Source organism: Biomphalaria glabrata, chromosome 5, assembly GCF_947242115.1.
Source record: "Biomphalaria glabrata chromosome 5, xgBioGlab47.1, whole genome shotgun sequence".
In the NCBI taxonomy this organism is placed as follows: domain Eukaryota; kingdom Metazoa; phylum Mollusca; class Gastropoda; family Planorbidae; genus Biomphalaria; species Biomphalaria glabrata.
Window position 1 is genome coordinate 30,759,643 of NC_074715.1, and position 144,179 is coordinate 30,903,821.

General features: G+C 35.9%; 5 protein-coding genes and 1 long non-coding RNA gene across 19 annotated transcripts in view; 3 read left to right on the forward strand and 3 right to left on the reverse strand.

The window, feature by feature from the left end:
- Positions 1-15,290: 15,290 nt before the first annotated feature.
- Positions 15,291-47,290, forward strand: LOC106078901 (transforming growth factor-beta-induced protein ig-h3-like). Of its 2 annotated transcripts, none has more exons than XM_013239975.2 (16): positions 15,291-15,447; positions 33,967-34,171; positions 35,051-35,155; positions 35,875-36,003; positions 36,452-36,546; positions 36,684-36,871; positions 38,610-38,801; positions 39,336-39,486; positions 39,591-39,731; positions 40,650-40,862; positions 41,139-41,275; positions 41,499-41,666; positions 42,015-42,113; positions 43,619-43,765; positions 45,894-45,984; positions 46,413-47,290. In XM_013239975.2, the coding sequence occupies exons 2-16, from the start codon at positions 33,981-33,983 to the stop codon at positions 46,703-46,705; spliced, it is 2,340 nt and encodes a 779-aa protein (XP_013095429.2). In that variant the 5' UTR covers positions 15,291-15,447; positions 33,967-33,980; the 3' UTR covers positions 46,706-47,290. The 2 variants fall into 2 exon arrangements, with proteins under 2 accessions (XP_013095429.2, XP_055884918.1); XM_056028943.1 differs by lacking the exon at positions 15,291-15,447 and adding an exon at positions 32,424-32,531.
- Positions 47,291-47,361: 71 nt separating this feature from the next.
- On the reverse strand, positions 47,362-69,902 carry LOC106078902 (leucine-rich repeat and guanylate kinase domain-containing protein-like). 5 transcript variants are annotated; one of them, XM_056028947.1, is made up of 14 exons: positions 69,791-69,902; positions 68,952-69,063; positions 61,649-61,717; positions 55,932-56,108; positions 55,314-55,469; positions 54,490-54,679; positions 53,968-54,036; positions 53,706-53,837; positions 50,346-50,453; positions 49,899-50,029; positions 49,591-49,656; positions 49,438-49,510; positions 49,197-49,262; positions 47,362-48,574 (listed from the first exon to the last, which is right to left on the reverse strand). In XM_056028947.1, exons 4-14 carry the CDS (start codon positions 56,105-56,107, stop codon positions 48,518-48,520), a joined length of 1,224 nt encoding a protein of 407 aa, XP_055884922.1. In that variant the 5' UTR covers position 56,108; positions 61,649-61,717; positions 68,952-69,063; positions 69,791-69,902; the 3' UTR covers positions 47,362-48,517. The 5 variants fall into 5 exon arrangements, with proteins under 5 accessions (XP_055884922.1, XP_055884920.1, XP_055884921.1 ...); XM_056028945.1 differs by lacking the exons at positions 61,649-61,717; positions 68,952-69,063; positions 69,791-69,902 and adding an exon at positions 57,114-57,250; XM_056028946.1 differs by lacking the exons at positions 61,649-61,717; positions 68,952-69,063; positions 69,791-69,902 and adding an exon at positions 57,104-57,221.
- Positions 69,903-95,967: 26,065 nt separating this feature from the next.
- On the forward strand, positions 95,968-110,317 carry LOC106078894 (low-density lipoprotein receptor-related protein 8-like). The gene is made up of 17 exons (XM_013239962.2): positions 95,968-96,427; positions 96,652-96,762; positions 100,561-100,692; positions 101,189-101,305; positions 101,394-101,513; positions 101,882-102,139; positions 102,568-102,696; positions 102,809-102,934; positions 103,648-103,896; positions 104,014-104,182; positions 104,695-104,910; positions 105,105-105,223; positions 105,321-105,602; positions 105,711-105,857; positions 106,290-106,525; positions 107,240-107,392; positions 107,886-110,317. Exons 1-17 carry the CDS (start codon positions 96,310-96,312, stop codon positions 107,925-107,927), a joined length of 2,724 nt encoding a protein of 907 aa, XP_013095416.2. The 5' UTR covers positions 95,968-96,309; the 3' UTR covers positions 107,928-110,317.
- A 470-nt stretch (positions 110,318-110,787) lies between these two features.
- LOC106078899 (peroxiredoxin-like 2C) overlaps positions 110,788-144,179 on the reverse strand; it is a 35,201-nt gene continuing 1,809 nt past the window's right edge. The window contains exons 2-9 of one of the 6 annotated variants that reach the window (XM_056030669.1): positions 143,494-143,654; positions 143,273-143,374; positions 118,591-118,627; positions 118,360-118,391; positions 118,042-118,095; positions 116,900-117,011; positions 116,470-116,598; positions 110,788-111,965 (exon numbers count right to left, since the gene is read on the reverse strand). In XM_056030669.1, the coding sequence (XP_055886644.1) occupies positions 111,838-111,965; positions 116,470-116,598; positions 116,900-117,011; positions 118,042-118,095; positions 118,360-118,391; positions 118,591-118,627; positions 143,273-143,374; positions 143,494-143,604 (705 nt within the window). In that variant the 5' untranslated portion in view covers positions 143,605-143,654 and the 3' untranslated portion in view covers positions 110,788-111,837. Of the gene's footprint in view, positions 111,966-116,469; positions 116,599-116,899; positions 117,012-118,041; positions 118,096-118,359; positions 118,392-118,590; positions 118,628-122,637; positions 123,317-128,325; positions 128,513-143,272; positions 143,375-143,493; positions 143,655-144,179 lie in introns of those variants that run through there. The other 5 variants (XM_056030670.1, XM_056030667.1, XM_056030668.1 and 2 more) reach the window with 5 other exon arrangements.
- Positions 127,228-136,594, forward strand: LOC106078897 (uncharacterized). Of its 4 annotated transcripts, XM_056030664.1 has the most exons (4): positions 127,228-127,443; positions 128,659-128,701; positions 134,294-135,260; positions 135,467-136,594. In XM_056030664.1, exons 3-4 carry the CDS (start codon positions 134,409-134,411, stop codon positions 136,574-136,576), a joined length of 1,962 nt encoding a protein of 653 aa, XP_055886639.1. In that variant the 5' UTR covers positions 127,228-127,443; positions 128,659-128,701; positions 134,294-134,408; the 3' UTR covers positions 136,577-136,594. The 4 variants fall into 4 exon arrangements, with proteins under 4 accessions (XP_055886639.1, XP_013095421.2, XP_055886637.1 ...); XM_013239967.2 differs by lacking the exon at positions 128,659-128,701; XM_056030662.1 differs by lacking the exons at positions 127,228-127,443; positions 128,659-128,701 and adding an exon at positions 131,968-132,704 and having other exon boundaries at positions 132,755-135,260.
- On the reverse strand, positions 135,749-139,016 carry LOC129926463 (uncharacterized). Its single transcript, XR_008778133.1, has 2 exons — positions 137,451-139,016; positions 135,749-137,377 (listed from the first exon to the last, which is right to left on the reverse strand). It is a non-coding gene; the product is annotated as an uncharacterized LOC129926463 (long non-coding RNA).

A 144,179-nucleotide genomic window follows, 5' to 3' on the forward strand; every position in this document is an offset into this window, starting at 1 on the left:
ATAATAGAGCTAAATGGCGAGTATTATATGGCTACACTAATTAACCTTGAAGCAAAATTTACAGAATCGAGTATAACAGATCTAAAAGTTATTCTTAATAATGCTAAAATTGTCCATTATTCTGGTTTGGCGTCTATAATTTCAGAATTAAACTTCACACTCGAGTTATTACCCCTTTATTCATCTTTCCTCAATTCAATGGAAACTCTCTTTTTATTTCCATCTAATCCTTTTGCTTTCACACAAAACATAAACAAAAAATAATGACGTAATATCATATAATATTAACACATCCTTCCTGTTGAAGTTATTATCACACCCTTCCTTTTAAAGTTCTTAAGAGTGATATCTACTAGCAGGGCCAGCACTAGCATTTGCGGGGCCCTATGCGAAACGGATCGCGCGGGGCCTAGTCTGGGTAGGGATAAGCATAATGTCAAAATATTTTTTTTTAATTAGAAAATAGGCCTACTTTCGTCTTTGTAATACATTTTTATCAAATGAAAGCTCGCAATACCGAATACCGCTAACTCAGGCCACTTCCATTACGTCATGTGAGAGATCATTCTCAAAGCTCAAGTTCATCAAAAACTATGTCAGGAGCACAATGACGCAAGAAAGGCTTATCATGGTTTTAATGTCAGTGAAGTTACAAATACTAGAAAGTATCGATGTAGTTGATGTTATAGATGTCTTTGCTGCACAGAATGCACGACGTTAAGCGATATCAATTTCGATTTGTCACTTGTGCAATATTTAACTAATAAACAACGGTATTATTCATTAAGAGTCTTGATGATTAATTTTTGTTAAGTTTACTGATATACTGAACCAATTTGATTTGGGGCTTATTTATTTTTGCGTACATTATCTCATGTCATATATCGAATGTCAAAATGCAAGGGGCCTCCAAAGAGGTCAATCCGACCGGGCCCCCAAATCCCTTGTTACGCCCCTGGTTAATTGTATACCCTACATGTAAATTGTATACTCTACATGTTAATTTTATACTCTACATGTTAATTGTATACTCTACATGTTAATTGTATACTCTACATGTTATTTGTATACTCTACATGTTAATTGTATACTCTACATGTTAATTGTATACTCTACATGTTAATTGTATACTCTACATGTTATTTGTATACTCTACATGTTAATTGTATACTCTACATGTTAATTGTATACTCTACATGTTAATTGTATACTCTACATGTTAATTGTATACTGCTTACATATCCCCACCTTCTCTCCCCCAGATTTTTTCCATTAGTCTTTGTGCTAAGCATCATGTTATGTCTAAAGTATTCTGGGTTTTTATTTTTATTAGGGGCTATATATCCTTCAAATATTTTGTAGCCTTTTCCAGTGATGCTCAAACTAATTCGCTCTGGAGGGCCATTCTACTTTCCAACTCTCATGTCGCTGGCCACATCAAGGAAAAGATACATAAGCGAAATGAAATTGACTTGAAACTATTTGATTATAAACCAGTGAATCAAGTACCTACATTAATTTATGGGATATTGGAAGTTTATCTTTTTTTTTAAGCGTCGGAAACTGGCTTCATTTCTCAAATGTGAGTAACATTATAGATAGCTTTACCACCGACTCATTTTCTTGTGTCTATTTGGTAAATATTCCCATCAATTTAAGAATCTGTTATTCGCGGCTCAGATAAAAAAAAAGCCGCCATGTTTATTTTATATGCCATTTATATGTTGTTGTTTTTAAACAGTCACACTTTCTTTACTAAACAAACATGTTCGCTTATTATCATGTTGTTGTTTTTAAACAGTCACACTTTCTTTACTAAACAAACATGTTCGTTTATTATCATGTTGTTTTTAAACAGTCACACTTTCTTTACGAAACAAACATGTTCGCTTATTATCATGTTGTTGTTTTTAAACAGTCACACTTTCTTTACGAAACAAACATGTTCGCTTATTATCATGTTGCACAAAAAAGATCCTTTCACTTTTCCTGGTGTATTTCGAGTCCCGTTTGGTAAACACGCAAATGTTGAAAGTCACGTGGTAACAATCCATTAGAGAAAAAGCGTAGGTAAAGATACATTTTTCAATCTTTTTTTTTTTTGAAAGGGGGGGGGGGGAGTTTATAGACTTTGTGCCAACGTCTCGCCGGGCCGGGTAGAATTACGTCGGGAGCCGGATTTTGGTCCTCGTTCCGTAATTCGGGCATCACAGGCCTATGCTATAGTATAGAACCTCTTTCTCTTTTGCTTTATAATTATTTACAAATTTTATATAAAGAATGAAAATTTTACAATGAAAATGACAATTAAATATTATGGGTATTTAGACTATTTACTTGTAATGAAAATTGTTTTGTAAGTGCTAGAATCCAAATGAACCGACCCTTTTACAACCAACAAAAATATTTTATAGAACGAGTTCTAAGGGGAGTAATCCGTTTGAAATAGCTTAAAAGCAGTATAAAATGAGTCATCTCCTTTTAAATACCAAAAAAAAAATATCATTCCCCTCCTGTGAGTAGAATTGAACGCCAACCGACATTATAATTTATATTGTTTATACCATATGTAACATAAGTAAGTTTTGAAATGAAAACTTTACTTCTTATAACTACTTTACAAGACCTTACCTTGTTTCAGCTTTTTGAAGTTTTTCACATTTTGATTTTGTGTGGTGTAAAGAGAGTCATAACATATGATATATGGGTGTTGTGTGCCAGACACATAACAAAACTAAAACAAAGTACGGCCAATAATAGTGTTAAGTGCTCAATATTTGTTACGACTAACGTACAAATACTAGTTATATTACAGTTAAACTCTCGAGCATTTATCCAACTTTGACAAACTATATTTTGTATATAAATCTATAGACTCAAGTATTCGTTTAAGACCCTGCGATCTATAGGGCAGAACATGTTAAGGGCACGGTTAACGTGAATGTCATATTGCCAGCACAACGACCAACCATCTTTACTTTGTACACTTCGGGACTCTTGTTGATCTTTGGCTCGGGCGTCCCTTGAGCCCCTTCACAACATAGTATTTACTCCACTGATGAGAACCTTTTTCTTGCAGTATTCTTTATATAAATCGAGCCTTACGAGCTAGAGTTATAGAGTAATAAAGTAATGAAACGGATAATTGTATAGAGTTCAGCAAAAGAAGGTATTCTGAAGGTATTCTGAAGGTATTCTGATGGTATTCTAAAGGTATTCTGAAGGTATTCTAAAGGTATTCTGAAGGTATTCTGAAGGTATTCTGAAGGTATTCTGAAGGTATTCTAAAGGTATTCTGAAGGTATTCTGAAGGTACTCTGTAGTGACTTCTTGTGTGTAGACTAGTGGTTAGAGACGACTGTGAGGACTAATGTGGCTAGAGCTTATAGCGTAGATGCATGGACAACTAATAATTCAAATAATAGTAATTAAATAATAATAATAATAATAATAATTGGGGGAGGGGTGCGGTCCGCACCAGTCGACACCTTTTTGGGGGTTACAACCAAGTTGGAAAAATTATAACCTGGTAAAAGCAGACACATCGGAAAAGATAATAATAAAATCTTTAGATATATGCCCAAATATGCCTTGACACATCTAGATGGTAGTTGAAGTGTAAATGATACAGCACAACGTTATACCATTTAAAGTATAACAAAAGAAACCTGTTCATATGATGTTAAGTCTGTTTATAATTTTTATTAAATATTATTGTAAAATGTGCAATAACATTTGAATAAATGTAATTAACATTGGGATTTTACATTTGAGTAATTGCCACATTTTCGTCCATATTAGTGGGCATGTTACCTTCATGTTAATTGTATACTCTACATGTTAATTGTATACTCTACAGGTCACACTTTATCGGGAGGTTTCCATGCTGATCTAAGTTGATCACTTAACGCTACTCTGCTTATTCCAGAAAAGTTAGTAGAGTCTTATCAAAGACGACGTGTTGCACTGTTTGCTTTTATGTGAAAAATAGCGCCAAATTTCTTTAAACGATCAAAACATTGGTGAATTTGATGGGGGCCACCTCTGAGTTTGTGTGATAACATAAACTCTCTTTGAAATCTTGTTTTTTAAAGCGACTTTACTGAGATGTTCTGATAGAGGAAAATTAATGTGACCATTTCCCCTGACAAGAACGGACTTTGAATGTTTAAGCCAAATGCAAGTTGTCAAAGGTGGTCCTATTAATGTTTTTTTATAGCTACTTACTGTATATTTTGGCAAATAAAAAAACGCAGGACCATTACCGACTCGAGTCCCTGTATTGGTACACTTAGGCGAACTTGATGAGTACATAGTCAGGCCTCCAACACGTCTTTTTGGAATTTCCTATCACAGATTTTTAGAATATCTTGCTGCCAGGCATGTCACTCTAAATCTAATTAGTTGATATACATCCCTGCTAGTTTCGTACTCTCTATGGTGGAAGATGAGAGAAAATATTGGAACATCCTTAGGAAGAAAAGAAAAAAGTTAGAAACAATATCAAGAGAAGGTAATAGGAGATAAATAGCGGCCTCAATGTAATCTGAAATGTCAATATGTTCTTTCTTCAACCAGTTTTTACTGTACATACACACACACCACTACGTTTTACTATTAGACATGATGTGTCCCATGAAAACCCTAGGTCCACTTCATCCAAAGATCGGATGGTAGAGTCGCTACAGAAACCTGGGAACTTATAAACAACATTTTATTGTTTGGTGCCGCGTGCAGAGTAAACACTTGTCCTTATACGACACAAAATACTCTTTAAGTAACTTTGCTAGAACCTACTGCGCCCACCCGTTTATGAAAACATAGAATTAACTGTCTAGGTCAGTGGTGCTCAAAAAAAAAAAATAAGTGGAGCCCAACGTAAGTCATCGGCTTCATGATGTGCTGTGGGCAAACATTTCGAGAGACTAAATAGCATTACAAGCCTTAGTCTACAAGCCATAGTTTCTGGCATCCATTGTGATACCACAGCTATGACACTGAGCCACACATTACGAGCCTTAGTCTACAAGCCATAGTTTCTGGCATCCATTGTGATACCACAGCTATGACACTGAGCCACACATTACGAGCCTGAGTCTACAAGCCATAGTTTCTGGCATCCATTGTGATACCACAGCTATGACACTGAGCCACACATTACGAGCCTGAGTCTACAAGCCATAGTTTCTGGCATCCATTGTGATACCACAGCTATGACACTGAGCCACACATTACGAGCCTGAGTCTACAAGCCATAGTTTCTGGCATCCATTGTGATACCACAGCTATGACACTGAGCCACACATTACGAGCCTTAGTCTACAAGCCATAGTTTCTGGCATCCATTGTGATACCACAGCTATGACACTGAGCCACACATTACGAGCCTGAGTCTACAAGCCATAGTTTCTGGCATCCATTGTGATACCACAGCTATGACACTGAGCCACACATTACGAGCCTGAGTCTACAAGCCATAGTTTCTGGCATCCATTGTGATACCACAGCTATGACACTGAGCCACACATTACGAGCCTGAGTCTACAAGCCATAGTTTCTGGCATCCATTGTGATACCACAGCTATGACACTGAGCCACACATTACGAGCCTGAGTCTACAAGCCATAGTTTCTGGCATCCATTGTGATACCACAGCTATGACACTGAGCCACACATTACGAGCCTTAGTCTACAAGCCATAGTTTCTGGCATCCATTGTGATACCACAGCTATGACACTGAGCCACACATTACGAGCCTGAGTCTACAAGCCATAGTTTCTGGCATCCATTGTGATACCACAGCTATGACACTGAGCCACACATTACAAGCCTTAGTCTACAAGCCATAGTTTCTGGCATCCATTGTGATACCACAGCTATGACACTGAGCCACACATTACGAGCCTGAGTCTACAAGCCATAGTTTCTGGCATCCATTGTGATACCACAGCTATGACACTGAGCCACACATTACGAGCCTGAGTCTACAAGCCATAGTTTCTGGCATCCATTGTGATACCACAGCTATGACACTGAGCCACACATTACGAGCCTTAGTCTACAAGCCATAGTTTCTGGCATCCATTGTGATACCACAGCTATGACACTGAGCCACACATTACGAGCCTGAGTCTACAAGCCATAGTTTCTGGCATCCATTGTGATACCACAGCTATGACACTGAGCCACACATTACAAGCCTTAGTCTACAAGCCATAGTTTCTGGCATCCATTGTGATACCACAGCTATGACACTGAGCCACACATTACGAGCCTGAGTCTACAAGCCATAGTTTCTGGCATCCATTGTGATACCACAGCTATGACACTGAGCCACACATTACGAGCCTGAGTCTACAAGCCATAGTTTCTGGCATCCATTGTGATACCACAGCTATGACACTGAGCCACACATTACGAGCCTTAGTCTACAAGCCATAGTTTCTGGCATCCATTGTGATACCACAGCTATGACACTGAGCCACACATTACGAGCCTGAGTCTACAAGCCATAGTTTCTGGCATCCATTGTGATACCACAGCTATGACACTGAGCCACACATTACAAGCCTTAGTCTACAAGCCATAGTTTCTGGCATCCATTGTGATACCACAGCTATGACACTGAGCCACACATTACGAGCCTGAGTCTACAAGCCATAGTTTCTGGCATCCATTGTGATACCACAGCTATGACACTGAGCCACACATTACGAGCCTTAGTCTACAAGCCATAGTTTCTGGCATCCATTGTGATACCACAGCTATGACACTGAGCCACACATTACGAGCCTTAGTCTACAAGCCATAGTTTCTGGCATCCATTGTGATACCACAGCTATGACACTGAGCCACACATTACGAGCCTGAGTCTACAAGCCATAGTTTCTGGCATCCATTGTGATACCACAGCTATGACACTGAGCCACACATTACGAGCCTTAGTCTACAAGCCATAGTTTCTGGCATCCATTGTAATACCACAGCTATGACACTGAGCCACACATTACGAGCCTTAGTCTACAAGCCATAGTTTCTGGCATCCATTGTAATACCACAGCTATGACACTGAGCCACACATTACGAGCCTGAGTCTACAAGCCATAGTTTCTGGCATCCATTGTGATACCACAGCTATGACACTGAGCCACACATTACGAGCCTGAGTCTACAAGCCATAGTTTCTGGCATCCATTGTAATACCACAGCTATGACACTGAGCCACGCATTACGAGCCTGAGTCTACAAGCAATAGTTTCTGGCATCCATTGTAATACCACAGCTATGACACTGAGCCACACATTACGAGCCTGAGTCTACAAGCCATAGTTTCTGGCATCCATTGTAATACCACAGCTATGACACTGAGCCACACATTACGAGCCTGAGTCTACAAGCCATAGTTTCTGGCATCCATTGTAATACCACAGCTATGACACTGAGCCACGCATTACGAGCCTGAGTCTACAAGCCATAGTTTCTGGCATCCATTGTGATACCACAGCAATGACACTGAGCCACGCCTGATCCAAAAGCATTGTATCATGTTATGGTGATTTTGTGCATAAATGTTAGTAGTCCTAGGTAATTAGCGGTACAAACAGATGACAAAGCTATGCTATACTTGGCTCTTGTCACATGATGCTTTCATATGTCTCTGTCATGTCTCAGCATACAGCTTCTCAAAGTCCATGTCTTTAGTTCCGTAGTTTACAATAGCCTGCACTTCATGTATCTGACGTTGAAAGTAGCTCATGTATCTGACGTTGAAAGTAGCTCATGTATCTGACGTTGAAAGTAGCTCATGTATCTGACGTTGAAAGTAGCTCATGTATCTGACGTTGAAAGTAGCTCATGTATCTGACGTTGAAAGTAGCTCATGTATCTGACGTTGAAAGTAGCTCATGTATTTGAGAAGTATATTTTTAGAATTTCAACTCTTAGGGATGGACGTTGTAAGTAACTCATGTATCTGACGTTGTAAGTAGATCATGTATCTGACGTTGTAAGTAGCTCATGTATGTAACGTTGTAAGTAGATCAAGTTCAACAAATGTTGCATTCTTCTCTCTTTCATTCAAGTGGGGCCGTAGTCCAGGACCTGTCTCATCCTCTCACCATGCCCAATATGTTATCTACCTCATTGATTTGTCTTGGACTTGATCTGCCCCTGGGACATTTGTCTTTGCATTTGACTGTTCGTCAAATTATTAATGTTCTTTTTTTTTTAGCTCGTTGTACACTCGGCCAAACTTGGACTTATCCAGACATGCTCCTGCCAGAATTTCTACCATTTTTACAGCGGCTAGGATGTTCTTGTTGTTTATACTTATATCCAAGTCCTACAGTCAGGTTAACTCTTCAAGTCCTACAGTCAGGTTAACTCTTCAAGTCCTACAGTCAGGTTAACTCTTCAAGTCCTACAGTCAGGTTAACTCTTCAAGTCCTACAGTCATGTTAACTCTTCAAGTCCTACAGTCAGGTTAACTCTTCAAGTCCTACAGTCAGGTTAACTCTTCAAGTCCTACAGTCAGGTTAACTCTTCAAGTCCTACAGTCATGTTAACTCTTCAAGTCCTACAGTCATGTTAACTCTTCAAGTCCTACAGTTAGGTCTCTTCAAGTCCTACAGTCAGGTTAACTCTTCAAGTCCTACAGTTAGGTCTCTTCAAGTCCTACAGTCAGGTTAACTCTTCAAGTCCTACAGTCAGGTTAACTCTTCAAGTCCTACAGTCAGGTTAACTCTTCAAGTCCTACAGTTAGGTCTCTTCAAGTCCTACAGTCAGGTTAACTCTTCAAGTCCTACAGTCAGGTTAACTCTTTAAGTCCTACAGTGAGGTTAACTCTTCAAGTCCTACAGTCAAGTTCAATCTTCAAGTCCTACAGTCAGGGTAACTTTTCAAGTCCTACAGTCAGGTTAACTCTTCAAGTCCTACAGTCAGGTTAACTCTTCAAGTCCTACAGTCAAGTTCAATCTTCAATTCCTACAGTCAGGGTAACTTTTAAAGTCCTACAGTCAGGTTAACTCTTCAAGTCCTACAGTCAAGTTCAATCTTCAAGTCCTACAGTCAGGTTAACTCTTTAAGTCCTACAGTCAGGTTAACTCTTTAAGTCCTACAGTCAAGTTCAATCTTCAAGTTTGTTTTGTTTGTAAAATGTTTTACATGTTTCGGATGATCCTTCAGAGTTGAAGATAATTACTTCCTAGTCCAAACCTCCCGCAGGACGACGGGGGTTGGGAGCGGGCAAGTCCTACACTCAGGTTAACTCTTCAAGTTCTACTAATCATCCTATCCAACTACCTGCCATCTCGAGCATTACATTCACACCTGAATTCAATTTGAATCACGATCATCAACGAAATGATTGCCTCGCTAATTAGGAACATATCACGTGACTTCAGAGAATTCTGGAAGCATGGCGTAAACAACCCTGTACCTTTGAATCACTTTTTATCTCAAATGTCTATTTACATTGGCGTTGTCAATATTTGCGCATCGGTAGTTTTTGCGAATAAGTTTTGTGAAAACCTGTTTTTAGTGGGGGGGGGGGGGGGGGATTTGATAACTCAGGACAAAATATCGTCTTTAAAACGCAATTTCTAAAGTTCTACATCTGCGCAGTTTTTAGGAGACGAAAGTCTGGCTCAACTCCAGGCTGAGATCAATGGCAGGCAAAAACGTAGCAAATAGAACAACGTTCAAGTGAGGAGGAGTTCTTTCTAGCATGATCAAGTTACAGTTCAAGGAGAAGTTCTTTCTAGCATGATCAAGTTACAGTTCAAGTAAGGAGAAGTTCTTTCTAGCATGATCAAGTTACAGCTCAAGTGAGGAGGAGTTCTTTCTACCATGATCAAGTTACAGCTCAAGTGACTTGTCCTCATCTAGCAAACAATGGTCAAGTGAGAAATCCTTACTCATATAGTAATTGTCTTTGCGTTAAACAAACGTTTCACGAATATTTCAATTCAGAATTTTAAATGGTCCATGTTGACATCATGTCATACAATATTATTGGAATGAAAAAAATAGAATCTTAGTATGATTTGAAAATGTATTCTTACAATTTATATCGAGAGAGATATACAATACATTTGAGGTTTTGGAAAGCACGTGTGTTGGACTATCGTAAGAATATCAGATGATCCGAATGAATATCAGATGATCCGAATGAATACCAAATGATTCCTATGAATACCAGATGATTCAAATGAATATCAGAGGATTTGTATGAATATCAGATGATTCGTATGAATCGTATGAAATTCGACACTATTCAAATCCTACGACTCTGTTTAAACTGACCTTATTCGAGCGCTCCGACACGCATTTACTCAGCAGTGGGCCTAATTATGAAACTTGAGCAATCAATATAACCAGGGAGCAAGAAAAAGTCAGAGAAAACTACAGAGGAGAGAAAGAGAGAGAGAGAGAGGCAGAAAGAGAGATAAAGAAAGAAAGAAAGACACACAGAGAGACAGGAAGAAAGAGAAAGTGCAAAGACCAAAAGGAACAGACTACCGCATGTTAAAGAGAGAGAATAAAGAGAGTGAGAGTGAAAGAAATAAAGAGAGAGAGAGAGACGGAGAATGTATGCATATACAGTTCAACATTTGTATAACAAGTCTAAAAAGCTGTTCGTGATATTTGTGTGTGTGATCTAGGTAATTGTGTGTGTGATCTAGGTAATTGTGTGTGTGATCTAGGTAATTGTGTGTGTGATCTAGGTAATTGTGTGTTTGATCTCTTTTATATGACAACACAAAAATCTTTTTTTTTAAATTAAGCCAATTAGTTAATTAACTATTGGTAATTTTTTTTTGTTTGGTATCGAACAACGGAAAGAAATTGTACTTGACTGGTGTGGTGGTATATGTTGAATTAGCCCCCTTTATAATTTCTAGGTCGTCGCCTTATAGTTTGAAGATAACAATAGATAACTATGAAACCTATTTTCATAAGCGATTAGCTGGCATGGTGGTTATTGTGTTGGCTTGAGGAGGATACTTGACCTCTCGAGTTCAAATTCAGATCTTTCACCTTTTTTATAAATACACTTTAAAAAATGATCACGGTAACATTCACCCAGACATACGCTTTTTTTTCTTCTTTTTCACAACTGGTCCAGACATGTGATAAGATCATGGTGTATGGAGAAAGCTAAAAGCATGAAATTGCGCTAAACATTAACAATTGGTAACAAGGTTACAAAGACAGTTTGTGTGGAAACACAAACTCAAAATCGGCCCCTGAAGTGGCCCACCAAGGCAGGTAAAAAAGGCAGGTTTCAGTATTTTCAGAAAGAACAAATGACAGAGAAGAATGGAGAAAGAAGGTTGACAGATCTTGTGTGGTGCCCCAGCGGTTCAGCAGACCAAAGGATAGGTGAAAAGGTGAAGTTAAATGTGAACATGGCCTAACTGATGTCTTTCTGTCCGAAATAGTTTTAAAAAATGCATTCTTGTCACACCTGTTTTTTTTTTTCGAGGACCCTATTCCTTGGTGCCATAGTCCGGAGGCTTACTTTCATCTCCACCAAGTGCTTTGAAATTAGTTGCATAGGTCCCTCCCCAATAGTTGCTCATCAGACCATTTCCTTTTACGGGCGTTTCTTCCAGGATGTTGTGTTGAGGCTGAACTTTGGGTTCACGTCTTTTGCTCCTAACTATTGTCTTTAGTTGGTTTTGGGATGGCGGGGTAATGTTTGGTTTGGTATGGCGGGGTAATGTTTGTTTTGGTATGGCGGGGTAATGTTTGTTTTGGTATAGCGGGGTAATGTTCTCCCTCCTCGTCTACAAACAACATGAAATGAGGTTGTATTGTTTTAAAGTTTGGTTTTTCCACCTGTCGTCGTCGCATGAAGTCGTCCAACCACCTGAGACAGAATGACTAATAATGTATTTATTTGAGAACATAATGCACCCAGATGTTACACAGGACAAGAATAGCTGACAGTGAATTGTCTACAGATGTGTAGCTATAGATATTGCTTGATGTACATACGTATTCTTTATATTGGCACTGTACATTCATTCATAAGGGAAAAAGTTCTTTAATTTTGGACTATTGTGGTAGTAATTTTTTTCATCTATACTTTCTATACTAAGCATATTTTATATCGAGACAGATCTTTGAGTCTTCACAATTCAGCTGAAAGTTACATAACTTTGTGGAACACAAAAATAAGGTTAGGTCTAGTGACAGTCATTGAATGAGTGAGCTGTGTCGCCATGAGTCCAATTTTAAGTTAGGTCGGCACGAAGTCAGTTGGTGAGAGCGTCACCAATTGTGTTGCTTCTAGCTAGTGACTCATCAGCTAATTTATGTATTACCTATGACGTTATTGCAAGTTTCACAAATGAACTGATTGGTCCATTTCAAATTCGCTACTTTGTCCTTAAGGTCTAATGCATGTCATTGTGACCGTGTTTCACTCGTACAAAAACAATCTATTCATTGGCTACATGCTACATTAGTTCATTGTTAGGAATAATATATTTATCAGATGGAGGGTTAGTTAATTAGTCTTTGTAATTACACTTGCTCAAGGAAATGTTCTGGTCAAGCTTGACATTGAAGATATCGTTTTGTTTACAGCAGTGACCTTCATCTCAGGGCAATGTGTAAGCAATGTGTAGGGCAATGGTTGTCAAAGTTTTATTTTAATCAAGAGCTGTGCACTTTTGCGATGGAGACTTCTTCAATGGCTTCTTTTATTGTTTAACTCTGTGTCTTGGTCACACACACACACACTAATTCATATGGAAACCTCTCTACTGGCTTCTCATAGTGTTGACTATATGTATCTGTTACACACAAGCAGTAGCGTAGCGAGGTACCGGTGGGCCTGGGTTCAAGAATATGATAGTCGGACGGTCCGGACCCCCTCTTGTAGGTTGTGTAAAAAAAATAGTATTCGACCCTTTTTTTTATGATTTTTTTTTTCATAGGCCCGGAAGCAATGAACCCCTTCGCCACATGGTTGCTACACCACTGCACACACATACAAATTGGCAGGCCACTTTCAACGTCGACTTCTATGTCTTTCAGTTTTTTGTCAAAATCATCGATTCAAGTGACGTTTAAAAGCACCCTAAACAGTTTTATATGACATTGGAACAAGATTAATTTGAAGGTTCAATATAAATACTGTAGCTATTTCCACATTCACAGGAAGTAATTATGTTTTTTTAAAATCTACTTTTTGTGTTTTGAAAACAGCATTAATTATTCATGAGATCCAAATATAGACCAAATTATCTTTTTGTCCTACGGGAAGAAGAAATGTCTTACGTGATTAATCTTGTCTACTTTGAGTTGGCTTTGTTTTTTTTTTTTAATGGTTCAAAGATGGGTTGAGTTTTGTTTTTTTTAATGGTTCAAAGATGGGTTGAGTTTTTTTTTTTTTTAAATGGTTCAAAGATGGGTTGAGTTTGTTTTTTTAAATGGTTCAAAGATGGGTTGAGTTTGTTTTTTTAAATGGTTCAAAGATGGGTTGAGTTTGTTTTTTTAAATGGTTCAAAGATGGGTTGAGTTTGTTTTTTTAAATGGTTCAAAGATGGGTTGAGTTTGTTTGTTTTTTTTTAAATGGTTCAAAGATGGGTTGAGTTTGTTTTTTTAAATGGTTCAAAGATGGGTTGAGTTTGTTTTTTTAAATGGTTCAAAGATGGGTTGAGTTTGTTTTTTTAAATGGTTCAAAGATGGGTTGAGTTTTTTTTTTTTTTAAATGGTTCAAAGATGGGTTGAGTTTTTTTTTAAATGGTTCAAAGATGGGTTGAGTTTGTTTTTTTTTTAAATGGTTCAAAGATGGGTTGAGTTTTTTTTTAAATGGTTCAAAGATGGGTTGAGTTTTTTTTTTTAAATGGTTCAAAGATGGGTTGAGTTTGTTTTTTTTAATGGTTCAAAGATGGGTTGAGTTTTTTTTTTTTTTTAAATGGTTCAAAGATGGGTTGAGTTTGTTTGTTTTTTCAAGAGGAGATGAACACTACGTAGAATTTAATTAACGAACTTCAACCCATCAATGGACGTTACTTTCTCTTGACTTTATCAACCCATCAATGGACGTTACTTTCTCTTGACTTTATCAACCCATCAATGGACGTTACTTTGTCATGACTTTATCAACCCATCAATGGACGTTACTTTCTCTTGACTTTATCAACCCATCAATGGACGTTACTTTCTCATGACTTTATCAACTCATCAATGGACGTTACTTTCTCTTGACTTTATCATCCCATCAATGGACGTTACTTTCTCTTGACTTTATCAACCCATCAATGGACGTTACTTTCTCTTGTCTTTATCAACTCATCAATGGACGTTACTTTCTCTTGTCTTTATCAACTCATCAATGGACGTTACTTTCTCATGACTTTATCAACTCTTCAATGGACGTTACTTTCTCTTGACTTTATCATCCCATCAATGGACGTTACTTTCTCTTGACTTTATCAACCCATCAATGGACGTTACCTTCTCTTGACTTTATCAACCCATCAATGGACGTAACTTTCTCTTGACTTTATCAAACCAACAATGGACGTAACTTTCTCTTGACCTTATCAACCCATCAACGGACGTAACTTTTTCTTGAAAATAAAATAAACTATCGATGGAATGAACGTTGTGTAGCTAAATAAAGGTTTGAAAAAGTGGGAGGGGTCAAAATCGTTTGATATTCATAATAGGAAAAGAGTCTACCACCATTATCTCAAGAGCATTACTCTTTTAAAAAATGTATCTTCATTAAATAACAATAATAACATTAACTAAACCGTTTCCTCTTATCTTATAAAATACAGACGTTCCTTAAAAGAGAAGAAAATTTCGTCCCATGTTAATCTAGTCGTGCTCCTTCTTCCCTAGTGCTATTAGAGCATGGAATGGGTTGCCTGAGCTAGCCAGGAAAACCAGTGACTTGGCCGAATTTAGGTCATTGGTTAATATACATGGAATGCATGACGCGTAGGACGTAATCATCTTCTTTTTTGAAGTAACGTCTGTATTATATAAGATAAGATTATTAGAGACATAAACTCTTCTAAGTCATTGGTTTTCCTGACTGATTTAGGCAACCCGTTCCATACTCTAGTGGCACTTAGGAAGACATGTGCCTTTGTCTTTGAGCATAGCAGGATTTTAGCAGGTCTCAATAGTTCAACAATAACAAAAGCCTCTGGTTCAGAAACAGAGTCGTTTAAAGAATACAACACAGCATAAAAAGATTTGATAGAAAGATCCACGGTATACATCCACCGCAGTTCAAGCATTTGTTATTGTTTACATGCTGTAGAGTGACGTCAGCTCCTCGTCAGCCAGCTGAACCACGAGTAGGAAAGCGAGGGCAGAACGCGCAGATTTTCTAGATACATCTATGCCACTCGGTACACAAGTTTTTCATGAGTTTTTTTCCTGGTCTTTTGGCTAGTCACAACATTCGAACCAAGGTAAGAGATAGTATGTTTAGCTTATTTAGTATGCAACGTTATCTTATGTCTCTTATCACAAACATATAGAACTAGATTTAATACTTCTTAGATTAAGTGTCGAGTTATAGAGAAATAGATCTAATCATCCGATCTGTTTACCAAATAGATCTAGATCTGGGATGGGGTTAACCAATCATAGAATAATTCCAGTGCATATAGATCTAGATTGAGAAAATTGGCATCGATGCTGTGAATGACTGTGAAAAGGTTGATGATGGAGCTGATTACAATATGCTACGTTTTATGAATGCTGTCGATCGAGTCGAATTTTAGATCTAAATCCATATCTTGCTGCTGTGCTGTTAGATAGGTTTATTGAGTAAGTTGGTCACAATTGCAGCCTTTCAGTAAAGCGTTGACTAATCTCATCTTACGTCAGGCTACTACTAGGCATAGAGAGCATAAATATATTATGTAAACCTATTGCATTCACACTTAATATTAAATGGATGTATATTAGATCCAAGCCATTCTCAATATAAACTAAAGTTTTTACTTTGTAGCTGGGAAAGAGTCTTAGGGGAGTTTTTATCATTGTCTATACAAGGAAACTACAAAACAAAAAACGTCAGAAAAGTCAGAAGTCTATGCACCACAACACAACCTTGACTTGAAGATCCCATCGTCTGATCGACAGTCTAAATCTAGTTCTTGTTCATACCAGGGCCGACCTTAGATCCTTAAAAAATATTCACTAAGAGTTCAAGAGTATTCAAGGGGACTAATTCAACTTACACCACAACATCTGTCAAGTATGATTTCTTTCCCTTATTCAGTATACCAAACAAAATAATGAATTACCAATAGTTCAATAACTAGTTCGTTATTTTATTGATTCTTGTTTAGTCAGATAAAAGAAATAATTGTGCAAAATTTCAGCTTGATCCGAAATTCGGCGTGGGAAAAATAATGTGCATAAAGTGGGGTTTTTTGCCAGACAGACAGACAGACAGAGTGAGTTGATAAAAGTTTTGTAAATAAAAAACGTTCAATGTAGAAGTCAATAATGAGGGGAGAGGGTGGGAGGTACGTGGGTCACGTGACATATCACTGTTGTCAGTGTTAGGTTGTATGTATGTGTCTTGGCAGTGTTGGGGTGTATGTATATGTCTTGGCAGTGTGTGTGGGGGGGTATGTGTCTTGGCAGTGTTGGGGTATGTGTCTTGGCAGTGTTGGGGTGTGTGTATGTGTCTTGGCAGTGTTGGGGTGTGTATGTGTGTGTCTTGGCAGTGTTGGGGTGTGTGTGTCTTGGCAGTGTTGGGGTGTGTGTATGTGTCTTGGCAGTGTTGGGGTGTGTGTATGTGTCTTGGCAGTGTGGGGGGGGGTGTATGTGTCTTGGCAGTGTTGGGGTGTGTGTATGTGTGTTGTCAGTGTTAGGTTGTATGCATGTGTGTTGTTAGTGTTTTGTGTATGTGTGGGAATTAATTCTACACGGTGGTGGGGGTAAAGTTCATCTGATAATGAGGCCAAATTGATCGTGTCACCATCTCGTGAAATGTCGCCCTAGTTTTCCAGAGACTTGTCTGTGTCGATGTGTCAGCTACGTTTTGAGTACCCAGAGGAATGGTGTCAAGTTGTCAGACCGAGTCATCTAGCTCTTCATTTTGATTCTTTCTGTCCTAGAAGACTCTTGTACAAACAGTTATGTTCATGTACTTAATAGAGACATCTGTTTTGTACATTATGGTTGACTAATTCAAGCGATTTGTTGCCGACTTGAATAACTTTCCTAACCGCGCCAAGTTTTCAAGACAACACTGTGTGAGTGGAGGAGGTGTGGACAGAGACCTACAGTCCTTGTGTTGACCACAACTTTGTAGAACAGTGCTCTTTACAAATAAAACTATTGGGAGATTCTAATTAGTAATTTAGGATGAAGAAAAAATGATGCTTACAGAAAGCTACTGATAGCAGGAATATTAATCTTTCAATGAAAATGAACCAATAACGCAGTACTGATAGGCTTAATGGTATTAACAAAGTTATGCCTTCGCCCCCCCCCCCCCCCTTCTTCTAGACAACGGACTTCCCAGAGACATTGTTAAGACAAGCCGCGAAGATTACCGTTGTGTCTATTTTGTGGCTAATGTGAGACCCTTTAGGTTTGTTGTACGTGATGGGTCACACAGTCATGTCAAATTGACCTTATACATTAAAGAATAACTTCTGCTTCACATACTGCGACCCACTTTTGGGTCGGGGAGGGAGAGAGAGGAGGGACACTTATTGTTTCAGGCAGAGGCGGATCTATCAGTAGGTAGGACTCAGCACGAATGTCACGGGCCTTACTGGCAACCCTTAAAGTCTTTCTCTGTTCCAAAAAAACATCCCATGAGTTTGCTGACATGCATGACTTAATAAAGGAGCCATAGCTTTAAAGTTAGACGTAATACAACAGTGATTCTCAGACTTTTGCCAGTGGCACCCCCAAACGATATTGTTGCAGACGCCACTCGTTAAACGGTTTACATTTTTTCAAAGTTTCTACTTTCTATAATGACACTGCAAAAATGTTAGTCTGTTGAAAAAAAAAGATTAACGGGACTTGCGCCACCCCATGTCAAGATGTCACGCCCCCTTTCTCAGGACGTATGTGGCGCCCCCCCCCCCTCACAGTTTGAGAAACACTGCAATACAGATTCCCTTAAGTCTTGAGATGAGATTCAATAAGATGAAAGGGAAGCTACTCCTGCCTCGGGACACTAATATTACGTTACCTTGAAATGCAGACTCTGTGCTATTCAATAGAAGGTCTCTGTGCACCTACAACACAAGGAAAGCAATCAAAACCAACCAAACACATCAAACTATGACCAAACAGATAGCCACTTAAATTGGGTTTAAGTTTTATTAATGCCACTGATAAATTGCTTATCGTTCGAAACAAGAGTGTTTGAATCTCATTGAACTCTCTAAAATGAGCTAATACGTGAGTTTGAAAGGCTAAAAACAGCCCAACCTGGACTATGTTACTGTTAGCTCACCCTGGGCTCTGTTACTGTTAGCTCACCCTGGGCTCTGTTACTGTTAGCTCACCCTGGGCTCTGTTACTGTTAGCTCACCCTGGGCTCTGTTACTGTTAGCTCACCCTGGGCTCTGTTACTGTTAGCTCACCCTGGGCTCTGTTACTGTTAGCTCACCCTGGGCTCTGTTACTGTTAGCTCACCCTGGACTGTGTTACTGTTAGCTCACTCTGGACTGTGTTACTGCGATGACTAAACTTATGTCAACCTGACCCAATCTCCAGGCCAGGGATAAAATTCATTATTGAACTTTTCGTGGCACTGAACAAGTGGTTTATTACAGGACAGTGAGTTCTGATGAGTCTTTGGGCGGGGAAAGGAATCTCTAAGCGGGTTATTGCCTAGCGTCTAGCTGTAACAAGATCTAGCACATGTCCCATGGTAAACCTTCTGGTCAAGGACTTATGAACTGGAGTATTTTCTTTCCATGTTATCCCGTCAGGATCTCAGTGTCAGTGCTAATAGATTGGTTGAACTGTAGTTTAGATTTTTTTTTCTTTTATATTTTCTCCTGTGATGATAAAAATATAAATTTCTTTTGAAAATTATTTTTTTGTGGAAATGTTGGTTTCATTTGTTTCTTTATTTCTCTCTCTCTCTCTCTCTTTTCATTTCTTTCTCTCGCTTTTCATTATTTCTCTCTATTTTTCTTTTACTTTTTTTTCCCCTTACTCTTTCTCTCTTCTCTCTATTACTTTCTTTCGATTCCTCTCTCTCTTGCTTCCCTCTGTTTCTCTAGCTCTTCTTCCTCTTTCTCTCTCTCCATCTATTGATTTGTTACTGTTATGAACATAAAAACAGAACAGCGTCTAAAACCATGTCGGCCTAATTTGGTTTGTATACACTGAAGGACTCCACAATCATCTCTAACATTTCGTGAACACATTCTTTCGGACGAGAGGACAAGCAAACATAAGAACGATAACCGATACAGTCAATCCTCTTCATAACATTCCCCCCACCACCCAAGTTCAAATTGTGCCTACTACTATTATTTAAATCTAGTGACCGGCGGCATAGCATACGCCGCTATTTTGTAGGACCGGCCTTAGGCCACTGCAACCTATGCGTCCGCAGTGTGTCCCGCACTAATTTTATAACTTATAACAGATTTCCCGAGGCCTCCTGACTTACCAGCTCCTGGAAATCTCTTGAAATTGCTAAATATACGGAAAAGTCCTGGAAATATCCGGAAATTATTAAAATCTTTTGTATTTTGTATATGTATATATATATTTATATATATAGTTCATCCATCGTGGTTCGATGATGACCACTTTGTCATCCAGGGGGGGCTGAGGGTTTTGCACTGGGGTATTGTGCCTCCTCGTGTGGCTGGTGAGACCTAGTGAGTTCTTGTAAAAGTGAAGTGACAACGTAAAACGAAGATAGAAAATGAACTCTTCTCATTTACCACTGATATAGTCAATATTCCTTTCAGACTTAGCGATCTATAAGATCATCTGTTTCTTTGGCCAATGGTTATCAAGCAGGGTGTCATGTTTCCAGCACAACGACCAACCGTCTTGACTTTACCCATCTAAAGTCAGGTACCCATTTGAGCTGGGTAGACTCAGGGGCGCCTTAAAAAACTCGAAATTCAAAATCCCAGTCTTCACCGCGATTCGAGCCCAGGACCCCAGGTTCGGAAGCCAAGCGCTTAACCACTCAGCCCCCCCCCCCCCGCCCCCAGATGCTGAATAGGGGACACCTTATTTATCAGAAACAACACAACACTATTTCGACTAATACAAATGCCCAATTGTATTGTTTGGATACAACACGTAACAAGTGTACTCCTTGTAAACCCTTCTGCTAGCGTCAAGATCAATTGTATTGACTTCCTTGTAAACCCTTCTGCTAGCGTCAAGATCAATTGTATTGACTTCCTTGTAAACCCTTCTGCTAGCGTCAAGATCAATTGTATTGACTTCCTTGTAAACCCTTCTGCTAGCGTCAAGATCAATTGTATTGACTTCCTTGTAAACCCTTCTGCTAGCGTCAAGATCAATTGTATTGACTTCCTTGTAAACCCTTCTGCTAGCGTCAAGATCAATTGTATTGACTTCCTTGTAAACCCTTCGGCTAGCGTCAAGATCAATTGTATTGACTTCCTTGTAAACCCTTCTGCTAGCGTCAAGATCAATTGTATTGACTTCCTTGTAAACCCTTCGGCTAGCGTCAAGATCAATTGTATTGACTTCCTTGTAAACCTTTCTGCTAGCGTCAAGATCAATTGTATTGACTTCCTTGTAAACCCTTCTGCTAGCGTCAAGATCAATTGTATTGACTTCCTTGTAAACCCTTCTGCTAGCGTCAAGATCAATTGTATTGACTTCCTTGTAAACCCTTCGGCTAGCGTCAAGATCAATTGTATTGACTTCCTTGTAAACCCTTCTGCTAGCGTCAAGATCAATTGTATTGACTTCCTTGTAAACCCTTCGGCTAGCGTCAAGATCAATTGTATTGACTTCCTTGTAAACCTTTCTGCTAGCGTCAAGATCAATTGTATTGACTTCCTTGTAAACCCTTCTGCTAGCGTCAAGATCAATTGTTTTGACTTCCTTGTAAACCCTTCGGCTAGCGTCAAGATCAATTGTATTGACTTCCTTGTAAACCCTTCGGCTAGCGTCAAGATCAATTGTATTGACTTCCTTGTAAACCCTTCGGCTAGCGTCAAGATCAATTGTATTGACTTCCTTGTAAACCCTTCGGCTAGCGTCAAGATCAATTGTATTGACTTCCTTGTAAACCCTTCTGCTAGCGTCAAGATCAATTGTATTGACTCACAGGTTTACTGGCATCTCATTTTGTAAGTACTCATCAGCACAGCCAACGGAACACACTAAATGTCAGTAATTATTATTATACATAAACAATGTGCACCTTACGTTTACTGTGAATAAACCAACCTTTCATTTCAGCCAACTGGATCTTTCTGTTTCAAAATTAAATGTAGCGAATTAGTTTTAGATAAATAACTGGCGCAGGGTGGCATTTAGTCGAAGGACTTTCGAGGGGGGTAAGATTACTTGATATAACGGTGACGTTTCCCCATGAACATCAAATTTACATTCGCGTTTCCCTTAGCCAGCCGAAGCCCAGCGTTATTCAGCATTCTGAGCTTCAGAAAATAGATTCTTCTAGCGTCTACAAAGATCTATTTGTCCTAGTAAGAAAAGGGCAAGTCAAATTAAGTTAAATTAAGATTTGGTGTGACAACCATAAATGTAAAAAAATGTAAACAAAAAGTTTGTTCTTATCACTTTCAATCCAGTCTGGCCTAATGTGTTTCTGTTGTCAAGTCTCAACTGGTCATCTCGAGTAAACTGGAAATCCAATCCTAACTGGTCCAAATAAAGCTGTACTCGTGCATTCTAAGAATCTGAAGAGAGTAAACAGAAAGCGTCTATTCAATGATCGCCAATCTTTGTTTCCGCCTCGTGTTCCCTTGTGGAAGAATCACTAGTCGGCTGATACTATCGATTCGATTCTTCCAAGTGTTCGAATAATGCAAATCCATGTCTGCTTAGATTTCAACAAGTCGATCTTCCATCACGTCACGTGACATTCAGACAGCTTAGACTGATAGAAGGCAATACACATCCACAGAAAATAGTGAACACGCAAACATAGGCTTAACAGTGTTCATATGACGCTATGTCAACCAAACATAGGCTTAACAGTGTTCATATGACGCTATGTCAACCAAACATAGGCTTAACAGTGTTCATATGACGCTATGTCAACCAAACATAGGCTTAACAGTGTTCATATGACGCTATGTCAACCAAACATAGGCTTAACAGTGTTCATATGACGCTATGTCAACCAAACATCGGCTTAACAGTGTTCATATGACGCTATGTCAACCAAACATCGGCTTAACAGTGTTCATATGACGCTATGTCAACCAAACATCGGCTTAACAGTGTTCATATGACGCTATGTCAACCAAACATCGGCTTAACAGTGTTCATATGACGCTATGTCAACCAAACATAGGCTTAACAGTGTTCATATGACGCTATGTCAACCAAACATATGCTTAACAGTGTTCATATGACGCTATGTCAACCAAACGTAGGCTTAACAGTGTTCATTTGACGCTATGTCAACCAAACATAGGCTTAACAGTGTTCATTTGACGCTATGTCAACCAAACATAGGCTTAACAGTGTTCATTTGACGCTATGTCAACCAAACATAGGCTTAACAGTGTTCATTTGACACTATGTCAACCAAACATAGGCTTAACAGTGTTCATTTGACGCTATGTCAACCAAACATAGGCTTAACAGTGTTCATTTGACGCTATGTCAACCAAACATAGGCTTAACAGTGTTCATTTGACGCTATGTCAACCAAACATAGGCTTAACAGTGTTCCTTTGACGCTATGTCAACCAAACATAGGCTTAAGAGTGTTCCTTTGACGCTATGTCAACCAAACATAGGCTTAACAGTGTTCCTTTGACGCTATGTCAACCAAACATAGGCTTAAGAGTGTTCCTTTGACGCTATGTCAACCAAACATAGGCTTAACAGTGTTCATTTGACGCTATGTCAACCAAACATAGGCTTAACAGTGTTCATTTGACGCTATGTCAACCAAACATAGGCTTAACAGTGTTCCTTTGACGCTATGAATACTACTACTTCATGACTCCACGATTCCTTCGGATGGGTCTAGAAATTGCTCGTGGACTCTACTTTTTAAAAATCTGAGTTTCCTAAAACATTGACAGCAGCCGATCAGTACAAGTGCTGCCAATCAACAGATATAGATGATTAAATAAGTGAAAGATATAGATGTGTATATACGTGACAAAGTAGGTTTCATAGGTTCAGAATATTTGGAAATGAACGGGTGGGGTGAATTTAAGATTCTTCCATTTTGTTTTCCACTTTCTTTTCCTCGATAAAATGTTTGTATTCTTGAACATGTATGATCGTGTCTCATCTAAGACGAAATGTTTACACTCAAACAACTTTATTGAATAGAACAAATCACATGACCATCCTTCTTGCTCCTGTATGCATTAACATCAGTAATATTTATACTCAATGGAAAAGAAGGAGCCTCACCTGCGTTCTAGTCCTTGTCGTATCGTTTATAATGGTGTTCAAATCAGTTTAATTTAAAATATCTTTATCTACAACCATCAACATCAAATCTTCCAAGTGTCATGGTGCTTCTCAGCCTAGTCTTTAAGTATTTCAGTGTGCAGAAACTTCTTTCACAATCTACTTAGGTATATGAGATCGTATACACACATCTCTAAGCCCCTGTCAGTAAATTGTACCTTTTCAAAGTTCGGTAATAGCCGCTGTCAGTAAATTGTACCTTTTCAAAGTTCGGTAATAACCCCTGTCAGTAAATTATACTTTTTCAAAGTTTGGTAATAGCCCCTGTCAGTAAATTGTACTTTTTCAAAGTTTGGTAATAGCCCCTGTCAGTAAATTGTACCTTTTCAAAGTTTGGTAAGTGCGATTTGGGCAGTTGTTTCAAAACAAAAACACTTTGCTCTCAACTTTCACATCACAACAGTCATAGTTCTATTCATGTTTATTGTTTCCAAGACTTACTTTATCCCTTTAGCTGCAGGAGTCGTGGAATTGAATAAAAGCAAATTTCTTGTGAAGTTCTTCGAATGTTGGCGGCTCAAAGCCTTATGTCCTAGAAATGGCTAAGATCCAGAAATGTAAGGTCTGCATTAAAGATGTTTGACATTTCAAAAGTTCTTTCAAGACTGGATGTAACTGTTTCTGTGCTAATAAAAATGACAAATCTGAATTTCAAAGGCTTTTTCCATTTGTTTGAAGGTGATTTAAAAAGAGTGGTAAGTTCAAAGAAAAAAAACATTTGTCAAGATGGCTTCATATCACAGTAGAGTATCTTTGAATGTCAAGGCCTTTTGTTCTCGTGTCTGCTTCCGATCCGCTATTTTTCATTTATTGTGTCCATTACTAGAACAATAGTGCATTAGAACGAGGCGAAGACTGTTTTCAAAGCCGCATCTTTGGACTACAATCGTATTGCATACAGTCGTCAGTAATAAGGATCTTTCGTCACACTTTCCCAAACATCTTTTAGTGTGTATGAATCTCAATGTCATTCAATAGTCCAAAGAATAACGCACAAGAAATTGTAACGCTTGTTGTTTCTGTTACCACCAGGTGTCTGCGTAGTACCTCACAGACATTTTCTGAGGGTGTGGGAGCAGTAACGTGTTCTATCTTTTTACCAGACAATTTGAAAGACAGAGTGTTGATATCAAATTTGAAAAACAAAATATTAGTTCACATTACTGGATCAAACTGTGAACTACAAGTTCAAATAACGATACTTGAGGTTAGACAGTATTTTGTATCCATGTAGTGTGGGGTTTATGGAGAAAAGAGGGGGAAGGCGCCGATAAAGTTCTGTTTCCCTGGCGCCAGCTATTGCTCACTACGCCCCTGGTGTGTTCCAAAACTAATGGATGGCCCCGTCTGTCATTAAACCATAAATTACGATCAGAATGACTCGACCTGTGACCTGTGTTATTTAACACACATTCACTTAAAGACACATACTTAAGAAGGAAATGCATTCCAACGCGCACACACACACACACGCTTGTGCAAACACACACAAAATCAATCTTCATCAATCTTCTCTGTAATGGGGCAATTATTTTTTTGCTTTTCCGCTCTGAGCCTTGGATCTCATCATATCTTGGACAATGTCTCCTGCTCTTAAGCCTGGGTAGGGGGCGGCAGAGGGAAACATAGAAAGAGAGCCAGATAGAAATAGACATAGAAAAAAAAGGGAAAAAAACGCTCATGACTTGAAATAAATGTCATCAGTTTATATTATTTACACAGCCTAGTATTCAAAGAAAAATGTCTCATTGCAGTTTCTTTTGACACCTTTTGGTTTCGCCCATTGCATTTTTTTAATATTTCTTTTTTCTGAAATTGGAAGAAACTTTTTTCCTTTGCTCCACCATGTTGGGAGACAGACTTAATATCTCATGAGACAGACAATACTTTGTGAGCCAGACTTTAATACTAATGTAATAATAATAATAAGTCACCTACATGTCGTATTCATTGTGATAGAAGTGAGTAGTAAGTAACAAGTACAACATTCTTTAAAAAAAAAAAAGCTTACATTAAGCTTAGTTGTTTCAATTAGTTTAGATCAGTCATGTCATTAAATTTGTAAAAGACTAACAACAATAAATCAGCACGATTACAAATATATTTACCGGTTGTCATTAATTAGCACAGTGATGCCCAAAATACGGCCCGCGGACCAAATACGGCACGTGACGTGATTCTATCCGGCCCGCCGAAACGTCAGTACAAAGTGTAGAAAATTCCCCTTTCAAAAAAAAAATTAAAAATTAATGTTTACCTACGTTAGACCTCACTTTTTCTCTGATGGATTGGTAGCCTACAATGGCCTTTGTGTTAATGAACTGGGACTCTAAATGTAGAATCTACTTGGAAAAGTGAACAGGTCTTTGTTTTTTTTTAAATGTAAAATGATACTAGACCAACATATTTGTTTTAGAAAGAAAGTGTGACTATTTGGAAAAAAAAACAACAAACGAACAAACCAACAAACAACGTATAAAGAACATTACAAACAAATATGGCGCATTCTTGATTTGAACCGCAAACAAAAGAAAAACTCAAATATCCCATTAATTAATGTAAGTACTAGATTCTAGGGTTTCTAATAAAATAGTTTGAGTTCAATTTAATTTCGTTTTTGTACCTTTTCGGTGATATGGCCCGCGACACGAGTGTTGGAAATAAAAATGGCCCGCAAAACAAATTAGGTTGGGCATCACTGATTATTAGCACAATTTCATGATTTTGGTTTTCTCACTACGCTATTAACCTATGACTTATCTGGACCAGTTGGAAAGGGGTAGGGGAGAAAGAAGGGGGTATGTAGGTGATCGCTTTTTAAATACATGTATAAATTTTTAAAAAGTGAACGACCTGAATTTGAGATCGTGTGCTAAAGCCTCCTCAAGCCAATACAGCAACCACTCTGACAACGAATCGCTTATGAAAATAGAAGGTTTTATAGTTATCTATTATTAGATTCAAACTTTAAAGCGGCGACTCATAAAGGGGGCTAATTCAACTTATACCACCACATCAGTCAATTCCAATTCTTTGCCTTGTTAGGGGTACCAAACAAAATAATCAATTACCAATATTTAATTAACTAATTTGTTGATTCTTTTATTGATTCTTGTACTGTCAGGTAAAAGAAAAAAATGTGCATAATTTCAGCTTGATGGGTGTGGGAGACCTATAGTGTATGGTAGCATTACCATACAAACTGAGTTGATATAGGCTATGTAAAAAGGAAACACATTTAAAATGTAGATTTCATAGATTTCATTTAAAAAAGGGAAAAAAATGGTTTGATACATACAATCCAGTTCAAACTAATAACATTGAGATATATTTTTATAATAGTATTAATTGTCTCTTTTAGCAATTCAACAATCTAGAATTTTTATAAATGATTTTCTCAGTATTAATATATTACGACAGTTTTCAGGTTGAATTCTCTCCCATGGTTCGATCTCGTAAACTAGAAAAGAAAGTGAAAATCCGACATCATAATATTTTAGATCTTTCAAAGTTCTGATGCACCGGCTACTTTTTTTGTTTTCTGAAATCGAAAAATCTATTTTTTTAAATCACTTATACAAGCAGTTTTTTTCAAAAAAAATACACCACTTTTACAACTATTCACTATTAATAGTAACAAACACGGGAGACTCTTTAGTAGAGGGGCAGTAATCTACCATATTCTTTACACATTTATCCAAATGGTTTTAGTTTGTTTTAAAAACAATTTTTTTTTACATTTGTATTGGTAAGTTAGGCAAGGTCTGTCATACTATGGAACACATTTACACACTTTTTAAGAGAAAAAATCTATTTAGTATGCATATAAAAGTTGGACATAATTTAAAACAACAATTAATAAGTAGTGTTTCATATTATCGCGTGAATTGCAGCATTAATGTACATATTATAGAACACTTAAATAAAGGGAAAAAATTTTTGTTTTTTACGGAAATGTTTTTCTTGAGGATTTCAATAAGAGATTGACCCTTGACAAAACAATTAGATCAATTAGATATTCATAATAAGACATCGTTTAGGCCAGGTTCACATCTAACTTCACAATCACTTTCACCTATCTTTAGGTCTGCCGGACCGCTGGGGCACCACACAGATCAGTCAACCTTCTTTATCCATTCTTCTCTGTCATTTGTCTTTGAAAATATTGAAACCTGCCTTTTTACCTGCCTGGGTGGACCACTTCGGGGGCCAATTTTGAGTTTGTGTTTACACACAAACTGTCTTTGTAACCTTGTTAACTTTAATCAAGAGCGAGTTACAAGAGCTTTTGCTTTGAATAACTAAGAGTCATAGTTCATGGTAGGACGTTTTTGTGGAATGGGTAGGAGTTAAAGTTCTTGGAAAGACGTTGCGTCCACATACCTATTCATATTTCTATGTCTAGGCGTTAATGACATAATTACCACTAATTATGATTAGAATATTAACATTGATATCTCCATTTAAGCAATCGAAGGTCAATGTTGGATCCAACAGCCTATCTGTTTCACAGTTTTATATCTTTGAGAGTGTGGGACTTTGAAAGCTCACTTATAATTTACACGGATATACAATAAAGAGTCTTGAAGACCTTGACATTTTAGCAGGTTTGACCGTTTATGTTTTTAAAAAAATATAATCCTCTTATGATAAAATTTGGTTATTTTGAAAACGCTTACAGTGGGTATTCCCGCACTTGACTTGTTTTCTTTGTATTCATTAAAGAGTTAAATAAAAAAAAAAAACTTTCATGGATTCATAGAAATATTTAACATTTTTTAAAAAATGTTTTACATGTTTCGTATGTTCCTTCAGAGTTGAAGATAGTTTACTTCCTAGTCCAAACCTCCTGCAGGACGACGGGGAATGGGAGCGGCAGGGTTTGAACCCGGGACCATCGATAAATCCAAACGACAGTCCAGTGCGCAAACCGCACGACCAGGCAGCCACCCACGGTCTTATTATATGACTTATCATGACTTATGTAGAAATGAACTGGACTGTAATGTAAGAACTTAATTGTGCAAGCCCTTGAAATATTGAAGCATTACAAGAAATAAAAAGAATGAAAAATTATAGACCACTTTGAGCTTCATCAAGGAGAAAGTAACTTTAAACACACACACACACACACCTCTTCCTTGTGTTAGGTTACTTGTTTGTATTTCTGTTCAAGAGAAAGTGTGCCATGCAGTTTACCGGATGTTTACACTACGCTGAAATCTTTCGCAATAATCTTTAGTTTCGTAGTAACCAATATAACTTTATAATATAACTTCTTAGAATGCGTTTCTCACTCATACTCTCGAAGTGATGTAGTAGTTTAGTCCAGTTCTATTCAGGTGCTCCGTGACTTCTATATCGAAAGCATGGAGCGGTCCATGTAAGGCTTAGAGCACGTTTCACACGACATTGTATCATATAGTATCGTTATACAAAAGTGTAACACTGTATCGATACATCGATAGTTACCATTAATTCCTAGATATTATTACTCAACCGTCTGTTCCACTCCAATGTCTAATTAGGCCTATCTCGTAGGCCTACATGTATTTTAAAACTGGACATTTTGAATACTGGCAACTGAAAGAATGGAAACATCCAATGTAGATAAAGTTTAACAATGAGAAGTCTTGATCTGCTATCTAGATAACCTGTTCTCACTTCTTCTCCTCACTAAAGTCTTGATCTGCTATCTAGATAACCTGTTCTCACTTCTTCTCCTCACTAAAGTCTTGATCTGCTATCTAGATAACCTGTTCTCACTTCTTCTCCTCACAAAAGTCTTGATCTGCTATCTAGATAACCTGTTCTCACTTCTTCTCCTCACTAAAGTCTTGATCTGCTATCTAGATAACCTGTTCTCACTTCTTCTCCTCACTAAAGTCTTGATCTGCTATCTAGATAACCTGTTCTCACTTCTTCTCCTCACTAAAGTCTTGATCTGCTATCTAGATAACCTGTTCTCACTTCTTCTCCTCACTAAAGTCTTGATCTGCTATCTAGATAACCTGTTCTCACTTCTTCTCCTCACTAAAGTCTTGATCTGCTATCTAGATAACCTGTTCTCACTTCTTCTCCTCACTAAAGTCTTGATCTGCTATCTAGATAACCTGTTCTCACTTCTTCTCCTCACTAAAGTCTTGATCTGCTATCTAGATAACCTGTTCTCACTTCTTCTCCTCACTAAAGTCTTGATCTGCTATCTAGATAACCTGTTCTCACTTCTTCTCCTCACTAAAGTCTTGATCTGCTATCTAGATAACCTGTTCTCACTTCTTCTCCTCACTAAAGTCTTTATGCGTGGGTAGAGAAATGGTAGAGAGTAGATAGCGTGACTCGGAACGATTAGCCGTATCGACGTCACTAAACGAGAAAGAGGTTTGGGTTCAGAGGCTGAACTGAGAGTGTGTAGGAGCTGAATGCCGCAGTCTTTTGTATCCATCTGTATAGTCAGACATAGATCTATAGTAGTGTTTCCCAAAATGTGTTCCGCGGAACCCTACTGTTCCGCGAGAACTGAATATGTGTTACACGAACTTCTGGAATATTAACTAGTTGGCCATCACGTGTAATAATCTCCCAAAATAAATTGTAAGTGTTCAGCTAAATAGGCCTACTCAGAATGTGCGAAGTGTTCCTTTAAGGAAAAAGTTTGGGGAACACTGATATTCTATAGGATTATAAAATCAATTTTAGATTTAGATATTTTTCTTTCAAAATCGTCCTGGCCTGATTACAAGCTCAATTGCCAGGTTTAAGACAAAATCTAGACAACACATTGATCTAAATCTAAATGATACTGTTCATAGAGGGCTTGTATGTTTTTGTGATGGTCAAGCTAGTTATTTCTGACCTTCAGAAACTACTGTCAAAAATCATTTTTAGTGTTCTTTAAAGAAGAAAACATACAGAACGTTATAAAATAGGCCTACCATTTTTATGTTGAGTATTCATTTTGGGAAATTTAGATTAAAAGTAAAAAATCTGAGGAGAACTATTTTTAAAAATGGTTTGAGATCTATATTTAATTATTTTAATATCGTTTATCGTTAGTATAGTCCCGCGGCACTCTCCCCCCCCCCCCCACCTCAATAATTTTATTGATCCAAGAAAGGTTTCTTTGTAGTTGGCTACAATAGGCTTTGTTTAATTATAATGTTGTTTTTTTGTTTTTAAATTTATCTATCTCTCTTACATCCAACTTCTTCTTCTAGCCAGCTTTTTGCTGCTGAGCTGTCAGCTCTTTTGCAGACTGTGCCAAAGAAAAATAGTGTGCTGTTTTCTTCAGTTGTTCAGCACTGCCGTACAGGGTGTTGGTTATGTTGGGCTGGAGTGGTAGTAGGATCTGCCTAAGGTGGATTAGGAAGGGGCATTCAAAAAGGATATCGTTTACGGTATCATAAGTGTCCTTAGTTGGAAGATTGTATATTGCTCTATGCGAGGGAGGAAGTTAATACTGTCCAGTTTGTTAGACATGTTCATTTCTTCGTACATGGCTCTGCCTGTGTTTCATGTTGCCCATCGGTTGAGCCACTCTTCTTTGTGGTTGTTGATTAACATTGACCTTAGAGTGAGGTAGTTAACAGGTCTATCTGGTTGTTCCATAGATGACCCTGCCTTTGAAAGCTTATCTGCCCTTTCATTTCCCATGACGCCAATGTGTCCAGGAATCCACTGTAATGTGATGTTGATGTTTAATTTTGTCATCATCTGGTGTATTATCACTATTAGTGTTGTCTACTCTCTTGGGCTTTTTGAGGTGCTGCTGTTTAGTGCTTGAAGAGTGGATTGGCAGTCTGTAAAGACAACAATATCTGATGGTGGTTGTATCCCTTCATATAATTTGTTTTCCACTGTCTGGAGTGCTATGGTAATTGCCTCTATTTCGACTTGGATGTGTGAGCAGTAGTCGCCACAGGGTGCATTTATTTTGAAGTGTTTATTTTTGGGGAAGACCAGGAAGGCACCAAGACCAGCATTGATGGTGGCTTTGAAGGCTGATCCGTCGGTGTATATATGGATGGATGTTTTTTGGATAGCTTTCAATTGTGCCTACTTTGAGCGCCAGTGGATTTGATTCTTTTTGTTAGAGTGTTATTTATTAAATGTGTTTTAATGGTTGGTTGTTTGTAAAGTTCAGGAGTTATGTTTGAGAATCTGGTAATTGTTTCTCTGTTATTATGTAGATTGTGTTTTAGGGCTAGTTTGTCAGTAAGCTGGATCAGAGTTCTTTGCTTCTTTTTGCTTGTTTTTCTTATTTCTTATCTTATATGATACAGACGTTACTTCAAAAAAGAAGATGATTACGTCCTACGCGTCTGTGTTAGTAGTTTATTTGGATGGTCGTCCTCTAACCTTCTGTATCTCTCAATAGCTTCTAATGCTGCTCTGTTGCGCCTTAACTTTAAGAGGTTCAATATTGGAGTCTATTTCGCAGGCTGCTGTGGGAGTAGTTCTCATACCTCCACTGATTAGACGTAAGGCTTCGTTTTGGATTGTGTCTAAAGATGATAGGTTTTGTTGGCGGCTACTTGTATGGAGAGACAGTTATCCATGACATATCTGACCTATCCAGTGTTTAACTGTCTTAAGGTTTTCTTTCAGCTCTCCAGGATGTTCCTGCTAGGTGTTTTATTATGTTTAATCTTTGTGATGCCTTTTCTTTTAAATCTGCCATCTGTCAGGGGGAGGTATGGCGAGAATTAATGTTAGTTTGATATTTTGGTATGATAGTTATATCCCCTTGTATATGTTTTTCCAGGCTGTGAATGTGAAGAGTCTTGCACGTGTTGTGAACTGAATGGTTAAGTCATCGTTGAATTTAAGAGTGTGTGTTACGTTAGTGAGGTCTTGCTCCCGGTCCAGGAAGGTAGGATAGTTGCTTTAATAATATTTGAGAGTTGATTTCATTATGTGCTTATTGAATATGAAAGTATTATTCGTATTTCAATAGATATCTATAGGTGGCGTTTTAGTGTATCTAGTAGTAATTATTCTTATGTGAGTAACTAAGCAAGTATTAATAAGTGTCATTGAGTATTCATACCCCTAGCGAGCCAAGACAAACAAAGCTAACAAAAGAATCTTCTGACACCATAAAGTATTTTAGAGACTAGTCTTTGGTCTAATTTTACATCAAGATATGTTGGATTTTCTTCTTTATTTATTGGCTGTGAGTCTATTTTTAGGATGTAGTTTCTTTTTGCTATTTTGTTGCTGTGGGTAAAGATTGAATAAACTTACTTTTCTTTGTTTATTTCAATTTTCCATAATTTTGAAAACGTAAAGGTAGTTGTGAGGGCTCTGTTTAATTTGGATCTAATCTGCACTGAATATCTCTCTGTAGTCCAACTTAAGAGGTCATCTGCGTAAAGTGCCTTATTGACCGAAATGAGGTCCGGGAGGTCATTCATGAAGATTAGAATGAGTGTGCAGCTAAGGGCTGAACCTTGTGGTAGGCTTCTTCCAAACTTTTTTTTGACTAGAGATGGCACCTTCGAATTGGGTTTGGAGGTTCTGTTTTTTTTTTAAAAGCCCTGATCCAACTATACATTCTTCCATGGATGGCCATTTTTTTCATATTCAATAATAGACCTTTTCTCCACACTCTATCCTAGGCTTGTTGCAAATCTATAAAAACTGCTGTAGTGTGTTTGTTCTCTTACATAGAAATCTAACTTTTAAATATGTCTCAAAACAAGCTTCATCTTCTGATCATTACATATGTTCTAGTACTATTTTATTTCAGTGTCTAAAAATCTGGTATTGTAAATGTGATGTAGGTTAGCTTTGAGTTGAGATTCCAATGAAATAAAATAATCAACAACAAAGAACAATGACAAATAATTAGGAAAGACAATATGAAAATTTTAACTTAGAATCTATTCAATTTGAACTCAACTATGAATTCTAGTATGTTCTATATATATACTTGCAGCATGCATACATTTATTGAAAGACAGTTGTAGGCAATGTAAAGTATGTGCTTGGGGGCAGCAGATTTAGTTTTTTATAATTTGACACATTAGTATCACTTAGTTTGGGTCATTTTATCTTTTTCCAGACTCGTACTCTCAGACCTTGTCAGGTACCCAGAGGTGCCCAAAGATCCTGAAATTTAAAATCCCAGGATTCAAACCCCTGGTTTGGAAGCCAAGTGCTTTACCACTCAGCCACTGCACCTCCTAGACTTAAGATAACATTTGCCAAAAAGTTGTCTTTGTTCACCAAAAGCAGTATCTTTGAAGACTATTTTATTTATCTTCATCTTTTTATAACATATTTTTGTGGGATCTTTTTTTCAGAGCTCTCCAATTAAATGGCAAAGTTGTCTGCAGTTTTTACTGTGCTTTTATTTATTTTGTTTGTCTTGGCTGTGGTTGACAGCAGACCATCAAAAAGGTCTTCTTGGAAAAAAGACAAAGAAAGGAACAGAGGCAAGCAGAGAGACAGACCTGAGAAGGCAAGAGAACGCAGTTCAACAGGCAGAAAAGGTCATGGAAAATCTAAGTAAGCTAAATGCTTTTGCCTTTTTTCAGAAAGAAACTACATACTTTGCAATTTGCAGATGTCAAATAATGAGTATCGCTTGACAAAAAAATGGGGGAGAGATCAAATTCAAAATGTAGATTTTGTATGTTTATGCTGTAATATTGACAAGTATTGGAGTTTGGAGATGTTCATACATAAAGGCAAAACCATAAATGGCAATTTATTTTTTAGGTGTATTCTGTGTATAGAATACATAAGTATTGATGAATGAAAAATTATTTGAATAAAATTTAATAATTTATGTGCACTCATCACTGTAGAATAAATTTTTTAATTTCCTTTGTACAAAGTACTTTTTAATTATTTAGTTGGCAACAGTAATGTTTCAGTTTGGTGTCTTTAGCATGATTTAGTTTGTCTATTTAGTTTTAAAATCTCTTGCAATTGTCCATTTTATTTTTTTTTTATTTTTCTTTTTAGACTTCTTAATATCACCCTCACATTTTTCCATATTGCTTTCTCTTCATTTTCTCTATTACTAATTTTTTTTGCTTAAAGAAAGTAAATGTCATGTTTTAAAATTAATGTATAAACAAAGAGTAGATTTAGGATGGCTGCCTGGTCGTGCGGTTTGCACGCTGGACTATCGTTCAGATTTATCGATGGTCCCAGGTTCAAACCCTGCCCGCTCCCATCCCCCGTCGTCCTGCGGGAGGTTTGGACTAGGAAGTAACTATCTTCAACTCTGAAGGAACATCCGAAACATGTAAAACATTTTACAAACATTTTAGATTACTGTGATAAAAATTAAATGTGAAAATAGTCTACCTGTTCATCTTTTTAAAAAGAAATTTTATATCTATTTAGAAAGTCTTTTGTTTTCTTTTTTAAAAACAGGAATCCATTTCACAGTATCTTAACATCATTTCACGACCTCGATCCATTCTCTTACTTTAACTTCCGATGGAATATTGAATCAAGAGATGACCCTTGGTGGGAAGGGTAGGTACAGTTTGTTGACTTCAGGTAGATTTACTCTCAATCTATATTAAGATATTTTTCAAATTATTAACAGCCCTTTTTTTTCTCCTTTTTTTTTTAATGCTTTGAACTTATTTTTAATTCCATGTAAACCTATATCTTATTTAATCTCTTAACTTAAAGACATTCCTTCTTAACAGAAGATAATTAAGTCCTATGCATATCCATGTGTTATTCTAGTCCTCCATATTAATTAGAGGGCTTAAACTCTACTAAGTCATTTGTTTTATTGGCTGATTCAGGCAATTTTTTCCATGCTGTAATGGCTCTAGGGAAGAATGAATGTTGGTACCAATTTGTCTAAGCATATGGAATAAGAAACGTGCCATTAAACTCAATTCTTTAGCATGACGTTGTTATTTTATACTTTAGGAATTTTTATTTGCTTTCATTCTTATTGGAGATTTTGTAATGAAATTAATCTGTATCAAATTCTAAGAATGTTTAACAATATAAACAAAATTTTGAAGCATCTTCTTTTTAATTGTTGGCTAATCTTTTTTTTTAACGGTTGGGTTCATTGCCAAATACTAGGTTCATTGCTAAATACTAGCTAATTTATTGTTAATGTCCTAGATCAGCAGTATGTCAGTTAAACTGTGATTTTTTTTTAAATATTGGTAATTGAAGGAAATGAAATGTAATTTTCACGCAAACTAATTTTTTATATACAAATGCAGCCCTAATGTTTGTGAAAATGAGATTAGAGAGGTAGACAACAGCACAGAGACCCAGGACATGGTCAGACATTTCAGCACAAACTTCCAGTCCTGTGATGAGTCTGAAACAGCTTACAAGTGTAAGATGGTGTGAGTAGAAATGTAGAGCTCAAGAATGCTCTAAAATGTTAAACTAATTTCTTAGTAACAATTAAATAATCAGAAAACAATTAGCATGCCTGTGGAATGAGCCTATACATTTGATATTAGTATAGAACAGACAGAGTTTTTCTTGATGTAAAATTAAATCAGAAAAGATAAGAGTAAGGTTGGGATGATGTTTTAAAGAGTTTCCTATTTGTTTGCCATTTAGTTTAGCATATTAAATCTCATACCTCTGCATCTTAGAGCAAAATAAATTATTGTTAAATAAATAATTAATTTAATTTAGTGCCATTGATATGAAAAACATGTTATTATCAAGGAATATCTGTTAAATAAATAATTAATGTAATTTAGTGCCATTGATAAGAAAAACATTATTAACAGATATTCCTTGATAATAACATTGTCATTTATTAAAAAATTGTCATTTCAGTCAAGTGGATAGAACTGGACGTAAAGTTTATACCCTGATTTATGAGTGTTGCCATGGCTACAGTCGACAAGCTGAGGATTACGGATGTCCTAATGGTAAGAAACTGTTGAGGTTTTTTTAGGTTCTATAAAATATATATATGTATAAACTATTAGACCATTACAGACTTTGTATTTTGTAGGTCTACTTCTGCATCACATAAATCAACTTAATTAAAATATCTTGTTTTTAGCTGTCTCTGATCTCAATTTGATTGAAAAAGCTGAAGAGTTAGGACTGACTGATTTTGTCAAAGCTGTGAAGACACTGAAACTGACAGAGGATCTTCAGACTAATAACTATACTGTATTCATACCTCAGAATGGAGCTTTTAGTCTGGATGGTGATTTGATGGATTCTGGAGCTGGAATCATTTTGAAAGTAAGATTGTGTACTATCTTTCTTAACTACCCGCAGAATGATTCAGAAAGTCAAAGAAATAAAGTTTTTATAAGGCTTTCTTGAAGACATATCAATCATTGTTAAAAGTTTTAAAATCATTCTCAAATTATTAAAAAGAAGGCAATTTGTTTTTGGAGAAGTTAGTAGCAACAGTCTAAGGCACATCAGGTAAATAGAGGTTTGAATACTTGTTGGACAACTGTGCTGTATCTTGAGTAAACTATGTTCAAGTAGATTTCAGAACTAAACTTCCAAGTAACAGTTGAACATAGGTGAAGGCCAACAATAAAAATTAAAACAATCAAGTGATATCAATTCATAACATTTAATTCAGTAATAAAGAGCATCCATCTATGTTGTCCCTGTGGCTAACCAAATACATCCATCTATGTTGTCCCTGTAGCTAACCAAATACATCCATCTATGTTGTCCCTGTAGCTAACCAAATACATCCATCTATGTTGTCACTGTGGCTAACCAAATACATCCATCTATGTTGTCCCTGTGGCTAACCAAATACATCCATCTATGTCGTCCCTGTAGCTAACCAAATACATCTATGTTGTCCCTGTAGCTAACCAAATACATCCATCTATGTTGTCCCTGTGGCTAACCAAATACATCCATCTATGTTGTCCCTGTGGCTAACCAAATACATCCATCTATGTTGTCCCTGTGGCTAACCAAATACATCCATCTATGTTGTCCCTGTAGCTAACCAAATACATCCATCTATGTTGTCCCTGTAGCTAACCAAATACATCCATCTATGTTGTCCCTGTAGCTAACCAAATACATCCATCTATGTTGTCCCTGTGGCTAACCAAATACATCCATCTATGTTGTCCCTGTGGCTAACCAAATACATCCATCTATGTTGTCCCTGTGGCTAACCAAATACCCAAGTCCAAAACTTCTCAGTTAACAATACTGGACTGTCTCCAGAAACACTAACATATGAACTGTTTTTTATTCTATAACCAATCTTAGTCTTTTTTTTATTGTGGCATTATTGTTGATATACAAAACCTAACCCAAAATACATATATAACCAAATGATTTGTAACTTTAAAGCAACAAAGTTCTTATTGTAAATTATCAAAGGCTTACAAATAACTCCTCTACCAAATATAAAATTGTCAGTCAATTTTTTTTCTATTTTACTACTGTCCTAGTCTTACATTATACAATGGCCAACACATATAAAGACTGTACAACTGTAGTCTTGGCTTGGCCTACTTCCTTCACAACATGATATGATACTTTTATCCATTTATCTATCCTATCTGTGTCAACAAACACAGAAGCAGCATTCTCTCCTCCTTGGGTAGATTCACTCCTTGTTGATTGAGAAACCACCAGCACTTGTTCATCCTGTGAGTCTTTCTCAGATTCTTCTTGAAATCTCAAACATCTCCTCTGACACTCCAGGCCCATTAGCAGACACTAGCTCTGATATTCTCCTTTGAGTATTAGCAAGCTCTTGCTTCATTGCATTCAGTGTTACATTGAACCCTTCTATTTTTTTATTTTCCTTCTAAATAGAAATCATCTTTGCCTAGCTTCTGTTTTATTATCACCTTAACATGCGTATTCATTTGAAACATGAATAATTCAATATTTATATTTGAAATAAGCAAAAAAAAGTTTAAAATCAGTTTTCTTTTTAAAAAATTAAAAGAGCATTTTAAAAACATTAACTTTTTTTTTTATTTAGGATGCTCCAGCTATGATAGCTGTTTCAGAGCCAGCAGTGGACAAAGCATTAAAAAGTCTTCAAAATGTCTTGCTGAGCCACATGGTGGATGGACTACGAAGGTCAAGTAGCATGGAGGATGAGCAGTTGCTAGTGACTGGCAATCCTGAAGGGGCAACCATAAGAATCAATCATTTCTACAAACCTGAAAAGGTCTGTTGATGTTGTTCTTATTTTTTTTTTTTACTAATTGGTATTGCTAATTTCTTAAAGTTTTGTTTAATGAAAATATTTGGAAACAAATGTTTCTATATATTTTAAGGACTTATTCATTTAAAACAAGTGGGTAGGACTTGATGTGTTAGAATTGCATCCATGAATATGTTTTTTTTTAAATAATGTATATTACTAAGATTCATATTGTATTCTAAAATAATTACATTATATTCTAATTTACATTCATCAAACTTGTTATTCCATGTGACATGTATAGCGTTTTGTTCCCTCAAAAGTCTAGGTTAATTGTTTTATTAAAATAAAAAAGATGTGTATGTGTATACATATTGTACATATATAGCTAGCTGCTCTGGACTGTCATCAAAGATCTGGGTTCAAATCTTGCTTGCTGCCATTCCTGCACTACTTCTTAAAGTTTGGTGTTGACTTACTTTTATATTGGAATATATTGGATGTTATTAGAAAAAAAAGTTGTATATTTAGTGTATTAATTTTTTTTATTTACTTTAGTTAATGACAGCTAACTGTGTCCCCATTACTGCCAGTGACATTCTGGCTACAAATGGTGTTATTCACACTGTCACTAAAGTTTTAAAGCCTGTGATGGAATCCTTACTTGATATTATCAAATCAAGTCCTGAACTCAGCACTTTGAAAACAAGTAAGTTAGGTCTAACTCCAAGTTTGTACATTTTGATTGTTTTTTGTTTATTTTTCTAATCATAATGGCAATAAAAATGTAATTTTAAAATGTTACCTCTACAGTATTAGCCAGTGCAAACTATGTGTCTAAGCTTGATGAAGATGGTCAGATGACACTCTTGGCTCCAACTAATGCTGCATTTAACAAAATGACCTCATCTTTGAGAGAAAGACTGTTGGCCGGAGATGTGAAATGCTTAGAAAGTAAGTAACTACTGAAGTGACATTAGTTAATAAATGTAGTGACAGTTGCTACAACTCAGGTGATTCAAGCTGATGTCATGGCTACTAATGGTGTACTGCACATTCTGGAAGAGGATGATATCACATGTATTTTAAGATATGTGACTGTATACAAATAGTTATTACAAATAATAATCCAAGTATGAATACAGTTTTCCCTTTTAATACCTGGTTGTGCTAAGTGAAATCAAATAATATCCACATAACAACTCTTAACAAAATACTTATTTACACTCTCTATTGAACTCAAAATATGACTCTCACAATAACTAAGTTAATAACTGAATAATGTGTGATGCACAAGTCCAGAACTAAATAACAAGTATTAACACCCTCTTACATTTCACTTCCTCACTCTTAAACTCAGAAGTCTCTAGTGTGTCTCATGGACATTGTTTAAGTGATCACCTGTCACTGCCACAATAAGGCTGTGACAGGTGAGATCTAATGGTTTTTACCATTTTTTGTTTTTTTTATTCATATAGATTCACATATTTTTATTACTATTCGGTCATGCAGTTGGTACAATTTTTATTGGATAGAATCACTTTCAATGACAGGCCCTTCCATTCTTTTATGTTGTCTTCCTATTGCTTTCTCTGTCTGCCTCTTTTTCCTTGTACTGTTCCCTGAAGGAAGGTCTTTGGGTGCTCTAAGGACTATGTGATATGGCCATAAAGTTTTAGTTTGTATTTTTTTACAGCTGTTGACAGGCATTGTGATCCTGTTTCTAATTTCTTTGTTTGTGATGTAGTCTTTGTATATGATATCTAGGATCCTTGTATAGCATCTCAATGTTAAGTAAGTTAATATTAAATTAACTGCATATTAATTTACTAAATGTAGCATAATCTCATAACTAATTTACTTGACTTTCAGAGGTTCTTCAAAATCACTTGTTACCTAATGTCATCTGTGCTCAAGCAGTCAAGAGTGAAGCTAGGACTATCAACAACCTCCGCAAGTATGTCAATGTAACCAGAACCCAAGACAACAAGTTCTTTGTTGGTAAAGCTCAGGTGATTCAAGCTGATGTCATGGCTACTAATGGTGTACTGCACATTATAGATGAAGTACTGGTTCCAGATGAAGGTAACATTGCTTAGGTTTTGTTATATTTTGAGAGGTCAAAACAAAACAATTTATTGATTTGCATGTAGCTTTAAATCCTAATTTCATTATAGATGAATTTCAAGAGACTCATGAAACCATTTAAATACAATAAGTATTAATTTTAAACTAAGACAGGTTAATTTTATGATTTCTGTTTGTTTACATATAGATATATAAATTCAATAAAACAGTCAATAATTTTAGTAGTATCACTTAATTCAAAAGTGTTTCATTTCATTATTTTTTCACCTTTAGCTCTCAGTGTTTTGGACATTCTTGAGAAACAAGGCCTCACAGAAATGTTAAGCCTTATAAAAAAATCTGACCTTCAGAAAACTCTCACAACCATCAAGAATTTTACAATTTTTGCTCCAACCAATGAAGCTATTCAGGTAATTGGTTCATTACTTCATCAATTTTTATCCATCGAAAAAAAAAAAAAGCCATGTTTTAATCAAATGTATTTTGTTTTATTTTGTTAACTATATTTTTTTCCATTGAGAAAAAATTTTGAAACATTTTTATCAAAGCATTAAATAATTTTATCATAAGTTAAATATTAAGTCTTTTTAGAAATATGATTTTATAAAAAAAAATATATCTTGTATCTCTAAGGCTCTTTATGCTGATGTAAAAACTAAAATGAGTGAGAACCAAGACTTTCTGAACTCTGTCTTGAGTTATCACATTACACCTGGTGTCAGAGAGTGCAGACATCTCCACAACAATGAGTTAGTAACTTCATTAGATAATAAGCAAGTGAGAGTCAATAGTTTTCAACAGGTTGGTAGAAATGTTTCTTTAACTTTACAATATAAATAATGAAATAAAGTCATGTCTACATGTATAACTTGAAGTATCATCTTTAATATTTCAATGATGAATTTATTTGAATGATTAAAAAAAACCTCTTAGATGAATTTCAACAACTTTTACTTTTTTCTCAGATTTTTTAAAGCATTTTTCTTGTTTTGTTTACATTGTTTCTATCTTCAGAATTATTGTTATTAATGATAAAATAATGAATTTTCTATTTAATGTCAAAGTTAAGTTGATGTATATATTGTCAAGTTAAACTAGTTTTCTTGACTTCTATTTTTTACTAATTTGTAATGTGATTTTGATTCCTAGTTTTCATCCTTCAGTCAAGGAGTGAAAACAGTTCAATGTGCCCCCATAAAGAAGATGAATATTGATGCTTGTAATGGACGTATCAATGTTATTGGATCAGTATGTGCTTTTGTAATTTTTTATTAGAAATAATGTAAAAGTTCATAGACATGAATAGTAAGGACACTAATGAACCTAGCTTATAATAACTAAGATTTAAAAAAAAATAGTTCAATCATTCTGATGCTAAAACATTTTTGTTTATAGTTTGAGAAAGTTTAAATAATTAATAAACATCCTGATATTTAGGTCATCTAACTTTATTACAAAGGAGCTGTGGTGGCTGATATTTAGGTCATCTAACTTTATTACAAAGGAGCTGTGGTGGCTGAGCGGTAAAGTGCTTGGCTTCCAAATGGGGGTCCCAGGTTCTAATCCTGATGAAGACTGAGATTTTTAAATTCGGGATGTTCGGGTGCCTCTGAGTCCACCCAGCTCTAATGGTTACCTGACATTAGTGGGAAAAGTAAAGGCGGTTAGTCGTTATGCTGGCCACATGACACCCTGCTTGTTAACCATTGGCTGAAGAAACAAATGACCTTAACATAATCTGCCCTACAGATCAAAAGGTCTGAAAGGGAAACTACTTTATTACAAAGCTTATATTAACTCGAGATCATTCTGTCTGTCTATCTGGTTTGTTCACTTTATTTCTCAGACACCCAATCTTAGATCAAGCAAAAATTTGTCACAATAATTTCTTTTACCTGACAACACAAGAATCAATTTTAAAAATTAAGCAATTAGTTAATTAACTATTGGTAATTAATTATTTTAATTAGAATCTCAAATAACGGAAAGAAATTGTACCTGAAGTGGTGGCATAAGCTTATAATATTTAGTACCCTTTAAAGTAAGTTTGAAACAAACAAAAGATAACTAAACAATCTTCAATTTTCATAAGAACCTCACTAGCATATGGATGTTGGCTTGAGAAGACTTGAGCAATGAGTTCATTTCTTTTTTTTTTTTATAAATGCATTTAAAAAGGGGAGGCCCTGGTAGCTGAGTGGTAAAGCACTCGGCTTCTGAACCAAGGGTCCGGGTTCAAATCCTTGTGAAGACTTGGATTTTTAATTTTGGGATCTTCAGGGCGCCTCTGAGGCCACCCTTGTTAAGCATGGGCCACAGAAACAGATGACCTTTACATCATCTACCCTATAGATCAAAACATCTGAAAGGGAAATTTACTTTTTAAACAGCAATTATGGTAAAACTCAATCAGATGTCCCTTTCTTCTTCACCCTCCCCCACCCCACACACCCCAACCCACACCCCCCAACCCCATTTTCTCAACTAGTCCAGATAATGATACGATCATTGTATATTGAGAAAGCTAAAAGCATGAATTAGAACTAAAAAAAAAATATAAAAATTGGTAAAAATGTTTCCAGATTTATTGTTGTTGGTCTAATCTATAACAAATTTAATAAATTTAATTACATAATTGATCCAAACTTTGTATAAGTTTTGGGTTTTTTGGTTTTTTTTTAACTATTATTTATGTTTTTCTTGTTTTAAAACTCTTATCAGAATTTATTGCTAATGTCTTTTTCTGTTTACAGGTGATGTTGCCCCCTATTGGCAATGTTCTAGATGTACTTGCCCAAGATAAGAAATTTTCCACCTTTGTTTCTCTTATTAAGAAAACTGACTTAGCTGATTCTTTGCAAGAAGATGGACCTATGACCATACTTGCCCCTAATAATAAGGTGACCTATATAATCTGAAGTAATTTTTGTCATTATCCTCTAGTTTCCATTAAGTCATTTTAATAAATCAGAGTTTCCCTAACTGAATAAGGGTTCCACAAACTACTGGAATAATTAACTAGTATGCCACCATTAAATTAACTTCTAAAAAAAAAATAAAAAAATTTAAGTGTGCAGTTAAATACTCAGTATGTGTAAAATAAATGAAAAACTGTCATGGAATCCACATATTGATGAAACTACAAAAAAATCAAACAAAGCATTAGGATTTATTAAAAGAAATTTCTATAAATCAAATAAGAACATAAAACTAAAATGTTATTTAACCTTGGTTAGGCCAATAATAGAATATGCATCCTCTGTTTGGGACCCCTCAACTCAAGAAAACATTAAGAAACTAGAACAGACACAAAATAGAGCAGTGCGATTCATAACAAACGAATATTCACATTTGACTAGAGTAACACCTTTAGTAAAATCACTAAATTTAGAAAGCCTTCAGGACAGAAGGCTCAAAAGTAAAGTAGCAATAATACATAAAACACTGAACCATAATCTTCAAATACAAAAACAAAATTTAATAAAATACTCTGAAAGACACAAAGATAAAGGCACATTCCTCGTCCCATATGCTAGGACAAATTTGTACAAATACTCCTTCTTCCCTAGTGCTATTAGAGCATGGAATGGGTTGCCTGAGCTAGCCAGGAAAACCAGTGACTTGGCAGAATTTAAGTCATTGGTTAATATGCATGACTAAATGCATGACGCGTAGGACGTAATCATCTTCTTTTTTGAAGTAACGTCTGTATTATATAAGATAAGAAGATAAGATAAGTGTTCTGTTAAGGAAAAAATTTGGAAAACACTTTAATAAAGAAGAATCTAGATGTTCTTTTTTTCACTTTTACATTACAGTAGTATTCTTTAGAAATAGAAAACCTAAATTCTGGAGGGTAAATCAGTTATGAATTTAATGAATCAATGTAGAGTTGAGAAATTATTTCACTGATCTAATAAGAAAGCCATTTTTTTATGCACAACTCACAATAAGTACAAGATAAAAATTGGTCGTTCCCACCTCAGAAATGTGTATGCAATCAAACAAGACCTTAAAGCAGTGGGCATCAATGTTGACACTAGGAAGACAACCTCCACAAATTGGAGAGTGATAGTGTCAAAGATATCCATGGGGACAGCCAAAAAGCATTGGTCTCAGCTCTGGAAGAAAATTGTGCCTAATGAAAAATGGCTGATTCCTTTAAAACCAAGAAATAGACACATTTACCTGCATTTTATGTGGACAGGAATGTTTCTAAAAAATTCATTTGTAGAGTTAAATGGAAAAAAAAAGTTTTCTTCAAGATGAAGCATAGTCATTCTATAAATGAAGCAGCCAACATCTTCTTAACCCATGTATAATTTATAATGCAATGGCCAAGTCCAAGGATTTTATTTAGTCTATACAACTTAGTTCATTCATTTCATTCAATAGTTTCCTATGTCCACTCTTACAGCCTTCACAGTTGGAATTAAGCTTTGAATATCTATTTGTAGGCTTTCAGTAAGAATTGACTTTATTTCTTTATTTACACAAAGAAAAAAAATGTATTAAATCAAAATTAGCATAAACTAAAGTAATATAAATTAAATATGTTATCTTCTCTTCAAGTTGCACTTTCAGAATTGGCAAAACCTAGGCTACAAGCTGGGTGGACATGGTTTTCTACAATGGCTCTAACTATTTTCCTAGATAGTTTAAATTTGGCTAAAGGACTAGAAAATATTTATCTTGAACAGGGGTATTTCCACATTTAGGCCCTATTCATTAAAGAGTTTCATACATTATTGTTCAGGAACATTTTGCGCACCCTCTTATAAGTCTATTTTTTAAGGCCTATCGTTAGAATGGTATAAAGTCTAGTAGATTTATTCACTTAATCACAATTTTATCTCTCCATATTTTTTTAAAAATCAGCATTCATTAGTTATGAGCAAAATAATCGCTCTGTAAGTTGAAAAATGGAGGTATTGTCTTTCTTTAAAATGTTTTTTTATATTTTTCTTCTTACGACTGTATTGGTCTCTGTTCCATTCTTTTATTATTTTTTTATTATGTTTCCTTAAGGCTTTTGAAAAACTTGATGAGAAGACTCGCAAGAAAATTGAAACAAATCCAGAGCAGCTTGAAACTTTTGTTAAACATCACATTTTCCAAGGTGAACAATTTGGGTTATCAACACATTGAATAATTCACTTCTAAAAGCTTAATAAAAATAAATATTAATAAAATGTCAGAGATATCTTACTTTTATTTTTTTATTTTCTTATATAGAATTACACAGGCTTTCATTGTTTTGCATTTTTTATTTATTAATTTAAGCAATTATTATTTTAGATCTTTAGTTACCATAAATAAACAATGGTTGCTAAGGAAATTTGAGAGGGGATGAGTACTCTAAAATGCTCATAGTAAAAAATGTTTAACTTAGTTGAGTCAAATAAGAGGTAAAATCTCTAGATAAATTTGTGTATTATTAAATATGCTAGAATCTAAAATTGTATAGTTTACAATTTTTTATAAAAGTTGAAGGGTTCGCCATTAAATAGACATTTAAATAGTCTACATTAAACACTTTTATTTCAGATAATCTTTGCTGTGCTGGCATTTTTGCTAGATATGGCTTTCATCAACCTCACATAGTGACTTTGGCAGAAGACCGCTTAAAGTTGTCTCGCACACATGATGGGATACCCAAAGTTGGTCATGCACATGTGATAACGTGCGACCAAACAGCAACCAATGGAAATGTATTTGAAATTGATCAAGTTTTACTGCAGGAACCACACAGAAACAGATGGAGAATTAATCCTTTTGCTGACTGGGAAGATTGGGATGACTGGGATATGAATAATTTTTTGGACCTATCATTGTACTAATTGTATCCAAAACTATGATCTATTTTTTGGTACTATTTTTTTAGTTAATTTCTCATTGCAGAAACTCAAAACATTTGAATCATAAAATTAAATGTGGAAGACTAAAGCTGCTAATAATAGTTGACATTTTTTGGGACGGATGTTATTTTTCGTGTCACTTTCTGACATTATAAACCTTAAAATGACTTTGACATTCTTTGATGTACATAATATGTTATTTTTTAACCCCCTTGTATTTTTTTTTAAATTTATATGTAAGCTAGTGTGTTATATAAAAAATTAAATTGATTGCATAATAAAGACTATTAGTTCAGTTAATGATAAGAATGTTTTCCATATAACAGAATTTAGTTTGTTAGCTGATGCATGAACTTGATAAGCTATTGACAAGTTGCAATTTTTTTTTAACTAGCTTGTTGTATTTAATGTAATCTCTCAGAAATTAGAAATTTAAGTCTGTTATTGTAAAAAAAAAAATGCCATTTTTACATTGAAAATTTTACTTTTTATTACTGCTTTTATTTTGCTGGCTATGATATTATTATTTTTTTTTTGGAAAATAAATAAATATAAATACATTTCTTATTTCAAAATGTGTGACTTTTTTCTATATTGCAAAAAAAAAAAAAAAAAAAAAAATACTCGGAGACAAAAAATATCTCTTGTATTTTTAATATGAAAAACAATTTTCAGTAACATTGCAATAAGTCTCAATTACACTGGAAAAAAAAATAACAAAAATTTTTGCCTAAAATAATATGCCAACAGTAACCATGCACATGTGTTAAGAACTGACAATATTTCGACAATATTTCTTCACAAAATAAAATTATAACAACCAACCCACATCCAAATGATAATCTATTCTCCATGGCATTGGAAATTAAAATCAAGCAATTGATGTTTTGTTGCTAAATCTGGAAGCCCATCTCATATTGGTATGAGCAACAGAAAGAGACACTTTTTTAAGTGTAAGTGTTGGTGTTAACATATGAACAAATATGTTTTATCTGTACCTCTGACATGAGGTAAATAAATAAAAACAAAAATGTTCTGTCTGGTGTAGAGTTAACTTGATATTTATAGGAGATAACTGCTTGTGTCCAGACTCCACAAATATCACAGGTATAGTGTAAACAATGGTCAAATATCTATCACAGCCTCCACTAATTAACATAAAAGAATAATAATAATTATTTACATCTTATGACAATAATATACAAGCTTTAGCATTGTATTTTTATTTGTTTAACATTTAACAAAAATTAATAATGTTACAATTAAGAACTTACACTGAATTTGTTGATTATTTTGGAAGTAAGTTTGTGTGTAAATTTTACAACAATTTGTATAAACACAGATGTAAAATGGTGGCAGAAACTTGTATGAAAAATAGGTGCAGCACATCTGACTAGGTTTGAGATGTCCCATTCCAAGTGGCCAGCTCTCTTATAATCTTCAAATTTAACTTAGGGAAAAAAAGCTATGTGGACTTTGTACTTGTTGAAACAAAGAGTGGTTATGTTTTTTAACTGTAATGCTGATTTATTATATATTCCATTCCCAGTAATATTTACTGTCTACTTCACCTTTCTTTTAAGGTTTATTAGAATTATTTGGCTGGTCTGGGTTTTTTTTTAATGTAAAAAAAAAAAAAAAAAAAAAAAAAAAGATTTAAAAAATAAGGCTTATAAAAAACCCTATAAAAAACATGTCTGGAAAAATTAAATATTAACTTATCACATTGTAAAATAACCAATACCAAACTAAAAATATACTTTAATAGTTTAAACTGTTTTAAATGTAAACTTATTAGTCCATCTGCTGACCTTTCTGACGTACAAGCTCCTTAAATACATTCCGCAGGACCTAAAAAGAAAAAGTGGCAGAATGTGATTTTTAGAACATTTAGGTTATGCATTTTATTCTATTGATGGTCAAATTATAAAACAAAATGATCAATACTTTTGAAATTATAACATCCATTCAAAAACCAGTAGTCCAATGGACCTAACAGACAAAAACGAATGGTCATATAATGGTCATGGATAAAACATTGAAAAATAGGGTCATGTGTTATCATGTTTGATTTGAATTAAGTTGTAATGGTGTTTGTTTTATGATTGAAGAATTAGCACCATTAGCTGGTTTTGATTGTAGTATGTATGCCTTGTATTCATTAATGTATGTCTGAGATATACAAATATTTTCTGCTGTTAAAATGAATGAATCACTAGCTTGGAACTCATCTTTTTTTTCTATTAATTCGATGAAAAATATTTTTGTAATAACTGTAAGAACTTTCAAACAAAGGCTTACTGACTTCAAAGCTTGAAATATGTTTAATTTCAAGGCTTTAACCAGTTGTTGTTTTTTTGTTTCTATTACAAAAATAATATTATGGCTTTTCATTTTTTAAAACGTTGATGGAAGCCTAAATTTTAAATTTTTTTTTTATGTTTTATTTTTCTGATACGTTCAGATAAAATACCTCATCAGTTTCTTTAATTCCACTGTAATCAAATTTAGGCTTTCTTCTTCTAGATCTGTAGTCTCCCTGTTGAAAATAGAAATAATAATTTGTTTAATTAAGTAAACTTTGAAGTAGTAGACACAATTTCTAGATACATTCTAAATGATTCTGGAAGTAGACAAAATATAAATGATAATTCTTATTGCTTTATGTTTAAAAAACAAAAAAATCTTTTAAGTTTTTTTTAAAAACTATTTACCTGTCTAGGAGAAGCTCCTATTGGCTCTCTTCCAATAATGGACAGCTCATCCATCCCACGTGTTGCCAAGTATCTAGAAGTACAGAGATACATTTATTTTTAAATATAGTCATATCATCACAAATAAGCTGAGTTACAGCAATCTGAATTTACCTCAAACAAGCCTCCATGTCTGCTTGATTTTTCTTCTCAAATTCACTGAACTCTTGCTGTATGGCTCTGGAAACAAACATTCTTTGTAGATCAGGGGAAAAATTACTTGCAGAAACAAGGATATTTAAATTTAAAAAATCAATCAAAGTGGCAACTAAATTTTTTATTCATTTTCATTTGATAGTCTCTTTTCTTTTTACAACTGCTAAATGTTATAGTCAACGCTTAAAATCCAGTTTAAATGTATAGGTTTTAATTAAATCATGGTTATCATGACCTGGTAGAATTCATAACACTGAAATACTTACACAATTCTTCTCTGTAAAAAATTGACATTTTCTTCCATTCTTTCTTTGGCCACTCTTAACCTGCTTTCAAACATTTGACGTGCAGAAGCTTGGAAAGAGATAATGTTATCAGCATGTTGCATGTGGTCATCCTAACAAAACATGTACAATCCAAAAGTCAGTTTAACAAAACAAGCATGTGCATGTAGTCATTCTAAAATAAATGTATAGTCTATAAATTACAATCACAAGTGTTGCACTAAGAAAATAACATTACGTATTTAATCTAAAATAAATGTATAGTCTATAAATTACAATCACAAGCGTTGCACTAAATAAAATAACATTACATATTTAAAAGTCAAACTATCTGCACAAAATAAAATAGAATTACAGATTTCAAAGTAAAACTATTTTAATACCAGATACACAATAAATAACTGACTGAATCAAAGAATTGAACTTTACCAAAACAGCAGCCATTGGTTTAACAGACACGTTATCCAGAGTCCAAATTTTGTTGGCAGCTCTCAGAATGTCTGATTGATAGGTGTGCTGTCTTTCAACAGGATTCCCCTTGAATAACAAAGAGAACAAAATAATAGAAAAAAATATGTAAAGAAAAAAAACAAAAACATCTGGATAATTCGGTGGGCCTTTAATTTCTCAGCTTTAACTGAACAAAGAGAGAAATGCTCCTAATTATGAATATGAAAGAGTAAAAAAAAATGTTTTCATAGTGCAAGTACTTTTGTGACCAATACAATTACTAACTTTCTTTTCATGAGTTTAAGCCACGTAAATATTTAAACTGGGTGAAATTTAGGAACTTAAGCTATTTAATCTCAAATTTTAACAAGGTTACAAAGACAGTTTGTGTGGAAACACAAACTCAAAATCGGCCCCTGAAGTAGTCCTCCCAGGTAGGTAAAAATGCAGGTTTCAATATTTTCAGAAAGAAAATCAGAATGAAATTCTATCAAAGACAAATGAAAGAGAAGAATGGAGAAAGAAGGTTGACTAATCTTGTGTGGTGCACCAGCGGTTCAGCAGACAAAAGGATAGGTGTCATAGTCTCAGTTGACATTGCCTGTTATATGTTCACCTCGGGTTAAGAGGGTGAAAAGACACGTGAAACTCCTGCTGTAGAAACAGGAAGTAAGGATGACTAAATTTAGTTTTAGTCAGTCAAGTGGTATCCTTTGGTCCATGGCAGAAAGTAGTATCTTTTGATCCGGTCTGGATGGTACGGACTTAGAGAGTCGAGTAGTAACTTTGAGTTAAGTAGTATCTTTTGGGCAGTCGAAGCCAGTGGTCACTTGAGACAGTATATATATTTCTAGTAGTTAATTTTCTGTATTATTGAAGTATTTGCTACCCGTGGTGATGATGACATTACTTATAGTCTATTCTTGAGAAATAAACATGCTGAATATATTTGATAGCGCTGTTATGTAGATGTGATTCTGTTTCGTATTGGATTATGTAACTGCCAAGGAGTGCAGTATTATTATTGTCATCAAATAAACTTTATATTTTGTCCGCCAAAGTGGATTTTAGTCAGTCTTTAATATCTATGTTTGTCACATGTCACATGTGACTCCAGGAAGCACGAACCCAGCATTCTACGACATTCGTGACACATTAATAGTAACCAGTCTCATGTGTAATATTATAATACTACGTCAACACACACTTAACGTTGACAATAGGTGAAAGTGAATGTGAAGAATGGAGAAAGAAGGTTGACAGATCCTGTGTGGTGCCCCAACTATCCAGCAGACCAAGGTATAGGTGAAAGTGAAGTTAGATGTGAGCCTGGCCTGATTGTTTTATAATGAATATCTAATTGATCTAATTGTTTTGTAAAGGGTCAATCTCTTATTCAAAACCTCAAGAAAAAAAAATTTCCGTAAAAAAAAAATGTCCTATAGTTCAGTATTCCACTTTTTGTGTAGAGCAGTGATGCCCAACCTTGTGCAGGCCATTTTTATTTTTGACACTCGTGTCACAGGCCACATCAATGGAAAGATGAAAATAATGAAATAAACTATTTTAAATTGCTTATTACAAACCCGTGGCTCTAGTAGGCAATGCTACGTAGAAAACAACTGTCTGCATCGCTCGAAATTTCTCAAGCAGGAGTGTCTGGCTTTGTAAGTCAGTTTCAGTTGCAGATCTGTCGGGGCACTCCTCAGAGTCAGTAAAAAAAAACATTTCTAAATCTGCTTCTCTGTCGGAACAAGCGTTGTCTCATTTAGTTTTGAATGGCGATTTGTACCATATCTTCCACTCGTTTTGCAATTGTCATGCGAGAAAGACTGACGGCTTTAACTGCATTTTTTTATAATTATTTTTTTTCATCACTGCTCGCAAGCACATTTTTGACACTTCATTTCTGAACTCTGATGCAAACAGCTCTGTAGGGTTACCACCACCTTACCACCAACTCATTTTCTTGTCTCTATTTGGTAAATATCAATGGCTAAAATCACTCAACTATGCGTAAATTAACAATCTTTTTTCTCTGAGGCTCAAGCCAACAATGTCTTCATTTATTTATAATGTTTTAGTTTACAATGTATTTTTATGTTATGCTCTTACAAAGCAGTCAGAAAATTATAAGCAGCCACATTTTCTGTACAAATCAAATCAATGTTGGGTTATTATAAAAAAAGCAAAGATCTGTCCACTTTTTCTTGAAGCTTCTACATTTAGAGTCTACTCGCATTGATACCAAAGGAACATAAACCAATGGAATGCAAGAATGATGCAAAACAACAACACTTAAAGCTATTGAAAATCTGATTTAACCAAGATGTCAAGGACACGGCCAGCTTGACAGCAGCGCCATTGTCCAACATTTTTTTCGCCGACAAATAAACGTTTTCTTTAGAAGAGTAATATGAACATTAGACTATATTAGATTCGAATTAAATCCATTCATCTCTTACGTAGTTAAAAAACATTTTTTTACCCTTTTTATTTTCTACACTTTGTTCTGATGTTCGGTGGGCCGGATGAAGCCACATCTGGCCCGTGGGCAGTAGTTTGGTTATCATATATATGTGGCATTGCAGTTCAGGCGATAATATGAAAAACTACTTATCAATTGTTGTTTTAGATTATGTCCAACTTATATGCATACTAAACAGATTTTTTCTCTTTAAAAAAAAGTAAACATTTTTTTGTGTAAATGTAGTAGTTAGTTAGTATGACAGAACCTACTTATCTTAGTAATACAAATGTAAAAAAATAATTTTTGACAAAAAATCTAAAACTGTTTGCATAAATGTGTTAAAAATATTGTTAATAGTAGTTAGCCCTAATAAAGAGCCTTTGTGTTTGTTATTATTAATAGTGAATAGTTGTAAAAGTGGTGTATTTTTATGAAAAAACTGCTTGCATAAGTGATTTAAAAAATTAGATTTTTCGCCTTCAGAAAATAAAAAAATAAACTTTGCATCAGAACTTTGAATGGTCTAAAATATTATGATGTCAGATTTTCACTATCTTTTCTAGTTTACAAGATCTAAATGGGACGGACAGACAGATGGACGGACAGACATTCCACACAAAACTAATAGCGTCTTTTCCCCTTTCGGGGGCCACTAAAAATTCCAAAATTTCTGCCACAAAATGGTTCAAATTGGCAGTTAATGCTCAAAGACTTGACTATCCAATTCAGACCATATAAGAAATGCAGCAAGTTTAAAAACAAGTTTCTGTGTTTAATTTTGACAGTGTTGTTCTTAATTATTCCTTTAGATTTTAATTAAAATTAATGATGGAAAAAATGCAGGATGCAAACTTGATTGTAAAACTTACACTAAGGTTCAATGACTCCAAACTTTTGTGACTAGAAACTACTCTCATGACATCATCAATACTGTGGATCTGGTTATTGGCTGCACTGATCACGCAGACATGAAAACAAGTTACAAGTGGTGTCAGAGATTTCTGAAATTTGATTAAGTAGTCTAAAACATTAGTAAAACTAATTTGCCGATTTTTTGGCTGTTATATATATATATATTATATATATATATATATATATAAGCAATCACATTTTCCAAGTATTTCTACATACCAATATATTGTTATCTGCATAGATTTCTTCAAGTCTTGGAAGTGATGAGACACCATCAAGACTTTGAAGCTGTGGATGAAAATAGAAATTTTACAAGGCATTGTTTCTCTTTGAAATGAACTAAAGATATTTTTTTGTTTTGCAACAGGCCACATTGTTTGATCTTGAAATGTTTTTGGAGTGTAGTTATAATGGTAGCACAAGATATTGTTTGTCTTACACTAAGTAAGTACTGTTTAACAACAGTCCCAAGGTATGACTAAAACCCTGGACACAATGAGGATATAAGTAAAGATAAATACATTTTTTAAAGATTTTTAGCAACAGTTATAACTCTAAATAATTTAGTCTTTATGACTACATTATGATGTAGGAAACATTTTATTAGTAAAACTATGAGATATGTTGCAGTAGAGTGGTAGTTAAAATGTCAATGGTTAATATAACTGCAACAAATCAAGAAGAAAAAATGTTTTTATATTAAAGACAGGTAGATCAATAGGATAATAACATTGGACTCACCTTATTGGAACTTATATTGAATATTCTCAAATTGATAAGACTAGGGAGACCAGAGATGTCTTCTATTTGATTATTACTGAGATTGAGATCACCTAAAGAATGAGATAGAAGGAGGCCGTCCACACTTTTGATGCAGTTGTGTGATAGATTCAATGTGTGGAGATGTCGTAGAACTTCAATACCTTGAAAGCTGTTTGTAGTTTATTATACATAATTCATTGACAACACAGGTCTACCTACAAAGTTTTATTTTAACTGTTCTTACTACATTCTACTCTAATTTATGGTGTTTTTTTTAGACAAATGAGTTAGGACATTTTCAAACTCTTCTCCAAGCATATAAATTAGATTAAAACTTTCTTTTATCTAAACTTTGCTAATATGAAAATGTAAATGTTCCTTTAAAGAAATAATGATTCAGATGTCAGCAAATTACATTTTACTTGTATCTGTGATTAGATGTTTAAGGGAGATGATATGATGCATGTCCAGCATAATGACCAACTACATAAACTAATGTCAAGAAAAATAGCACTAAGAAAGAAGAAGGAAAAGTTATCAAATCAAAAGGACTGTATTGAACAAATTTTAATCTAATCATATGAAAATTACAGAAAGTGGTGGCTGAGTTCTACTCTAGAATTAAAGATGTTCCTTAGTTCAGCCAGCTTTACTTAATTGGAATTCAAAATCAGAACAGGTAAAAGTATTGGTCTGTTGTGATAATTAAAAATTTTTACCATAAATCACACAGTTGGATGAGCTTAATTAATTTCTTAAAGAAATACAAGCTATAAAGTTGCTAATAAAACATGGTCTCTTACTATTTGATTTGATTCAATGAAGCATCAAGACATCTTAAACCCTTGAAGGGCTCTAAACTCTCATGTGACAATGATGTAAGCTCATTGAGAGAAACATCCAGTTTGATCACTTTAGATGGTGTTTCTGTGATGGACGACAAATAGTTTGCTCCAGAGCTGTGAAGTAACAATAGTTGTCAAATATATAATGAATAAAATGAAATCACACAACTAATTCAGCATTGGTATAAAATATTATCCCAATGATATAATAATCAAATCAATATAGTGTATAAATATATTAGAAGAAATATTTTTAGAAGAAATTCATATTTTTATAAGTAAAATATCTCATAACATAAATCTATGGACTCCAGAAGAAGACCACTTAAAAATGCTGCATTTATTTAAGTTGCCAACAAAAAAATGTTTGTCACAAACGGAAAAATATGGGGTGTTAAGAAAATAATTGAATATCAGTAGTTCAGTGCATGTCTGTGTGTGTGTTAGTTATGCATTGACATCTAAAATGACTGACTTTCACATGCTTGTTGCATCTGAAATAGTTCTCAGGTCATTTTATTTAATAAACAATAAATCAAGATGGAGTCTTGATGTATATTTAAATTTAACAAATACCTTTCATTTTCCCATGCAAATGCATAATCCAGTGATTTCAACTGGCACATTTTTAGATCCAGTTGATAATAAACATCAAATTTATTCAAATTCCATGAATCCGGTATCAGAGACTCAGGAAATATTGCGCTATGTTTTTCTATGAAGGCTTCAGATAGTCTTACACTTAAACTCATTCTGAAACATGTCAAACAATTGAAACAATGTTTTAATAGTTTTAACTCTACATACTGTTACTACATTATTTTTAACTTAAATGTTTTTTTATAAACATAATTGATGTTGCTTTATCTAAACGTTTCCTTGTTTGGTTTATGTTATTTTTTTTACCAAATCTATTTCAGTCTATTGAGTAGGAAGTAAAAAAAGAAAGCATGTAAAACAAAATCAATAAACAAGCAAACAAATTAATGCTTCTAATTTTTATGTTTACAACTTTATAATTAATCTGAAAACTGTAATCCATTTAATAATAATATAGCAAAGAATGTCTAGGCTTCATCACTAAAAGAAAATATGGACAGCACCAAAACCAAACCTTATTAACTTTATGTAACAAATATCTGGTATTGATCTTGGATTGTTGATTAAGATTTGGAATGCTTTTAAGATTCAAAACCATTAATCATTTGAATAGCTGACATTTGTTAAAGACCACAAATAAGTGAAAGTAATTGAAAGGCAGTTTACAGATCGAGGCACTAAACTAGATTCTAGATAATTTATCTACCTCTATGAAATGTGTAGGACGTAAGTCGTAATTTACTAATTATCTTCTTTTTTTTAATTACGTCTGTAAAATCCTAATAATTTAATATATAAATATTTAAATATATTATAAATACATTCATACATTTTGGAATATATCTCTAGATCTACTAGTACTAGGTATAATTACTATAATTAAATTAGATTTTAGATCTATAGTATAAGTTGTATAAGTATTAGTATATAAAAATATAAGTATTAAGTATAATTAAGTCAATTAAGTATATTAATACGACTATACGTATTACTATGAAATGTTTATGTTATGTTAGATCTATATGTATAACTTTAACTTTATTAATTTTAATGATTTAATATTTATAAAAATTAAAGAACTGAGCTGGACAAAGACTGAAACTGAAAGAGACTAGAATCATGATCTTGATGTAGACCCTAGCCCTTACATTGGCTTACATCTATCTATAATCTAGCCTATTGATCTAGATTCTATCAAGATCTAAATTATAGTATCATAGTATGTAGAGACAGTAGATATAATTATCGAGTCCTCGGTAACGGTACTACTAACTTAAACTTAAATAATAAAAGAGTATGAAATATATAACACTGACCTAGATCTATATACAATAATAATAATAATAGAGGATGAAATCATTAGCGTACTGACATTCTAATATAAATCTAATATTATATATTACAGACGTTACTTCAAAAAAGACTTCAACTCTGCTAAGTCGTTGGTTTTCCTGGCTGATTCAGGCAACCCATACTATTCTCTTATGGCACTTGGGAAGAAGAAGCACTTGTACGAATTAGTTCAAGCTAATGGAATAACAAATGTGCCCCTATCTTTGTGTCTTTCTGAGTATTTCATTAGGTTTCATGCTTTTCTATTTGTAAGTTAGGGTTTAGTGTTTTGTGTAGGCGTATTATAGCTACTTTACTTTTTCTTCTTCTGTCCTGAAGTGTCTCTAAGTTTAGTGATTTTACTAATGGTGTGACTATAATCAAATTGGAATATTCGTACCATTTAACTTGCTGCAGATTGACTACCATAAAACTTGCAGGAGATTGACTAACATTTAACTTGCTGCAGATTGACTGCCGCTAAACTTGATACAGATTGACTCAACGGCCTCCTAAAAATCTCAAAATTTCAAAGAGACACTCAGTTCAGAAGACAAGCGCCTTACCGCTCAGCAAGTATAGAGACAGGTACGCGACGTTGTATAACTTTTTTCAACAAAGATGTATCGGCAAAGTCAGAAAAAATTTAGAAGACGATTTATAACTATTGTCAAGTCGTCCATTTAAGTTAGAACCGAACGGTACAAAAACTTGAATCTATCAGACCGTATCATCGCTACTCAGCGGATGTAAAGCCTAGTCACACAATGAACTTTTCTGTGGCGTCTTTAATTGAGAAAAAAAAAGTCCTAATAATCACAACAAATTTTCAGAAAGGATCATTGTCTTAGCGGAGAATGAGAAGTTAGGTACGAGTTGAGTGACTCGATGTATGGAGATTCAAGCTTTGTATATGACTGCAGGCACCCTGTCTCTCTAGAGGCTGAGCAGTAAGAGTCTTCTGAACTGAGACGTCTCGAGTTCGAATCCCTTTAAAGACTGAAATTGTAATTTCGAGACTTTTAGGAGGTTGCTGAGTCCAGCCAGCTCTAATGGGTACCTGACAAACGTTTGACACTCTCGTTTACCGTCGGCCATAGAACCATAGTACTGAGAAATTGTCATTTTACTAGTTTTTGACAGTAGTTTTGTTTGAATGACATAACTCGTCTTAGCCCATGACAGTTTTATTTCCTCAGTTGTTTCCCCTTTCTTAGTTGAACGTATGATTTACGTGACAGCAAGAGATTTTCACGCTTTCAAATAATTCCAAGAAAAAAAAAAGCATTTCCTTATTACTGTTGGTTAAAAACCGCTCGATCCACTGAGTTTGTTCAATTATTTCACCGAGTGCCATCCGGTAGAGTGATAAAGAAACTAACTCTGCAACATTTCGCATTAATATTCATGTGCCTTGAAACGAAACGAAGTTTTTTTTTTAATTTGTTTTTTAGTTGTATTTTCACTTCACCTAAACCCTCCTCACCTTACCTAACCCCAACCCTGTAACACCAGACTGACACCCATCGGCTTGGGGAAAGAGGGAAATAAAATGCTGATATATATATTTTTTTTTATTTAAAGTTCTATTTTGCAGACAGGAAGAGACAAGAACACCTTGCCCTAGTTATATAATTCTTGTGTTGTTGTTTTTTTTTTTTTTTTTTTTTGTTGTTGTTGTTGTAGGAAAACACTTTTTAGTAATTTTGTTAATTTTTTATCTTTCAACATTGTAGTAAAGAAATAGGTACACATGGTAAATGTTTTTCAAATTCTTCAACAAATACCATCGGCCCCTTTGAACATTTGTTGGGCATTAAAATATTTCATTGATCTAATCAAACTGATTTCTATTTACTCAATCACACAGAACAGTATCATGTGGGAGAAAGAGATGTGGACAAAGAGGACTGAATGACATTTAGGGAAGGACAAGACTCAATGCAGGACTAGACTCAATGCAGGACTAGACTCTATGCAGGACATGAAAAAACTTCCAGGAAAATAATGAGTAGTCACTGAAGTCATTACGACCTTTACGAGGTTACAGGAAATCAAAAGAGAAGATTATGTCACATTTAAGTTTGAATAATGTACCTAACAATGTAACATATTATTTTAGTTGTAATTGCAGTTAACATTACAAGGTCTTTTTTATACTCTCGCTGGTCAGCGAATTCTTTACCCCCAGCTGAGCGGAGTATTGACATTTGGCATAAATGAACAGAGCAGGTAACTAATATATTCCCAGTGACAGGAGAACTCTTGCAAAGGTCGAGAGACACATGAGACTAAAGACAGTTGCCCGAACACCAACATAGAACACTAACAGCGGACAACGGCTATGTCTGCGTTAGATTAGCAAAATATGCAGGTCGCAATGGGAACTACGCAGCTAGGGCGCCTATGGAGCGTAAATACTTTTTGTTTAAAGGAACATCTGCCGAAATATTTTTAAAAAAAATAAACAAATCATGAAATATGTCGAGCAAGACGAATTCTTCTTTTTCAATTTTGGAGTAGTCTTTTCTTGGTTTGAAACGTTTCTGTTAAGAATAGAAGCTAAACATGCATATCTGAATCTATCATTCTTCCCCGTCCAACCATAACTTTGGTTCATGTCTCCACAGCGACCCGGGCAACATATCTCGAAACGAGTTTAACTGGTTGCATAGTACATACATGCACACGTCGCTGTTTTCCGGCGTGCTGCACCGTCACGGAGGTGTGTAGCAGTGTAGCATTGATTTGGCGGTATGCGCTTACATAAAAGTTCAAGGACGAATGTTAGTCGTGCAGCTAATTCATGAATGGAGCACGACAAATAGATGCAGACGATGTCAACGCACATATTTAAAGCAGCATTATGGCTCTTTGACATCATCGTAAATATATATATATATTTTTTTTTTTTTTGCATTGACCCCATCCCATAATTTTATCATAGGCCTGTGTATAAACTGAAATATCCACCCCTAACCCTACCCCCAGTCTTTTTTTGTTCTTGTATATCTTCCTGATAAAATAGCATAACTGTGTTGTACTGGCATAGGTGCCATCTTTTTTAGCGTCACGATTTTCCATTGAACCAAAAATATGTCCGAAAACAAGTAGACTAGTATGCGACTACGAAACAAATCATTGTTCTTGCTATAGCCTATGTCCCACATATCTATTTACAAAAATAACATTAACGTTTTTAATCACGTAGTGTAATTCCGAAATATAAAGCCAGACACTTAAAAATGTAATTCAAATAAAGCAAATCTGTTACATTAACATTTTGTAACAACAAAACAACAATTTCTCCTTCCCCCAACTATATTCTGCACTATGTAAGCCGTATCATTAATCAGTAGACTGATATATAGCTCCAGTGTCACGCTTTGAGGATTATGAAGTCGGACATGCATTAGAAATGCATGCTTTTGTTAATTCTGTGGATTACCAATGCATGTGTCGTGAGCTAAAAATTGTGTATGTCTGTTAAATATTTGTCTTTGTTTTCATGTATGATTAATAGAAGGCAATGTAATGAACCCAGATTTCCGCTATAAATCAACCCAAAGATCTTTTTATTACCGTTACATTCGCATATATCATTAACGGGGTGTTATATGTGAAACGTAACGTATTGGGTAAACAAATGATACCAGACCAGATACGAGACCTGGTCTAAAGCTTTAAATCCATAGACATGTAGTCGCCAAGCATACGGGATACTAAACAGGAAGGAAGTAAAGAGGGGCTATTTAAGAAACAATATTTTGAAATATCGAATGAGTTATCTTTCGTGAGTAGTCATACATATGTGGAAAGGTCGACTGACAGGTGTTGACTGTCATTGAGGTTAGGTTGGACTAGCTGTTTGCCTCATTTCTCCCAGAGAACAACAAAAAAAAAAAGAGAGAGTGGGCGTCGAAATTCTATCCTGATGGGTAATGTGGGTTTGAGGAAAACTTCAACTAGAAACTTAAAATTTTGGCATCGCTATGGTAACTTTATATTTGTATTTCTAAGTATTTTTTAGTGGCAGATACCCTGAAAAAAATCATGGCATGTCTTGTGCTTTCTTTTACACACTTTCTCTCTCTCTCTCTCTTCTTCTTTTTTCTTATTATCTTCTCTTTCTTATATTCAATAGTTGCCTACGAAATCTGCTTTATATTATCTTATATATAATAGACAAAAAAGAAGATAATTACGTCCTACGCATATGAAGGATACTTTATTGTAATGGTATTTGGCCTTGCCTTATCAAATAAGTTATGGTCTGGACTAATGTTCAAATATCCCATTGTACACAAAATGAGCCAAGAGCATTGCTTGGTTTCACTCACATCGTGTATGCAATTTAATACCTTGTACTTTAGCCTGACTGATGGCTTGATGTCTCTGCACATTGTGTCATGGACTTCTTAACTGCTTCCCTAAAAAAAAATTTGACAGTGACATTTCCAGTTAGTTCAACGGCCATGGCTCGCAAGACAAAAATATATTTGCTATTCTGAATGTTATTGTTGCTTCTAGTTGCATTTTAAACTCTTTCAGCTGTCATAGTTTCCCTTCCATTCTCTTGGCTCCATTCCCTCAGACATTTGAACTTCAATAAATAGGTCATTGGTCCAGTCAATAGGTCATTGGTCCAGTCAATAGGTCATTGGTCCAGTCAATAGGATGCAAAGTACAGCGAAAACAGACTTTCCAATTAAATCCTGATTTGGCCTTTGGGCGGACCGAGCTCTACAGCCTTGGTCGGCAGCCAGTCTGGTAGATGGAAACTCCGAATTAATACCTACGACTATTTTGTGTTCACAGCCATCTCAGACTTCTGTGACACTGTGAATGACATTTAGTGTAAAGAGTGGTACTGGCCTGCAGCAAGTCAATTATCTGGCTGATGGAACTGTTTTACAACTCCCTAGTCCAAACCTCGTGCAGGGGGTGGCAGGGTATAGACCACCGAGACAACCGAACGACAGTCCAGCGCGCATACCGCACGACTATATATGTGTAGTGGAGTGGATACCTTTTCAGGAAACACCGGCCACCCCGATATCCACGTGACCCTTCCCCCTAGAGGGCACCTTGTGTCCGCGCATAAAAAGATAGACAACGTGGGCACTGTCCATTCTACCGGCATCTTTGGTCGCTGTAGTGTCCGTACGTTACTGGACCTACGTCGTCTCCACTCCCTGTTTGTGCCTGGTTCTACACCATGTGTTTATGTATGGCTGCAGGTCTTTAATGTATAATAAACAGTTTGGAATCGTCCTACGAGTTGCCTTCGTCATGTCATTTAGTTTGTTCTGTGCCAAACCCGCTACATATGTATGACAGTATTAGTAGAACAAGAAAAAAACAAAAAAATAATTATTTAAAAAAAAAAAAGCTTATACAAAGTGTAATGGTATCAGTTTGGATCAGCCATTTAATTTAAGATGTACTAGATCTAGACCAACAGCATTATAACTGTGCGATTAGAAATAGTTGTACCAATTGTTTTTGTTTAGCGCTATTTCATGCTTGTAGCTTTCTCACTACGAGATGATCCCATCACTTTCTCACTACGAGATGATCCCATCACTTTCTCACTACGAGATGATCCTATCACTTTCTCACTACGAGATGATCCCATCACTTTCTCACTACGAGATGATCCCATCACTTTCTCACTACGAGATGATCCCATCACTTTCTCACTACGAGATGATCCCATCACTTTCTCACTACGAGATGATCCCATCACTTTCTCACTACGAGATGATCCCATCACTTTCTCACTACGAGATGATCCCATCACTTTCTCACTACGAGATGATCCTATCACTTTCTCACTACGAGATGATCCTATCACTTTCTCACTACGAGATGATCCCATCACTTTCTCACTACGAGATGATCCCATCACTTTCTCACTACGAGATGATCCCATCACTTTCTCACTACGAGATGATCCCATCACTTTCTCACTACGAGATGATCCCATCACTTTCTCACTACGGGATGATCCTATCACTTTCTCACTACGAGATGATCCCATCACTTTCTCACTACGAGATGATCCTATCACTTTCTCACTACGAGATGATCCCATCACTTTCTCACTACGAGATGATCCCATCACTTTCTCACTACGAGATGATCCCATCACTTTCTCACTACGAGATGATCCCATCACTTTCTCACTACGAGATGATCCCATCACTTTCTCACTACGAGATGATCCCATCACTTTCTCACTACGAGATGATCCCATCACTTTCTCACTACGAGATGATCCCATCACTTTCTCACTACGAGATGATCCCATCACTTTCTCACTACGAGATGATCCCATCACTTTCTCACTACGAGATGATCCCATCACTTTCTCACTACGAGATGATCCCATCACTTTCTCACTACGAGATGATCCCATCACTTTCTCACTACGAGATGATCCCATCACTTTCTCACTACGAGATGATCCCATCACTTATCTGGACCAGTTGGGAAAATCGGGATGGGGGGGGGGCGAGGAGAGAAAGAAAGGTAGATCTGGGTGAATTTTACCGTAATCGCCTTTTAAAAGCATTTATAAAAATAAGGGGAGCGACCTGAATTATAACTCATGGCGCAAGCCGCCTCAAGCGGACATACTAACCACTCTGCTAGTGAAGTGCCAATGAAAATAGAAGATTGAAAAGTTTTCTAATGTTTGTTTTAAACTTACATATAAAGGAGACTAATTCAGCTTATACTACCACTTCAGTAAGTACATTTTCTTTCCCTTGTTAGATATATTAAACAAAATAATTAATTACAAATAGTTAATTAACTAATTGGGTTTTTTAAAATTGAAAATTAAAAGTAATAATTGTGCAAAATTTTAGCTTGATCCGAGATCGGGTTTAAAAAAAAAACGTTTTACCAGACAGAAAGGGTAAGTTAATATAATCTTTGTAAAAAAAATAATTAAAAATTTATTAATTATTAATTAATTTATGAATTTACTGTTTTAGCTTGACACCATCTAAGTCTAAATGAAAGAAATTGTGATTGATACATCATATACAAACGACTCAGTATCACAATTGTAAGCCTGCAGATCAAATGACTCAGTATCACAATTGTAAGCCTGTAGATCAAACGACTCAGTATCACAATTGTAAGCCTGCAGATCAAACGACTCAGTATCACAATTGTAGACCTGCAGATCAAACGACTCAGTATCACAATTGTAGGCCTGCAGATCAAACGACTCAGTACCACAATTGTAGGCCTGCAGATCAAACGACTCAGTATCACAATTGTAAGCCTGTAGATCAAACGACTCAGTATCACAATTGTAAGGCTGTAGATCAAACGACTCAGTATCACAATTGTAGACCTGCAGATCAAACGACTCAGTATCACAATTGTAAGCCTGCAGATCAAACGACTCAGTATCACAATTGTAAGCCTGCTGATCAAACGACTCAGTATCACAATTGTAAGCCTGTAGATCAAACGACTCAGTATCACAATTGTAAGCCTGCAGATCAAACGACTCAGTATCACAATTGTAGACCTGCAGATCAAACGACTCAGTATCACAATTGTAGGCCTGCAGATCAAACGACTCAGTACCACAATTGTAGGCCTGCAGATCAAACGACTCAGTATCACAATTGTAAGCCTGTAGATCAAACGACTCAGTATCACAATTGTAAGCCTGTAGATCAAACGACTCAGTATCACAATTGTAGACCTGCAGATCAAACGACTCAGTATCACAATTGTAGGCCTGCAGATCAAACGACTCAGTACCACAATTGTAGGCCTGTAGATCAAACGACTCAGTATCACAATTGTAAGCCTGTAGATCAAACGACTCAGTATCACAATTGTAGGCCTGCAGATCAAACGACTCAGTACCACAATTGTAGGCCTGCAGATCAAACGACTCAGTATCACAATTGTAGGCCTGCAGATCAAACGACTCAGTATCACAATTGTAGGCCTGCAGATCAAACGACTCAGTATCACAATTGTAAGCCTGCAGATCAAACGACTCAGTATCACAATTGTAAGCCTGCAGATCAAACGACTCAGTATCACAATTGTAGGCCTGCAGATCAAACGACTCAGTATCACAATTGTAGGCCTGCAGATCAAACGACTCAGTATCACAATTGTAAGCCTGCAGATCAAACGACTCAGTATCACAATTGTAAACCTGCAGATCAAATGACTCAGTATCACAATTGTAAGCCTGCAAATCAAACGACTCAGTATCACAATTGTAAGCCTGCAGATCAAACGACTCAGTATCACAATTGTAAGCCTGCAGATCAAACGACTCAGTATCACAATTGTAAGCCTGCAGATCAAACGACTCAGTATCACAATTGTAAGCCTGCAGATCAAACGACTCAGTATCACAATTGTAAACCTGCAGATCAAACGACTCAGTATCACAATTGTAAGCCTGCAGATCAAACGACTCAGTATCACAATTGTAGGCCTGAAGATAAAAACGACTCAGTATCACAATTGTAGGCCTGCAGATCAAACGACTCAGTACAACAATTGTAGACCTGCAGATCAAACGACTCAGTACCACAATTGTAGGCCTGCATATCAAACGACCCAGTATCACAATTGTAGGCCTGCAGATCAAACGACTCAGTATCACAATTGTAGACCTGCAGATCAAACGACTCAGTATCACAATTGTAGGCTTGCAGATCAAACGACTCAGTATCACAATTGTAGGCCTGCAGATCAAACGACTCAGTACCACAATTGTAGGCCTGCAGATCAAACGACTCAGTATCACAATTGTAGGCCTGCAGATCAAACGACTCAGTACCACAATTGTAGGCCTGCAGATCAAACGACTCAGTATCACAATTGTAGGCCTGCAGATCAAACGACTCAGTATCACAATAGTAAGCCTGCAGATCAAACGACTCAGTATCACAATTGTAAGCCTGCAGATCAAACGACTCAGTATCACAATTGTAGGCCTGCAGATCAAACGACTCAGTATCACAATTGTAGGCCTGCAGATCAAACGACTCAGTATCACAATAGTAAGCCTGCAGATCAAACGACTCAGTATCACAATTGTAGGCCTGAAGATCAAACGACTCAGTATCACAATTGTAGGCCTGCAGATCAAACGACTCAGTACAACAATTGTAGACCTGCAGATCAAACGACTCAGTACCACAATTGTAGGCCTGCATATCAAACGACCCAGTATCACAATTGTAGGCCTGCAGATCAAACGACTCAGTATCACAATTGTAGACCTGCAGATCAAACGACTCAGTATCACAATTGTAGGCCTGCAGATCAAACGACTCAGTACAACAATTGTAGACCTGCAGATCAAACGACTCAGTACCACAATTGTAGGCCTGCATATCAAACGACCCAGTATCACAATTGTAGGCCTGCAGATCAAACGACTCAGTATCACAATTGTAGGCCTGCAGATCAAACGACTCAGTATCACAATTGTAGGCTTGCAGATCAAACGACTCAGTATCACAATTGTAGGCCTGCAGATCAAACGACTCAGTATCACAATTGTAGGCCTGCAGATCAAACGACTCATTATCACAATTGTAGGCCTGCAGATCAAACGACTCAGTATCACAATTGTAGGCCTGCAGATCAAACGACTCAGTATCACAATAGTAAGCCTGCAGATGAAACGACTCAGTATCACAATTGTAGGCCTGCAGATCAAACGACTCAGTACCACAATTGTAGGCCTGCAGATCAAACGACTCAGTATCACAATTGTAGGCCTGCAGATCAAACGACTCAGTATCACAATAGTAAGCCTGCAGATCAAACGACTCAGTATCACAATTGTAAGCCTGCAGATCAAACGACTCAGTATCACAATTGTAAGCCTGCAGATCAAACGACTCAGTATCACAATTGTAGGCCTGCAGATCAAACGACTCAGTATCACAATTGTAAGCCTGCAGATCAAACGACTCAGTATCACAATTGTAGGCCTGCAGATCAAACGACTCAGTATCACAATTGTAAGCCTGCAGATCAAACGACTCAGTATCACAATTGTAGACCTGCAGATCAAACGACTCAGTATCACAATTGTAAGCCTGCAGATCAAATGACTCAGTATCACAATTGTAGGCCTGCAGATCAAACGACTCAGTATCACAATTGTAGGCCTGCAGATCAAACGACTCAGTATCACAATTGTAGGCCTGCAGATCAAACGACTCAGTATCACAATTGTAGACCTGCAGATCAAACGACTCAGTATCACAATTGTAGGCCTGCAGATCAAACGACTCAGTATCACAATTGTAGGCCTGCTGTTGGTTTTTCACTCTTCTGATACATAGCTCTGCTTTAATAGCTTGAATTTTTTTCAATTTTGCCTTTTATTTTCATATTTGGACATTTTCTTTGATTTACAACAGAAATCGCTAAAATATCTTCAACATTTTTAGATCAAACTGAATAAAATGGATAGATTGGCGGACGACAACTGAAAGTCGAGACTTGACAAGAACACTACACCTATGTTCAAAGCTAGATTTAAAATACAATTTTATAATAAGTCCAGAAAGGCAAACCTTTATTCTTATTTTATTAGTAGTTCACGAGTTCATTTTTAAAATGATAAATATGACATTCGCTAAAAAGTGTATAATTTTCTCCAGCCAAATGATTTGGGTATCCTACACAAGTACAGTCAAGCCAAATGATTTGGGTATCCTACACAAGTACAGTCAAGCCAAATGATTTGGGTATCCTACACAAGTACAGTCAAGCCAAATGATTTGGGTATCCTACACAAGTACAGTCAAGCCAAATGATTTGGGTATCCTACACAAGTACAGTCAAGCCAAATGATTTGGGTATCCTACACAAGTACAGTCAAGCCAAATGATTTGGGTATCCTACACAAGTACAGTCAAGCCAAATGATTTGGGTATCCTACACAAGTACAGTCAAGCCAAATGATTTGGGTATCCTACACAAGTACAGTCAAGCCAAATGATTTGGGTATCCTACACAAGTACAGTCAAGCCAAATGATTTGGGTATCCTACACAAGTACAGTCAAGCCAAATGATTTGGGTATCCTACACAAGTACAGTCAAGCCAAATGATTTGGGTATCCTACATAAGTACAGTCATGCTAAATGATTTGGGTATCCTACATAAGTCATGCTAAATGATTTGGGTATCCTACATAAGTACAGTCATGCTAAATGGTTTGGGTATCCTACATAAGTACAGTCATGCTAAACGATTTGGGTATCCTACACAAGTACAGTCAAGCCAAATGATTTGGGTATCCTACATAAGTACAGTCAAGCTAAATGATTTGGGTATCCTACATAAGTACAGTCATGCTAAATGATTTGGGTATCCTACACAAGTAGAGTCAAGCTAAATGATTTGGGTATCCTACATAAGTACAGTCATGCTAAATGATTTGGGTATCCTACACAAGTAGAGTCATGCTAAATGGTTGACGACCAGAGCAGCCTTGGAGAAATGGATACCATAGAAGGTGATAGGACTAAATGATATTTTAAAAAAAAAGCGAAAAAATAAAATTAACCAATGTATTGAAACCCCGCATGTGTATATATCTAAATGGACAAAATAACTGAAATTCAACTGAACCTTCACCTACCTCTTTGCCTATTGGACCGTTGGGGCACCACACAAGATCTGTCGACCGTCTTTCTCCATTCCTATCTGTGCTTTGCTTTGGATAGCATTTCATTTACTGATTTACTCATTTTCTGTAATAGAAACAGAGTTAGTAATGTTGCTCTACTATGTTTGAGATCTTATCGAAGATTCAATTTTTTTTTCTCTACACTTTGTTAGTCCTCTGCCTGGCCCCCACTAATTGGAGGCGGCTGCCTAATTTGCCCATACCTAACGCCGGCCCCCACTAATTGGAGGCGGCTGCCTAATTTGCCCATACCTAACGCCGGCCCCCACTAATTGGAGGCGGATGCCTAATTTGCCCATACCTAACGCCGGCCCCCACTAATTGGAGGCGGCTGCCTAATTTGCCCATACCTAACGCCGGCCCCCACTAATTGGAGGCGGATGCCTAGTTTGCCCATACCTAACGCCGGCCCCCACTAATTGGAGGCGGATGCCTAGTTTGCCCATACCTAACGCCGGCCCCCACTAATTGGAGGCGGATGCCTAATTTGCCCATACCTAACGCCGGCCCCCACTTATTGGAGGCGGATGCCTAGTTTGCCCATACCTAACGCCGGCCCCCACTAATTGGAGGCGGCTGCCTAATTTGCCCATACCTAACGCCGGCCCCCACTAATTGGAGGCGGCTGCCTAATTTGCCCATACCTAACGCCGGCCCCCACTAATTGGAGGCGGATGCCTAGTTTGCCCATACCTAACGCCGGCCCCCACTAATTGGAGGCGGATGCCTAGTTTGCCCATACCTAACGCCGGCCCCCACTAATTGGAGGCGGATGCCTAGTTTGCCCATACCTAACGCCACAAGTGTCAGGGAGCGTCAGAATATCAATAGCAGTATCTCAAAGCAATTGTATTGTAGCAGGCCTTGTTCGTATTTGTACATAACACCTAATGAAAGCAACAACAAACAAAGTGAAATAATGTTATTGTGACGTTACTATTTAGTCATCGCTCACCAAAAGCAGCTAAATAGTAACTTATAGTGACTGCCTCTCCTCCACCACCCCTCCATTAATTTAGAACTTAAAATGTTAGACTGATAATTAATGAAGGCGTCTTATTGATTTCTTTAACGAAGTTTAATTAACAAAGCCAACGGTAAACAAAGCGAGTCCAAAATAAACAGTATCTACTTTCAGTGTGTGTGTGTGTTTATGACGATATGGGTCAGTGTTTTGTTTATTGAAACAACTTTATGAGCATAGACATTGTTTCTATTTTGGGCAAAGGGAAATCACTTTAACTTTCAGGTAGACCGATGACACAAGAATTGAACTGGGAATGATGATACAAGATGCTTAAAGGAGATAACTAGTTCAATGAATGCTGTTTACCATTGATAGTCCCCGCATCAAATTATTCATTTGTGCTATACCCCCCCCCCAAACACACACATTTTTGACCAAAAAAAAAATGGACAGGGGAAATGAGAGATGAAGTGTCACCTTTCCCCAAAAGACTTCTCTGCTGAAATAAACAAACAAAAAATGAATTAATTAGATTGACAAATTACAGGAAATAAAGACAAACAAAAAAAAAAACTCGTGTGTTTGTGTGTGATTTGGTCTCCCTAAACTCTACGTGTAAGTGTGAACTGTTTCTTGCCATTGTTCTCGGAAGGACACGCCAGTTTGTGTCTCAGACAAATAGCTGCTTGAAATTGTCTGCAGGCAGGTTGTACTTTTCATTTATCCGAACTCTTTTAGTCCTTGACAGAACATGGCCCGAAATGACTCGACAACTGCCCATGGCGCCTCAGACACATTGGCATGTGTGTTACCTCACTGTGTCTTACCTGGCCATTTGTTTTGTTCAAGTGCGTTTGTTTGTTTGTTAGTTGTTATTTTTTTAAATCATTACTGTTAAAATAAAATTATATAATTAACTTATATTTAGTTCTTTGCTATTTATATATGTATACATTATTGTCACAAATATCAAAAACAATCTGAAAGACATGTTGCTTCGTCTGAGAAGATTGATACTTAATATATTAGTTTTACAGTCTATAATTTACTGATCTGTTTTATCAATGACATAGTAAACCTCTTTTTTTCCCTTTGTAGGCCTATATTGTGTCCTCCTTTGTAAGGCTTTGCCCTCCTTTAATTGGGCGTGCAGGTATCTGGTAACTCTACAAAAGTATGAGGTCATATGAGACGGTTCAATATAATATAAATATTTTCATAACATAGTCATATTTATTTGTTTGGTGTAATGCACAAATTGTAAGACAAATTTCCATAAGGACAATAAAGATTATTATTATTATTATTTAGTTAGTTGTGTATCAAATCTCTTTTATTAGGAAGTAAAAGTCATATTGCTTATTCGATTTCTTGATGATAATTATACTTGGCGATAATGAATGTAACATATTTCTTTTACGACATTTGGTTCAAGATCTAGAAGTGAGGCTTGTGTGTGGATGGTTGTAATCTAAGCAACTGAAAACCAAACAAACACCAAATGAATGTATAGAACTAGATCTAATAATAACGCCTACAACACAGGAATAAGACACATTTACAAAAGGGCTAGGTGACTTTTGTCTAGACAGCAGCCATTCTTATGCAACCAAATGACGTGCAAAGTCACGTGCTGTCGAACTGGTCTATTTGTTTCGTCAGCGTAGGATCGTACGATACGATAGCGCGAGCCGACGCTAAAAATAGATCCTCGCGCGATCTGTAACGAGACGCACTCATGTCGCTATGAGTCTATGAGGTCTATATACAAGCCTACAAAAACACGATCGACTTGTTTTGGTTGGTATGCCTATATGTCAGTGCGAATCCAATTGTAAACAATACTACACTGTTTGAGGTCTTGAGGAAGTGCTGCACTAAGGTGAAAGAACTCGGGCTTGGTGTGTGGCCTGGACAATACGGCACAAAATAAACGTAGCCACTATTCCTACAAATGGACAGAAAATGGTTTCTTTCGTTTCGGACGTTCATGCTGAAATGAAAATTATTACGTTCTGGCCCAAACCTCCCGCAGGAGGGCAGGGGCGGTCAGGCGGAACAGGTTTCGAACTCGGAATCATCGTGACGAGGGTCTGAGGCGAATACCACACCAGACTGAAGGCGGCATCCCTCTGTTATATATACTACTACATAACCACATCTACACCTCCGTAGACATATAACATTGTTAGATTTTACCCAGAAACACATGGTGTAGTATACCCAAGCTCTTTTCATTATCCTTGATTGGACCTCCGCATTACGTCATTCTCTTTATATAGTTCAACCTTAGGGTACATCGATAATTTGTCTTGTTTTTACTCTCTGGTCATTCACCTCTAACATTTGGACTGGATGTCGATCTCAAACCTCACCCCTCTTTCTTTTTTTTTTCGCCCACACACACACCACAGTCATCGTTTTCTCAAGGTGATCTGTTAAGTGCCAGGGGCGGACTGGCTATAAGTGCAACTGAGCAAATGCCCGGTGGGCCGTTTGGGTTGTTCCGTAAACTTCATTGGTCTCGGCTTACCATTCCTAAAGACCTTGATATACTTAGCTGTGTATTAAAGCCACATAATGCGAAATAATGGATTCGCTTGTAGCAGTTTACATACTTCTGTAATAATCCTTACACACTAAGAGATTAACAAACAACATAAGTAGGAAATCTAGGTATGTGACTTGCGAAATAAGTTTTCTACACGATTCTGCGTGTAAAGAAAAGGCTTCTTCTTCTTCTTTTGACATGTCGGAGGGTTCAGATCAGTAATCCTATATCTGAGATGAACCGCGCAATGGTTTCCAGATCAGGCAGTTCTCCGTATAGTTTTTGTTCTATACGAAGTTTTTTGGGCCAGAGTCTTGTTCGGGCCTCTTGATATAGTATGCAGCTTTGAAGGACGTGGTCAGCATTCTCTGGTGGTGCTTCACAAGGGCAGGTTTTTTTTCATCCCGACTTTAAGTTTCCGGAACATATATTGTCGCATTCTGTTGTGTCCGGTTCTGAGTCAAAAAATTATGCGTTGGTCATGTTGAGATAGCTTATAATAGGCTTTTTTTTTTTTTAATTGGGATGTGAGCTAGTCCAATTCTCATTTAGTCTACTCTCTATTATTTTCATCGTTTCTTCTGGGTAGAGACATAAGTAGGAAATGTAGGTAAGTGACTTGTGAAATAAGTTTTCCACTCGAGTCTGCATGTAAAGAACAGGCTAAAAAGAAGGATTTCATGTGGAAGACATTTCTCTGTTGCGAGAACGTTTCAGGTGACTTCTGTTTCAAATTTTCCGGTAATTTTATTTTTGCATCATTTGGTTGTTTCTTCAAAATAGACTAAACAAAATAGCCTAAACAAAATAGACTAAACAAAATAGCCTAAACAAAATAACCTAAACAAAATAGACTAAACAAAATAGCCTAAACAAAATAACCTAAACAAAATAGACTAAACAAAATAGCCTAAACAAAATAACCTAAACAAAATAGCCTAAACAAAATAAACTAAACAAAATAGCCTAAACAAAATAACCTAAAAAAAATAGCCTAAACACAATAGCCTCAACATCCCACAGGACAGCCGCAAAAGTGGGGGTGGGGGAGGATTGGGAGGCAGGCAGAGTTCAAACCTGAGACCATCGAGACGAGACTCCAGAGCGCATACCACACGAACAGATAGCCATCTAGTGTTATACTTTACTCTTTAAGTTTTACCAAAATAAATGTTTAAAATAACTATTAAGATTACGACAGCACATAAAGAGTTATTGTCTACCAATTGAGATTTCCTATAGCACCTAAATCTATTTATATAAAGCAAGTTATAGAAACCCACTTTAGCATACATGCGTTCTTGCAAATATGCAATCAAATTTTGGGGCTAATCGTATGGTAATGCCCGGGCCAATTTTGAACCCCAGTCCGCCCCTGTTTCTACCCGACACAAACATATAAAAAAAAATACATTCGTGTATGCACTGGCCAATGTGGCCGAGGTGGTGGAAGGGATCGAATTACTAATCCTAATCGGAAGAAAATTTCCAAAAGAAAAAAAAAAAACTGTATCATGACGACCAAACATATACCTTCAACTATGGAAATCAGAAATGAGAATTAGCCAATGGCTTGTTGCCTAACATTGTATTATCAGTTCTTTTTTCCTAAACAGGCCACATTTTCCTAAGTCACTAACTACCTACTTGACAAAAAATTCTGGCTACGCCCATGTCTAGATCTGTATACTGTTTATTAAAACTAACATGAGTTTATATTAGCAGAGTCCTATAGAGTCATTATCTAATGACAAATAGTTTAGTAATGTAATTGCGGTGCAAGAATTACATTATTAATAAAAAATTCTGGCTACGCCCATGTCTAGATCTGTATACTGTTTATTAAAACTAACATGAGTTTATATTAGCAGAGTCCTATAGAGTCATTATCTAATGACAAATAGTTTAGTAATGTAATTGCGGTGCAAGAATTACATTATTAATTGTGTTTCTGTCATCGGACAAAGGTAATTAACTCTGTGTAACCCAAGTGAATGAAACTAAGGGCATTATTAATAAAATACCAAGTTAAAGGCACAGTACCATTTACAGCTGTATGGAAAAAAAAAAAAAAAAAAAAAAAAAGGACTGAAAAATGAAGTTTATGCTATATTCCAACTCGTAAGTGGCCCTGTGGGTCAATCAAACACTCATAACATTACTCGCACCAAAATCGCCCAGTGACTTCAAATAACACATATACAAGACATAACATCTACGGCTACATAGACTTTCGACAAATGACGAGCAGTGTGTATGTCATACATACCTGGGCTATGCAGTGTTGATTCAGTGTAAGTAAAACTACTGAATTAAAAACATAAAATCTTGTTTTAAGCATGGTTTAGATGTGTGTGCTTACAATGGACCTCATTCACCAATCGTAAATGAACAACATTTAGTCACGTGATAATATTGATAAAACAACGAAAAAAAAACTGTCATATGATAGCCATTTTGTATTAAAAATTAGATCGTAATTTGTATAGAAAAGAAAAACAACAACAACTCTAAAGCTTAATAGATTCTTGATTTGGAAGTTCGAAGACTTCTGGAGAAACTGCGACAATTACCTGAAGCTCTAGACAAAATTCGTTTTTGTCTATGTCGCTGGGAGAACCATCGAGATTGATTTCCATCTCAGGATTCAATAATGGCGACTAAATTTCATATTTATCAGCCATATCATGACATTGTTCTTATGGGGTTATTATTTTATGAGCAATACGGTCTAAGAAAGGTATTTCCATCAGTAGCTTTTATTGCGTTGATAGAAAATCTATCTTCATCTTTTTTCGCCTGGCAATTTTTTCTTTTGGCCAATAAGTCTTTGAGGCTCTGCATGACAATGTTTCATAAAGTTTTTGAACCAGATTTTAGGTGTTAGGTGTACTGTGGAAAATAATCGAGTAATATTTGCTTTTTAAACTTTCTGTATGATTTTTATTTGGTGTTTTTGTGACCACTTATATTACAATAAATTCGTTTTTATTTTGTTGGGACATGTACGTATTCGTTCTAACGGGAATGTATCTTACTTGGATAGTAATTTCACTCCAGGATATTTCTTGGATTTTGTACTGCCAATTTTTCTTCAACTCATTCGGGATGCCCACGGAGTGCCAGGTTCTGCTTTAAGAGAAAACGCATGATGTCCAAGATTCTCTCCAGATAATCTCTTCACATTTTTCCCTCTTGCTTATTTCAATCTTGAGCCTTGCTGTCCTTAGTGTTACCTAGTCACAGACATCCCTCCAAGCAAGTGAGGTGTAGCTGGGAGGCTAAAACCGCTTGGTTTTGGCTTGGCCACCTTACAAGGGGGCTTGAGTTCGAATCCCGACGGTAGCAGGGTTGTGTTTGCTGAGCAGTTGGAAACCCCTCTTCCAGATACCCCCTCTCCCCACTGGTCCACAAAAGAGATTGGGCTATTACTAATTGGTAATTAAGAAAAACACCATTCTAAACGTGTCCATAACCAGTGCATTGAACAATGAAGTGACATGTAAGGCTTTAATACAAACAAAAGTAGAAAAGATTCAGAGATTTGTTTAAATCTGGTAGTATTGGATTCAAGCTGGTCTACAGCTTACATTGATTTCATTTAAGAAAGTATATTGTACATATCAAATTACTAAAACAAATCTTTTTTTTTTCAATGTAATTACAGTGTGTAGTTTTTACTGAGAAAGTTTGTCCTCAGTTTGATGCCTCCCACCACTTGATGCCCCGTGCGGCCCGCACCACCCGCACATTGCTAGCTACGCCACTGAGTAATTTTCACGATAAACAAACAGTGTCTAAGGACCCTAAGGCGCTAAATTAAACTTCAATTTTGCCAACAAAAATTTGATTCTGAAGTGCTAACAAGGATTGTATATTTGTCTAAAAAAAAAACTGTTTGCATATTTAATTTTGAATACAAAAGCTGCAGACTGTACAAAGCCAATACCGTGTTTAAAGTGTTGGTTTCCATGTTTTCATTTACTAAAGAAATGTGATTCAAATGGCTTTTGTTACTTCAGTTGTGTTATTAATTTGTCATGGAATCCACATATTGATGAAACTATAAAAAAAAATCAAACAAAGCATTAGGATTTATTAAAAGAAATTTCTATAAATCAAATAAGAACATAAAATTAAAATGTTATTTAACCTTGGTTAGGCCAATAATAGAATATGCATCCTCCGTTTGGGACCCCTCAACTCAAGAAAACATTAAGAAACTGGAACAGACACAAAATAGAGCAGTGAGATTCATAACAAATGAATATTCACATTTGACTAGAGTAACACCTTTAGTAAAATCACTAAATTTAGAAAGCCTTCAGGACAGAAGACTCAAAAGTAAAGTAGCAATTATACATAAAACACTGAACCATAATCTTCAAACACAAAAACAAAATTTAATAAAATACTCTGAAAGACACAAAGATAAAGGCACATTCCTCGTCCCATATGCTAAGACAAATTTGTACAAATACTCCTTCTTCCCTAGTGCTATTAGAGCATGGAATGGGTTGCCTGAGCTAGCCAGGAAAACCAGTGACTTGGCAGAATTTAAGTCATTGGTTAATATGCATGACTAAATGCATGACGCGTAGGACGTAATCATCTTCTTTTTTGAAGTAACGTCTGTATTATATAAGATAAGAAGATCTATTCATGAATGAATATGGGCCTATCTCAGCTCGGCTTCGCAGCTTTCGTAAACGAATGTAGTCTATTAAAAATGCTTTAGAAAACCAAATTTGAATGTTAATTTGATCAAAATATGAAATGAATGGACTATAATTAGTATGTTCATGTGTTAAAGTATAAAACTATCCGTGCGAAGAGAAGTTTTATCATCTTAGAGATGAATTAGAGTTTTAGATCTAGGGATGGAAAGAAACATTACGGTATTGTCTATTGAAAGAATGTTCGTCAGGAAATCTGAAGTCACAGATAGAAGGAACTAATTTATGTAAAAAATGGTTTTGAAACACAAATTTGAAGGTTAATTTTATTATACAATGAAATCAATGGACCTTCTTTTGTATTTTCATGTGTCAAAGTTAAAAACTATCTGCGCAAAGTGTATTTCTTAAAATTAGATCTAGATCTAAATTCTTTCAATCTTTTCTCATGTCAACATTGTAAACATGGCCTAGATCCATAAATAGGCCTACTATAGCTTTAATAGAGTCGGACAACTTTATTTTTTTAGGGTCTTAAGTTTGTTTTAGGGCTACAATACATACACTACGGTCTAAGTTAGTACCCAAGGAACATTCCTGCCAAGTTTTATCATGATTGGTCAAGCGGTTTTTATTTCTATTCGTCACATACATAGGCCTACATACACCTCACATTCTACTTTATAATAGATCGATAATAGATAGATAGATTATAAATAGATCGATACTTTAAACAATGATAATCATTTTATCCCTTTCTGTATATACCAATTTGTTTTATATAATAAACAGTTTGTAGCAATTAAATTTGTGAGCTAATATTTGTTCAAAATCAGTATTAAGGATTGAATGGCCTGTGTGTATTTGTTTAAAATAGATTGAGAACTGTCGATGACAACTGAATACAACATCTACATTGTTGAGACACGCTCCAATGTTCACCTTAAATACCATACACATTCAACGCAGTTTGTCCCACTTCAACGTCGTCTATGGTTGTCAATAACTAATGCACATCTAAATATTTGGAATACTAGCATGTGAAGTCATTCTGTAAATTGTAGCCTATATTCTAGATTGCACTGAAATAGTATTTCTTTAATTAAAAATTAAATGTTCAAACAAAATGAATTGATAGAAAATTGTGGGAAAAAAACGTATATAGGTAAACGTTGACATGGATTTCATTGGACCATGAACTGCAGTGAAGCGTTGTACCCTGGTTTCGACGACGACGTCACGTGGGGGTGACTTGAGTGTTTGTAAATATACAAACCAGCATAGATCTATGTACCGGTACTAAGGACCGTAGAGAGTCAGCAATACGCGCTACTGTTCATAGAAATAGTGGACTGTGACGTATAAACAGGGCTATAAACACAATCCATGTGTTGTTGTGTGCTGATTATGTGTTGTTGTGTGCTGATTATGTGTTGTTGTGTGCTGATTATGTGTTGTTGTGTGCTGATTATGTGTTGCTGTTTTCCTTTTATGTGTTTCGAATGTTCCTTCAGATTTGAAGATAATTACATCCACGCTCAAACCTTCCACAGAACGACAGGGAATGGCGGCGGGCAGGGTTCGAACCCAAGACCATTTTGTCCATCGAACGACAGTCCCGAGTGCAAATCATTGTTATCTTTTTATGTTCAATCTTTCTGTTTTCACTTAGCAATAACTTTAAATGTGTTAATACTGAATGTGTATATATTTTGTTTTTCAAATCTTCTGTTGTTTCTTGTTGGGTGAGATATATAGTAGCTATATTAATGTATTTTCTCTTTATACACCACAACACCATTATCTAATGGCCACCCAATGCTGCTGGCATAGAAATGTCGTCAGGTTCAAATCTAATTGGATTTTCTTTAATAATCATTACTACAAGGTCGCCACACTTTGTCATCTAAAACAATGAAATGTCATCTTAATTGAGTGAAATGTCATCGTAATTGAGTGAAATGTTATGGTAATTGAGTGAAATGTCATCTGTTTGAATGTCGCACGGAGAGACCTGCGCTAAAAACGTCTAGTTTGTTGGCCACATGAAACAACGGGTTGGAACCTGCTCCCTGCTGTTTCAGACAAATCACATGCTACACTACATTCAAGAAGAATACTAAGACCTGCCAGTTCAATTTTTTAAAAAGTTTTGTTTGACATTTAACTCTCTCGTTTTAATTCTGGTATGTTCTCATCGCTATATGTACTTTATTATTATTACTTTATTCATTAAGACATATTGAATTTATTATAAAATTCAGTATTATGTTGTTCAAAGATGAAAATACCGGACACTAATGATACAATTCTGTTAATTTTAAATTCAGTGCCACCATCTTTATTATCAGTAGGCTACCTTTTTAGTGCTCTCTGAATAAAGTCATGCACTAATGTATTACCTAATAAAATATTCCTTCACATTAACCAACGTTCACCTCTTGTAAAAGCTATAAGGATCAAGGTGGACATCGAGTCCATCGTCGAGACTGCTCCATGAGGGTTACTTACCACCAGGTCGATTGAGAAAGTGGAATAAAAGGCACCAGCGAACCTTAAAAAGTTCTTTAAACTATTAATTAAATGGCGAAAATTAAAAAAAAAGAAAACATTAGCAAAAGAAAATACAATACACGAAACTGCAAATAGGATTTACCATATAAACATCTCTTTAGGAAACGTTTGATGTCAACAATGTGGTCCTTAACCTAATAAATATCCTTACTTGTAAATAACATTTGTCTATTTACATCAATACTCTCCTGCTTATTGATGGTAAATGAAATTAGGTTAAATAACAATGATATCTCTTCATTCTAACCATTGTGAATTAAAACTCCAGAGAATGTCCTGAGCTTCAAGGATGTTTTGAAACTTTTTATGCTAGAGAGCTTCAATGCTCCGCAGTTTTTCATATCATTGAAGTGGCGTCATTCTCTGTGGCGTACATAGATCTAGAAGCTATATCTACAGACATTGTAAGGGGCACTGTTGATACAATTGGTTTGATGCTCCTGTGGCTCAATCTTTGTAGGGAGAAGGTAGATCAGAAGATCAATGTTTCTCAAAGATTTAAGAGATTAGATTTTAAAGATTTTATTTCTTCACTCGTTTAACAAAACCTTGCCCCATTTGCATAACCCTAACAACGACGGTATTTTTGGAACCCCTGAATTCAAGCCATCAATACAACTTTTAGAATTGTGCATGAGGTGATCTTGAAACTTTTTTTTCTTTGAATGTCACACCACACACTGCAGCCAATCGGAAGACGCGCCGAGTTCATACACTTGTGTATAGACCTACACTACAGTGTTTGTGTTTACTAAACACAATAAGCAGACGTAATTTGACATTTTGCCTAATGCAGAACTGAAAAAAAAAAGGCAGGGTCCATGGTGCAAGACAATAGAAGACAATCTACCACTTCCAGCCCTCATATACAAGTGCAATAGGGTGGGGCATCGAGGGGTGGGATAGATCACTTTCCTAATCAAATCTATAAATCTCAAATCTTGTCTTGCAATATCTTGCAACGAAATAGAGATTATGTAATTCACTTTTTTAGTTCCCAAATCTATCGTAAATCTCGTTCCGTGAAAGTGTACGTGATTCAATCTCAATCACTTGTACTTTAATATATGTTGATAAATTAGCTAACGAGTCTGGTAAAAATAGAACACAAATCCGTATCTGTGGCTAACTCATATATACATTACATTATTTTTAAATATCTAAAATAAAAGGCATTCATAAAAATAAAATAAGGAAAGTAATTAGGAATAGAAAAAAAAATCTTTTAAAAAAAAAATACTAAGCTTATCTAAGATGGCAGTTTTAGCCCCCTTTCTGCTATATAAAACAAAATTAATTAATTAGTTTTAATTGATTAAATATTTGTTTCTTTTTGATTCGTGTACTGTCATCGACTATAAATAATTATATCAACTCTGCCTGTCTGGTTCAAAGTTTGAAAAGGATTTTTCTCCCATTTCCCATTATCGAATCAAGTTGAAACTTTGCACAATTATTCATTAAACCTGACAAGACATTAATCAAAAAAATAAATTAACCAATTAGTGAATTATTTATTGGAGATTAATTATTTTGTTTCATATCGAAACGAATCGTCCAGATCCTACGACACCTTTACAGTCTAGTTGCTGCATTAAAACAGAAGAGGGAACAACAGAGTTTTTTACAATCGAGACAGGTGTGAGACAGGGGTGCATCTTATCTCCCTTCCTTTTCCTCCTAGCCATCGACTACATAATGAGGAGAGCAATGAACCAGACTGCCTTTGGTATTCCATGGCATGAACAACTCCGATTGACGGACTTGGACTTTGCTGATGATGTTGCACTACTCGGGGCTACAAATAAATGCATTCAAGAAATGACGGAGAGCCTAGACAGAGAGGCACCCAAAATTGGCCTCCGCATAAACTTGGATAAGACTAAAATTATGCGAGTTGGGTATAAGGCAAAGGGTTTCCCTGTCAGACTTGGCGAGTCAAAGCTTGAAGAGCTGGACAAGTTCACGTACCTTGGCAGCATCATAACAAATGATGGAGATGCTTACCATGATGTAGCATGTCGAATAGGAAAGGCAGGGAGCATTTTCCAAAGGCTGCAGCCTATTTGGACTAGCCAAGCCATTGGACTCGAGACAAAAATACACCTTCTCAACACAATCGTCATTCCAACTGCTACATATGCATGTGAGACGTGGAAGTCATCTGTTAAAATTGAGAAAAGACTAAATGTGGCTCAACAGAGATGGCTGAGACGGATTTTGGGAGTCAGTTACACAGACCGGATCTCAAACAAGGAAATCCTATGCCGAACTGGGAGTCGAACACTTAGTGAGGTTGTGACAGAGCTTTTCATGAGGTTTGCCGGACATGTTCTACGTCAAAATGAATTACGCACACCAAGAGTTGCGATAACATGGAAGCCAAAACGAGGAAAGCGCAAACAGGGACGTCCTCGTATTACCTGGCGACACACCTTCATGGAGGACCTCAGAACAGTGGACACCAGGTGGGAGGAGGCTTCAGACATTGCCAATGACAGATCATTATGGAGACAGCTTGCCGCCCAATGCGCCGAACGGCGCGGGAGGACCTAAGTCTAAGTCATATCGAAACAATGGGAATAAATGTTACTTAATGAGAGATGTGGATGTATATATGGATTTTGTCCCCTTATTACGTTTTGAAAAACAAACAAAGTTGATTGTCTTTCGAATCCATATTTAAAATGAAAAAGTTTGTATGTTTCGTTCTGTAGAACCTTCAGCAGGGTTTTAGCCCATAACGCTGAGCATTGTTATTTTTACATGGAGAGAAATTATTCCACACGACCAGGCGTCCATATTTTATTTTATGTTTAAATAAATGAGAGTGAGGAGACGAAAGGGTTGGGTGGGGGGGGGGGGTGTGAGCGAGCATTAAAAACCTCAGGACATCTGTCATGTTCGTTTATGCAATATCCTAAGCAAATTGATGATTACATTTGTTACAGACAATGGTGCAATATTTGAAGCGTCTGTTGGTCTTAAATTATATTATTAGAGAATCATAAGATTATGGACATAAGTTCGATGTGATAAGTTTGCAGGTTGTTTTTATTTTTTAAGTCCTGGAAAGTATGTGTGAATGGCTTCCTGGTCGTGTGGAATGCGCTCTGGATTGTCGTCTTGTTGGTCCCTGGTTGTAATCCTTAGACCACCATCCCTCCCGCGGAACGTTTGGGCTAAGATGTAGTACTCTGGAGGGACACTAAAAGTCAAGTGTGAAACAGAAGATGTAGTACTCTGGAGCGTGACCTCCGTGACCTATGTCGAAGGCGCCGTCTGGAGGGACACTAAAAGTCAAGTGTGAAACAGAAAGTGACACGTGGCTAACTAAAGGGAGATCAAAACATGTTCGTTTTAATTATCTCCCTTTATGGTAGGGTTGTTGTTGTTTTTAATTAGTGACAGATATTTATTACTGAAAACGGAGCGTGATTCCATTTCGTTGACCTCAAAAAGTCTCAGGATATGGTCGAGATGTGAAACTTGAGGATGTTTGGGGTGGGGCTGCTCCCCATTGCTTCACAACAAAGGCTGATAACTCCTATCTGCTCCATACCGATTTATGGATCTTATATTTGTATGGGTCTCTCTGTTGAGCACTTACAAATGTTTCGCGACCCTAAGATCAGGGCAAGACATAGGTAGCAAGCACAAAGGACTCATAGGTCGTAGAACTATAATCGTGACATAACTTAGGCATTGGACCGTGTCTTTCGTGTTTCTTACACTTTGTAAATACAAACTTATTTAGTATGCATATAAGTTGAATATAATTTAAAACAACAATAGATGTGTGGTTTTCATATTATTGCGTGAACTGCAGCGTCACACCATAACTATAGAACAATTAACCATCATTTAACTAAAGAATTATTTTTTTTACGGAAATTTCAAATATATGAAGATCTGAATAAGAGATTGACCCTTTACAAAACAACTAGATTCATTATAAGACATCAGTTAGGCCAGGTTCACATCTAAGTTCACACTCACTTTCACCTATCATTTGGTCTGCTGGACCTTTGGGGTACCACACAAGATCTGTTAACCTTATTCTCCATTCTTCTCTGTCATTTGTCTTTGATAGAACTTCACTCTGATGTTCTTTCTTAAAATATTGAAACCTGCCTTTTTTACCTGCCTGGGTGGACCACTTCGGGTGCCGATTTTGAGTTTGTGTTTTTACATAAACTGTCTTTGCAAACCTTTTTTTTTTGTTTAACCCTATTTTATGCTTTCAACTTTCTCGAGACGCTATGATCCTATCACTCATCTGGACCAGTTGGGAACATTGGGTGGGAAAGAAGAAGAACGGGATATCTGGGTGAATTTTACCGTAATCGCTTTTTAATAGCATTTTAAATTTTTTTTTTAAAAAGGGAAGGACTTAAATTCTAACTCATGGTTTAAGCCGACATACATACCTCTCTGCTGGTGAGGTGCTTATGAAAGTATAAGATTGTAAAGTTACCTATTGTTTGTTTCAAACTTAAAAGCGGCGACCTACAAAGTGTAATAATCCAGCTTATACCATCACTTATGTCAAGTACAATTGCTTCTCTTGTTCGAGATACCTAACAAAATAATTACCAATAGTTAATAGACTAATCTTTTTATTGATTCTATTTTGTCGTGTAAAAGAAATAATTGTGGAAAGATTTCAGCTTGATCCGAGATTGGGTGTCGGAGAAATAACGTGTACAAACTTTTGACCAGACAGACAGAGTGAGTGAGTGAGTGAGTGTGTGAGTGAGTGAGTGAGTGTGTGAGTGTGTGAGTGAGTGAGTGAGTGTGTGAGTGAGTGAGTGAGTGAGTGAGTGAGTGAGTGAGTGTGTGAGTGTGTGAGTTGATGTCAGCTTTGTAAAAACCTAGTCGACCATCACAGATGGTTTATAAAATATTAACATTTTTTTAGCCTCCAATGACTTTATTTATTTTATATTAGCAGGTTCAGATATTATATCTGTATATCATCATTATCATGTAACTTATCATGTAACTTATCATGCATTTCTCGGATACAAATAAAAAAAATACTGGTCCAAATGTGTGGTAGACAAGCCAAACAAGAAATGAATTTATAAACTTGACTTTGTATTGCTGTTGTTTACTTTATTCTGTATCTGAGTGTATAGTGCTTATTGCGATAGCCACAGAACAGTCTTTTAGAAGGCAAACCTGTGGAATCGGATTTTAAAACTACTGCATAGTTTATTTCATAGACTGAGCCCTCTCTCTCTCTCTCTCTCTCTCTCTCTCTCTCTCTCTGTCGGAAATCCACAACAAATCAAAGGCTCCATTTGTAACTAATCTCAATTTGTTTTCAGGGTTGAAACAAATCAATACGCTATTATAGTTTCCAGTCCATTCAATGGATTGTTATACCAATTATGAGAATGTTATGTTGTTTTTTTCTCTGACACCATCAGATTCAGCGTTCCTAAATGGTATTCAAGATTTAGTGTGACCCTTATCAATAAAAGTAAAGTACCACTTTCGGCCTTGCGATCTATAGGGCACTTGACGTGAAAGTCATCTGTTTCTATGGCCAACGAGTTAACGAGGGTATCGTGTGGCCGACACAACGATCAACCGCCTATAGTTCCCCAACGTGTGTCAGGTATTTATTAAATGTGGCTACATTCATCTGTGTCAGGTAATCATGAAATGTGGCTACATTCATCTGTGTCAGGTAATCATGAAATGTGGCTACATTCATCTGTGTCAGGTAATCATGAAATGTGGCTACATTCATCTGTGTCAGGTAATCATGAAATGTGGCTACATTCATCTGTGTCAGGTAATCATGAAATGTGGCTACATTCACCTATGTCAGGTATTTATTAAATGTGGCTACATTCACCTGTGTCAGGTATTTATTAAATGTGGCTACATTCATCTGTGTCAGGTATTTATTAAATGTGGCTGCATTCACATGTGTCAGGTATTTATTAAATGTGGCTGCATTCACCTGTGTCAGGTATTTATTAAATGTGGCTACATTCATCTGTGTCAGGTAATCATGAAATGTGGCTACATTCACCTGTGTCAGGTATTTATTAAATGTGGCTGCATTCACCTGTGTCAGGTATTTATTAAATGTGGCTGCATTCACCTGTGTCAGGTATTTATTAAATGTGGCTACATTCATCTGTGTCAGGTAATCATGAAATGTGGCTACATTCACCTGTGTCAGGTATTTATTAAATGTGGCTGCATTCACCTGTGTCAGGTATTTATTAAATGTGGCTACATTCATCTGTGTCAGGTAATCATGAAATGTGGCTACATTCACCTGTGTCAAGTAATCATTAAATGTGGCTGCATTCACCTGTGTCAGGTATTTATTAAATGTGGCTACATTCATCTGTGTCAGGTAATCATGAAATGTGGCTACATTCAATTGTGTCAGGTATTTATTAAATGTGGCTGCATTCACCTGTGTCAGGTATTTATTAAATGTGGCTGCATTCACCTATGTCAGGTAATCATTAAATGTGGCTACATTCACCTATGTCAGGTAATCATTAAATGTGGCTACATTCACCTATGTCAGGTAATCATTAAAATGTGGCTACATTCACCTATGTCAGGTAATCATTAAATGTGGCTACATTCACCTATGTCATGTAATCATTAAATGTTGTTCATTCTGTTGTGGGCTAATCTAATCTGACTTCGACTATGTATCAATTACTTAACATTAGCCACAGAACATTACAAAATAGATATACTTGATAACAACATTCAGTTCTATAAAATGAGACTTTATTAACCACTGGGAAATCCGTCCAGTCTTTTTAAAACGTCGCTATATCTAACTACTATTCAACTACTATTCAAAACACAGCCTACTTCTAACATAACGCCATGTTGGTCTCTTGTTCGCCTAAGTCTACTACGTCATTAGTCTGTCTTACTACGTCTGTCTTACTACGTCATTACTTTTAACGTCGCTAAAACTATACACAATATATTTAACTAACAAAACTAACCTACTCTCTAAACTAGTACATTACATTTCACCTGTGTCAGGTAATCATAAATTATAATCTTGGTTATAATAATAATATACTTATTTATGTATCTTTGTTATAATAATAATATACTTATTTATGTATCTTTGTAATAATAATAATATACTTATTTATGTATCTTTGTTATAATAATAATAGACTTATTTATGTATCTTTGTTATAATAATACTATACTTATTGATGCATCTTTGTTATTGTTATTAGGCTACTACACTTGTGTTGTGTATGTGTGTTATTTTATCCTGTGTATTTATATATTGTTGTGTTTTGATTTCAATTGGGTGGGGAAAAGAAATGTGGACTTTCTTGCAGTCAGAATCAAAGAATGACCTTCTTATTACTGACTTGTTCTTTTAAAGACACCTCCATCTCTAGATTGCCCAATGATGATTTAACCCTTCTGTGAATATATTGATCTAGTCCCTAAAGTAGATTATTGATTTGTTTTCCTTAGCCTCTTAAATTATTCACTAATTAATTGTCTCAAATTACCATTAGCTCCCCTCTTACCATTTCTTTACAAAATGAAACATGAGAGGAGGGGTGGGTCACATTTATCGTCCTCCTCCACTGGATACCAAGTAAGTTGACACAGGTAAGGCTTTAGACAAGCACTCGCACTTTCCCCCGTAGTTAATGGGGACGGGGTAGGGGAGAGGTTATACTACAGCAACACTTCTCAGTGGATCGAATTTAATGACAGTCAACTGGTGCGGCTACACCTACCAACTCATAGATCCAGACATCAAATATACGCTGTCGATGTTGTTCTCAAACATTCAACGAACTAGAAGCAAAAGTGTACAGTGGACCATGGAAATACACAAATCATTGAAATACGTATACTATGGAAATACGTATACCATGGAAATACATAGATAAATGACGTAGGCCTACATAGATAAATGACGTAGGCCTACATAGATAAATGACGTAGGCCTACATAGATAAATGACGTAGGCCTACATAGATAAATGACGTTGGCCTACATAGATAAATGACGTAGGCCTACATAGATAAAAAGAGCTGGACGAAATACAGAGGATAAGATGGGGGGGGGGAAGGAGTGGGGGTCAAAAGAATGACCAGTTTTTCCTTTGCAACTTCACAAACTCACCGAGACATGTAGTAGTTAAGAAGCAGTTAACACTGATGACCCCAACTTCACAAACTCACCGAGACATGTAGTAGTTAAGAAGCAGTTAACACTGATGACCCCAACTTCACAAACTCACCGAGACATGTAGTAGTTAAGAAGCAGTTAACACTGATGACCCCAACGACCCTCTCACAAGTTTATGAATGAAACCTCGCAAGATCAATGATGTACGGATACGCCGTATACATTTGTTGTAATTCTTGCACACTATGAAATTAACATTAAATATGAAACCTTCATGTTATTTCGTCAACACCCAGAAGTTATCTATAGTGTTGAGCATTGAAATTGTCAAAGTAAAACAAAAAGTTCTTGCATCAAGTAGATCTATGGAGTTCTAACATTCAACACTGATGTTTTTTTTTTAATTTAATCAGCGAATTTTTTTAATTATCTGCTCAGACTTGTTCACACCTTTCGCTGTTATGTAATACAAAATGAAGTAATCAATATCGTTAAAGTTAGGTTGTCTCCCTTTAAGCAGCTATTTAAGCATATGGACTATACAGTGGCCTAGACTATCCCTATAGCAGTGGAATAACAAATCGATTGGAACCAATGGTAGCCAGAAGGAGTCTTTACTTAACAGGAAGATCAAAGCTTTATTTAGATCTGATCGAATCAACTATATCATATACATGGTCTACCTGAAAAGTATTCCCTTTCGGCCTCGCTTCTAGCCCAACCGTCTTGGAAAACAAGTCGTTGATATTGGGGATGTAACAAATTACGCCTGCTTAGGTCCCTCCCAAGCAGAACGGTATTTTGGTGGGTAGGAGCTTCCATGGGCCTACCGTTCAAAGAGTCTTCGATTATATATAGACACATCTATTGCATTTATTGCGAAAAAGAAGCAAAAGTATTGCGGAAAAGAAGAAATATAAAAATGATTTTATAAGGTAAATTGTCAAACCTAAGTTTGGTTTTGAACTCACGAGTTTAGAGCATGCTACTAAAATAACAGAAATGTGAAAGAATGCGAACTAGCTTCTGACCCTCAGCCACGCGATGTATTCCAATGATGAATTTCTGGGTCTCTGTTGTCCTTTCTTCTTATCTTATCTTATCTTATATAATACAGACGTTACTTCAAAAAAAAAGAAGATGATTACGTCCTACGCGTCATGCATTTAATCATGCATATTAACCAATGACTTAAATTCTGCCAAGTCACTGGTTTTCCTGGCTAGCTCAGGCAACCCATTCCATGCTCTAATAGCAATAGGGAAGAAGCATATGGAACGAGGAAAGTGCCTTTATCTTTGAGTCTTTCAGAGTATTTTATTAAATTTTGTTTTTGTATTTGAAGATTATGGTTCAGTGTTTTATGTATTATTGCCTCTTTACTTTTGAGCCTTCTGTCCTGAAGGCTTTCTAAATTTAGTGATTTTACTAAAGGTGTTACTCTAGTCAAATGTGAATATTCGTTTGTTATGAATCGCACTGCTCTATTTTGTGTCTGTTCCAGTTTCTTAATGTTTTCTTGAGTTGAGGGGTCCCAAACAGAGGATGCATATTCTATTATTGGCCTAACCAAGGTTAAATAACATTTTAGTTTTATGTTCTTATTTGATTTATAGAAATTTCTTTGAATAAACCCTTCTGTTAGAACACCCCCTCGCACCAGCCTTTGAACAACGCCTAGCTTAGACTACTCATTTTACAATTCATCTGTGATGCCTTTCTAGCTTTTTGTATGCAGGTCTTTGACAGTCAAGAAACAGATTTCTTTGCTTACTCGGCTGTCCCTAGATTAGATAATTTGATGTGGTAATAATGTTATCGTAAGGGGTTCCTTAGCATGTGTTTTTGTAAAACTTGTGTTTCGTGTCCAGAAATACAAATTGTTTTAAATCAGCACATCCTTAGTATTATAATGTAACGAACTTAGGGCAAACACTAAACGAAGGAGCAAGGTGAAGAGATGAGTTTGATGTTTATTACATATGTTAAAAGATGTGAGACGATTGCACTGAACAAAAATGTCTATGTTGGCTGATTGGCTATGAGTTTATTTAGATCTGGCCTGTAGAGTTCACTGTCGCCGCCACTGCATTCCACTAACTTACAAGGTTCACTGATGCCGCCTTTGTCTTAACATTCCTCCAGGATTCACTCTCTTGCCACTAACACAGGCTCACAGTACGTGCCGCTCTCTAGCTTGACGTTGTCTCCAGACCTACAGGAATGTCTACCACTAACAGGAACGAACCTTTCCAAAGTTTCCTCACAAGACTTCTTCCTGACCAGACAACCTACCCTGCTTCTCCCTGCTGACCACATTGGCAATGATCTCTTCAACAACTCAGGTGGTTCTACCCTCGCTGGCAATGATCTCTTCAACAACTCAGGCGGTTCTACCCTCGCTGGCAATGATCTCTTCAACAACTCAGGCGGTTCTACCCTCGCTGGCAATGATCCCTTCAACAACTCGGGCGGTTCTTTCCTCGCTGGCAATGATCTCTTCAACAACTCAGGCGGTTCTACCCTCGCTGGCAATGATCTCTTCAACAACTCAGGCGGTTCTACCCTCGCTGACAATGATCTCTTCAACAACTCAGGCGGTTCTACCCTCGCTGGCAATGATCTCTTCAACAACTCAGGCGGTTCTACCCTCGCTGGCAATGATCTCTTCAACAACTCATGCGTTTCTTTCCTCGCTGGCAATGATCTCTTCAACAACTCAGGCGGTTCTACCCTCGCTGGCAATGATCTCTTCAACAACTCAGGCGTTTCTTTCCTCGCTGGCAATGATCTCTTCAACAACTCAGGCGGTTCTACCCTCGCTGGCAATGATCCCTTCAACAACTCAGGCGGTTCTACCCTCGCTGGCAATGATCCCTTCAACAACTCAGGCGGTTTTAACCTATCTCTAGCTCTGCTTTTCGATCAACTTAGTCGAATTTAACAGTCAACCAGCATGTCTCTACATGTGTTCATCACATCTCTTGACAGACTCTTCAACAGTGCAGTGGTGCACAGCAAGGTGTATAGGAGCAGAAATACTATTATAGATACATTATCATACTACAGCAATAAGGAATTCAACGATATTGTTATTTCACTATTTTAGTTTCTGTTCTATTTTAGTATTACTTAAAAGTATTTATTTATGTCCCAAATAAATTGAATAAAGATAACTACACTAGCTGACTAAAGAGAGAACTACACTAGCTGACTAAAGAGAACTACACTAGCTGACTAAAGAGAGAACTACACTAACTACACTAGCTGACTAAAGAGAACTACACTAGCTGACTAAAGATAACTACACTAGCTGACTAAAGAGAGAACTACACTAGCTGACTAGGGATACAAAATAAGCTTGAATGTTTTGTTGTTTTGTCAACACATTTTTTTTCGCTTTCTTACAAGGGACCCTTGTGAGCCTCTATTGGTCGTAAGCCCGGAGTTGGGCCTTCCAATGTAGCAACGAAACTATTGGCATATCATTTGCAAAATCAGGGTTGGATGCCTAGCTGGAGATTGGTTTGAAATAGAATAAAATGCACCGACCTAGATAGACCCCTTTGCAATTCAAAGTCATCGGTGTTGGACATATAAAAATGGTAAACAAACAGTTATCTTCAACAGCTTCAGGAGATTCGTCTTGGTATCACGTCATCACTACGTCGTTCACTCAAGAATCCTTATTTATCGGTTACTTGAGTAGCTAAACTAGGCCTACATATTGTGTTACATCATAATTAACTAAAGGAAGGGAGTAGATTATTATGTTAAATAATCGAAATTAAATTTAGATCATGACATAGAAAAGACATAGATGTGGTACTGATATGTTTCTTTCCCTAACTTTGTAGGCTTACTGCTGCTATAGGCCCTATGACCGGAAATGTCTTTTTGTAGCCAAGAAAGGTTTTGAGGTTTAAAACACCTCTCCAATTAGAAAAAAACAAACTAAATCAAATCTAGTCAGCGAGTTCCGAAAACGCAGCCGCTGTCCGTGGTACTTCTTCACTATTTTACATAGATTTGCATGGCTACAGCCAGTACTTCACTATTTTACATAGATTTGCATGGCTACAGCCAGTATTTCACTATTTTACATAGATTTGCATGGCTACAGCCAGTATTTCACTATTTTACATAGATTTGCATGGCTACAGCCAGTACTTCACTATTTTACATAGATTTGCATGGCTACAGCCAGTACTTTACTATTTTACATAGATTTGCATGGCTACAGCCAGTATTTCACTATTTTACATAGATTTGCATGGCTACAGCCAGTACTTCACTATTTTACATAGATTTGCATGGCTACAGCCAGTACTTCACTATTTTACATAGATCTACGTATGTGTGAGTTGTTGCTTTTTCTGCCTTTATTTTATTTTATTCCTATTCTTCAGTCTGACACGTGGTGTCCTGAGTATGACATGGATGCAGTAGAGTAGCTTATCAGCAACAAAAGGAGGGTCATGGTACATTCAGGGGGCGTAGGTGTGACAGGCAATGTATGTCTTTGAGAGAGGGTTGGGCGGGAACTGAGACCCATGTCAATACAAGCATTACACCCCAGTCACAACCCTAATCCACTTTTATTATCTTTGTTATAATTTTTGGTAGGCTTGGTTTGATCTGAGCTCATTTCCGTATAAATAGAATAGTTCTAATCTTCGTCTTCTTTCTTTCTTTTTTTTTTGGTCATGCTTTGGTTTTTTTTGTGGTTACTTTTTATATATATGTATGTTTGTTTGTTTGTGTTTTTTCTTGCGGCCCTCGAAAGGGGAAAAGACGCTGTGGCCGGTATGTCCGTCTGTCCCGTTTAGATCTCGTAAACTAGAAAAGATAGTGAAAATCCGACATAACAATATTTTGGACCATTCAAAATTCTGATGCAACGGCTACTTTTTTCTTTTCTGAAAGCGAAAAATCTAATTTTTTAAATCACTTATGTGAGCAGTTTTTTCATAAAAATACACCACTTTTAAAACTATTCACTATTAATAGTAACGAAAACGGGATGCTCTTTATTAGAGGGTGGAGTACGCACCATATTTTCAACACATTTATGCAAACGGTTGTATATTTTTTGTCAAAACAATATTTTAAAGTTTGTATTGCTAAGTTATGTAAGTTCTAATATACTAAGTACTATATTTACAACAAAAAAATGTTTACTTTTTTTTTTTCAAGAGAAAAAAAATTATTTAGTATGCATATAAGTTGGACATAATTTAAAACAACAACAAATAAGTAGTTTTTCATATTATCACGTCGATTGTGATGCTGTCATCGCCCAATAGTGCACTTAACCAAAGGACGTTTTTTTTTTGTTTTTTTTTTTTATGGAAATGTTTTTTTTCTTGAGGAATAAGAGATTGACCCTTTACAAAAGGATTAGATCAATTAGATATTCATTATAAGACATCAGTTAGGCCAGGTTCACATCTTACGTCACATTCACTTTCACCTATCCTTTGGTCTGCTGGACCGCTGGGGCACCACACAAGATCTGTTAACCTTTTTCTCCATTCTTCTCTGTCCTTTGTCTTTGATAGAATTTCATTCTGATAATATTGAAACCTGCCTTTTTACCTTCCTGGGTGGACCACTTCGGGGGCCGAATTTAAGTTTGTGTTTCCACACAAACTGTCTTTGTAACCTTGTTTTCTTAGAATCTCGGTGTAGGCCAGCGATGCCCAACACAATTCAATCTGCGGGCGATTTTAATTTCCAACACTAGTGTCGCGGGTCACATGATGGAAAAGATACAAACACTTAATGAAATTGACCTGAAACTCTTATATTTTAAACCGAGGATCTAGTACTTACATTGAATTATTTGGGATATTTGAATTTTTCCTTTACACTTCAAAAAATGGCGTCAGTTCTGTTTATATTTTGTTATTCTTGTGTTTTTTTTATTAAACCGCCACACTTTCTTTATAAAAACAAACATGTTGGCTAGCAATGGTATCATGTGCTACAAAAAGTAAAGATTCTTTCACTTTGCCTTGCAGATTCTATAGTCCTATTTCATGAACCCACAAATGTTAAATGCCTTGGTGGTAATCCATTAGAAAAAAGCGAGGGCCCTAACCTAGGTAAAGATACATTTTAACTTTTAATTTTTTTAAATTTTTTTTTTGGGGGGGGGGGGGGAGAAAATGTCTATACTTTGTGCCGACGTTTCGGTGGGCCGGATGGAAGCACATCGTTGGCCGGATCTGGCCCGCGGGCCGTATTATGGACATCATTGGTGTAGGCTAATAGAATAATGCGCACATGCGTTGAGTTAGCTTTGCTTCCGGGAACTCATGATTACATTATATTCTTTTCCATTGTTTAAGACTAGATGAGTCATGAACACAGTCACAAACTCATTTTCTGTGTGTACACAAATCTTAGTCTTGAAAAGTCTCTTGTATTAGGGGTATAATTCAATTTGGTTTGCGTTTGAGTTTCTGTCTTCTTACCCTGCTATCTACCTTTGTCTTTGCTTAACAGTCAGAAATACAACAGCTTCTAAATACTACAGTTCTAAAAAAAAAAAACAAACAAAAAAAAACACTACAATCATGAAAGTTCGGTGGCAGAGTGGTTAAGCGCTCGGCTTCCGAACCTGAGATCCTGGGTTCGAATCTAGGTGAAGGCTTTGATTTTGAATATCGGGATTTTTAGGGCCTCCCTGAATCCACCCAACTCTAATGGGTACCTGACTTTAGTTGGGGAAAGTAAAGGCGGTTGGTCTTTGTGCTGGCTCGTTAACCGTTGGCCATAGAAACAGATGACCATAACATCATCTGCCCCATAGATCGTAAGGTCTGAAAGGGAAACTTTACTTTACTTTATTTAATCGCAGAATCTACATATGAGGTGGGGTGGAATACGCAGTAGGCTAGAATACAAGTTAAAATGCGCAACTTGCCCTTTAGATTTTATTGTAAAAAATTTTTTTTTGTTCAATGAAGTCAATTAAATTTTTTTTTACAGATGTAATTTTTGCGTAATCTACTATGACTCTCTAGGACTAGGACAAAGAGTTAAATGTATTCTTGTTATGAATCTATACTTTAAAAAATTATTTTGTCAAGTTTTTATATTAAAGATTTTTATATTGAGTATATTTTATTATTTATTCCGCATAAACATTCATACAAGCGCGGTAAACTATAATATTCTCATTGCGTTTTCCAGATACATATATAACAACTTACATCTAGGTCATGAGTCACGTGACATCTTATGCATACATTAAGAGTCGTACGATGTTTGGAATGTTTTGGTTAGGTTTATAAAACATAGATCTGGGTATATTTTACAACGCTACGCAAAAACTTTATAAACAATTTAAGGTGGTACATTGTTGATATAAGGTTTTAAAAACACGATTTGTACTTATTAATTATTATAAATAATTACAATAAAATTGAAATCTTTGTTATGTACAAAATATTTATTTAACAATTGTTTTAATTTATTGCTTTAAAGCATATTTGGTTGCTGCTTCTAATTATAAAATAGGCCTACATGGTCGTAGGCTATTATTTAGCATAATATATCCTTAGAAATAATCAAAATTCGTTTTGAAAAAAAAAAATTAAAAGTATAAGACGATCTTTCTAGTCTTCTACCTCAGTTAAGGAATTGGAAATATTGTCTGGGAATCGTTAATGAAAATCTTTCAAAGAGAGGTGGTTACTTGCATTTTTTGTACGGTCTTTTTTTTTTAAATACACGCTAAGAATTTCTATCAATCTCTAAAACATTGAGATTATTTAATGCATGAATATTACTTCCCTCCCTTTCTATTAAACTTTCTCCTCATGATAGATCATATATAATTTGTGTAATTATTTTTGGTTGAATCTTGAGGACACACGGGTGGTTTTTATTTACCGTAAGAAGCTGAATCACTAAATGCTTACTGTGAATTGTTTTTTTATTTTTGTGTTTTTTTTTTCTTGCGTTCTGAGTTTTTTCCCCCTAGAGCATCAGTATGATTGGTTTTTATTTTAAATAGTACATAAGGTTAGCTTGACACGATCATATTACAGGCGTGTTCGACGTGTCGGTTAAAAAATATATATATATATTTATCTAAAGTTAAATATTATTTATCAATTTGATTTTTAAAGATATCTTAACTGTTGAAAGCTGAAATAGTTCTAGATCAGTTTGTTTACTGATTTCTTGAAGTGAAACTATTATTATTATTTTACATGAGGTGATTTTTTGGGTAACACGCTCTAGCTTCCGCGCATGTCAGAATACAGCTAAGCCACACCTCCTCTCAGAACAAGTCTACATAGCCGTTAACGTTAGTATTGGACTGTGTTAACTATTTAGATCTAGAGGAGAAAAATCACAGAAATGGATGCGCGTTTAAATATGGTGTACTTCGTGGGATTTATGTGTTACTTGCTTTTAATATTATCTCTCAGTGTTAACCCTTCGTATGCCACCAACAGTACAACTTCTGGATCTAACAGTAAGCTTTAAAGAAAAATCATTGTTTCTAGATCTATTCTAGATCTATATTTTCTAGACTTTAAATGTTTGAAATGAATCTGAGAAAAAAAAAGATCAACCAATTATAATGTCCATTAATGATTTTTACTTATCAAAAAAAAAAGCTAAATCTAGGATGGCACTATGCCACTAGGTTTACATTCTAGCCATTGTCACCAAGTTTTTGTTTTTTCAACATTTCAGTAACTTGTTCAATTAATCAGTTTCAATGCTCTAATGCCGTTTGCATTACGTTGTCATGGAAATGTGATGGACAAGCGGATTGCTATGATGGTTCCGATGAAAAAAATTGTCGTAAGTTGTTTTTTTTTTAAATTAGATCCGGATCTTGGTACCTAGGTCTAGATCTTTACTCTATTTCTTCTCATTCAGTATTCACTTAAACTTATTGGCTTTTCAAGGCTTTTGCAATTTCATCATCACATTCACATCACTTTCATAACAGAAACAGTTTAGGTTTAGATTAATTTGACCTCCGTGCGAGTTCACATCAGTAATAATCTATGCCTAGATAGATTTATACATATTTTTGTTGGGCCATGATTGATTGCAAACATTGTCAAAGTAGCTTTGAGTTTATTTTGATGGACATAGTTTGAATGAAACATAAGGATCGGTAACAATATTTTGAAACTAGGCCGGCACACCTCGCATTTTGATTGGCTGCAATATCTCGCCTGAGAGAAACCTATATTTTCAGCCAATGGCGGCTGTTCATTATTTAGCAATACGCCGGCTTGTACACGAGGTCAAATAAAGTCATGTAGGTTGACTAATGTACAACAGGTCATTCTTGGTATCATACGTGCCTGTTTTCTTCAGCAGACCTGGGGGGGGGGGAGGGGGGGGGAACAATTTTCTCTATCACTGAGAAGTTGCTAAGCAATAAAGCCTTCTCAAGGACTTAAGTTGGAATAGACTAAAAAAACATTGTTGGTGGCTACCCTTTTTTTTTAGCATGGATTTCAACTATTAACTAGAATGACTAGATCTATTTGGCCACATTTGGATCTAGTCTACTACTAGATCTAGAATCTAGATCTTGAATCTAGACTAAATTTAATAAACTTGATTCTACCAGATTAACTAAATCTAATTAAAAATAATATATTAGATATAGAATCAATAGAGAATTAATAATTGACTAGATCCCTCTGTATGTGCAGTACTATTACTTTTATACATAGACCCCCCCCCCCCCTTTTTTTTTTAACTGACTCATTGCCATTGGCAACTAAGACGTATGGGAAAACATCTGGGTCTCTGGGTATACTATTATAGATAATGAATAATAGTATATCTATAATGTCTATAAAAGATTCATTCTTAGCTAGGCCTTTGTCTGTAGTAGGCTACTCTGTTGTCGATCTAGAGTTAATGTCTTAATTGGTACATCTGCCTGGACCTGTGACCTTCATGAGATGAATGTAAAAATAAGATTTAGAATAATTTTGATCTATCATCTAGAACTAGATTAAGGTCGAAAACTAGATTTATCTAGATTCTAGAATATATCAACAACAAACTGTATATTTCCCCATAGTTATAACCTAGATATAATTTGAACCAAGTAGACAACATAGAAGGTATAGTAGTACAAGAAAATGGAATCCAAAAACTATTAGCCAACACCAAACCAAATAAAGTGTCTGGACCTGATGGTATTCCAGCTAGATTACTCAAAGAACTAAGCAATGAGCTAGCTCTAGTGTTCAAAATACTCTTTCAGGCATCGCTTAACCGGGGCAGAGTACCAAAGGACTGGAAAGAAGCTAATGTCACCCCCCTATTTATAAAAGGAGAAAAATCTGACCCGGGAAACTACAGACCAGTATCACTTACCAGCATCACATGTAAAATCCTAGAACACATAATATGTAGCAACATCATAAACCACTTAGACAAACATAATGTCCTCATCCCATACCAGCATGGCTTTAGGAAATATAGATCATGGGAAACACAACTAATAGGACTAATTGATGATTTTTCAAAAGGGTCTAGATAATAGTGAACAAATAGATGCTATCTTACTAGATTTTTCCAAGGCTTTTGACAAAGTTCACCATCATAGTTTGTTTAAAAAATTAAAATATTTCGGCATTAATGGTCCATTGCATCATAAAGATTTTCTGATAGGGAGAGAACAAACTGTAATAATAAATGGCACTAAATGAACACAGATAACAGTAAACTCAGGTGTACCTCAAGGAACAGTCTTAGGTCCTCTACTATTTTTAATTTACATAAATGATTTACCTAATTGCATTACTTCAGGAACAAAAGTCAGATTATTTGCAGATGATTGCATAATATATAGAACAATAAAAACAACACAAGATACAGATATTTTACAAAGAGAATTAGATGAATTACAGAAATGGGAATCAAATTGGAGCTTGTCTTTCCACCCATAAAAATGTCAGTTGTTAAGAGTAACAAAAAAACTAAAACAAATTAATTCCACCTATCTTATTCATGGCAAACCAGTAACACAGACTAAAAACGCAAAATACCTAGGTGTTATAATAAATGAAAAACTGTCATGGAATCAACATATTGATGAAAATATAAAAAAAATCAAACAAAGCATTAGGGTTTATTAAAAGAAATTTCTATAAATCAAATAAGAACATAAAACTAAAATGTTATTTAACCTTGGTTAGGCCAATCCTCCGTTTGGGACCCCTCAACTCAAGAAAACATTAAGAAACTGGAACAGACACAAAATAGAGCAGTGAGATTCATAACAAACGAATATTCACATTTGACTAGAGCAGTGATGCTCAATCTAATTCGACCTGCGGGCCATATTAACTTTCGACACGCGTGTCGCGGGCCACATCAACAAATAGGTAAAAAAAAATGAAATCAAAATTCACTGAAACGATTTAAAACTATTGGATCTAGAACTGACATTCATTGAATGGGATAGTTCAAGTCTATCAACTATTGGATCTAGAACTGACATTCATTGAATGGGAGAGTTAAAGTCTATCACTTTTTTACGCATCTAAAAATGGCTTCATTTCTCTACTTAAAATGTGAGCAACATTTTAGTTAACTTTATCACCAACTTATTTTCTTGTCTCTTTTTGGTAAATATTCCCATCGACCCTCCAATCTCTTGGCGTAGTTTAATCAATCTTTTATACGCGGCTCAAACCAAGAAGGTCTTTATATTTGTTTTATAATGCCGCTCTATATGTTGTTGTTTCTGAAACAGTCAGACTTTCTTTACAAAACAATTATGTTGACTTATGTTCCACAAAAAGATCCGTTCACTTTTTCTGGTAGACTCTACATTCAGAGTTCCATTTCATAAACTCATAAACGAAGATCAAGATACATTTTCAACTTTTTTGCTACTTTTTGTGCCGACGTTTCGACGGGCCGGATGGAACCACGTCGCGGGCCGGTTCTGGCCCGCGGGCCGTACTTTGGGCATCACTGGACTAGAGTAACACCTAAAATCACTAAATTTAGAAAGCCTTCAGGACAGAAGACTCAAAAGTAAAGTAGCAATTATACATAAAACACTAAACCATAATCTTCAAATACAAAAACAAAATTTAATAAAATACTCTGAAAGACAAAGATAAAGGAACATTCCTTGTCCCATATGCTAGGACAAATTTGTACAAATACTCCTTCTTCCCTAGTGCTAGTAGAGCATGGAATGGGTTCCCTGAGCTAGGCAGGAAAACCAGAGACTTGGCAGAATTACTAAATGCATGACGCGTAGGACGTAATCATCTTCTTTTTGAAGTAACGTCTGTATTATATAAGATAAGAAGATATTACCGTATTTGAGAAAACATTTTATCTAGACTAGTGCTCAACTCTTTATTTAATTTTGTATGGCTTAAGACTTTTAGAGTTGTATTAAAATTACTAGATTTTTCATTTTTATTATGTTGCATAGACTCAGTGCGTTAAGATCTACATTGACTACATGTACGCTACATTAGGCTTATGCTAGTAGGTTACTTATCTCTGAAGGTCTGTATTGAGACTCTTGCATAGATCTTTATTTAGATCTAGCATCTACATAACATGGGGGCTGACAATATTTTTTATTTTTGTTCAAAGCTCAAACAACCTGCTCTGATGATTTCTTCCGTTGCAACAATGGAGAATGCATACCATCAAGATGGACATGTGATTCATCTTCAGACTGCAAAGATGGTAGTGATGAACTCAATTGCACAGTTCCCTCAAATGGTGAGTTTCATTTTTGTTACTCATTGAACCCATTAATCTTTACTTATAATATTTTTAGGATACAAACTTTAATAAGCCTTGTTGCTAGCCACAATACTCCAAGCTTGTTTTTGTGTAAACAAGACAGTAGACATGTTCTATGTTTATAATACTGAAAGATAGAATAGACCAGATTAGGCCAAGATGCTTGTTTTTTGTTTTTTTTTCTTTTGTGTAAATGTTTTTATGATTTGCATATTCCTAAAATGTTTTAGAATTTATCAATCCCAATCAAATGTGGACTTTTTCACAATACACTCATGACTAAATAATTGCTGTCATCTGTTGGCTCTAGTTTCCCCTCCTTTTCCATCCTTAATGTAATTAAGTGTAATTATGAACTTATAAAAACAAAAAAAAAAGACAATTTTAGTCTCTGTATTATGGAATTACCCCTAAGTGTAGTATTTTTCATGCTATGCCACTATCACTGAACTGTTTTTAAATTGTCCTTCAGAAACAACGTGTGATTCTGATGAATACCACTGCTCCAACTCTAAAAAATGTATTCCACGCATCTGGGTATGTGATAAATCAGCTGATTGCCCCGAAGAAGATGATGAAGACAAAGAAAGTAAGAATAATTTATTTTTGTTTCAAGTAGCTTTCCATTATGTTTTATCAAAACTTCCAGATTTTAATTATTACATTTTTCTTTCTAGGTTGTTTAAAACTCTGTGATCAGTCTGAATTTACATGTCAAAATGAACAGTGCATTTCTATTCAATGGCAGTGTGATGGTTCCAAAGACTGTCTGGATGGCTCCGATGAGTTCAATTGCAGTATGTCTTAATATATATTATAGTAAATATATATTATAGTAAATATATATTATATAGTAGTGTTAATTTTTTTTTTGGGTGGGGGGAAGAGGTCTGCAAGTCTTATGCCATAAGTGAAATGTAGTCATTTTTAAACTAGGGGACCAAGTGATTCCCAGTTCCATCAGTTTTCTTATTGAATGATAAAAAAAACCTTCTAAATGTTTAGCTAATTAGGAAACTAAGTTGCCTTAAAAATAGATTTCCCAATGATTTAAAAGAATATGTTAAAATATGTAACTTAAATTAGTTCATACTAATTACTAACCAGAAATTATTTCATACTAATTACTAACCAGCTTCTCCAATTCTGTCCTCATGTTATTAAGCATCTGTAAAGGCCCAGTGCAGTGAGGATCACAAAATGTGTGACGATACTGAATGTATTAGCAGCTCATGGTGGTGCGATGGCGATTCAGATTGTGAGGATGGTTCTGATGAAAAAAACTGCACAATACAGCTTCCAAATCCATGTTCTTCTACAGAATTTCAGTGTCTGTCACCTGAATTTGAATTACATTGTATTCATATGGCCTGGCGATGTGATGGTGAGGAGGATTGCAATGATGGAAGTGATGAGCGTAATTGTAAGTCAACATGTCTACACCATATCAACTCACTGTATCAACTCACTGTCTGTCTGGTTAAAAATGTGTACATGTTATTTTCTCCTTCACACATTCTCGATCAAGTTGATACTTTAAACAATTATTTATTGTACCTAACAAAACATGTATTGGTAAATAATTATTGGTTATTAATTATTTTCTTTGATATTGAATTAGGGAAATAACTTATACATTATTGGTAGATAAAGTTTGTACATTATTGGTAGATATAGTTTTAAAGACAAGAGCTCTTCCCCTTAAAATAATCTGTTTTTTTATATTATGGATGTTTTTTTTTTGTTTTTTTTTGTTTTACTTGAAACTATTTATATCTGTTATGTGTCCTTGATGAACTGTTGTTATGTGTCCTTGATGAACTGTTGTTATGTGTCCTTGATTCTTTTCAGGTTCTGAATCATCATGTAGACCAGATCAGATTAGATGTGATGATGCACTTTGTTTAAGTAATTCTTTTGTGTGTGATGGTGAAAAAGATTGTAAAGATGGCTCAGATGAGAAAAACTGTTCATCTCCTGGTAAGCTTCCCTATAAACTTTTCATTTAATATTGTTTTTTAAATATTCATAAAACCATTTTGTTAGTAAGCATTTTCTCTTTGTAAAAACAAAGTTGTTTGTGTCCATTTAGCTAAATGTTCATCTGGCCAATTTGCTTGCAATGATGGAACTTGTATATCAGAAGAAAGTTTGTGTGATGGAAAATCAGATTGTGGTGCCTCTGAGGATGAGGATACAGCTTTTTGTTCATCAGATCGTAAGTAGTTAAATCCATTATATTAATAATCAAGGCTTAAATTGTGATATTATTATCCTCACAAGTTGACACAACGGGTGGTAGATTAAATCACATCTCCACATCACTAATAGTTTTGTTTGTGAAGTTTAAAAAAATAAATAGTGTAGAACAAACCAATGTGTCAGCATATTTTTATTCAAGCAAAACCTCTATGGACCTAGTTTAATTTTTTTTAAACTCTTCTCTCCGTTATTATTTAACACGTTCTGATGGAATCAACATTGTTATCGTCAGTCAGGAGAGAAAGAGTTAATGCTGTATCAGTCAACATTTTTAGCGGATCTGTTTTTATACTGCTCAAATATTATGTTTATCCCTGTTAGCAAGTAAAAATGTAAATATACCTATTAACTCCTAATGTAACATTTTTTGTGAAAGCAAAATGTACATATGTTAACATACATGAAGTTAAAAATATTTTATTGAATGAATTTTAAATTACAATTCTACAAGTAGGTAATATATACTAAAAGAAAAGTCTTTTTTTTTTTTTTTTCTTTTTTTTTTTTACACATTTAGTCTCTAAAATACACATTTTATTTGTTATATAGTTTTCTTTTCACATTCCCTGTAATATTCATTCTTGCTTGTTTTTGTTTTGTTGTTGCTGTTTTATATAGTTAATAATAAATATATTTGTGTACTTATCATTTAATTTTATTTTATTTAAGCATGCAAAGTAGACAATGGCAAATGTATGCAAATTTGCTTACCTAACCCTAATGGACGAGGTAGAGTTTGTATGTGCAATCCTGGTTTTGAGCTTAAACACGACTCTCAAACTGCATGCCAGGACATCAATGAGTGTGAGATACCAGGAACCTGTTCCCAAATTTGTGTCAACACCAAGGGCTCTTACAAGTGTGAATGTGAGAAAAACTATTCCTTGGTAAATCATACCTTCTGCAAGGCCGTTGGAGGTGAGCTAGCTAAGTCATATGCTAATTATATCATATAAATTATCATAACAGATTCTTTGACCACCAACACATACTTCATGTACGTAGGTTACTTTTCAACCTCTTCTCTTCAAATAGATAAACATGCTGAGCTTATCCTATCAGATCATCATGCTTTGCGTCGTCTACATTTGGATACGTTTGATTATACCAAGATTTTCGACAGTCATTTAGCTATAGCAATGGACTTTGACATCAGGGAAAATAAATTGTTCTGGTCAGATGTCAAGTCCAAAAAGATTTTCATGTAAGTAGATCAAGTAAAAGGTTTTTTTTTTTTTTTTTCACTTAACATTTTTGATGGGCAAATAGTGATCTAGCATTACATTTCTTGCCCACCAAACTGACATGATAATAATATTTATTTCTGATGCAATTTAAAAAAAAAAATATCTGGCTAGGTGTTTCCAAATTTCGCATTGTTTATTACCATTCTTGTGAATGTAAAAGTTGTCATTGATCTTGAAGTAAACATTACCCGTCTTTGTTTTATTCATTTGAAATAGAGCACCAGTTCTCAACCTTTCTTCCTATTCTGCTTTACTGGCTTCACTTCTCCCCCCATTCATTAGACAATAAACACATCATAGGGTAAAACTCTTACCTGTCAATGTGCCTCATATCAGATTGAGAAGAAATGCTCATTTTAGAAAACTATACTCTTAACACTATCATACATTTTTCTTTTAGAATGGAAATATTTGGGTGGAAAATATTCTTTATAGAGATGAAACAGATTATGTTAATTTTTTTTTCCAGGGCTAGTCTCAACAGTAATGAGACAGTAACCATCATCAACCAGAACCTGTTAATGCCGGATGGTCTAGCCGTAGATTGGGTCCATAACAATCTGTACATAGCTGATAGTGTTTCAGATACGATTGAAGTCTTCCAATTGGATGGATCTAACAGAAAGACATTGATACATAATGATTTGGAGGAGCCACGTGCAATTGCTTTGGATCCACAGAATGGGTATGAAACATAAGATGTAGTACTTATTTAAGGTTACTATTTTGTCATTAAAATAGGTTTACTTACTATAATAATTAATAAATAGTAATGTCAAGTAACCAAACCATTTTAAAAATGAAAAACTTATTTTATTAAATTTTATATTACAGCTGTTTTTTTGTTTTTTTTTTATTAATATTTAATTTTCTTCCTAGGTGGATGTATTGGACAGATTGGGGAAGCAGCCCTAAAATTGAAAAGTGTGGTATGCATGGTCAAAACCGACATGTGATTGTAACAACCAATGTTGTCTGGCCAAATGGTTTAACTATTGGTGAGTTCTATTAAGCTCTTACATTGTTTGTCAACTGATTACTGATCTGTCCCAGTGTTCATTTTTTTAACAGTATAAAATTGTTTTTACTTTCTAGATTATATTCAAAAGCGACTTTATTGGGCTGATGCCAAGCTTCATATGATTGTTAGCAGCAATATGGATGGTGGAGATCAAAAGATAATACTAAAAAGCCATAATCTTTTGGGGCATCCATTTAGTATTACTGTGTTTGAAGACAATCTGTACTGGACAGACTGGCAGACTAATGGTGTTCAAAAATTCAACAAATTTGGAAAGGGAAATGCCACTACACTTCTTAGAAATCTGCATCGTCCTACAGATATTCATGTGTTCCATTTACTTCGCCAGCCAACTTGTAAGTTTTAAATTCAGTGACATTACCTACAGAGTATTATGTATTGCATGATTATCAGAAGTATTGTATGTAGTAAGGTCTCATATATAAACCATTGAAATGTTTCAGCTATTAACTTCTGTGGTGACAACAATGGTGGGTGCTCCCATTTGTGTCTCCCTCGCCCTCAGCTTAAAACAAACAAGAGCTATGAATGTGCTTGTCCAGATGGGATGAAATTTGGGACAGGAGAGCAGCAACACCACTGTGTCCTATGTAAGTTTTGATATAAAGATAGTGGACAGCTTTATCTGCTCAATTATAGCTTCAGTTTAGTTCTGAAAAATAGTGAAATTTTATTTTCTCAGCTCTAAAATACTTTTATTAAAATGCAACAAAACATATCTTGTGTTTCAATATTTTTTTTTTTACAATTCCCAAATTCAATTTGCAAATTCATCGTCAAAACCTGGGTGGATGACACTTAACTAGAAAACAGCTCTAACAATGTTGTATATTTTATGGGAAGTTAATTACAAGCAGCAATTTGGCCACACTGGGAAAAATGCTAGTTTGACCATAATAATTTTTAAAGTATAAAAAAAATAAAATTTAAGTCCAATGAAATGGCTGTAATGAAGTGTCAGAGATAAAAATGTTATAGGACTTCATTAGTTTTTTTTTTATACATTTGATTGTACCTTGCAGCTGATGAGATGTCCACCAAAAAACCTGTTCAATGGCCAGTAAACAATGTAGTCAACAGAATCACCACTGACAAATTGGATGCCACAATTAAATATCAGAGCACTACTGAAAAGACTCAAGACATTTACAATAAATCTCTTAGCAATGATGCCAATGGCCAGGCTGAAGATGGTGCTGGATTGATTGCATTGATAGTAATTGTAGTACTCTTGTGTATAGGCGTGGCTGTTACTGTAGTAAGTCGATATAGTTTGCTCAACAAAATTTTTTTATTGTACAAACAATGCAAAGGTTTTGTGTTACTAAGTCTCACAGCTTATTTCTTAAATTAAGAACAGTGACTTGTACACATTAAGATATTTATCACTTAGTATGAACCAATTGGGTCTTATTGAAAAGTTGTTATCAATGTCCATAGTGGTTCGATGATAATCACTTTGTCATCCAGTGGGCTGAGGGCTTTACACTGGGGTTTTGTGCCTCCACATGTGGCTGGTGAGACCTATGTGAGCCCAGAATGTTCGGCTGCACACTAGGCAGGTTATTCCAGCTGGAGCTGGTGTCATTGGCCTTGCTTTTCTTCTCTGGCGTTTTTCTTCTGCCAGCGTTGTTCTCCTTTCCTCTGCAATTTGTGTGCCAGTTTTCACAGCATGATGCTCTGTTATGTGCTTCTGTCTCCCAGGTGGCTGGGTTTATGCTGGACACTTTCAGTGAAGCTTTGAGCGTGTCCCTAAAGCGTTTTCTTTGTCCACCTTGAGAGCGGTTTCCTTCCCTTAATCAATGTACTATCCCCAAAACAACATTGATATATGTAGTATCATTAAATATGCATGGTAATCTCCATGTTAACTGTAGTAATATTTAACTAGCATACAAAAGTAATATTTACTAAATACATGAGTAATATTTAAAGCTTTATAAGTATTATCTAGTGTTGTTTTTTATTCCAGGTCATATTTTTGCTGATCAAAAGATACAAGAAAAGAAACATCAAGTCCATGAATTTTGACAACCCTGTATACAGGAAAACAACAACTGATGATCAGTTGATAATGAACAAAAGTGATAGGAGATCTAGTGTGCCGACAGTAAGAATAGACTCAGTAAGAACATGTTACAAATATTTAACTTTTGTAGGATCCATATACTAGCAAAAATGTTGAAATGTATCAAGTTGTGCTGTACATCACTAATGATAATAAGAAAAAATGCATTGTGTTCAATTCTGAAAATTAAGGTCGAGTATGACATTTCACCTGACCATGTAAACCCAGTTGTGACCTGCATATTTGCCAGATCTGATGCAGTTAAAACCATTGTCTAGAGGGGGTCTTATTTAAGTTTTCTTTTTTTCTTTTGCTCCTGTTTTAGACAAAGGCTTTTCTTATGGCCTAACGTATGCATGCATCATTAGTACACATTATTGCTGTCTTGAATAATATAAAGTGAACATTTAATAAAAGCTGTTTTATTATTTACTAATATATTTAGATGGGATATCAGTAGTTTATAAAACCTTAAGATGAGTAATAATCATGTTATTTTGGTGTATTTCAATTCAACATATGACTAATGTGTTTTTAATTTTCATTCCAGAGCTTGCAGCCTTTAACACAAGATCATGAATATGTTGTCTGATAGACACAAAAGTATTCAGCATTTTAAAAACATTTCTATTATGGAGTGATCTTCAAACACACATTCAGTTCATTAGTTTGATTGAAAATGTGGACAAGCAGATAAAGAAAGTAGAAGTAACAACAAAAAAAAGTGGCAACTTTCAACCTTCAGTTATCCAATCAGCTGTCAGCTTACAAGTCCTCTACTTGTTTTTGCTCATGCTGTTCATCTTCAACTGGACCACTTTCTAAAAAATGCCTAAAACTGGAAAATGTGGACCAGAAACTCCAAATGCTGTGGTGACTCAAACTTCTTGGTTGTTTAGTTTTAAATTAAGTAATATTGACCTCAGTTGTTGTTGAGTCTCCCCACACAATGCTCAAAACTGCTCAGTGTATTGAAGTCTTGTGCCTTTTTGTCCAATCAGCATCAGGAACATTTACATTCTCCTCTCAATGCAATGTTTGGACAGAGGCCTTTGAAAATGGAGTCTAGTCGGCAGCCATCAGCTCCTACCACCTGGAGTAATCTTTTACCACATCAGTTCCAGAAATGTAAAGACTTGTGTTGGTGACAACAAGTAACAACTAATTCATACATTTGATTTCTGAAACTGTGTCTATTGATTGACAGATATTTGTTGTTAACCTGGTGAATTTTCTTTTTGTTTTGATTTTCTACTCAAATAGAGAAACACTGTACTATGATTTATGTTATAGTTTCATTACAGGCTGTGATCTATATTTCTATTTTGTTTTCCTGTATAGTCTATAATGTTCTGAGTACAGAATAATATGCAGTTATAGATGTCTATTACTTGAAAATTTGGCAGCAGATTCACGCAGATGTGGCTGAAGGATTTTAGGCATAGCTTTACCAGACTCTAAATCTCAAGTTAAAATATGCAAGAAGTTAATATTTGTCCTTTTTTTATTCCAGTTGTGCAGTTTTAAATAGCCAGGCTCAAAAGATCTTATTAATTTTATTTAATAATGTGCCTTTTTTTTTTTTGCTTGATATTCTAGCTGGAAACGCATGTTTTGAATAGATCTGAGAATGATTGTTTCCATAACAACTTTATACCAAAATTCAATTTCTGGTTTTATGTTTAACCATAATGTAGACTTTTGTTCACTATAAATTTCATTCATGAGAGATAAGCCAATATTGCTGCTTTGCTTTAAGAGTTGATATTAAATAATAAATCATTAGAAGCCACCAATCAGAAAAGACTCACAACTACATTGTGATGGGATGAAGACTCGTTCAAAACATGTGCCAAAAGTTTTGTTTATTGGAGTGTGTTATTTGGCACATCTGTCATTGCTCTTTGTACATAGTTCTTGAGCTTTATGCTTCTAGCAGCTTGGAAGTGACTTAGTTTTTTGTTTATTACCACTAACAACTGCCAGGGCTATCCTATTGAATTGATTGGTGTGCCAATTTAATAATGACTATTTTTAGTTGCATAAGTGTTGACATCTTTGTCAAAATATTTTTCTAGCATTTATCATTACCATATCATTGTTCATAGAATGCTTTGTAACTTGTGTCTCTGGTTCTACTTGTTGCTCTCTTCTCCTCCAACTTGCTCATTATCTGCTACATCATTTAATTCATAATTCAATGTCTAATGCATTCCTTATGTTTGTATATCATAAAAGGTTATTCTTTCCTTCATAGCCAGTATTACTATAGATCTGTTTGCAAATTTTGGTTTAGCCCTTTTGAAAAAAAATGTCTATTATTCTGACTAGAATCTCTTTGCAATTACAAGTGCTTCTAGAAATCTCAAGTGTGATGTGAGACATGAAAGTAATTTATTGTATGCTTAATATTTTGTTTTGTGTTGCTTACAATGAGATTAGTCTTTTCTTTGGGAAAGAACTGTTTATCAATTCAAGTACAAGTCAAGGAGAAAAGAATAATTCTTTCTTTCTACTGTTCACATCTTTCTCTTTGATACTGTGCATTCCTATTTGTTCCCAATGTCAAGAACTTTTTTTTTCCATGTGTGCATATATTTAAATGTCTTTATGCTTGCATCTGATATTGTTTAAGTGTAATATGTGTAAAATATTTTTCTTGAGAACTAATTTGGTGATTGAAAATTCCAATATTTAATGTCTGTATATAACAAGAAATGTTTGCTGCATGGTTGATGATTGTGAGAGAGGATTGAAATTGTATTATTTATGAGTCTGCTGTGCTTAGCTAGTGAAATAGTTTGGAATGACTGGATTCAAAGGACCCTTCAGAACATTACCTTAAGCATGTGAGTTCTTAGGTTTTCATTATGAAGAATGTAGAATTGAAACTCTTAAAGCAGTCTTGCTCTGTTGGGGGTATGTTAGTTTGTAAGTGTGATGTTAGTCAAACAGAATTAATAAATCAATAAATAAAATTGATATACATTGGTTCCAGTTGTAATTTGTTTATGTCTACGAATGTTACATGATCTAGTAAGCAGTTTTTGGACTGAAATTTAAACTAAGCTTTCTATCTTACAACATTAGTGACAAGTCACAAGCTTTAAAATTTAAAAAAAAAATTTTTAACTGTCTTTGGAGTTTTTCTCCTTGCACCCCAGGTCTTGTGGTAGTCATAAAATATGTCAACGTAATTTATTTTGAGGTTTCTCTGCCAACAGAGCTGATACAAAATTCCTTTAGTCTGATAGGTTTAGCCTTATCTCTGTTGATACTTTTGAAAACATTCTCAGTATTTGCTTCTCACTTAACCTTAGGCATAATTGAGCTCAACAAACAAAAATCTCAACATTCTTTAATTTGAAATCTAGTCTTAGTTTGAAAACTATGTATGACATTTTGTTAGTCCTATAAGTGAAACTCAGCATGGCAATAATGAGAAAACTCAATGAAAAAAAAAGTTTTATTTACAAAATCTATAAAATTACCATACATTTAACCTGCAGAATTTATTTTACAAAGTTTACATCAACTGTCTCCATCTGGTAAAAAGTTTGTACATTATTTCTCTAACACCCAATCTTGAATCAAGCTGAATTTTGCACAATTTCTTTTTCACAAGAATCTAAATCTAAAGTGGTGGTAAAAGCTTAATTAGTCACCTTTATACTTTGTAGAGATAGATTGCCACTTAATTAGTCACCTTTATACTTTGTAGAGATAGATTGCCACTTCAAAGTTTGAATCTAAAAGACTAAGCACTTTTTTTTTTTACAAATGCATTTAAACAGTTTATCACTGTCACATTCACCAGATACCCCCTTCATGCCCCCCCCCCCCCATCTCCTTCACTACTGGTTCAGAGAAGTGATAGATCATAGTGTTAGCCATTGTGACATAAGCAACTAAGTAATTTGGCAAAAATTTGAGAAATGTTTTTCTTTTAAGATCATTCAGAGAACGGAAAAAATGTTAAATGTGTTGCACCATTAGATTCTTATGAGTAAATTTAATAAACTAAGCACTATGTTTAGTTGCATTTAACTGCTATTTTATAATAATGGCATATTTTTAGACCTTGTCAGACCTTGACAAGCTATTGTTTAATAAATTGTGCATTACACATAAGAATACATTACAATGATAGTAAACAAAATCTAAGTTCATATCAGTTTCACTCAAACATTAGATGTGAAGGTGACATCAGAAAGTTAATTGGATTTAATTACTAAGGATGCAAAAGAATTCTTATATGTCTGTTGTTTTTGTGATTGTTGTCTTATAATGGAAATTCTTCTTTTTTTTTTTTTTTTTTTTTTCAAAATTTATATATCCTAAAAAGTTAAATGTTTACATCATTTGAACAAAAACTTTAAACTTTATGTCACTAAAATAGTTCTGAATTGTTAAAACACTTGTGTTCTTCAGTTAGCTGGATCAATTATTTTGTGTTTGTGCTATGAGACAAGAATTTTATTTTGAAAATGCAGTTGAAACAATCATACAATCTCTATTCTAGGGTCTTTAGGGAAGCTGACATTCATAACATTAGCCCTGGTCAAAATATCATTCAGTGGACAATGGTCAGCAGCATTTTGATCTATATGGCTGAAGTGGCACACATCTCCTAAGGAATACAAAGCAAATATACAAATTATGTTGTGACAAAAAAACATGTTTTCAGAATTTTAAAAAGATAACTAACTATACATAAATTTAAGGACTGACTTATCTGTAACTGTAACACTCATCCCCCCCCCCCCCGCCTCACCATTGCATTTTAGTTCTAAATGGCAGCAATATTTCAAAATCCTCAAAATATTGTTTATGATGTCCAAGTCATGTTTCATTGCATTGCTGTCCAAGTCATATTTCATTGCATTGCCTCAGTAAAAAATGTTTTGTTTCAGTCCAAGACAATGCTCAGATTATACACATTTATAATTTTTCAACTGAAATCTTTTTTTTTAGCATGCCAAGCCACTTCTTAATATTCTTGCAGGTTAGCCATAACTTTTTCTTTAAAGCTCCATCTGCTTATCTTAGTGCTATTAGAGCATGGAACGGGTTGCCTGAGCTAGCCAGGAAAACCAGTGACTTGGCAGAGTTTAAGTCAATGGTTAATATGCATGACTAAATGCATGACGCGTAGGAAGTAATCATCTTCTTTTTCGAAGTAATGTCTGTATTATATAAGATAAGATAAGAGCTCTTGCCTTTCAACAAATCAATATAAAATATCTATGAATATCTCTCTCTATATATGCATATATATATATATATATATATATATATATATATATATATATAGACAACAAAAAAAAAGAATTTAACTATTTAGGCAGTTATTTTCACAATATTTCTAAAGAGGTAAAGACCATGTTATCAGGAATAGCATGGTTATTTACAAAATAGTCTTAATATAGCTTTTAATTGACATAAATGACAAAAAAAGTTATGTTTCCCTTTCAGACCTTGCAATCTATAGGGCAGACAATTATAAGATTATCTGATTAACTTTATCTTTGGTCAAAAGGTTAATGAGCAGGATGTCATGTGGCCAACACAACGACCAACTGTCTTTATTTTTCCCAACTAAAGTCAGGTATCCATTAGAGTTGGGAGGACTCAGGGGTGCCCTAAAATTGCCAGTCTTCACAGAGATTTGAACCCAGGACCCCAGGTTCAGAAGCCAAGCGCTTAACCACTCAGCCAAAAACCCACCATCCTACTTCATTACGTTAGGTATTCGCGGATGACGCAGCGGTAGTGGCATACACACAAGCGGAACTTCAGTCACTAATGTCCTGCTTCTCTCAGGCCTGTAAAGAATATGGCTTAACTATTAGCACGAAGAAAACAAACGTTATGGGACCACCTGCTACAGCACCACCCTCCATCCTCATAGACGATAACAAGCTGGACGTCGTAAATGAATTCTGCTATCTGGGATCCACAATTCAAGATGACCTGTCTCTAGAAGAGGAGATAAAAAAAAACGCATAGGGAAGGCTACCTCGACCTTCGATAAACTCATGCCAAGAGTTTGGGAAAACCAGAAGCTCACTACAGTGACCAAAATGGAAGTCTACAAGGCATGGGTTATGAGTACACTACTGTATGGCAGTGAATCATGGACCACCTACGCAAAGCAAGAGAGAAAACTAAACTCATTCCATTTGCGATGTCTCCGTAGGATCTTGAAAATCACATGGAAAGAAAAAGTGTGCAATACTGAGATCCTCGCGCGAACAGGTATTCCCAGCATCTTTACAGCCCTCAGACAACCGCTTGCCCTGGCTTGGACATGTTTGCCAGATGGAGGACATTCGCATCCCGAAAGTCATCCTCTACGGTCAACTCGCGACTGGCTCAAGAAAAACTGGTCTCCGCCACCTCCGTTACATAGATGTAATAAAATAGGACCTCAAATCAGTGAACATCAATACTGCCCATTGGGAAAACATAGTTCTAGACCGCACCAGATGGAGAGAGACAGTGACCAAGAAAGCTATGGACAGCAAAAAAACATGGGCTGATTCATAATAGGAGAGAACAAAATTTCATACTTTACAAATCAAAATAACATAACCCAGAACTGAAGTACATTTATGTTAGGAAAAATTCACGAGAACTCATGAAAAGCAAGTTGGCAAACTTGATGTCCAGTTAGAAACCAGTAGCCTAGTTCTACAATGTAAAATAATTTTTAATGTTTTTGAGTTGGTACATATTAGATTGTAGAACTTCTTCATAAGTTTGATAGAAAATTACTTAAAAGTTATTGCAAATTAAATAAAACAAGGTTACAAAGACAGTTTGTGTGGAGACACAAACTCAAAATCGGTCCCGGAAGTGGTCCACCCAAGCAGGTAAAAAGGCAGGCTTCAATATTTTCAGACAAAACATCAGAATGAAATTCTATCAAAGACAAATGACAGAGAAGAATAGAGAAAGAAGGTTGACTGATCTTGTGTGGTGCCCCAGTGGTCCAGCAGACCAAAGGATAGGTGAAAGTGAATGTGAAGTTAGATGTGAACCTGGCCTAACTAATGTCTTATAATGAATATATAGTAATTGCTCTAATTATTTTGTAAAGGGACAATCTCTTATTCCTTAAGAAAAAAACATTTCCGTAAAAAAAAAATAATTCTTTAGTTCAGTGTTTTATCGCCATAGTGCAACAATGCAGTTTACGCGATAATATGAAAAACTACTTATTAATTGTTGTTTTTAATTATGTCCAATTTATATGCATACTAAATAGATTTTTTTTTCTTAAAAAAAAGTAAACATTTTTGTGTAAATGTAGTATTTAATATAACAGAACTTACTTAATTAACTTTGCAATACAAATGTAAAAACCTGGCCTAACTAATGTCTTATAATGAATATATAGTAATTGCTCTAATTATTTTGTAAAGGGACAATCTCTTATTCCTTAAGAAAAAAACATTTCCGTAAAAAAAAAATAATTCTTTAGTTCAGTGTTTTATCGCCATAGTGCAACAATGCAGTTTACGCGATAATATGAAAAACTACTTATTAATTGTTGTTTTTAATTATGTCCAATTTATATGCATACTAAATAGATTTTTTTTTCTTAAAAAAAAGTAAACATTTTTGTGTAAATGTAGTATTTAATATAACAGAACTTACTTAATTAACTTTGCAATACAAATGTAAAAACCTGGCCTAACTAATGTCTTATAATGAATATATAGTAATTGCTCTAATTATTTTGTAAAGGGACAATCTCTTATTCCTTAAGAAAAAAACATTTCCGTAAAAAAAAAATAATTCTTTAGTTCAGTGTTTTATCGCCATAGTGCAACAATGCAGTTTACGCGATAATATGAAAAACTACTTATTAATTGTTGTTTTTAATTATGTCCAATTTATATGCATACTAAATAGATTTTTTTTTCTTAAAAAAAAGTAAACATTTTTGTGTAAATGTAGTATTTAATATAACAGAACTTACTTAATTAACTTTGCAATACAAATGTAAAAAAATATTTTTTTTTACAAACAATCTAAAACCGTTTGCATAAATGTGTTAAAAATATTGTAAATAGTCACCTCCCCTAAAAGGAGCCTCCTGTGATTCTTACTATTAATAGAGAATAGCTGTAAAAGGGTACCCTGTCAAAATAGCGCTGACAAAATAGCGCAGAAAAAAAAATATTTTAGTCATTTTGAAAGAAATACTTTAGATATCGTAAAATATGAATAGAGCCATTTTTTTAATGTTATCATAATTTTTCAGTCATTTTGCAGGAAACACTTTAGATATCTTAAAACATAAATAAGCAAAAATCACTGGTCTGTTAAGTTTGAGGTACTTTGTCTTGCTTGCAGCTTTAGTTCGTTCTCCAGCATTGTACCTCAGAATCTTGTTCTTAGTGAAAAAGGGGAATGATATAAAATTTAAAGTACTCTCGTTCTCTGCAAATATGGCATACTTTCAGATCTATTAATATTAAAAAAGATAGAGACATCAACAAAATGATGCCCAGGACATTAAATTACTAATAATCCTTTACTTTTATACACATCATATATAAGTCCGCGCTATTTAGTCTTGCGCTATTTCGTCTGGAAATTTCACTCTATTTTGTCCGCACTATTTTGACGGGTCACCTTGTACAAGTGGTGTATTATATAAGAGATTTAAAAAATTAGATTTTTCAGTTTCAGAAAAGAAAAAAGTAGCCATTGCATCAGAACTTTGAATGGCCTAAAATATTATGATGTAGGATTTTCACTATCTTTTCTAGTTTACGAGATCTAAACGGGACGGATGGACAGACATTCCACACAAAACTACGTGCGTCTTTTCCCCTTTCAGGGGCGCTAAAAAATATTACAGAAAACTTTTTTTTTATAGTTTTTTTCTCATGTTCTTATTCAAGGTCAAACCTTATGTAATTGAATCTTGTATCTTGACTTACTAAATAATAGACTTGTTAAACTAAGTCAATTGAGGATTCCAGTCAGTCATACAGAATGGACGCTCCAACATTGCATGCAGCTGGTGTACATAGGCCTAATATGTGCTTACTATGTATACAAATCTATATAAAGGTGTAATGTAATGATGAGGGGTTAGTGTTAATGGATATAAATACCTGGACCAAAAATAAATGCACCGCCCTGTTGCTGAATATCACCTTGAAACTCTTTATCTCCAGAAGTCATTGCTCGCCAAACACTACTCAACATTCCTGTTACAAAACCTGATTTGATGTGCTTACTGTCTTCATGACCCAGCAAGGAATTCAAATGAGAATGCAACAAAAAATGAAATCAATATAATGTCACAATTATTTGGGGGACATCAGAGTAACATTTGTACATTTTCTTTAACTTCTTATCTTTTATAATACAGACGTTACTTCAAAAAAGAAGAACTTATTCTTAACAATTTAACTTTTAATTGTAAGAGATTTGATTTACCATTATTGTTTTTTTCCTTAATGGAAATTTATTCTTTGATGAATAAAATCACTTTTTTTTTTTCCATTGGCATTAGCTAAAAAACAAAAAGACAAGTCTTACTTTCTACTGCAGCTGTAGCTATCTTATCTTGGCATCCTAAAGCTTTATATACCTCTCTCTCTGGATCAACATAAAGAGAATAGCTTAGGCCAGTTAACTTTTTAAATGCCTGCTTGGAAAAAAAAACAGATAAAGGATATTACATTAGCATTTGATACATAATAATTTTAAGGGAGGCAATCAATGACTCAATAAAGGGGATGAACAATTTAAACAAGTTTAATAATTAAATCATAAAACAAGTCAAATAGACACCAGCATCAAACAGGGCACTTAGTTCAGTCTCTCATCTTTGCCTTGGACCCAATTCAAACACACAACACCATGGGCAAGAAGTCTTGTCTCACTATAAAAATTCACCTTTCTCTCATGCTGATCAGTGCATGTTAAAGTTAAAACAATATTCACAATATGTTAAATGTTAAGAAACTCCAGAGCTATCTTCTTCATAAATTAACTGCACTAGGAAAGCCAAGAAGGATGCAGTTCCAATATGGAGACAGAACTCAGAATTTAAATTTTAACATTTTACATTTATAACTTGCATTGCATTTGGAAAAGCCAGAATTGCAGGTATTTAACTAATTTACAATTAGCCAATTTGTGCAATTCTTACACTTTAAAGGGTGTGAAAAGATACAGTAGTACTATGCCAAAGTGCAATACGTGGGAAAAAGTTATCTTGAGGCAAAATAATGTTTGTTTTAAAAGAAAATGTATAGATTGTTTTGATTTATCTTCATTTTGTCTACAAAGGAAATGTTTTATTTCTGCAATCCATACTGTCCGTCCCCCTAAACCAGTCTAGCTTTAAAAAGTTTCTTTTACACACAAGTAGAAATATCTAATATTCACACTGTAAGCATACAAAAGCTATAAAAGTATAATAGTCTGCACACACACACACATAACCTTAGCTTCCTTAGAACTAGTATATTCAACTACAATTATCTCCATTCTAAAACAACAAAGTAATAGTACATTTTTTAGCTTCATTACTAAAAAGTTATGGTTTTAAATTTATACTATGTATGTAAATGCCAAGCTATACAAAGACATAAAATTATAGATTTTTGGAGTCACCACTGTGTATTCTTATCTTCAAATGCAAAGTTTTAAAAAGCCTCTACTGATGTTCTCACCTTTATATGTTTGGGCTGAGCTGGACCTATTACTACCAACCTTACCCCTGCATTCTGTAACAATGATAAGTTATTGGAACTATATGCTTATGTATACAAAATATTGTGTTATAACAAGTACACACATACATAAAAAAAAAATGAAAAGATATATATAGGGCCTAATATACCAGTAATTATAATAAAATATATGTATAAATCTTATAAAATTATTATATATTCCATTTCATTCACATAAAAATAAACAGACTTCTATTTTAAGGAAGTAAATGTAAAGTAAAAGCAATGTGTCTAATTTCTCTGGAATTAATTAGTTACCTGAGTATATTCTAATGGAATAATGGCTATATCTGCAAAAGAAAGGTAATGATAAAAAGGCTATTAATTTTTTTGAAAAGTTTGCATTACAAAAATCAAAACCCTACTGTCTTCTTAATTGAGAAACCATTCAGATAAGTATATCTGAGGCCTTATAGCCATTTAAATTTTAAGAGTGTTAAGATTAAATATTGGATAGAAATTCTTTTTATTCTCACATTGTTTACTTACCTTCAACATATTCTTTTGAAACAAAATCTAAAAAGTGCTATGGAAAAAAATACACAAAGTTATTATAGTGGCTATTGTTATTTTAATTTTTTTTAGCTATTTAGCTATATAGTTAATTAGAGCAGTCAGATTTATAACAAAGTCATATTCCAATTTGATTAAAGTAACACCATTAGTAAAATAACTAAACTTAGAGACACTTCAGAACAGAAGAATAAAAAGTAAATGAAGAATAAAAAGTAAAGTAGCTAAAATACATAAAACCTTAAACCATAATTTACAAGACTAAGATTGCTTTATTGATCCTTACGGAAATTTGTTGTGATTACAAGGACTCTTTTCTCATATAAAGACAACACAGCAGAAAAATACACATAAATACAACAGACAACATAAAGAGTTCATTCAGCGACTACACACAGGTATCTTGGTGCATTTCATGTTCCCTGATCAATGAGTGGTGGTGATAGAGTCTGACCGAGTGAGGTACGAACGAGTTTTTTTTTTTTTTTTTTTACAAATAGAAAAACAAAACCTAATGAAATACTCAGACAGACACAAAGAGGTATATTTATTTTTTCATACACTAGAACTAATTCATAAATTTGTACAAGTGCTCCTTCTTCCCTAGTGTCATTAGAGAATGGAATAATATGGGTTGCCTGAATCAGCCAGGAAAACCAACAACTTCGCAGAGTTTAAGTCATTGATTAACATGTATGACTAGATTGACACCCCGGGCCACCACTTGAGTGAATGAATGATTTTACATTAAATATTATGTAAAATGCAGGGCCCCAAAGAGGTTAAGCCCTCCAGGCCCCCAAATTATGGCAAATTCCTAGCTACGCCCCTGAGACATGAAAGGCTTAGGACATAATTATCTTCTTTTTTGAAGTACGTCTGTAATATATAAGATAAGAAAAGAAATTTAAGACTTTCTTCTTTGTCTTTTTGTGTGCTTTATCATTAAATAAATATTTGTTAAAAATTTATTTACCTGAACTTTTATTTTTATTTTATATGCAAGTTTTTTTTATACAAGTTTTTTTTTTCTGGGCTGGATTATACACTGAATTACAGGCATACTTAACCATGAATTTAAAATGCATGTAAACATCTTGAACTAACACAAAAAAAAAACAGGCTGTAAACAAAAGGTTTCTGTATTTGTAATTTGAATAATTTCGAATAGTATATTTTGCTATAAATATTAAACTAATGCAAATAACTGACATTTCCAGGGAGGCACTTTAAGCTAATGTGTTTCACATTGAAAGGACAAGTGATGACTCTATTTATATTAAAGTTTTTAAAAAGTAGGCCCTAGAATTTTTTTTTAAATTTATGATAAACTATGTGTCATCAGCTATTGACTAACTATTATGCTTGGGTATGCTAGCATAGGAGTTCCAATTAGTCAGTGTATGATATAATAATCTTATTTTTTAAAGAAACTATGTAATACATTGGACAAAAGTATAATTATTTAGTCCTTAATGTAGTTTTGCAATAATTTTAATGCTTGAATTGAATTATTCTAAGTAATGTTTTAATAGAGGATGCGGTGCCTGACTGGTTAAGCACTCTGCTTCTGAACCTGGGGTCCTGAGTTTGAATCTCAGTGAAGATTGAGATTTTGAATTTCGGAATTTTTTTAGGGCACCCTTGAATCCACCCAATTCTAATGGGTTCCTGACTTTAGTTGCGGAAAGTTGTGCTGGCCATTATATGACACCCTGCTGGTTAACCGCTGACCATAAAAACAGATGATCTTAAGATCATCTGCCCCATAGATCGCAAGGTCTGAAAGGGGAACAAAAAAATGTAACAGAATTTAAGAATCTAACCAATGGTAGATGATACTTAGAAATTGCCGTTTAGATATAAGATTCCAGTTGCTGAGCTATATCTTAAAAGTATAGATAATTTTTAAAAGTTTGTTAATGAAGTTTGTATTAAGCTGATATTTGAATGATATCTAAACATTATATCATAATCTTCAAATATAAAGACAAAACCTAATAACATAAACAGAAAGACACAAAGAGAAAGGCACATTCCTAGTTCCATATGCTAGGACAAATTAGTACAAATGCTCCTTCTTTCCTAGTGCGCTTAGAGCATGGAATGGGTAGCCTAAGTCAGTCAGGAAAACCAATCACTTAGCAGAATTTAAGTCATTAATTAACATGCATGGTCCCCCATATAGCCACCACAAATGGAGGAGCAGGAATACTCATTGAATGGCCCGATGGAGAAAAACTAGAAAAGTCCATTGCAACTGGAGAGTTCTCTGACAGCCACAGAGCAGAAAGGGAAGCACTAAAACTAGCTGATACCATGCTAGCAAATTAGCCAAGTACCCCACACAGTAAGATTGTCTTTCTAACTGATTCAAAAACAACCCTCCAAAGCTTGGAAAACTCTGATTCCTCTTATATAAAGCAACTCAGGTCAGCACTTACTAAGCTCAACAACAACAGCATAAAAACTGTTATTCAATGGATACCAGCTCATATAAAACTAGAAGGAAATGAGAAGGCTGACACACTCTCCAAGAGTGGGAGAACAAACTCAAAAAAAAATAATTGCACTCTATCCAGAAGAAATGAAGAAGCTAATAGTAAATAAAATAAATGAGAAATGGACAAGCTCTCATCCAAATCACACGAAAGATGCCTATTATAAGCTATCCCGACAAAACTTACTTACTTAGACTTAGGTCCTCCACGCTGTTTGGCGCATTGGGCAGCAAGCTGTCTCCATAAGGATCTGTCATTGGCAATGTCTGAAGCCTCCTCCCACCTGGTGTCCACTGTTCTGAGGTCCTCCATGAAGGTGTGGCGCCAAGTAATATGAGGACGTCCCTGTTTGTGCATTCCTTGTATTGGCCTCCATGTCATCGCAACTCTTGGTATACATAGTTCATTTTGTCGTAGAACATGTCCCGCAAACCTCATGCAACGCTCTGTCACAACCTCACTAAGTGTTCGACTCCTGACAAGATCAAGATCTAATCTTTCGACTCAGGACCGAACACAACAGAATGAGACAACATATGTACCGGAAGCTCAAAATTGGAACAAGTGAAATCTGCCCATGTGGAGTGTCACCAGAGAATGCTGACCATGTCCTCCAAAACTGCTCTCTTTACCAAGAGGCCTGTACAAGACACTGGCCCCAAAACACCCCAATAGAAAGAAAACTATATGGAGAGCTCCCTGATTTGGAAACCACTGTGCAGTTCATCTCATATATTGGTCTAGTCATCGGAACACTCCAACATAAAAATAAGAACGAAGAAGAAGAAAGAAGAATACCAAGAGGCCCGTACAAGACACTGGCCCCAAAACACCCCAATAGAAAGAAAACTATATGAAGAGCTCCCTGATTTGGTAACCACTGTGCAGTTTATCTAATATTTAGTCTAGTCATCGGAACGCTCCAATAATAAAATGAGAACGAAGAAGAAGAAGAACATGCATGATGATGCATGACTAGATTGAGCAAGAACATGAGTAGGATGTAATCATCTTTTTTTTATTTAATGTCTGTATTTCTGAGTACTTCATAAGATAAGAAAATCTAATATCTGAATATATTTATTCTTTTTTATATTGATCAATAGATCAATATGTTTTCAAACTTAAACTTTATTTATTTATTTTAGAAATTGAAAAAAAAAAGGTTTGAAAATTTCCATATTTAAGTGAGTCTCACATGCTGGCAGATTGGTACAAACTAAACCATGAGAGTGAAGATTTTGTTTGTTATTTAACAGAGCTGCATGATATATTGCACATGTGCTGCATATTAATTTTATAAAAATGTTACTTTCCATACTTGTTCTCTATTAAAATATGTTAAAATTCTCCCATTAAAACCCAACAAAGCAGGAATGATTGCCTGAAGTGAATAAAAGTTTATTATACAATTATAGTTATTAGATCTATAATTATTCTATAGTTTAAATTTCAAAAGCTGTTATGTAAGTTGATTGCTGTATACAGATATAGATAGGCCTATTTAATATATCATACTTACCCTTGTAAAAATTATAATGGTCTTCTGATGCTTAAAAATATCTGTAAACATTATTTTATTTTCCATTTCGTCATAAACATGCAGTGTCTTGAGTTTAGTCCAGTCTATTTCTGCATCTATTCTTTCTCCACGTGAGATACTTAGATGATTTACATCTTTGTGCATAGCACTATTGTCACCAAATGGGTCACCGATCATTTGTGAGTCTGATGGGCTATAACTATAGTGATTATTTATCATGTTGTGATTTATGAAGTATTAAATCTAGATTCTATGTGTACACTATACAGTAGATCAGTAGACTTTAAATTTAAATGCGACTTCTGAATGCTATCTAGATCTAATCTAGATCAGTAGATCTAATTCGTCGTAATTCGATCTTGATCTACATCTAGTTTCTAGATGATAGATCTATTACTGTGCGTTGTATCAATTTTATCCACACACACGCACAAACATGGGACGAATTATCACAACGACAGAATGATTTTTTTTTTTACAAACTAGACTAATCTAAATCTAGATTTTATTTGTGCGTTAGTTGCAAGTAAAAACCAAGTGAGCATGCTTCTGTCGTTACCTAACAACGTAAAAACAAACAATCTCCAATGTCTTCGACAACTTGCCAGAGTTGTTAAAAAGTAAAAAGTAAATGCTTATATAGAGAGAGTCTAGAATCAGTCTAGACCTAGATCTAATATCCAAAAACAAAGACCAGTCAACAATATTATTTTTGAAGATCGATCTATATCTAGCCAATTATAATAAATATTAATTATAACTTTGAAAAGTATTCTTAAAATATTTGTTTATTTAAAGTGTTAGCTCGTAACTAATTTTATGAGGAAAAAAACACAAAAGTTACAATTTAGTTTAGGCCTACATTAAAAAAAAAAATTTAAAGAACAAACACAGACCAGAGTCGAGATAACTTATTATTAAGTTCAAAGACTACTTATAGGCTACTACTATATATATATATAGACTCTATATATAAATATATATATATATATATAATGATATATATATATATATATATATATATATATATATATATATATATATATATATATATATATATATATATATATATATATATATATATATATATATATATATATATATATATATATATATACTATTCGGGGCTACAAATAAATGCATTCAAGAAATGACGGAGAGCCTAGACAGAGAGGCACCCAAAATTGGCCTCCGCATAAACTTGAACAAGACTAAAATTATGCGAGTGGGATATATTATAAGGCAAAGGGTGTCCCCGTCAGACTTGGCGAGTCAAAGCTTGAAGAGCTGGACAAGTTCACGTACCTTGGCAGCATCATAACAAATGATGGAGATGCTTACCATGATGTAGCGTGCCGAACAGGAAAGGCAGGGAGCATTTTCCAAAGGCTGCAGCCTATTTGGACTAGCCAAGCCATTGGACTCGAGACAAAAATACACCTTCTCAACACAATCGTCATTCCAACTGCTACATATGCATGTGAGACGTGGAAGTCATCTGTCAAAATTGAGAAAAGACTAAATGTGGCTCAACAGAGATGGCTGAGACGGATTTTGGGAGTCAGTTACACAGATTGGGTCTCAAACAAGGAAATCCTATGCCGAACTGGGAGTCGAACACTTAGTGAGGTTGTGACTGAGCGTCGCATGAGGTTTGCAGGGCATGTTCTACGTCCAAGAGTTGCGATAACATGGAAGCCAAAACGAGGAAAGCGCAAACAGGGACGTCCTCGTATTACTTGGCGACACACCTTCATGGAGGACCTCAGAACAGTGGACACCAGATGGGATGAGGCTTCAGACATTGTTAGTGACAGATCTTTATGGAGACAGCTTGCCGCCCAATGCGCCGAACGGGGCGGGAGGACCTAAGTCTAAGTAAGTAAGTAAGTAATATATTGTTATGACTTTGCCATGCGCCCCGCCATCCACGATGGTGCAGAAAGAAGGTGCGCACTATCAGTGACCAGACAAGTCGGATGTTGACATGAGAGACTAACGATTTCCGCCCAAGTCTAGAGCCAATATGGAGATGCTGTGCTCAAGGCAGATTTCCTTTGTGTTTGTCATGTCTCCGTGTAAATAAACGTCAATGTCCTCGTTGAGTTGCCTCACTTAAGTTATTACATTGGTCTCAGAAGTGGGATTATAGGCGACTCAACGAGAGGAGGTAGGATTCTAGCACAATGGCATCTTTGAAACAACTAGACCAGCTTTTAGTTAAAGAGCTAAGGCAGGAACTTCGTTACAGACGTCTGAAGCTTGGTGGTAGCAAGGAGGTGCTTACAGCTCGTCTCCGGCAAGCACTAATTGATGAAGACGAAGATCCGGAGACCTACCTATTTGAAATTGAACCGGAGATTTATGAGCTTATTGGCAAGATAAATGAAGGTATTGATGCAATGTGTGAACAAATGAACAGTATGGGGAACAAGGTAGATAAAATGGTGTCTCAGCTGAAAGAAGGAGTAGACTCGTTGGTAAAGGAGCAGTTGCCTGTAGACTCGTTGGTCAAGAAGTTGCGTGGTCAAGACTGTGGTTGCACAAACAGTGGTGACGGAGACGCTGGGGATTTGAGCGCCGTCTGTGTCTGTGTTGTGGGCAAGTCTTGTGGTTGTGACTTTCAAGACGAGAAACGTGATGGCGATTGCTGTGATGATCTCAACGGGATGTACCGAGTCGAACGGAAGAAGACAAATGAAGAAACTGAAGTCTGTTATGTGCCTGAAGCATTTGTTCCTGTTGTACCTGTTACCAGTACCTCAATGAGCCGGACAGATCATAACAACGTTGGGTCTGCGTTCAAGCCTGTTGCTGTGGACTTTAAAGACCTCTGCCTATCTTCCGGTGCCTACGAAGGAAATTCGAAGCTCGACAACTGCATCCAGAAGTTTACCATGAATTGTACGTGCGGCGCATCACACATAGAATTTAGATGCCAAGAAAACCACCAACAGGACATATGTACTTCTACCATCATCATCGACATTGGCATAGATGAATGTCAATCAAACCACTCTAAATCTGAGCTGTCAAGAGGAAGACATTTTCCACTTGAACCTGAAGAGACCTATCTTCTGGACGTAAGACTGTTGTCTGAGGATGACTTCGGTGCATTGGACTTTGCTTGCAATGTGGCTGCAAGCGAACCTGAAGCTCCCTTGAGAGGCGTCTGTCGGGAAGGTCTGCTGAGACAGCGTGTCCGATCAACGTCTGTGCTGAAGAAAACAGTGCCCGACACTATCTCTTTGTGTGGCAAACGGCCACGTCATCATCGCAACAACAGCCTGGTCAACTGGAGAAAGAGAAAGCGGCACTGGAGGAAAACAATGCGGATGGCTTCGTGGGGAACACGCTCCCTGCCGCCTGTGGCTCCCACTGATCGACCTCCACCTGAACTGTCAAACCTCAGCTGCAGTGTTTCTTTTCGGGACGAAAAGTGCTAAGACGGGGGCAATGTTATGACTTTGCCATGCGCACCGCCATCCAAGATGGTGCAGAAAGAAGGTGCGCACTATCAGTGACCAGACAAGTCGGATGTTGACATGAGAGACTAACGATTTCCGCCCAAGTCTAGAGCCAATATGGAGATGCTGTGCTCAAGGCAGATGTCCTTTGTGTTTGTCATGTCTCCGTGTAAATAAACGTCAATGTCCTCGTTGAGTTGCCTCACTTAAGTTATTACAATATATATTAGCTGATACCAATAGGAATCGTGTATGGGCCTAATAATACAATATAGGCCTACTAATTCAATATAGGCCTACTAATTCAATTGTTCTCAAACTGTGGTTCCATAAGTCCACGAGACGATCGTAGTTTTCCGAAGAAAGAAGAAATTTGCATACAATTACAATAATTTCTCCACTAAAAGCCAGTATTCGGTGCCATCAAAAATAAAAAGAAACGAACTACAAACTTGTGCTTGTTTAGATTTGCTGTTGCTACGTACAAACACCGAGTCAGACATTAATACTATCATAAAATCTAATCAACCTTATGTAAGTCATTAATACTTTTAAATTTTATTTTAAACAAAAGTAGATCTAATAGTTTTAATAAGACAACTCCCTCAACTTACATTGGATCGTTCCAAACATATGGAACGCAGAGACAACTCTATTAAGAACTTTACCCATTTGTGTATGAACAATATCAGGAATCAGAGCAATGGAAAGATCATTATAAATTTGTGGAACTCTAAACTATATCTTATATATAGTCTAATTTTAATGTCAAGCAGACTTGGTGAACATAAATGTGGAAATGTTGAAATTATTAAGAAATGGGTGATGTGTAAATTTGTCATACAACTCCCCCCCCCCCCCCATCGAGTATCTTATTAATTAAATTAAAAACTTTTTATTAAAAAAAAAAAGGAGGATTGGGTCCAACGCAGATTCACGTGTTCATTTAATTGCCGGTATCATATAGTTGAGAGTTGAAAGTGTACACAGTTTTTCTGTCTGATGCGGGCATCCCACTTTACATTCATGCTCGAACGTCACTGGCACTAAATGTCATTTTATGGCTTCACCGGACACGTGTGTCGTATGTCACCTGGAGGTCAGAGGTCACGGTCTACTTTCTTTTATGTGTGCCAGGTGTGTCTTGAAACTCTGTGTAGTGGAGCACACATAATATAGATCTAAATGTTAACCTTTAAATGTTTAGCATGTAGCCTAGTAGAAGGAAAATTTGTGTGTTCTTTTTCGATTCCTAGTATTTAGATTTCATACCAGCAATCGGATTTTATTGGCATCTTTTATGCAAAAGAAAAACAAGGTGATTTTTTTAAATTCAGGAAATAGTAATCAAAGTTGAGATTTCGCCTAGTCTTAGTTATTGCTTGACAACTTATCAGTATTTCTTGACTAAAATACTTTCCATTAACCAGCTAAACATTGACATGTAAATCTATATATAGATCGAAAATATAAATAATTCGGAATTAGACTTCAACTCGTTAGGAGTACCCGTATTGTTATTTTCTTGACAATGTGTATGCAAGTAGACATCGGTGCTAGTCGTGTGAAAACAAATGTAGCCTACGCTTGAGTTATCTATATGCCACCTGTGGTAACTTTAGGCTTTAAATGTTTGTTTTTAATTTTATATAGGTAATGTTTAATAGATCTACATCCTACTACATTAGAGTTATGGTTTGTGATTAGAGTCAATAAGTTTGTTTAACATACGCTGACTTACACATATATAATTAAATAGCTTACTTTAAACGTTGAAAGTATCTTTTTTTCACACATATAACCTGCAGATTATACAAGAATGGCAGATGTGCGGAGTATACAAAGGTGCGGGGTGTACAAACTTTATTTGACTCATAAACATAGCATAACAGAAACCAAGGACATACAGTTGGGTCTTTCTGTAGTTCGCTGTGTGGTTGTGAAATGTAGATTGGAAATCTCTATGAGAATCTTATTGTAAACCTCAAGAAAACAAGATAGTACCGATGGGGTAAAGAATCTTTAATATACCAGTAATCAATTGTCACCAGTTTAAGGCAAGTCACGCTTGGCACATGCGGAATATATAAGGGTGCGGGTTGTACTATTTTGTTTTTTCACTTATTTTGTAATTTGTGCGGGATAGGCCTATTCGCGTGTGTGGGTTAAACACGCGAAAATACGGTAATGTTGTACTTACTGAAGGTAGGCTGACTGGTGTGGTGTGGTATGTGCTTCGGACTGTCAACACGATTGTCCTAAGTTTGAACCCAGCCCGCCGCCATTCTGAGGGGGGGGGGATCAGGGTAGACTAGGACGTAATCCGTCGGAAACATGTTCAATCAAATTACACATCAGACATAGCACATAGACGCACACATGCATGCGCACACGCACACCATGAAAAGTCTTCTAACCTAAATCTAGTGTTGACTAGACCTACATTGCACTCTAGCATTCTTATGGAGGAAACTAGTCGACGTACTTCCTTGTCAACAGACCTATATAAACTGAACTTCAACTTTGTTTTCAGCTTCACGTGAACCAAACAAAAAAAAAAAGTCTGGTACATTGATGTAAGCTTTTATTTTCTATCATAACATTTTTTTCATTGCAATTAAAACAACACCATCTACACTCTACAGCAGTGATGCCCAACCTAATTCAATCTGCGGGCCATTTTAATTTCCAACAATAGTGTCGCGTACCACATGATGTAAAAGACACAAAAACTGAATGAAATTGACCCGTAACTATATTATCTAGTACTTACATTGAAGTATTGGGATTTTTGAATTTTCTCTTTACACTTCAAACAATGGCCTAAGTTCTGTTTATATTTTGTTATTCTTGTGTTTTAAAAACAGCCTCAGACTTTCATTATAAAACAAACATGTTGGCTAGCAATGGTATCATGTGCTACAAAAAAAGTAAAGATCCGTTCACTTTTCCTTGTAGATTCTAAAATCCTATTTCATGAACGCACAAATGTTTAATGCCTTGTTAGTAATCCATTAGAAAAAGCTAACGGCCCTGACATAGGTAAAGATACATTTTGAACATGGGGAGGGGGGGGGGGAGAATTTCTGTATTTGTGCCGACATTTCGGCGGGCCGGATGGAAGCACGTCGCGGGCCGGATCTGGCCCGCGGGCCGTATTTTGGGCATCACTGCTCTACAGTGCTCTACACACAATGTAATGAAACAATTAAAATTATAGTTTTAAAAGTTTTGTTTAAATGTTTCAATTTGTTGAGTTGCGGGATGTTGTATACCGCAAGGTAGAACATTATTTGCATATATTCACTTTGTCTTCTAGTAACTTTTGAACCAACTTTTGATTTCGGAAGTTGAACTAGAGATCTATACATTAATTACCAATACTCGACTCTCATCTTTTTGGTTACCATCATATGAAACACCTGCATTTGTGCTAATTTATGCTATATGCTCCTAGATGCAAAATCGACTGTAGCGGAATCAACGAACTTCATTAACCTAAATGAATTGCATTATGAAACACTATGCGACTATATTTCAATTTTCGGAACAATTTCATTAAGTTTGTTCCCTTTATTTTCATAATTTTCCTAGTGCAACTTTTGCCTAAACCTGATTGGTTGTGTGGAGGAAAGCATTGGAATGCTCGACCTGCCAAAACTATGACATGGTTACTATTGTCTGTGAAAACAAATGTATCGGATTCACACAACGACGCCTCGGCTCGAATGTTTCCTATTTACAACAGAATCCAGGCCAATGATAAGCGAGAAAGCTTTGCTGCTCCTACTCCATTCAAAGTCAACGTCTTTCACCTTCAGAATACAAACTTTCACAATTTTAGTCGCAATTGGGTGAACAAAGCTTTGACCCTTTCCACTTCCATCTCCTTGGAGTCGCTAAGGAAGTCGCAAAACCTTCCAGATTGCGTGCAGATGAAAGTTCCACCTGAAGCCACCCCAACAAGAATTTGTGTTCACTTTCCAAAGGATGACAATTTCATCTCCAACAGACTTCGTGATTCTGGGGAGTGGGAGATGGATCTAGTCTATCAGATGGATACGTATTTTACGGTAACTCTTTGAAATTTTATCAATGCTCTTATAGAATGTCCAAATAAAAAGAAGCGTAAATAAGATTGCACTATAGAAAAGAAACACAATATTTTAAATTAAAAAAAAAAAAAAAAGCTTTCTAAGGGAAAACAAATTATAAATCACTGCCTTATATCTTAATGCTGCATGAATAAGCTCCCTTTTCTATATAAAGCAACATTAACCTATTGCCACCTTTTCTTTAACTGATGGGTAACCTTTTAAGTGATTCATGTATTGTCACCGACTATGAATAATTATGCTAAATTTCAACTTGACCCGAGAATGGGAAGTGGTAGAAAAACTTGTATCAAACGTAACAAGCGGATAAACTCCATAATAACAGCCCATCTCTCAATACTGTAAGATTTATTTCCCCTATTCTATGTCAAACAAAAAAATTAATTAACTTATTGGTTATTTTATTTTATTGATTCGTGTTTTTTTTTAATAGTTACAATAAATAAGTATGTAAAGTTTCAACTCGATACGAGAATGGGTGTGGGAGAAATAACGTGTAAAAAAATTGTACCAGGCAGACAGATAGACAGACAGGCAGACGATGTAGGTAGGCCCTATATGTACAGTATGTGAAACAACAACAACTGAGTACTTTCGATACATTCTCCATAATTTTTAAAGATACCATAATGAAAAATGTAATTTGGGAAAATGACAACTAATACCTAAATAAGTCGTTTCTAAAATTCGAATTTTCTAGTTATGTTACACTACCGGGAAGGGGGTTATTAAGTTTTGTTACAATTTGTTACAACTGGGGAGGGGGTGGGTTAAAAAGGGGGCGTTACGTAATATCCCAACGTTCCCTGTAGTCCTAGTATAGAGTTTTATCTAGCTCATGACTCATCGCAGTTATCGTCCTTAACATTATACTATGACAATATGTAATAGCATTAAAATTTTGACCAGTTGTAAATTTTATATTTAAAAAAAGCGTTAATATTTTTTTAATGGTTTAATATGTTTGTTTAATTTTCCTTTTTCATTATTCCAACAGATCAATCCGAACTCCCAACTTGTGGACCTGGGCTGTAACATTGGCGTTTTTACGCTTTTTGCTGCCAGTTTGGGAAAGCACGCTCTTGCTTTGGATATACTTCCATCCAATTTGGCTCTTTTACAACTCTCCATTTTGACTAACGATGAACACATTAGCCAGACTAAGCTTACAGAGTCAGACCTAGTCGATGAAGACATTGGAGATGTGCTTCAACATGTTTTGGGTGCTCGGAAGCTTAAATCACGAAGTCAGTTCTCACAACTAATTACTACAGTCCATAACGCAATTCACAGCAGAAGACAAAAGATGCAAATTTACCTCAAGCCCTGGGACTCAAACTTAGGGGGTACGGAGGTGAAAGATGTGACTTCTGCAGAGCTGAACACAGCCGACCCTCACATTTTAGTAGACGCCATTTGTCTTGACGATCTTCTGCCGTTTGTCAAACCTAATCTGAGCATTTTTCTTAAAATTGACATAGAAGGGTCAGAACCTGAGGTTTTTCAATGTGCCTCCAATTTTTTTATGTACGCGGATGTGAGAGTGATATTGATGGAAATTCTTTTTCACCGTCATTCAAAGCAGGGGAAAACAATGGCGCAATTTTTACTGAGTCGGAATATGCTGCCTTCTGAAGACATGAATGGGGCCAAACTCCTAAACCCTGACCTATACAAAATGTATGAATGGCCTGAGAACATCTTCTGGGTCAAGGTTAGGTAGCTGTGATAATATCTGTTCGGCAGTTATCACTATACTTGGACATAAGGATGTAAATATTACAATAGATAATAATTAAATCTGCAAAAATTGGCAGAAAAGTGAAAGAAGCATATTAATATTTCTAATCTCCAGTTGTTGTGCCTATAAATGCGAATATACGTATTAAAGCAATTATGTTGCAATTATACACAATTTTTGTTTTTCAAACAATGTTTTGGTGTATCAGCTACTTAAAGGTATGGTCTTCCAAAATCATAAAGCATGTTTTCAAAAAACAAAACAAAAAAACATGTATACATTTATTTCACCTTCATCTCCACCTGTACCTTTGTCTTTTGGAGCGCTGGGATATTACACATGACTTGTCTAGTCTTAATTCTTTGAAAGGATTAGAGTCTCTTCCATTGACTGGCTCGTTCTTGGTGCTGTCCTCCTATCGCTTCCTTTGTCTGCATACACGTCTTTGTAACGCTGAGGGTCTCATTACACGGCCATACAGTCATGAGGCCCAATAGTGATCGTGTTTTGAATTGCTACATTTGTAATTTGCTACATTTGTAATCGTGTTTTGAATTGCTACATTTGTGATTGGATCTTTGTATGTGATGCTTTGAATCTTTCTGTACCATCTCAATTCCAGGATTTTTCTTTCTAACTGTGCAGCTCGAGTAGCCTACACGATTTGCACGCTATGCTCTTGGCTCTTGCCCTGCTCACTGTTGCTCTTTCGTGTCTTTGTGGGTCCGCTATGTGTGAGTAGGACTAGGTCCGCTATGTGTGAGTAGGACTAGGTCCGCTATGTGTGAGTAGGACTAACCCACTAAATCCACTAACCAAACTCCCTTATTATTATGTTGTTGTTTATAGTTCTGGTAGACCTTCTGCAATTAATAGTAAGAATTAATTGGTTTGATAAGTTTCGCAAGCTACAAGTTTATTTGTTTTTCGACTAAAATAATTGATAAATCTCCATATAAATTAAATAAGCAAAATAATTAAAAAAAAAAAGAAACTTTTAAAAAAAGTTATCTCAATACTGAAGATTTATATTAATCTTTTCGATATCAAATAAAATTAATTAATTATCACTATCTAATCAACTTTTGGTTAATTGGAGAATAAGAAGGACAAAAAAAAACGTGTTCCCAATTTCAGACAGAGAGGGTGTGTGTCTATAAACTTTGTAAAAATGGCAAACATTTATAAATGCAACAGAAATTGATTTTTTAAAGTATGGTAACCTTAAAAGTCTGACTTTAACAGTTGCAGTTTAATATCAAGTTCTAATTATGTTGTGCAGTAATTACTGGTAGGCCTATATTTGTTTTTTTTTAAATGACGTAATTACGTTGTTCAAATCAATAAGCTTTCTTTTAGAGGCTGATAAGCTTCTTGTTATGTCTATAACAATCACCACATACCGAATGTTACAAACAAAAAATGTTTTATTTTATAAAATGGCAAAAGAAGTTTATTTTCTCTATAAAGTTTTAAGCTTAATATTGAGAGTGTTACATCTAGACATAGCCTACATCGTATAATATTTACTTTTCTTTTTAAAAATCTTTTAAGCACTATTTGTTGCCTATGTAAACATAAGCTTTTATGAATAAGACACAACTGTGTGTTCAAATAAGTGTAACAGAAATGGGAATAACGTCTTAACAACTAGTATTGAACCGTAATGACAGCCTGTAGGTATGAGTTCATCAAACAGCCACTCTGACAAAACACATGGGCACATAATAGTGGATTTAAACATTTGTGCTAATTATTTCATTGAGACCAACAGCCTCACAGTCTTAATCTTTTTTTCTTGACTTTTTTGTTAGTTAGGCGAATAAAGATCTATGACCTAATTAGGCTACATTAAATTTAGTACCATGCTTGCAATTATGCTAAGTAGGCCTACTAATTAAAAAGTTATGCTTCTTTTTTTTTTCCTTCACCTGCTCATTGCTAGTCGAACTGCTCATACCTTGAAAGTAAGACAAAAGTTACTGACATGAAACTGAGAAACGTAGTACACATTTTAGAGTTAGTTTATGGTTGTTTGCTTTAACATTAGGTCAAAACAAAAGTCTTCAACTTTCACTTTATTGTGTTTTTTAAGTTGTTCTGGGTATTGTTTTAATTCAGATATGAACGTTCAACGTTCCATTTAGTTTAGAGAAGGCTACGTATGCTAAATTTAAGCTAACCTCGGCCTACGATGTTGTGTAGCTGATACTTTGTTGTTGTTTTTATTAGACCAGGGCCTATAGAATTGTAAGAATTATTTTTTTTAGTAATCAACTAAAATGATTTTCCTATTTTCTTTTAAACTGCAGACATGTCAACCTAATGAATGTGCTCATACAGCATAGCAATCAGTATTTATTTCTTAAAAAAAAAAAGATGAACGCAATCGTATAAGATTCTAATCGAACACAGAGCTTGAGTTGTATGTACAAGAAAACATTGGGAGCTAGAGGGAGTTACGAGAGAAAGAAAAGAGCCAATCAGATTCAGCGAGCCACAAACACATCAAAGTTGCTTTTGAAAAAAAAATGTTGCGGTATATCAAACGACTTCTACGTTAATACTTTCCATAGCCAAGAGCGTCCTACAATGATTACTCAATCAAGCACGCAGGGTCACGACAGGGCGTTCAGTCAAGCAGTAAAAAATATATTCCGATGTCCTTACAAACGAAAGTCCTGGGCCTGTGCACCTTTCGGACCTAGCTTTCGACGGCTTTGGCTGCACCGAAAGTTCTCTCTCCGGTCTTTGCTCAAAGCAACTCTCATCTTGTCCTTGATTTTCTTGATCACGTTGTGTCTGCCAAGACCAGACTGGCTAGAATGCAGCAGACGTGACTACTCCGCCATCTTGCCCTTCAATCCAACAGAAAGCGGGATCACAGGCTTACACTCCAAAATAAAAGTCGTTGATCCGTATCTTCGTGGCGCCCTTCGAATGTATCACATCTATAATGAGACGTCGATACAAGATTTCCCTAAGGATACAAAATCAGATGATTCAAACGGAGCAACTGAAGTCTCAAATCTGAACATCATCCCGTCAGTTAGCCTTGAACTGCTCCAAGTTATAGGCAAAAAAGAAGACATTGAGTTTGAAGAGCTCCACAAGAAAGACTTACTTCCTGAGTGTGTACATTTTTCTGGACCGCAGGAGATGAAAGCTCCTGTAATCTGCATCTACCCCCGCGAAAAGGATAAAGTCATATCTATGTTCTTGAGAGACACTGGAACTTGGGAAATGGATCGTTTGATAGACATGGAGTGGACTCTGCAAGTAAGAACATGCTTCAAACTAAACAACAATAACGACTTTTAATATTAATCAAAATAGTTAAACTACATCTATGTGAAATCTGTTCTAACCCTAACTTAAAACTCCTCTTTGACGCTATATTACGCAGTTCATTTTTCATGAACAATATACTCATATTTATTTCATTACTTAATTAGTTTAGCTTAAAATTTTCTATCTCTTACTAGGCCTACACAGACATGCAGCTGGTAGATCTGGGATGTAATGTGGGAGTATTCACCCTCTATGCGGCTGGAATGGGACGCCATGTTTTGGCTGTGGACGTGCTGCCTAGCAATCTGAAACTGCTACAAGTGTCCTTGACACTTAATGATCGCCATAATGACGGCTACGCCATTATACGTAATGCCACACATCTCTACCCCGCCAGGAAGAAGAGTTTCAATGAACAAGTAACAAACACAACCACTTTAAATACGGCCAACTTCACAAACAAAACAACACAGAAATCATTTAACAAAGTTTCTTTATCTTTACAAAATAGCTACAAAAATGTCAGCGAAACTTATAAAAATAAGTTTAAAGTAAAAAGGAAATATAAAATCAAAACGCGAAAACTGTCACGAGCATTGCTCCATATGAACCAATCATTGAAGTACACTCTAAACAAAGAGATCAAGTCGAATCAAATCAGTCAAACCAAGACAAAAATTCAAAAAGATGCTATAAAAAATGAATTTCGCCCAGCAGTAGCTAGATCTACACACAAGCATCCTTTAACACAAGACGTAGATGAAGAGAAGGCTGTCGATCTGAATGCTCAAACAATATCTCAGCTTGTTACGCTTGTTCACAATGCCATTTACAGCGACCGAAAGTCTCGTTTGGCTGTTTATATTAATCCAGACGGTAACGTTGGGGGCTCTGAGGTTGTCCCAATGAACTCAACCCGTCTGGACGACCAAGTGGAAGATCTGGTTCTGGTGGACACCATATGTCTGGACGACCTGCTGCCTCTGGTCAAAGCGCCCAGCGTTTATCTCAAAATGGACATAGAAGGCTCGGAGCCGCATGCATTGAAATGTGCCCAGAAGTTCTTCGAGAAGGTTCACGTCAGGTTCGTCCTCATGGAATGGCTGTTTCAGCTCAGATCTGTCGGCAACTCCCAGACCTTAGCGCCCGAGCTTATTCGTTTTTTCGTAGCTAAAGGGTTCATTCCCACCACGGGAGCAGGAGTGGATGTTCGAGGTGGGGCAGGGGAAAACAGAGGCGTATATGTGCTAGATATCAATACCTGGCACAGGTGGCCAGAGATGATTCTTTGGATGGAAAGATAACATTAGTAAGTTGAAAGGTATTAGGGGGAATAAATAAATAGAGCATACCAATGTTTGCGAGAGTGTATGTAGGCTTCTACTATATGGTCAGCAGGGTTTAGTTTAGTGTGAGGTTTATTTTAGAGTGAGAATGAAATGCTCTATAAGAAGAATGTATTCATACGTCTTTCTATTGTGAAGGTTTATTAACAATAATAGTATATAATGAGAATAAATCTATATAATTTATAATGCAATGAAAGTTACAAAAGATGTTGATCAATCAATTGTGATGAAATGTGTTCAAATAAATTTATATCTACATCTATTCAAAAGTATTTTTTTTATTTGGTAAGAAAATGACCACAAAATTGTGATTTGAATAGCGTAATTAATACGCTGCTGCTTTATTTAAATTTGATTAGTTAACAAAAGTAAAAGACCGCATATGGCACACACACACAATCTCTGCTTTAGAAAAGGGGGGGGGGGAATACTTGTGTTTTGTTGTCCATCCATAGTGGTAAAAATATAACTTAATATTAGAAACTTAATGTTACAACGTTAACGTAATCCTACAAACTGAACCTAATGTTACAACACTAACTTGATCTCTTGCAGTTCAATTAATCATACAAAATTAATCAAATGTTACAAAGTTGACTAATCTTGCAAACATGACTAAATCTTATGCTTGAACATAAAATGAAAACAAATAGCAACCACCTCCTTCCTCTCCCAACCACCCTAGTCAGTCCAACTATTCCTAATCAGTCCAACCATCCCTAGTCAGTCCATCAATCCTAGTCAGTCCAACCATCCCTAGTCAGTCCATCAAACCTAGTCAGTCCACCAATCCTAGTCAGTCCAACCACCCCTAGTCAGTCCATCAAACCTAGTCAGTCCAACCATCCTTAGTCAGTCCAACCATCCCTAGTCAGTCCAACCATCCTTAGTCAGTCCAACCATCCTTAGTCAGTCCAACCATCCCTAGTCAGCCCAACCATCCCTAGTTAGTCCAACCATCCCTAGTCAGTCCAACCATCCTTAGTCAGTCCAACCATCCTTAGTCAGTTCAACCATCCCTAGTCAGTCCAACCATCCTTAGTTAGTCCAACCATCCCTATTCAGTCCAACCATCCTTAGTCAGTCCAACCATTCCTAGTCAGTCCAACCATCCTTAGTTAGTCCAACCATCCCTAGTTAGTCCAACCATCCCTAGTCAGTCCAACCATCCTTAGTCAGTCCAACCATCCTTAGTCAGCCCAACCATCCCTAGTCAGCCCAACCATCCCTAGTTAGTCCAACCATCCCTAGTCAGTCCAACCATCCTTAGTCAGTCCAACCATCCTTAGTCAGTTCAACCATCCCTAGTCAGTCCAACCATCCTTAGTTAGTCCAACCATCCCTATTCAGTCCAACCATCCTTAGTCAGTCCAACCATTCCTAGTCAGTCCAACCATCCTTAGTTAGTCCAACCATCCCTATTCAGTCCAACCATCCTTAGTTAGTCCAACCATCATTAGTTAGTCCAACCATCCTTAGTCAGTCCAACCATTCTTAGTCAGTCCAACCATCCTTAGTCAGTCCAACCATCTTTAGTCAGTCCAACCATCCCTAGTCAGTCCAACCATCCCTAGTCAGTCCAACCACCCTTAGTCAGTCCAACCATCCCTAGTCAGTCCAACCATCCCTAGTCAGTCCAACCATCCCTAGTCAGTCCAACCATCCTTAGTCAGTCCAATCACCCCTAGTCAGTCCAACCATCCCTAGTCAGCCCAACCATCCCTAGTTAGTCCAACCATCCCTAGTCAGTCCAACCATCCTTAGTCAGTCCAACCATCCCTAGTCAGTCCAATCATCCCTAGTCAGTCCAACCATCCCTAGTCAGCCCAACCATCCCTAGTCAGTCCAACCATCCTTAGTCAGTCCAACCATCCCTAGTTAGTCCAACCATCCCTAGTCAGTCCAACCATCCTTAGTCAGTCCAACCATCCTTAGTCAGTCCAATCATCCCTAGTCAGTCCAACCATCCCTTGTCAGCCCAACCATCCCTAGTCAGTCCAACCATCCTTAGTCAGTCCAATCATCCCTAGTCAGCCCAACCATCCCTAGTTAGTCCAACCATCCCTAGTCAGTCCAACCATACTTAGTCAGTCCAACCATCCTTAGTCAGTCCAACCATCCCTAGTCAGCCCAACCATCCCTAGTCGAATTCATCCTAACATGCATGACTAGATTGACCTAGGAACACGCGTAGGACCTAATCATCTCTTTTTTCACAAGATAAGAATGTAAATGTTTTACTTTCTTCTTCCCTCCCAATACCAAAAGCTGAAATGATTTAATTGGTGGTAAGACGATTTTTTGTGTGTCTAATTTGATAACAATATTTTATTTTGTTTAGCTTTCTATGTGTTGAAATGATTCGCTCCGCCCCCCCCCCCCAATGATACGTACTGACTTCAATACAGAGTTCTGTTTACATTTCTGGTTGCTAGAACACACAAGTAAGGAATTAAGTTGCAACTCCCTGGTCGATGTCGACTAGTATGTGCTCGCTTCTAATGGATGGGCTGGGGCTATGAATGTCCACTACCCCATCCACCAGCAACTGCTGCTGTTGGAGATTGATGAGTTGACCCCTATCCCGCAGCGCCAGACTCTTCAGCAGTTCAGCAATGAAGGAGCAATTAGGTGAAGGCTGACCAATCAATACAACCATATCGCCCTGGTCATCACAGGCAACTGCAATGCGTTCTTTATCTCGCACGCTTATTCCAATGAGAGTTCTTTCCACACCCTGTCAAATCAGAATGAAAATTAACGCATTTAGATTGACTTCGTCTCAGCTATATGCTTCGTATAAGTAGGCACAAGACAAGAGCAATGTGTTTCAATTCTTTGCTGCCCTTGCATTAACAAGTTGCCACTGGTTTTGTATAGTGTTTCAATCTCCTTCAGAACTAAAGAAATAAAAGTGCTACCTGTATTGATTTCACAATAGCCTGATCAGAGCACACGCACACAAATCTAATGGCTACTTATGATCTTTGCAAACGAACCTTTTCTTCTTTTTTTTTAACTAAATGTGCAATTTTATTATACAAAATTTCTATACACACATCATTTTTAATTAGTCCACTATGATAAACAATATAATAATTATTCCCTACCTATAAAATGCTACCAATGGTATACAGCTCAAATGGCCTCTGACAAGTCCTAACCATCACGTAAAAACCCAGATATTGGATCTTGCAAAACTTATCAACGACAGGAGAAGGGACAACGGGAAACAATAGGCGCCTAAACCAGAAAGTCTGGGATAGAAACGTGACCTTCGTATATCGAAGGCAGTGGCAGGAGGGACTCGTTGGCCATGGCTAGGAGAAAGAAAACAGAATTCAAACCTCCGCTGACTATACCCGAACATGGGAAAGGCTTCAGAAGTCAACCCTAAGGAAAAATGAGGGACCGGTAACCCTTATACAGTTTCCAGCTCACAGTGCTACACCAGGGCAAAACCTGCGACACTTTCCAACCTGTATCGGTACTTGTGGACACATCCGTGTAGGAGGGGAACTGCTGAGGGCGACGTCGTTCTGACTAAAGATAATGCTTAGAGGCTTTTCTCTCATTTCTATGAGAAGATCCAAACAGTAGCTTGGGTGGGGAAGGGGTTGTCCGAATTTGAAAATCCCCCCCCCCCCCAAAGGCGTGCCCGACATTTGTTTTGACATTAACTAGTACGACATTATCTCATGTCATGATGTCAAAATGCAGGGGCCCCTAAAGAGGTCCCGGGCCCCCGTATCTCTAGCTACGCCTCTGGATCCAAAGTTACTTCACGACAGAAGAAGAACCAGTTCTGAATTTACCTACAGACAAAATAAGCTATAGCTTAGGGCCGCCACTTGTTTGGGGACCCGTCAATATAGTTCCGGGGATATTTTCAATTATTTTGAAGAAATAACAAATCTATGTTGATTACAAGGGACCCCATATCTCATATAGCTTAGGGCCGTATCAAACCTAAATCAGGTCTTAGGAAGATTATAATAAATAGTTATACTACTGTATGAAGATTAAGGCTTATTTGAACAAGAAAAGTAACTAGTTTTGTCTTCTATGTATGTGTGAAATTTAGTAATTTTTTTTAAAAGTTAAACGTGTTTAAAAGTTAGCCTATATATTATTGTTCTAATGGCTAATGGTTTTCCAGACAATGCTATTTTACTTTAAATATACATAGGGAATAGATATGCATTCAAATATTTGTTAAAACGTTATTGACAATGCAGTTCGTGTTGATTCTCAATTCTGGCAATAAAGAACTCATTTTTACTGTGTTGAACGTAATATGAAAGTAGAAATCCGCAGGAGCCACCCTCGATCTTACATAGTCTGACGAGATGTTAATTAGTTATTATTTGGCTTGTTTATTTATGTCTAGGGGAAATTTTATTACTTAATCCCGCTCACATATAAGATTTTTTACAGGCACACCGCAACTAACAGTAAGAACAGACCAATATTATACGTTTATAAATAAAATAATTTAATAAATGAAAGTTTACAAAAGATAAATGATCAATAAAATTATAATTAAGAAGTGAAATGAAGGTGCTAATATCTAATATAACTGCTCATCATGGATTGCTAATTATTGAGTGATTGGAGGAGAAGAATGTTCCTATGTCTGGCTACTTATTTTTCTTAGCTGCTAGCCCGTGGGTCGTCTTCTGGCGGTCGTAGGACTGGCACTCAGAAGGATGAGTCATCCGGCTCTGTCTTAGGACGTCGGCTCGGGATATTCTCTATGCTGTAGGCAAGCTGGCTCTAGGGTGAGGCCGCTGCCTGTTTAGCAGTAGAGAGGGTTGGTGCTGCAGACTAAGTTTGTAGTAGAACGATCTCTCGGCTGTGATCTCTAGCTCGTAGAGAGCCGTGCTAACTCAACACCAGTTTATCTTCTGCAGCGAAGGTTGCTCTAATCAGTCGGCATTAGGCAATAGCTATTGGGCAGTGGACAGTTTGGGCCGGGTACTTGGCAAATGATACTGGGCAGTATAAGGCACTATGGACACTGGGCAATATGTTAAGGCCAAGGACAGTAGGCAATGCCTTCTTGCTAACAGGTATATAATTGGGGGGGGGGGGGGGGGTATCTGGCGTGGTCTGCTCCGGTTACAGCTTTGGGTGGAGATCTGGTAGTTATAGCAATCGGGTGTAGCAATCGTGTGTAGCAACCAGGGGTAGCAACCAGGCTGGGGATAAGACAGACAATTAGGAACCTCCTAAAGGCATTGAGCAGGGATTCCCATATGCCTTGCAATCATTCAGATGCAGGCATTGGTATCAATCCCAATAGGGCATTTAAGACACAGTTATAAAATCTTAAAGCATGCGTATAACTAAATAGCAAACAAAATACAAGTAAGATAACCACAGTAAATGGGTTATCATACAATGTAGGATGATATTAGTCAAGATTCATCCATTGAATGAGATTACGTCGATAAGTAATCAGTTATAGTAAAATGGGGAATGAGTATATTATATACTAAAGGATAAGGTGAAAATAAAATACTAGGAATCGAGATACAATGATAAGGGTTTGATATAATTAATCAAAATTAAACTCATCCAAGGAACTATAAGTTCACAAGCGTGTGAGACATAATAATATGTATGAGGGACATAATAGAAATGTGAAATGATTAATTTCATATGGGCTCTGAGTTTAGAGCACTGTGATCTAAGTTCTTAGACAGTACTTAGATTCACGAAAGGTTATTGTTTACATCAATCACTAAAATACAGGAATGGATGAAACATAACAAATCAAATATAATAACTATGGTTTCAAAGGTAGACAACCATAGCGGCATTAATAATACTATATGAAGATATGGCATCGACATAAAATAGTACAATGTACATACATAATAAAGTCATAATGTAATGACGGGGAACGTGGTTGTGTAGGCTTCTACTAATGTGTACTCACACATTCCTATAAGATAAAATAAGTATAGTAAAATGTTTACACTCACCCGTTTGTCCCTAATGAAACCTCACAAAATAAACCTCCTAACAGAAGAGACTATGAATCCTAGCGGGCCTAACTTAGAATGCACTGGTCTCTCTCTATATATAGATGGGACTTTTCGTTTAACGGGTGGGGAAGAAAGCTAGATGATTTTCTCACATGTATCTATGTACTGGACACGTCAGGCGTCAGGTCAGATTTATGGTCAATATTCGTTGCCTACCGTGAGAGCAAGAAAATTAAGCGAATATGTATCTGTCCAGCCCGAGTGCAACGCTATTCTTAGAGCGGTGCGTATCCTGCGGAGGGGGGAGGGGGGAATAGGTGTGAAAAGTTATTAGGGCGCTGCGTGTAGCGCTGGTGCCGCGACCATTGTGTACTGGTCATCTGTACAGCGGTCAAAAATTACTAGTTAGCCCTAGAGAAGCTAGTTAATGTTTTACGTCGATATTCGTCCCGTGAGAAACAGTGCGAGGGGAGATAAATTCTATAAGAATTTAGTTATGGGTGGACATGAAAATAATTGTTTTAGTTAAAAATTAAAGTTTCTCGCGATTTGCTGGGAAAAACTCAAATGAACTTTTGCATGCAAGTTTCGTATCGTCACACATAGTATTATTATATTTATACTGAACAATGTGATGATTATAACTAAGTTGACTTACCTGCATGAAAATAAATATTTCATTGTCTATGCTCAGTTTTGACAAGGTCTTACTACAGTCTTGCAGACATTTCATCAATGACTGTCCTTCCGATTGATTAGTCTTAGGGGCGGGTGAGGGAAAAAAAAAGGCATATTTAGCTGACAATGAACATTATGGAACACAATAAAACTTTATAAACTTTCAATGCAACTTTATTTTTTTTAAATAAGTTTGCTTACTTCTGTATTTTCTGTTACCGCGATTGGTTTCCCTTGCCTGTTATATACAATCACTTTGTCAACTTTATTTGCAGTCAGCTGGAGATGAGCTATTAGTTCTGGATAAGACATTGTAGTCAGTTTCTGTAGTACATTAACATTTTTAAAACTGCATGTCGCTTCTGCAAAATATTTTGAAAGTGAATAGGCAGGCAAAGAAACTCAAAGGTTATGCTTGCTAAACAAGCTGAATGACCTAGTCATGCCCAGGATCTAATTAGCTTTCAAAACAAACCAGCATGATCCACATAGAAAATGAGATTGTGCTCTTTTTCGGATGAGAATCTTTACATGACTGTAAGCGTTTACGTAGTAGATCTATGAGACAGTTTTGTTTATTACTATGATCTCAATAGGTTCCGCAAGGTTGTTAACGCCGGAAGTGGTAATGGTCTTAAGCCCATCATTACTTATAAAGTGCTTCCAATGGCATGCGTCTCAAATAGCCTCTGACAACCAGTCCAACTCCTGGCCTTCACGTGTGTTTCAGTTACTGAGCCTGGCGGAACCGTTACCACAGACAGGAGAAGGGGCAAAGGCGAGCAACTGGCGCCTTAACAAGTAAGCTTCGGGCAGGAGGGGCTCGTTAGCCTTGGTTGGCTACCCATCTAGGAGAAGGAAAACTCTGAATCCAAACCTCCACTGCC

Bases quoted from the DNA above. Each gene is read 5' to 3' on its own strand.
- LOC106078901 (XM_013239975.2), top strand. From the start codon at position 33,981: ATGGCAAAGTTGTCTGCAGTTTTTACTGTGCTTTTATTTATTTTGTTT. The intron at 35,156-35,874 runs GTAGGTACAGTT...ATACAAATGCAG, and splicing joins GATGACCCTTGGTGGGAAGG to CCCTAATGTTTGTGAAAATG. The intron at 43,766-45,893 runs GTGACCTATATA...TGTTTCCTTAAG, and splicing joins TACTTGCCCCTAATAATAAG to GCTTTTGAAAAACTTGATGA.
- LOC106078902 (XM_056028947.1), bottom strand. From the start codon at position 56,107: ATGAGTTTAAGTGTAAGACTATCTGAAGCCTTCATAGAAAAACATAGC. The intron at 55,470-55,931 runs GTATTTGTTAAA...GTTACTTCACAG, and splicing joins TTTGCATGGGAAAATGAAAG to CTCTGGAGCAAACTATTTGT. The intron at 53,838-53,967 runs GTATGTAGAAAT...ATCAAATTTCAG, and splicing joins ATGCAGATAACAATATATTG to AAATCTCTGACACCACTTGT.
- LOC106078894 (XM_013239962.2), top strand. From the start codon at position 96,310: ATGGATGCGCGTTTAAATATGGTGTACTTCGTGGGATTTATGTGTTAC. The intron at 102,697-102,808 runs GTAAGCTTCCCT...GTGTCCATTTAG, and splicing joins GAAAAACTGTTCATCTCCTG to CTAAATGTTCATCTGGCCAA. The intron at 105,858-106,289 runs GTAAGTTTTGAT...TGTACCTTGCAG, and splicing joins GCAACACCACTGTGTCCTAT to CTGATGAGATGTCCACCAAA.
- LOC106078897 (XM_056030664.1), top strand. From the start codon at position 134,409: ATGTACAAGAAAACATTGGGAGCTAGAGGGAGTTACGAGAGAAAGAAA. The intron at 135,261-135,466 runs GTAAGAACATGC...ATCTCTTACTAG, and splicing joins ACATGGAGTGGACTCTGCAA to GCCTACACAGACATGCAGCT.